This window comes from Phyllobates terribilis, unplaced genomic scaffold (genome assembly GCF_046119375.1).
Source record: "Phyllobates terribilis strain yellow unplaced genomic scaffold, ASM4611937v1 Scaffold_470__1_contigs__length_1423970, whole genome shotgun sequence".
Taxonomy (NCBI): Eukaryota; Metazoa; Chordata; class Amphibia; order Anura; family Dendrobatidae; genus Phyllobates; species Phyllobates terribilis.
The window spans coordinates 1,168,463-1,312,641 of record NW_027363230.1 but is presented as its reverse complement, the minus strand read 5'-3'; the positions used below and the strand labels follow the sequence as shown (position 1 = coordinate 1,312,641).

At 45.2% G+C, this 144,179-nt stretch overlaps 2 protein-coding genes across 2 annotated transcripts; both read right to left on the bottom strand.

Annotated features, from left to right (window-relative positions):
* Positions 1-20,149: 20,149 nt before the first annotated feature.
* Positions 20,150-46,934, bottom strand: LOC141229268 (uncharacterized). The gene is made up of 8 exons (XM_073667455.1): positions 46,868-46,934; positions 45,386-45,513; positions 30,206-30,355; positions 29,897-30,076; positions 29,690-29,813; positions 29,509-29,606; positions 29,220-29,310; positions 20,150-22,583 (listed from the first exon to the last, which is right to left on the bottom strand). The coding sequence occupies exons 3-8, from the start codon at positions 30,296-30,298 to the stop codon at positions 21,394-21,396; spliced, it is 1,776 nt and encodes a 591-aa protein (XP_073523556.1). The 5' UTR covers positions 30,299-30,355; positions 45,386-45,513; positions 46,868-46,934; the 3' UTR covers positions 20,150-21,393.
* Positions 46,935-85,881: 38,947 nt separating this feature from the next.
* On the bottom strand, positions 85,882-137,263 carry LOC141229266 (uncharacterized). Its single transcript, XM_073667452.1, has 14 exons — positions 137,199-137,263; positions 130,584-130,723; positions 130,350-130,454; positions 130,131-130,266; positions 129,962-130,059; positions 129,675-129,765; positions 124,349-125,448; positions 104,765-104,824; positions 98,158-98,307; positions 97,849-98,028; positions 97,644-97,767; positions 97,463-97,560; positions 97,174-97,264; positions 85,882-88,761 (listed from the first exon to the last, which is right to left on the bottom strand). The coding sequence occupies exons 2-14, from the start codon at positions 130,659-130,661 to the stop codon at positions 87,155-87,157; spliced, it is 3,918 nt and encodes a 1,305-aa protein (XP_073523553.1). The 5' UTR covers positions 130,662-130,723; positions 137,199-137,263; the 3' UTR covers positions 85,882-87,154.
* Positions 137,264-144,179: the final 6,916 nt, after the last annotated feature.

The window sequence follows — 144,179 nt, the reverse complement described above, 5'->3', positions numbered from 1 at the left end:
CCGGTTACTTCCTGCTTCTTATAGCTGCTGTGGGCGGACCCCTAATGCGTCTCCAGCCTATTGCTGTGAGTCCCTGGATATTTAAACCCCCTCCACCCAGTAGGAGGCGCCTGAGCAACATCTTCACTCAGTTTGTCTTTGCATTCTGTATTGCCAGGTCCTGCCCTGTTACCTCTGTCTTCTAGTCTTTTTGCCACTCTGGGGACTGTATCCCCAGACTGGTTCATGTATCTCTTGCAGTAGCAGTTCCTGTCTGAACTGTACCCTAGCCTGTCAGTCCGCCATTCTGGGGCCGTATACCCAGACTCGCTCCTGTATTTCTTGCAGTAGCTGTTCCTGTCTGAACTATACCCTAGCCTGTCAGTCCGCCATTCTGGGGGCCGTATACCCAGACTCGCTCCTGTATTTCTTGCAGTAGCAGTTCCTGTCTGAACTGTACCTTAGCCTGTTACCTGTTTTGTTTCTATGTCCGTACCCTCCCTTCCTGCATTGTCTGAACCTGCACCTAGCTGCAATTCGTTGTCTCTGTACTTCTGTTTGTGAGTTTTGTGTCCACTCGCTACTTCATTGTAAGGACCTTGTGTGTATCCTTTCTGCTTGTACTGTCAGTCCCGTTCTGCTCTATTTTGTCCACCGCGCTTGCTGTTCTGCTCTGCTCTGCATGTTCTCCACACCTGTGGTTTTGCTCCGCTCTGCTTGTTCTCCGCGCCTGTGGTTTTGCTCTGCTCTGCTTGTTCTCCGCGCTTGCGGTTTTGCTTCGCTCTGCTTGTTCTCCGCACCTGCGGTTTTGCTCTGCTCAGCTAGTCTACCGCGTCTGCGGTTTTGCTCTGCTCAGCTTGTCTACCTCATCTGCGGGTTTTGCTCTGCTCAGCCTGTCTACCACATCTGCGGGTTTTGCTCTGCTCAGCTTGTCTACCGCATCTGCGGGTTTTGCTTTGCTCAAGTTTGTCTACCGCATCTGCGGATTTTGCTTTGCTCAGCTTGTTACCGCTCCGGCGGTTCCTTTCTGCTCTGCCTTGTTCGCCGCATCTGCGGTTTAGTTCTGCTCTGCTTGCTCACCGCTTCGGCGGTTCCCCTTTGCTCTGTCTAGTCCACCGCTCCGGCGGTTCCTTTCTGCTTTGCCTGTCTACCACTAATGCGGCTTTGTTCCTGTCTCCCAGTCTGTACTGGCCTCTATCCAGTCTGCGCTCCAATCTGCTAGTGCCTCCCTGTTGGCACTCCAGCCGTGCTGGCCAGTACCCCCTCCTGCCTACATACCAGCCGTGCTTGCCAGTGCCCACCTGCCAGCATACCAGCCGTACTTGCCAATACCCACCTGCCTGTGTGCCAGCCTACCTGCCTGTTCCTGCATTCCCCGGTGTGGGTCAACAACTGTGACCGGGGTCTGACCTGGATTCGCACTTGGTCCCTCTGCTCGGTTCCTCCCTGGTTCACGGAGTCGTTAGCTGCCGTGCGACCTTGGTCGGATCGGGTAGATACTTAGTTACGCCCCTCCAGGTACTCCCCGGTTCATGGTACAGTGGAATCACTAATCACGCACACGCCAGTCTGTCCGGGCGTGTGCATAACAGTTTGCTCAGGCCATAGTTCCCGTTGAGCCCCACGGCCTTTCGCTCTCAGAGACATTTTGAATCCTTGTCTGGCGAATACGTGCATCAAGAAAAAAAAAAAAAATTTCTCTAGCTATGGCCCAGGCGATTTATGCACCAGCCCAAATGGATCTATCAGCACTCGTTCCTGCAGATCCACCACGGTACTATGGGGATCCAAAACGAAGCCGTGCATTTGTGGAGCAATGCATGCTGCATTTCAAGTTCTATGCTCACTATTTTCCTACCGATCAGGTTAAAGTGGCATTTATGATGTCCTACCTAGCGGGTGATGCCTTGAAATGGATCACCCCCCTATGGGAAGCATGGGATCCTATCGTCTTTGACCTGCAGGCCTTCCTGGTGGCCTTTCTAATGGTCTTCGATGACCCTAACCCTGAAGCCTCTGCTAAAGCTTCCCAATATCCCGGAGCAGCCCCGATGGGTAATGTGTGTAGGCAGCCTACCAGTCCTCCTGCTCGAAAAGACTGCTGCCCACCCAGAATCCACACAGGATGACTATGCTGCACAGAATACTTCTCTTCCCAACCTCAAGAGGCAGTCCAGACGTGCAAGGCGTAGAGGTAAACCGTCATGCCAGGTTCTGTCCTCCCAAAGACCTCCTGTTTCCCAGCCTGTAGAGGCAGCTTTCCGCACAGAATCCATGAAGGATGACTACGTTCGTCAGGCAAAGCAGAAGCCAGAACTCAGTCACAAAATCGGATTGCGGTCCCGCTGCGGTGGTTTGGGACCCCCTGATGGTCTTTGTCCAGCGAAGGTTGAGGAATCCCAAGACATTAGGCCTGTAGGAGAGGCTGCCCTTGGCGTTAGTGTTTCCTCTCCACAGATGACCATGACTGTCTCCGTGGCAAGTGAAGGCCTCGGATTAACCGGAAGTTTTGGGCATTGTCAGTTGAAGGACGAGCCCTACTCAAAAACAGTCAAAATATGTCTGTACAAATTAAGCTCCAGATTGGAGCATTACTCATGAAGAAGTTCACATTCCAGGTGCTGACTGGCTTACCCACAGGTCGTCCGGAGCTGAGACATCTAGTACCCGCTCGGGTCTGGAGATCCTGCATGGTGTATCCTGGGGGACTGCTAAGGTACAAGGGGTGTCCAGTCCCCATATCTTCAGGACAGTCAGCAGTTTCTTCTTCTTCTTCACCAGATCTGCTAGTCGCTGACTCGCTGTGCGCTGAAGTCTCTGAAGGAAGAGAAGCGGAGGCGATGTCCCCACACAGTCTCGACGATTGTACCAATGATCTGGCTTCAGGTACCACCCCGTCTCACAGACATGTCATCCCTGAAACCAGATTGAAGATCGTCCCAAAGCCAGGACCCTCCATCTCTAATAAATCTGGTCTCAAGTCCATAAAGGCGGTACCTACCTCCAAGTCTCTGCCGCCCTCCAACCAGGCGGAGGAACTCCAGTTGCCTCCTGAATCCTCCGGGGTGCTATTTGATAATAAATGGAGAGAGACTTTTCTGCACCCTGTACCTGGTTCCTCGCCCACTTCATCCAGTAAGCCTGGCAAAGTGAACTCTGAAACAGTGATTACCCCCGAGTCTCTGCATCCCTCCAACCAGGTGGAGGACCTCCAGTTGTGTCCTGAATTCCCCGGGGTGCTACCTGATAAACGGAGAGAGACTTCTCTACACCCGGTACCTGGTACGCCGCCCACCTCTTCCAGTAAGCTTGGCAAAGTGTACGTCATGGCGGTGGCAACCCCCGAGTCTCTGCACCCCTCCAACCAGGCGGAGGACCTCCAGTTGTCTCCTGAATCCACCAGGGTGCTTCCTGATAACAAATGGAGAGAGACTTTCCTGTGTGCTGTTCCTGGTACTTCTCCCACTTCATCTGTTACTGAGGATGGCTCGATGGGAGGAAGCATCCTGGTCACCAAGATGATGAGACCAGTTTCGTTTCCTCTAGTGGACAGAAGAAGCAATCCTCTTGAAGAGAAGGATTGGCCTCCTAATTCTCTACAGATGACACTTGCAGGCTTGAAGAAGAGGGGGCTTAAGGGGCGGGGTACTGTAACATACCTGGCGGCGTACTTGCATAGTGCACCATCTCCCACTATGCAAGATCGCAATCTTAGCCTTCAGTCCAGTTTGTAAGTCGTGCTCCTGTTCTTACTGTGTTCATGCTCTGGTCTGAGTGCTTAGGGCGGCGGCCCGGTTGCTTCCTGTTTTAGGCTTTCTCAGGTACGTTTTGGCAAACTCCAGCCTGGCTTTTTTATGTCTCGGGGTAAGAAGTGGGGTCTTCTTGGGTATCCTCCCATACAGTCCCTTTTCATTCAGACGCCGACGGATAGTACGGGTTGACACTGTTGTACCCTCGGACTGCAGGGCAGCTTGAACTTGTTTGGATGTTAGTCGAGGTTCTTTATCCACTATCCGCACAATCTTGCGTTGAAATCTCTCGTCAATTTTTCTTTTCCGTCCACATCTAGGGAGGTTAGCCACAGTGCCATGGGCTTTACACTTCTTGATGACACTGCGCACGGAAGACACAGAAACATTCAGGTCTTTGGAGATGGACTTGTAGCCTTGAGATTGCTCATGCTTCCTCACAATTTGGTTTCTCAAGTCCTCAGACAGTTCTTTGGTCTTCTTTCTTTTCTCCATGCTCAATGTGGTACACACAAGGACACAGGACAGAGGTTGAGTCAACTTAAATCCATGTTAACTGGCTGCAAGTGTGATTTAGTTATTGCCAACACCTGTTAGGTGCCACAGGTAAGTTACAGGTGCTGTTAATTACACGAATTAGAGAAGCATCACATGATTTTTCAAACAGTGCCAATACTTTTGTCCACCCCCTTTCTTAGGTTTGGTGTGGAATTATATCCAATTTGGCTTTAGGACAATTCTTTTTGTGTTTTTTTCATTGAAGACAAATTAAATGTAGATAATAATACCAAAGAATTTGTGATTGCAGTCATTTTCAGGAAGAAACTGAGTATTATCTGACAGAATTGCAGGGGTGCCAATACTTTTGGCCACAACTGTATACACACACACTGACACTATATACAGAGCTCCTGTCCATAATGTCACTGGTGATCACTGTATTACCTGTACACTATATACTATATACAGAGCTCCTATGTATAATGTCACTGGTGATCCCTGTATTACCTGTATACTGACACTATATACAGAGCTTCTGTGTATAATGTCACTGGTGATCCCTGTATTACCTGTACACTGACACTATATACAGAGCTCCTGTGTATAATGTCACTGGTGATCACTGTATTACCTGTACACTTACACTATATACAGAGCTCCTGTGTATAATGTCACTGGTGATCACTGTATTACCTCTACACTGACACTATATACAGAGCTCCTGTGTATAATGTCACTGATAATCTCTACATTATCTGTACACTGACTCTATATACAGAGCTTTTTTACATTTTCATTATCAGTCACTATCTGGTGCCATTATGTGCCATGGTCATGGCGTAGCTATATTTGTCCCTTGTATGTGGTATTATTCAGACAGTCACTATGTGGTGGTAATATGTGGTCTTCTCATGGTATGGCAGTATATATACCTTGCACTTGGTAGTATTTGATCACTATGTGGTGGTATGTGTTCTGGTCATGGTGTGGCGGTATTTCTATCTTGTATGTGGTATTATTAGTCTAGGTATAGTGGATGGTTGTCAGTCATTTGTTTTTTTCGGATATTAAGAATGGGAACATTCTTTATTTGCAATACATATTAAATACTTGGATGTTTAACCTCTCCCTGTGTTGTGACTACTACACAGCAGCAGAGATGCATGTCAGCTCAAGACACAAAAAATAAGCCGTCACAAAGCCCCAGATCCAAAAAAATGAGAACACTACAGTGCGCAGAAAATGGAGCAAAAAGTGTGATTTTTTTTTTCAAACTTGTGAATTTGTTTTCACCACTTAGATACCAGTAAAGGTATACATGTTTGGTATCTACGAACTCGTACTGACCCGAGGCATCACACTGTCACATAGGTTTTACCATATAGTGAACATGGTGACTAAAAAAAAAACAATAAACAAACGTGTTATTGCACTTTTTTTCAATTTTACTGCACTTGGAATTTTTGTTGCCATTTCCCTGTACACTATATGGTAAAATAAATGATTGCATATGAAAGTACAACTCGTCCCGCAAAAAAACACTCTTTCCTGCTGCTACAGACTTTTATATGACTACAATTTACATTCTGCTGCTTACACAAACATTTTTGCAGTTTACAAGACAATTCTTACACTTGCTTGCACCCAGGTTTCATGTGAAAGAGCGTTCTCAAAGCTGAAAATTGTAAAAAATCGTCTGAGGTCGTCGATTGGACAGGAGCTTTTAGAGTCACTCCTTCTGTTGAACATTGAGTATGACATTTCAAGGAACTTAGACTATGATGACATTATTAATAAGTATGCAATGTCATCTTCTGTTCTGAAAAAAAAACTTTTGTAATTTTGCTGCTGATTGACTGTTAGTGTGTGTTTATTTGTTGTTTTGGGCCTTTCGCTAACAATTGAATGGTATTGTATTATAGAAGAGAGGAAAACGTGCAATACAAACTTCCAAAATGCTTACAGAATTCTTTAAGTTTTTCCCAGTGGGCCAAGTTTGGTGCTGCTACAATGATGCCGGCTGCTGGGATGCTACATAGATGCAGGTTCAATTTGTGCCACTTATACTTTAAGAGAATGTACCTTGAAAGTATTTCTTGTTATTGTTCTGTTATGGCACTTTATCACACACTGGTGTGAATAAGATAACAGTGTTCCTCTTTTGCCAGGAGTGTTTCTTTAGTTTGTTATTTATTCATTATATTGGTTATTTATTGGTTTATAAAGTTGATTCATTTTGAAACAGTTTGTGGACTTATGTTATTCCTATATACTGTAACTGCATGGTGCTGGTGGGCCCCAAGATTGATTTTTTCCTGGTGGGCCCCAGGTACTCCAGTCCGGCGCTGTTTCCACACATTTCCTAAGAGAACACAATGGTGACTTAGAGAACTTTCAGTTTTGTGGCAGTGAAAGGGTAAATCGTTCAGGTGGAGGGAAGATGGCAGAGGAGCATTGCTGAACCGTGAAGCTTCGTGGACACTGAGGGTAAATCCATCGTACGGGAGGGTATAAAGAGAAGGAATGATCTGATCTTACATTACCAGACAGGTGAAGGGGCCATATTGTGATGACTGTAAGATGATTGTGTTTCTTGACTTTCTTTGTATCACATCTATTACATCTATTAATGCCGCCATTCATCCTGTGCACAGGAGCGGCTGCTCCAGAGACATTTATATCCTGCTCGGGTTTCATTCTTACCTTCGGTTCTGGGTAAGAAGTATCACTCCGAAACGCGTCACCTCCACCTTAATCCTCTCTGGATTCTTTCCTCCAATGTTCTGATGACGTCCCATCATTATTGCGACATAAGGTTATAAAATGAAGGAATAAAAGTTTTATGTTATTTGAGGTCCTGGATCGTCCTCTATGTGTGGACGGTTATCACTACTATCTACATTACTGTGCTGGAGCTAGGAGAGGAATAATGGCGCTGTGTGAGGACTTCTCTGGGCTTCTGTCCTTCATCCTGCAGTCGTCTGAATGGATCTAATGTGGACGGGAACCAGCTAAGCCGCATTCTGTCCACAGCTGTTACCTCACTGTTCACACCACACAAAGACCCCAAAAGAGTCTCCGTGCTGAAGGGGTTAATGCCCCCTGCGCCCAGTAATGGGGGTCTCCACATACCTCCACCTGCAGAGCCGCCACCACATATATGGCTGCTCTGTGCGCACAGGAGCTGTGATGAGGTCACAGGAGGGGAGGAGTCAGGGGTCACATGATCAGGGGCCTCAGTGAATGCACAGTGTGAACAGTGCGGCTCCTGTACAGTGATATCCGGAGTGAAGACTCTACATGGAGACGTCTCCGCAGTCAGTGACATTTCCGGCATTATTTGCCCCTCACTACTGGCACAATTACCCCGCGCTGCCTTTTCTACAGTTTTATGTGTGAATGTAATGTGGGATTTTCTCTGCTTGGAGACAAATAGACGACACATGAGGTGATTATCACCAGTTACCAGACGTCTACTATATGGCGGCATATGATTGTGCTATCCACTTCATACCAGGAGCTAAAAGGCCGAAATCTCGTATGTTTAACCCCTTCCATGGAGGGAGGCCTTGATAGACTATATTCAGAGTCCGGCTACGACCATGTTCACATCAGCGGATTATAAATCGCTCCAATGTTCATCTCGAATAGTTAGACAAGTGTCATGCGAGTGTGCGATGTTTTTCTCGCCTGCATCCATATACAATGCGTTACTAACATCGTCTTTTACTGACTATAATCCTCTATGTTACTTAATGCTGGTTTACAAAAAGAAGAAAACAATCTTATATACAGATATCGATAGAAAGAAGTTAGAGATATGATAGATGTCCTGCAGGTATATAATTTCACAACCCCCTATATATTATAAATTTGCGCCCTTTAGAGCCTTTCATGAGGAACTAAAGGGTGTTGAGCCTTGTTTATCCTAATAAATAATGCAAAAAAAACGACATTGGGTCCCCCTATTTTTTTGTAACCAGCAAAGGTAAAGCAGACAGCTGAGAGCTGATGTTATCAAGTTGGGAAGGTCCCTGGTTATTGGGCCCTCCCCAGCCTAAAAATACCAGCTCGTAGCCGCCCCAGAAGTGGCGCATTACATGAGATGCACCAATTATGGCTTTTTGCCTTTGCTCTTCCCAATTGCCCAGATGCATTGACAATTGGTGTAAAGTATCTTGGGGTTAATGTCAGCTGTGGTTTGTCAAAAATCACAGCTGGCATCAAACCCCGGTGATAGTAATGGAGAGGCGTCTATCAGACAAACCCATTACTGACCCAGTAATCAAAAATAAAAACACCCACGAAAAAAATGCTTAATTTGAATAAACACTCCCCGACACTTTTCCTGGTTCACAAATTTATTAACCCCCCCCCCCCCAAAAAAAAGCATGCAGGTTCAACGTAGTCCACCGAATCCGACGATGATGGGCATTCCCACCATATATGTAACACAGACCCGTCTGCACCACACCGCCAGCACAAGTCCGAAGATGCTACATAGCATAGTGCGACAATGGTGCCATCTAGATAAAATATTATCGTTTTTCTCCTGGGCACGGCAAGTAATAGATAATTTGTGGGAGAGTATGAATGTTTTTTGCCTATCCTTCACTGAAATTTGACTACCCAATTCCTTCTCCCAAACCCAGTAAAGGGTAGAGGGTCATTGCTGGTGTCCATTTGTTTTGCTTTGTGTATATACGCAAGATAGAAGTTTAGTACAAGGACCTACTTGAGCGATTATGGGTTCAAACGGAGTGAGTTCATCCTTTATACTAGTAACATGTGAGAATTTATAAATGACCTGAGCTGAAAATAAGCCAGGCAGGATAGACTCCTAATTGGAAAGGAGCCACGAAGTTCTATAAATGAAGGAAAAGAGCCTGATCCCATGAGAACGTGTCTCAATCTAACCCCATCAGATCAGTCCCAGATTAGAAATGAGCCCGTACCTGAAGCAGAGGGAAAATCTGGGTTGCCAAACAAGGGCGTTAATGGATCCAACCTACGTGGCATAGATGAAGAGATTAAGACTTGATCCCATGTTTTCAAAATGTGTTGAATGGGTATTGGTAATTGTTTAGTTTGTACATGTATTTAGTCAATCCAAGGTAGAGATGTGAGTATCCAGGGATAGAGGTCCCCTTCCAGTTTCACTCATTGCTTATGTTCCACAGACATGAACCAGTCCACTGCTCTCATAAGAATCAAAGATTGATGGTAATTTTTTTAGATCAGGAATACTAGTACCCCACTTTATTTTTGTAACATCACAATATTTTAAAACGTATTCTAGACCTCGACGTTCCCCATACTACCTAATAGCGTTGTCGAGATGGGAGAAAAAGGTCTGAGGAACGCAGACAGGAACGATCTGGAATATATAAAGAAGTTTTGGCAAAATGTCCATTTTATCACATAAATACAACCAAACCAGGACAAGGGTTTGAAGTTATAATTCATTAAATTTTGAAGAGTTTGTTCAAGGACAGTGATATAATTTAAACTATACAGATCATCCAGGTTCCCTGGAATTTGTGTACCAAGGTACTTAGGTGTGTCTTTCTGCCACTTAAAGGGAAAGTTAAAAATTAGCTGTTGTCTTATATTATTGCTTCTGATTTAGAGTAGTTGACTTTAAAATCGTTTACTTGGCCAAATTCTTTAAATTCCTTTAGTATAGAAGGAAATTAGATAATTGGGTTTGAAAATAGAGCAACAAGTCATCTGCGTATAGAGCTAGTTTATAGTGATGTGAACCTATAGTAACCCCACTAATATCTGGATTTTTTTGTAATACTACCGAGAAATGTTCCATCACCAATGTGTATAGGAGAGGTGATAAGGGACACTCTTGCTTTGTCTCATTTTTAATAGAAAATGTGTCAGATAGAAGGCCGTTTACCCTATAGCTTTAGGGTCAGTGTAGAAGGATAGAATTTTAGATAACAAGAAAGAGCCTAACCCAATTTTTCGTAAGGTGCTCTTCAAGAAAGTCCAGTGCATTGTGTTAAACACTTTTTCAGCGTCCACAGAAACAAGGCACATTGGGATCCCCTGTTTTTTTGCACGTGAAACTAACAATGTTTTATTTGTAATATCACGCACTTCTCTACCCTTAACGAAGCCAACCTGATCGTTGCTAACAATTGAGGGTAGGTAGTGGGAGAGCCATGGTGCAATTATATTAGAGAATATTTTGATGTCTACATTAATTAATGAAATTGGATGAACATTAGGGCAGGCATTTAGTTCTTTTCCAGGCTTTGATAAAACTGTTATGTGAGCCTCAAGTGATTGGGGGCAAAGGCGGAGTCTGCTAAGATATTATTGAACACTAATGGTAATAACAGAGGTGTAAACATGTTATAAAATCTATTATTGAATCCATCTGGCCCAGGGCTCTTCCTGATAGGGAATGATTTATTGGCCTCTCCTATCTGTTGTTCAGTGAAATCTTTGTCTAGTATCTCCTGCTCAGGGTTCTGTAAGGAAGGAAGGGCAGTGCCCTTAATATACTTGTCAATTTTTGTTTCAAGAAAATGTATATATTTTCCATGAATATTATGAAGTGAGCTATAACAGCAATGAAATGCGTCAGCTATATCAGTGGGGTTATGAATTTATAGCAGTGGGGCTCCTTTTGTTTTGGATACATACAGCTCTGGCAAAAATTAAGAGACCACTGCAAAATTTTCAGTTTCTCTGATTTTTCTCTTTATACAGTTAGGTCCATATATATTTGGGCAGAGACAACATTTTTCTAATTTTGGTTCTAGGAATTACCACAATGAATTTTAAACAAAACAATTCAGATGCAGTTGAAGTTCAGACTTTCAGCTTTCATTTGAGGGTATCCACATTCAAATTGGATGAAGGGTTTAGGAGTTTCAGCTCCTTAACATGTGCCACCCTGTTTTTAAAGGGACAAAAAGTAATTGGACAGATTAAATAATTGTAAATAAAATGTTCATTTCTAGTACTTGGTTGAAAACCCTTTTTGGCAATGACTGCCTAAAGTCTTGAACTCATGGACATCACCAGACGCTGTGTTTCCTCCTTTTTGATGCTCTGCCAGGCCTTCACTGAGGTGGTTTTCAGTTGCTGTTTGTTTGTGGGCCTTTCTGTCTGAAGTTTAGTCTTTAACAAGTGAAATGCATGATCAATTGGGTTGAGATCAGGTGACTGACTTGGCCATTCAAGAATATTCCACTTCTTTGCTTTAATAAACTCCTGGGTTGCTTTGGCTTTATGTTTTGGGTCATTGTCCATCTGTAGTATGAAACGACGACCAATCAGTTTGGCTGCATTTGGCTGGATCTGAGCACACAGTATGGCTCTGAATATATCAGAATTCATTCGGCTGCTTCTGTCCTGTGTCACATCATCAATAAACACTAGTGACCCAGTGCCACTGGCAGCCATGCATGCCCAAGCCATCACACTGCCTCCGCCGTGTTTTACAGATGATGTGGTATGCTTTGGATCATGAGCTGTACCATGCCTTCGCCATACTTTTCTCTTTCCATCATTCTGGTAGAGGTTGATCTTGGTTTCATCTGTCCAAAGAATGTTCTTCCAGAACTGAGCTGGCTTTCTTAGATGTTTTTTTAGCAAAGTCCAGTCTAGCCTTTTTATTCTTGATGCTTATGAGTGGCTTGCACCGTGCAGTGAACCCTCTGTATTTACTTTCATGCAGTCTTCTCTTTATGGTAGATTTGGTTATTGATACGCCTACCTCCTGGAGAGTGTTGTTCACTTGGTTGGCTGTTGTGAAGGGTTTTCTCTTCACCATGGAGATTATTCTGCGATCATCCACCACTGTTGTCTTCCGTGGGCGCCCAGGTCTTTTTGCATTGATGAGTTCACCAGTGCTTTCTTTCTTTCTCAGGATGTACCAAACTGTAGATTTTGCCACTCCTAATATTGTAGCAATTTCTCGGATGGGTTTTTTCTGTTTTTGCAGCTTAAGGATGGCTTGTTTCACCTGCATGGAGAGCTCCTTTGACCACATGTTTACTTCACAGCAAAACTTTCCAAATGCAAGCACCACACCGCAAATCAACTCCAGGCCTTTTATCTGCTTAATTGAGAATGACATAACGAAGGGATTGCCCACACCTGTCCAAGAAATAGCCTTGGAGTCAATTGTCCAATTACTTTTGGTCCCTTTAAAAACAGGGTGGCACATGTTAAGGAGCTGAAACTCCTAAACCCTTCATCCAATTTGAATGTGGATACCCTCAAATGAAAGCTGAAAGTCTGAACTTCAACTGCATCTGAATTGTTTTGTTTAAAATTCATTGTGGTAATGTCTAGAACCAAAATTAGAAAAATATTGTCTCTGTCCAAATATATATGGACCTAACTGTAGGTATATTTTTGAGTAAAATGTACATTGTTGTTTTAGTCTATAAACTACTGACAACAGGTCTCCGAAATTCAAAGCTAAAAATTTTGAATTTATTTGCAGCAAATAATAAAGTGTCAAAATACTAAAAAAAGAAACACAGTGCTTTCAGACCTCAAATTACTCATGTTTTAAATGTGAAATCAATATTTGGTGGACTAACCATGATTTTTAATCACAGCTTTCATTCCTCTTGCCATGCTTTCCACCAGTCTTTCCATGCTTTCCAATAGAAAACTGTTCAGTGGTCTCTTAATTGTTGCCTGAGCCGTATGTCCTTTGCATCCGTGGATGTAACTTCCTTGTCAATGAGAGACCACATTTATCTGTGAATTCATACGAGTACCTTCACATATGATCTTGATATTTTGTATACGTTTGATCTATTAAAGACCTTCCGTCCTTTCTTTTTTTCAATCAGATCATTTTTATTTAACAAAAGAAAAACCAACATTTTGTTTTTCTTATACAAACTTTGTGACAAAAAAAATAAAAAGAAAGAAAAACCAGTAAACAATACAAGAACCGGTTTACAATGATATAAATCCCAATATCCCTGTACAGTACAAGGTTTTGGAATAGTAATTTTACATTTGTACTGTAATGCAGCGGCTTGCTTGGCATTACTGTAATGATCCAGGATGTGTTTTGGGCTGACCATGTACCTTCCCCCTCAGGTGACTGGTCACATGACTGTGACATAGTGCAGGTCCTGTGCACACAGAATGTCTGATCACAAGAGCCTGAAAGGCAAAGGCTGGATGTTGACTGTGTAAGCATACCAGTAGCCTTGGATGGTACGAGGGCTGGAGACCCCCATCTGGGAAGCCACAAAGCCACAGTGGTGGCAGAATAAACCTGAAGCAGCTAAGAACCCGCCAAAGGTAAAAACACTGCGTTATATGGACCTTTATGTTGTTGCCTAGCTGAGGGCTGTAACTGGAGCCAAGTGGACGTGTCTGTCGCTGGAAAGGCTCCCGAATGTTATGTGTGTAATATGCCGGTGAGCCACTAAGATGGACTGTGTGATAAGCAGTTATGAAGTGCAATAAACTGCTGGAGTGTGAAAACTGAAAAATGTGGCTGGTGTGCTTTAATTGACCCGGTGCAGCGAGTATCCCCCAGTATGATGACTAGCGCTGCCTTACAGTACATAAATATCTGAATACTTCCTGGTGGCTTTTTTTCCCTATTGGGACATCAAAAGAAAAAGAATATATCTAAGAAGGGGCAATTGTGTGGGCTGAGACAATTATTATTTGCTGACACCTTAGGTATAAGGATATAAATTCCTGGTTTACTGCAGGGATATGTACAAATGGTCCAGTATAGTATTTCTGAAGCAATACCTGGGGTAATTAACCATTGCTCCAATATGTATATGGATTTCTTGAGAGTGTTCCTTTTTATATAAGCTCCACTTTCCAAGCATAGAGTGTTATTTATCCTGGATTACAGTTCTGTTATCGTTGGGGGAGAATTGTCTATCCAATGTAGTGCCAACAAGTTTCTGGCTTGGAATCATATGGAGTCTGGGTCTACGTCCTCTTCCAGGAGTCCTAGGATACAGATTTTAGGTTCCAACTGAAGTTGTATCCCAAATACAGATAGTACAAGAGCGATCGCTACGTTCCATTAGTTGCCAATATTTACACATTCCCACGACATATGCATCAAGTGGGCGTCATTTTGACCACATCTAGGACATGTGTCATCTGTTTGTATTTCAATTTTAAATAAAATACTTGGGGATCTATATACCCTATGAATGAGAAGAATTCGGGACAGTCTTTGTGACTCTGACAACGAAAGTTTCGGTGTCAAATCCAGTATTTCCCCCATTGCTCCTCAGATAAGGGACCCACATCCTCCTCCCATTCTGTCTTAACTATCAAAGGATATTTATCCAAATGTAGGGCCAGTAACTGCCTAAAAATAAGGGATATTAGACCTTTTGTATCCAACGATATAGTAATGGTATCAATTGGGTGATGTCAATCAGTAAGGCGTTTATTCTAGTTGTGAACTACAGTACAGACCAAAAGTTTGGACACACCTTCTCATTTGAAGATTTTTCTGTATTTTCATGACTATGAAAATTGTACATTCACACTGAAGGCATCAAAACTATGAATTAACACATGTGGAATTATATGCTTAACAAAAAAGTGTGAAACAACTGAAAATATGTCTTATATTCTAGGTTCTTCAAAGTAGCCACCTTTTGCTTTGATGACTGCTTTGCACACTCTTGGCATTCTCTTGATGAGCTTCAAGAGGTAGTCACCGGAAATGGTTTTCACTTCACAGGTGTGCCCTGTCAGGTTTAATAAGTGGGATTTCTTGCCTTATAAATGGGGTTGGGACCATCAGTTGTGTTGAGCAGAAGTCAGGTGGATACACAGCTGATAGTCCTACTGAATAGACTGTTAGAATTTGTATTATGGCAAGAAAAAAGCAGCTAAGTAAAGAAAAACGAGTGCCCATCAATAATTTAAGAAATGAAGGTCAGTCAGTCCGAAAAATTGGGCAAACTTTGAATGTGTCCCCAAGTGCAGTTGCAAAAACCATCAAGCGCTACAAAGAAACTGGCTCACATGAGGACCGCCCCAGGAAAGGAAGACCAAGAGTCACCTCTGCTTCTGAGGATAAGTTTATCCGAGTCACCAGCCTCAGAAATCGCAGGTTAGCAGCAGCTCAGATTAGAGACCAGGTCAATGCCACACAGAGTTCTAGCAGCAGACACATCTCTACAATAACTGTTAAGAGGAGACTTTGTGCAGCAAGCCTTCGTGGTAAAATAGCTGCTAGGAAACCACTGCTAAGGACAGGCAACAAGCAGAAGAGACTTGTTTGGGTTAAAGAACACAAGGAATGGACATTAGACCAGTGGAAATCGGTGCTTTTGTCTAATGAGTCCAAATTTGAGATCTTTGGTTCCAACCACCGTGTCTTTGTGCGACGCATAAAAGGTGAACAGATGGACTCTACATGCCTGGTTCCCACCGTGAAGCATGGAGGAGGAGGTGTGATGGTGTGGGGGTGCTTTGCTGGTGACACTGTTGGGGATTTATTCAAAATTGAAGGCATACTGAACCAGCATGGCTACCACAGCATCTTGCAGCGGCATGCTATTCCATCCGGTTTGCGTTTAGTTAGACCATCATTTAGTTTTCAACAAGACAATGACCCCAAACACACCTCCAGGCTGTGTAAGGGATATATGACCAAGAAAGAGAGCGATGGGGTGCTACGCCAGATGACCTGGCCTCCACAGTCACCAGACCTGAACCCAATCGAGATGGTTTGGGGTGAGCTGGACCGCAGAGTGAAGGCAAAAGGGCCAACAAGTGCTAAGCATCTCTGGGAACTCCTTCAAGATTGTTGGAAGACTATTTCCGGTGACTACCTCTTGAAGCTCATCAAGAGAATGCCAAGAGTGTGCAAAGCAGTCATCAAAGCAAAAGGTGGCTACTTTGAAGAACCTAGAATATAAGACATATTTTCAGTTGTTTCACACTTTTTTGTTAAGTATATAATTCCACATGTGTTAATTCATAGTTTTTATGCCTTCAGTGTGAATGTACAATTTTCATAGCCATGAAAATACAGAAAAATCTTTAAATGAGAAGGTGTGTCCAAACTTTTGGTCTGTACTGTATATGCAAGACGTATTTGTAGATATTGATAAAACACCCTATGCGGAAGGTTAAAATCTGCTTTTATTTGTTCAAACTTGAATAATCCATCCCTCAAGAGTTGTCACACCAAACATATACCCATATCCTCCCACTCAATAACATTTTTTAGTTTATGTAGCTCTGGTAAGTTATAGTTGTGCCATAAAGGAGTATAGTTTGTGTACTTTCCAATTCCCAGAATATTTTTACCCCTATCCCACGCCTTATATATTAACTTTAGTGTACAACTTTTTAAGTAATTTTCTCGAGGAGGCCCCATATCTAGTACCGAGAATGGAAGCTTCCACTTGGTTCCGTCCATAAGTAGGTGCCCTGAAATTACACAATATTTGCAAGTACCCCATCCATGAAACTACTTTAGCTCTCTTCTAGCATTAAGCAGATCGTTTATGTTGTTTCTTAAGATCAATCCGCTCAAGCAAATGGGAGACTTTAGCTGTTCTCTCCTTTTTTTTTTTTTAGCATTTATCTATGTTTTATTATTATCCCTCTGAAGACGCATGTGAGTGCTTCCCATTTAAATGGTAAGGCAGTTTCATCATGCTCATATATTTGAAGTAGTCTATAGTCTCAAGAAGGTCTGAGACACAGAGTGAGTCTTTCAGCAGATTATCATTTAGGTTCCAACATCTGAAGCCTTGGTGGAGTCAGGCATAGTCAGATTACAATATACAGGAGCATGATCTGACCATACAGCAGTTCCTACCCGAGATGTAGGTTGCCATGTAGGCAAGTGACGGCTAATTAAGAAAAGGACTATACGGCTATGCATATTGTGTAAAGGAGAATAATAGGTATAATCCTTTACGTCTGGATGTAGTATCCTCCATACATCGCCCGGTTGAGACCAAAGCACAATTAGAAAAGCTTTTGTTTGTGCTTTAGATTGATGACACCAGCCCAGGGACGCATCTAAAGAAGGATCCAAGACGAAATTAAAGTTACCTCCAATGATAATAAGGTCCTCCGCAAAATATTTTAATTTGTTTAAGTAATGACGGCATGCCTTAATTTGGTCACAATTAGGGAGATAGAAGTTTGCCAAAGTCAAAATTTTGGAGTAGATGGAGATCTTAATAAACACATACCTCCTCTCCGTGTCAGACAGTGTTTCTACAATAGTATGCAGCAATGATCTGTGGCGGCCTATACTCAGCACCATAGACTTCAAAACTGCATTTTTCTGGGACGCCAAGATGAAGAATATCTATTAGTAATCTGAGGTACAGTATATGATCGCCTCTAAAGTGTGACTCCTGAAGAAAGAGAAAATGTACGTGCTATTTATGCCTACGATAAAACACTTGAGCTCCTTTCTCTGGAACATTAAGTCCTCTGACATTTAATGAACAAGTTTTGAGTTGTGCCAAATTATATGAAAAAAGGGGGAATGGAAGAGAGAAAGGTTAAGAGAAAAGATGAAGTATAGACGGTAGATAGTAACGTCTACCTCTCAGTGTCTAAGAAGTATAGATTATGAATATATCAAAACACTAGGAAATTGCGAAACAAGCAGATCCCAATGCAAGTCCCTAACTGGGGGTTGTCTTTACAGGCGTAAGTCAAACTTTCAGTTCTAGGATTCCTATTAGGGGGAACCATGGAATATAAAGCAAGTAATGTAATACAGCCTGATATTACAGTAGTATCATGTGAACTCAACTTATATGCCGATCTAAGATCTTATATGAACTTAGACATTCTATATAGTGGAAGAGTGGCACCTAATGCTCTATTTAGATATATCTAATTATATGCTTAAAGAAATAAGTAAGCATCTGCAAACTGTCTCTCATCAGGGAAGACCAGATTCATTTCAGGAGCTCATATGATTGGCAGGTTCCTTTCCCATCTGTCTGCATCACCATCAAATTCCTGATCCATTGAACGCCTTCTGTGACGTGCTGGACCTCTCTGTGGCAATGGTGGAGCAGGTGGCCAGTCAGATATATGGAATGTCCAGGGCATCACAAATAGGTCTCATGTTGCTTGGATCTTTGAAAATATACAGCTGTAATGGGTACCCCCAGGAGTACATCAGGCCATTTTCCCAGATGGCATCAAGTAGTGGTTTCAATACCCTTCTTTTAGCAAGTGTCATTCAGGATAGATATGTGAGCAATTATATGCGTTTTCCATTGAAATCACCAGGACCCAACTCCTCTGCTTTCCTCACAATGGCCTCTTTTACATTGAAAAAATGTACAGTACAGACCAAAAGTTTGGACACACCTTCTCATTTAAAGATTTTTCTGTATTTTCATGACTATGAAAATTGTACATTCACACTGAGGGCATCAAAACTATGAATTAACACATGTGGAATTATATACTTAACAAAAAAGTGTGAAACAACTGAAAATATGTCTTATATTCTAGGTTCTTCAAAGTAGCCACCTTTTGCTTTGATGACTGCTTTGCACACTCTTGGCATTCTCTTGATGAGCTTCAAGAGGTAGTCACCGGAAATGGTCTTCCAACAATTTTGAAGGAGTTCCCAGAGATGCTTAGCACTTCTTGGCCCTTTTGCCGTCACTCTGCGGTCCAGCTCACTCCAAACCATCTCGATTGGGTTTAGGTCTGGTGACTGTGGAGGCCAGGTCATCTGGCGTAGCACCCCATCACTCTACTTCTGGGTCAAATAGCCCTTACACAGCCTGGAGGTGTGTTTGGGGTCATTGTCCTATTGAAAAATAAATGATGGTGCAACTAAACGCAAACCGGATGGAATAGCATGCCGCTGCAAGATGCTGTGGTAGCCATGCTGGTTCAGTATGCCTTCAATTTTGAATAAATCCCCAACAGTGTCACCAGCAAAGCACCCCCACACCATCACACCTCCTCCTCCATGCTTCACGGTGGGAACCAGGCATGTAGAGTCCATCCGTTCACCTTTTCTGCGTCGCACAAAGACACGGTGGTTGGAACCAAAGATCTCAAATTTGGACTCATCAGCCCAAAGCACAGATTTCCACTGGTCTAATGTCCATTCCTTGTGTTCTTTAGCCCAAACAAGTCTCTTCTGCTTGTTGCCTGTCCTTAGCAGTGGTTTCCTAGCAGCTATTTTACTATGAAGGCCTGCTGCACAAAGTCTCCTCTTAACAGTTGTTGAAGAGATGTGTCTGCTGCTAGAACTCTGTGTGGCATTGACCTGGTCTCTAATCTGAGCTGCTGTTAACCTGCGATTTCTGAGGCTGGTGACTCGGATAAACTTATCCTCAGAAGCAGAGGTGACTCTTGGTCTTCCTTTCCTGGGGCGGTCCTCATGTGAGCCAGTTTCTTTGTAGCGCTTGATGGTTTTTGCAACTGCACTTGGGGACACTTTCAAAGTTTGCCCAATTTTTCGCACTGACTGACCTTCATTTCTTAAAGTAATGATGGTCACTCGTTTTTCTTTACTTAGAATTTGTATTATGGCAAGAAAAAAGCAGCTAACAGTCTATTCAGTAGGACTATCAGCTGTGTATCCACCAGACTTCTGCACAACACAACTGATGGTCCCAACCCCATTTATAAGGCAAGAAATCCCACTTATTAAACCTGACAAGGCACACCTGTGAAGTGAAAACCATTTCCGGTGACTACCTCTTGAAGCTCATCAAGAGAATGCCAAGAGTATGCAAAGCAGTCATCAAAGCAAAAGGTGGCTACTTTGAAGAACCTAGAATATAAGACATATTTTCAGTTGTTTCACACTTTTTTGTTAAGTATATAATTCCACGTGTTAATTCATAGTTTTGATGCCTTCAGTGTGAATGTTCAATTTTCATAGTCATGAAAATACAGAAAAATCTTTAAATGAGGTGTGTCTAAACTTTTGGTCTGTACTGTATGTGACAGATAATGTCCCTTGGACGCTCGGGATCTGGGCCATGATTGTCTATTGTCCGGTGCGCCTTATAAATCTCCAGCTCCTTATCAATAAGATCACCAAGGATATTATTGAATAATTATCGCAGTGTTGGCATAATTGCTTGTTAACTGATGCTTTCAGGTATACCCCTTATCCAGATATTATGCTTTCAGGTACACCCCTTATCCAGATATTATTGCGATTTTCTTGATCATCAACCATATTAAACAGGTGGTTTATTTACTGGCTGTGAAGATCCAGTGTTAGTTTCTGAGCATTATGATGGCCTCTAACTTGGATGACATTATCCTCTAATCTTTGTACCTTGTCAGTAAGCTGTGACAGGATAGAAGTGAGGGGACGTATTTCAGTTTTGTATGTGGTCTCCAGCCTCTGAATATATTGCTCCATATCTTCTTTAGTAGGGATAGACACAATATGATATACAAATAAGTTATGTTGTTCCCCATATCAGAATAACCTGTGGCTGGGGGGTAAATGTCCCTGTGAAGCAAGCACTGCTCAGCATGGGGGCTTTGGTGAGAGTACAGGGAGATTTGTGGAGCTGTTTTCTTGTGAGGCCGACATTAAGAGAGAACTTGGTGCAGGACTTACAGGCTGGAGCAGTCTGGCACCATGAGGGTTAAGACTGCTTCTTTTTCGACACTGAGGTGAGGCAGTAATAGCTCTGAAGCAAGAAGATAAGACCTTCCATAAGAAACACTGCATACCAGACATGCTGACAGAGGTGGAGGACCTCAGATTAACCTCTGATCTCTTCTTTCTTTCCCATATCGAAAGTCATGTTTGAGGCTGTAAATTGCTTATAATTCCCTGTAGAGAGTGCTTTCAGTGTGTGCATTCTCTTGGTGCTATGTCCAGGCCATGTCCTTCCTGTTGATGTACAATACAACTGAAGGTGGCGATGATTGGGAGCAGGATTGTGTGATGTAACAACCTTGGGTGATGTAACATCCTTACGGAAACGAGACAATGGAACGGCGCCACAACAGGAAGTGCGTATGAGTGTTTTTATTTTAACAAGGCCAAACATGAGGAATGAGAAGGAGTTGTCCTAGTAGTGGACAACCCCTTTAAGAAGATACAATTTTCGGTTAAAAATGAAAAAGGCTTTTCTCCTGTGTGACTTCTCTAAAGTTTATTAAGAGTTGATTTCCGTGTAAACCATTTCCCATATTAAGAACATGAAAATGTCTTCTCGTCTGTGTGAATACTTTGGTGACTAAGAAGTGATAATTTCTTCACAAAACATTTCCCACATTCTGAACAGGAAAAAGGCTTCTCCCCTGTGTGAGTTCTTTGGTGCTTAATAAAATCTGATTTATCGTTAAAACATTTCCCACATTCTGAACAGGAAAAAGGCTTCTCCCCTGTGTGAGTTCTCTTGTGCTTAACCAAATCTGATTTCTGGATGAAACATTTCCCACATTCTGAACAGGAAAAAGGCTTCTCCCCTGTGTGAGTTCTCTGGTGATTAACCAAATCTGATTTCTGGTTAAAACATTTCCCACATTCTAAACAGCAAAAAGGCTTTTCCCCTGTGTGAGTTCTCTGGTGATTAACCAAATTTGATTTCTGGCTAAAATATTTCCCACATTCTGAACAGGAAAAAGGCTTCTCTCCTGTGTGAATTCTCTGGTGATTAATCAAAACTGATTTCTGGCTAAAACATTTCCCACATTCTGAACAGGAAAAAGGCTTCTCCCCTGTGTGATTTCTCTGGTGATTAACCAAAGTTGATTTCTGGTTAAAACATTTTCCACATTCTGTACAGGAAAAAGGCTTCTCCCCTGTGTGAGTTCTCTGATGTCTGATAAAACTTGATTTCAATGTAAAACCTTTCCCACATTCTGAGCATGAAAATGGCTTCTCCCCTGTGTGAGTTCTCTGATGTCTGATTAAAATAGATTTTTCTGTAAAACATTTACCACATTCTGAACAAGAAAATGGCTTGTCCTCTGTGTGACTTCTCTGGTGATTAACAAGATTTGATTTCTGATTAAAACATTTCCCACACTTGGAACAAGGAAATCTATTCTCTGCTGTGTGAATGCTTTGATGTTTAAGAAAAGACTTTTCGAAGGAAAAACTATTTCCATATTCTGAACATGAAAATGGCTTCTTTGCTTTAGGAGTAATTCGTTTTTTAATGCTTATTTTGTGACTTTGATTTTCCTTAGTAGTCGGTAATAAATCAGAAGACAGGACGTGTTTCAAAGGATCAGATGACAGATCTTTGCTGTGAAGGGATGATGGTATATCTGGAGTAATGGCATTCACTTCAATTGTATCTTGTGGATTCTCAAGATCATCTGATTTAAAAATTGAAGACGTCAGCTGTCCCTCTGGTCTCCTGGTACAGTCATCTGTCAAGAATAAAACCAATTATTATTTATGAATAACATATCCTTAAAATTTATATTGATGAACATTTCTACTTAAACTCTCCGTAAAAATGTACTTTATGTAAAAGTATCATTATTTACCAAGAAAACATCACAGAAAAAAATCAGCCTTACCAACACCAAATCAGATAACAAATGCACTAGCATTTTAATGTTGGTTGGGTGTACTGGGGTGTCTGTCCATGTGGGGTGCACTTACATAGTAATATATGATGTAATAGTATGGGCATCACCAATAGGCAGCTAGCCAGACACTGTGCATCACATCTACCTGTGTGACTGGCGTCCTATGCAAGCTTCATCTGTGTGCATCTTTAATACTAGGCAACCACCCCCTCCATGAATTTGTAGGTTTGTGAGTGGTCGCTCCATCAGTATTTTGCACCTGCGCTGCGCCCCCCCCTCCCTTTATCATGGGGGTCTGCGGCATCCTGCTAGTGCATTTGTTACATGATTTGGTGTTAGTAAGGCTGTATTATTTTCTGTGATTTTTTTTTTTAAGTTTGCCTTATGTTAGTCGTCATTATTCACCAAGACAATAACAGTTCACAGTCTAATAGAAAACCTCATAAGATGAACCAGTGGAGCGTGGTGTTCAACTGTTTGTTAATTCTGCCTCCCAAATATGGAATAAAAAGCCATCAAACAATGTTATGTAGGTGAAATGATGCCAATAAAAACTTCTACTCATCTCACAAAAAACAAGTCCCCACTCAGGTCCATCATCTGTCAATGGAAAAACAGAGGTTTCCACATTATTAGTGGCTCAAAGGCTCTTGAGAATCAACATGGCTTCCATAAACCAATCCAGCAATATCCGCTCTCCCAAAGTCAGATCTCCCCCTCACTTCTGAGCCTTGCAGTGCGCTCAAACCACATTTATCATCCATGAATTTGGCATTACTATAGTGAGAAGAACCCACTTAATTTACGTTGTGTGTCTCCTGGAGCACAATCTGGGCACTATGTGTTGGGTAATGAAATTATATATTTGTAATTTTCAATCTCCAACATTTCCGGAAAGTGCCTGTGGAGTCAAAATAGTCACTACTCCTATAGATTATTTCACTGAGGGTTATAATTTCCAAAATAGTGTCACTTTATGGTGATTTCTACTGCTCTGGTTTTCAGCAATTTGGTCACATTAGGGCTTGTGCAAATGGTGTGTCCCATCTCCTCTGGGATCTGCTCCTGCGACGTCGGCTTCTGTCACCTTATTCATCCTGCAGGCGGTGCTGGTGATGGAGGAGATGTCGGAACTAGAAGCTCTGGGCGGCGCAGGCTCTGTCCAGCCACTAAGATTAGAGTGCCTGGGACCAGTAGTACCATCCAGTCTGGCAGTATGGGTGTGTGCTGTCCAGCTGGAGTAATCTGCTCTCTGCTTCAGCCAATTGGAAAGCACCACACCCTATTAAAGCTGGAAGCATATTGCCGGAAGCTGCCAGATCCAGCCTTGTTCTCCTCTGGTTCAGTCCTCTGTGCTCAGCTCCCGGCTTGTGTATTTGATTCCTGTTGTGACCTCGGCCCGTTTACTGACTACTTTTGTGTGATTTTGTATTTTCTCTGCCCTCATGGTTCTAACCCGGCTATCTGACTATTCTTCTTGCCATCTCACACCACAGAACAGCAGGTAACACTGTGGCCCAAGCTTAGGGGTCTCTGTGTAAGTCCAAATCCATGTAGAGGGTTAAAGTGTGATGAGCAAGGCAAACCCTGGGATCTGGAAAATGGAGTAGATAGCGCCAAGCCTGTTCGTGGTAACCATCTTTTCAGCTGCCAAGTGACAACGAACAGAGCCCCCAATACATTGTGTCTGCAATCTATTAGCTAAGGGTCGCTCCTCCCCTTCTTAACCTGCCATGTTCCCAGACAGTAGTGTACAACCATATTTGGGGTATCGTCGGATTCAAGAGAAGTTTGAATATAATTTGTAAGGTCCATTTGTTACTATTATCCTTTGTGAAGAATTCCAAAGCTATCACCACATAAAGTGACACACGTCAGATTTGAAAAATGGGCCCTGATAGGAACACAAACTGTCTGCAGGAAGGGGTTAAATCAGAGTATTTTGGGCACCAAAACTGTGAGTATAGACAATAACACATCTACTGAAATGATCAAACTCAACATTCTCCATCAGTAAGTAGTGAGTAACTAGTGGTGAAACCTCTCTGGGGTAATTAGAGTATGGGGCTCGGTGGCTCTTGGGAATCTAAACAATCTTAAGGGACAATATTTTCTATCAGATGAGTTTGAAGAAAAAATATTAGACATTCATAGAGAACTTTTTATAATAGTGAAGAGCTGAGGTGTCTTAAATTTAGCGTAGAGATATATCATGGCACAGGTGTAATGTTTTTTTGTATGGTTTATCGCGATCCTCTTTGAAGTTAATCAGTTTTAAAAGAAATTGAAAACTCAGGATAAAGGGAAACTCTGTTGTTATTGTACAGAAATTCACACTTGGCCCTCACTGCACATTTAATCGCTTCCCGACCGACCACTGTATATAAACGTCGGCGCTGCCTGGGCTCTGTGCAGCGCCGACGTTTATAAACGGTCGGTGGTCCCGCAGCGCTCAGGACCCCCAGGGTCCTGCAGGCGCTGCGGTTCAGATGAGTAGCAGTGACGGGACATCAACGGGACCTGATTGGATCAGGTCCCAATGATGTTAAACCTTTGCTATCTTCTAGATGCCGCAATCTATAGCGATCGCGGCATTTAGAAGATAGTGAGAGGAGAGGGGGTCGCCCACTTACCTCTCCGACGGCCCCCTGATGTCTGAGAGGACCTGCCGTTGTCATTGCAGCCGTTGGTCACATGACCGCCTCCGGGTCTGCCATGTACGGTGTCCTGCTAGACTCAGCCTGCAGCTGAAGTCTAGCAGGAGACACTGACAAGTGTGATACTGTCAGCAAAGCTCTCATGCAATGCAATACATGTCTATTGCATTGCATGAGAACAGTGATTAGAAAACTAAAAATTAATGTCCCATACAGGGACTAAATAAAAATGTAACAAAAAGTCTAAAAAATGCTTTCAAACTGTTTAAAAAAATCACAAAATAAATAAAAATAAATAATAAAATATTAAACCAATAAATCCGTATATTTATGCAAAAAACTAAAAAGTACACATATTTGGTATTGCCGCGTCCGAAACAACCCAATCTATAAAACTGTCACACTAATTAACTCCTTCTGTGTACACCGTAATAAAAATAAATAAAAAACGGAGCAAAAAACTATGGTTTTTCATCATATCGCCAAACAAAAAGTGGAAAAAAAATGCAATCAAAAAGCAAAATGGAAATAAAAATGGTACCGCTGAAAACGTCATCTTGTTCTGCAAAAAAAAAGCCGCCATACAGGTCCATCAGCCAAAAAATAAAAAAGTTATAGCTCTCAGAATAAAGCGTTGCAAAAAAAATATTTTTTCTATAAAAGTTTCATTGTGTAAAAGCGCCAAAACATAAAAAAAATATACGGTAAGTGTAGTATCGCTGTAAATGTACTGACCCGAAGAATAATGCTGCCTTATCACTTTTACCACACGCAGAACGGCATAAAAAAAAACCTGAAAAAATAATTCCTGAATTGTTGGTTTTTGTTAATTTTACCTCCCAAAAAACGGAATAGAAAGCGATCAAAAAATGTCACGTACCCAAAAATGGTACCAATAAAAATGTCAACTCATCCCTCAAAAAACAAGCCATCAAATGACTCTGCCGGCCGAAATATGGAAAAATTATAGCTCTCAAAATATGGCGATGCAAAAACTAGATTTTGCAAAAAAAGCGTCTTTTAGTGTGTGACAGCTGTCAGTCATAAAAACTTGATATAAATCTGGTATCTGTAATCGCACCGAGCCGAAGAATAAAGTAATCTAATCAGTTATATCACACGAGGAACGGCGTAAAAAATAAATAAAACCAATTCTTCACCTGCTACTGATTTGTTTATTATGTCTCCCAAAGATCGCAGTAAGGCTCTGCCCACATTTATCCTGCGCTCTGCGCTGAGCACTTACACCAGAGTTTCCATGTAAATCTCTGAAATACGTGATTCAGACAGAACCCATGACGGAATATTCCCTGTAATGAGGCAGATATAGGCCACTGTGGATGCCGTCTGGCCTGTGATCCCACGGTGTCAGTTTTTTTAGGCGTGCATAAAAGTGCGGTTGGCCACAGTTTTGTGCACTTCTGAAAAAAAGGACACCGCTAAACAGAGGCCAGACGGAGTCCAGAGTAACTCTGCTGCCTCATTACAGTGAATGGATCCTGCAGGGGTTTCATCTGAATTACATCACTTGGAAATTTAGATGGAAACCCCGATGTAAGTGCTCAGCATAGAGCGCCGGATAAACAATATGTAAAATGTTCCCAATAAAAGCTTCAACTCAGTCCTCAAAAAAAGCTAGTCCCCACTCAGGTCAGTTATCTGTTAAAAATATAAGGGACTTCCAAGTTACTGGTAGCAGAAAGGCTCTGGAAAAGCGAAATGGCCCTTGCCCCCCAAAACAAATTCAGAAAATTTTGTGCTCCCAAATCCAAATGCCTATTCTACAATAATTTGTTCTCCAATTGTCAAATAATGCTCCGTCCCTCCCAGATCTCGCTGTATGGCTAAGCAGTACGATACAGCCACATATGGGGTATTGCCACTATTAGAAGAAATTGTGACACATTTCAGCACCATTTTTACTCATTGCCCTGTGTGAAAATGTAAAATCTGAGGGTAAAACATTTTTTTGTGATAAAAATATAATTTTGGTATAAATTAAAAAATTCTCACTACTTCCCTAGATGAATTCCTTGAGAGGTGTAGTTTACAAAATGAGTCACTTGTGGGGGTTTCTGCTGTTTCGGCATGTCAGCGACTCTTCAAATGTGACATGGTGTCTGCAACCTATCCCAGCCAACATAGCTCTCCTTTCTCTTCCGAACCCTGCCGTACACCAAAGCAGTGGTTTTCCCCCACATATGTGGTATCGGCGTACTCAGGAGAAATTGCACAACAAATTTCATGGTGCAATTTCTCCTATTACCTTTATGATAATGCAAAATTAAGGGATGAAAAACGTTTTTGTGGAAAAAATGTGAACATTTTATTTTTGCAGCTCAATATTATAAACTTCTGTGAAGCACCTTGGGGTTCAAGGTGCTCACCACACATCTAGATAAGTTCCCTAAGGGGTCTAGTTTCCAAAATGGTGTCACTTGTGGGGGTTTTCCACTGTTTAGGCACATCAGGAGCTCTCCAAACGTAACATGGCGTCCGCTAATTATTCAAGCAAATTTTACATTCAAAAAGTCTAATGGCGCTCCTTCCCTTCCGAACCCTGCCGTGAGTCCAAACAGTGGTTTTTCCTCACATATGGGGTATCAGCGCGCTCATGAGAAATTGCACTACAAATTGTGTAGTCCATTTTTTCCTGTTACCCTTGTGAAAATAAAAAAATTGGGTCTAAAGTAACATTTTTGTGAAAAAAAGTTAAATGTTCATTGTTTTCTTCCACATTCCAAAAATTCCCGTGAAACACCTGAAGGGTTAATAAACTTCTTGAATGTGGTTTTGAGCACCTTGAGGGGTGCAGTTTTTAGAATGGTGTCACTTTTGGGTATTTTCTGTCATATAGGCCCCTCAAAGTCACTTCAAATAAGATGTGGTCCCTAAAAAAATGTTTTTGTAAATTTTGTTGGAAAAATGAGAAATCGCTGGTCAACTTTTAACCCTTATAGCTTCTTAACAAAAAAAAATTTTGGTTCCAAAATTGTGCTGATGTAAAGTAGACATGTGGGAAATGTTATTTATTAACTATTTTGTGTGACATATCTCTCTGATTTAAGGGCATGAAAATTCAAAGTTTGAAAATTGAAAATTTTTTGCCAAATTTCCGATTTTTTCACAAATAAACGCAAGTGATAGCGAAGAAATTTTACCAATATCATGAAGTACAATATGTCACGAAAAAACAGTCTCAGAATCAGGGGAATCCGTTGAAGCGTTCCAGAATAATTACTTCATAAAGTGACAGTGGTCAGAATTGAAAAAATTGGCCTGGTCACGAAGGCAAAAACAGGCTCTGGCGCGAAATGGTTAATGTAGATCATAAAAGTAAAGTTAGAAAGACTGGACCTGGTCTTGTAAGGACCATATGAGCACATTCAGCAGCACAGAGGGGAGAGAAGGTGGATTCATCCAATAAGATATCAGGGTTCTAGGAAGCCAACAGCATCATTACCCTCCGCTTTCTCTTACAGACACAATATTTTTCTTCAAGGGATTTTGTAACTTGTCAGCACTTTCTATGTACGCTGTCATTAGGCTTTGTGGTTTACAGATCTGGGCAGGTAACGGTCAGCATCTCCTAATCCCAGGGGGTAGGTGGATCCTCCAGGTTGTAAGTTCTATGGAAAAGGGCTTTCAAGGCCCAAAATCATTTGAACAGTTTTGGGTGGAGAATGTTTTGGTCTAGTGGCAAAATGGTGATCACACGATTGTGATATAGCCGGACTACACCACTGATAAAGAAGCCACAGCCGCTGACTGAGAAGAATCTGTGACTTCTCCTTATTTAGTGGTTACTACTCACCTGGGTAGTCATATGTAGGAATCTCCTCTTTACACCGCTCATCACTCCTCACATATGCCTCTGTAGTATTAATATGGGTCAGATCTTCACCCTGAAACAAATATTATAAAAGTCACAGACAGATGAAGAAGCCACATCTATGATCAGCTCTAATCCTGCCATCTCCACCGTTCTCATTACACAAGTATAAAACATATAATACTGGTGGATAAATCACCACCGAACACAAGACCTTCACAGCCGTCTACACATCATAGGGGAGATCTCATGACTCCTTCTCTCCATCTACCTGATGAGCCTGAGGAACATTGGGATCTTCTTGTTTACAGTCCTGTGGAAGAAGAGGACGGGGACATCTGTCTGGTGTTGTCCTCTTACTGGATAGATCTGGAGGAAACACATACAGGGACTGAATTCATTCTTTACATACAGATAATTATAGGCCGTGTGTATTTAGTCCTGTCTATTACCTGGTGATGTGAGGGACTGGGGAACCTCCATCATGCCGTCTTTGTACACATCTTTGTGTCCTTCTAAATACTCCCACTCCTCCATGGAGAAATAGACAGCGACATCCTGACATCTTATAGGAACCTGACACATACAATGATACCGTCATCCCCCCGATCCTTTCATAGTGTTACTGTATAATGTCCCAGTATTCCCAGCAGTGTCACCTCTCCAGTCAGCAGCTCAATCATCTTGTAGGTGAGTTCTAGGATCTTCTGGTCATTGATGTCCTCATGTATCAAGGGGTGAGATGGAGTCCCTGTGATTGGGCTCAGGGGTCTTTCCCATCCCTCAGACACAGGGGCCTGACAGTGCACAATAGAGGTCTTCTTCATTAATATGTAATCCTGGTTATGGAGAGACACATTATTAAATCTCACTACAGACATTTCCAGAGTCCTCACCTTACCAGTTCTGGCCATCTGTTATTCCCATAGATAAGAATGATGTAATGTGACATCATCAGAATCTCTTACCTCTCCAGTAAGCCGGAAGAGGATCTCTAGGGTGAGGTGTAATATCCTCTCCGCCATCTTGTCTCTGTCCATATATATCTTTGATGGGTCCATAAGGAAAATTCTCTTAAATAGAAGATCTTCACTGAAAGGATCTGATATTTTAGGGACCTGAATGAGAAGATGATGAGCCTATGTAACATCATAAAAATCTTGTGTAATAATACAATTACTGGAGATAATAAAAGCAAACATATGAGGAGATATATTATTTTACAGTATTTAGTTTTCTTCTTTACATCTAGTAATAAAACCTATATATTTTAGGTCACAGACAACAAGCAGTTTCTTCCTTGGAGTCTGTAGCTGAACACGTTTCTCAAAGACTCATCTTCCATAAAGCTAATTATCGCCTCATTTACCGACACTGGAATCGGCATTAGCAATACTGCAGGAGATATTCATTACAATAATATAAGAAATAACTACTTCATGATGAGGACGACATATTCATCTTCTACTACGGCTCTAGAAACATATTTAGCCAGAGTGCTTCACTGACTACATCTCCGCCTGTTGTCTATATGAATGTTTCCCGTCTTCCCCGGACTGTAATTTTCTATCACGTTAGATCTCATGTCTGATTCACACACAGAAGTTTGAGGCTGACACATGGTAAGGTTTTTAATGTTATACATAGTAGGGCTATCCCAAATGGGTTCACCTTGCCATGGTGGGATAGCTTTCATGCTAGTTTTGATCAAAAACAGTGTTGCACTTTTGCTTCTAATTTATTTATTTACAGCAGGGTTTATGACCATTTTTCTTCTTATAGGTTTTTTTCTGATTAACGGCCCTAGTAAACATACATTTATGTGCTGCATGGATAATAACTAAAACCAAGCTCAAATTCTGTGTTTTTTCATGGACACCAGAGTGGCTGTGTGGGCTGCTACTATGGATGGTACGACCCTAACTATCCAACTATCATGTGGTAAAAATCTCATAGGTCCGGGATTCATTAGTATCTGCACGAAGAATGGGGCTTAGTGAGTATTTATTAAAGGGAATCCACTCCACCAACTACCCCACGGCTGATTAAAGGGAATCTGTCACCCGCTGGGACTTATCTAACCTCTAATATGGGGATACAGGTGATAGAAATGTGAATCTATACTTACCTGTATGCCTCATATTAGAGGTCTGTTTGCTGTGAAATGACTTTTTATTTAGTGAAGATTCCGATGCTTGCGGGCCGGTGGACGGGAAGAAATGCCCTGTGACGTGCAGTTACCATGTCCAGGTCCCGCGCACTTCACTTTTTACGGAAGACGCAGCTGTACTGTGTACTATCCAGTCATAGTACTGCAGGGATCTTGTGCGCAGGTGCCGATGAGTCACGGTGACTTCCCGGCGCCTGGGCACAAGATCCCTTCAGTACTATGGCTGCATAGTACACAGTACAAGTGCGTCACTACCGTAAAAAGCGCGCAGGCCGTGGGATCTGGACATGGGGACTGCACATCACAGGGCACTGTGACATGCAGAGAAGGGGGAAAATACTTTAATCAACACAGTAGGCAGGGATTTCTTCCCGTCCCCTAGCCAGCAAGCATTGGAATCTTCACTGAATAAAAAGCCATTTCACAGCAAACAGATCTCTAATATGAGGCATACAGGTATGTATAGATTCACATTTCTATCACCTGTATGTCCATATTAGAAGTCAGATAAGTCCGAGAGGGTGACAGATTCCCTTTAATCAGCCGTGGAGAAGTCATAAAACCAGATATGTATCAAGGTATTGTAAAGTGGCTAATGGTCGCATAGTCGATGGGAGGTATGTGTCACAGAGATGGCTGGTCTCTGTGATGTAACCCGGAGTGTTTCTCTAGGGCACATAAGCACTAAGAGGATCGTTTGGTGCACCTGGGAGCCGGGTTACAGGTAGCTAGGAGAGAATGGGTGGGTCCAGCTACCCACATACCTCACCTCTGGGTGTGGTTATCAGCCTATAAAATGGAGGCTGCTGTTTGGCACATGATCTGTGTGTTTGGAGGGAGAAGTTACATAGTTTATAAAGCTGAAAACAGACAAGCGTCCATCCAGTTCAGCCTATTTCTTGTGCACTGCAGCTATTCCGCAGCTTTGATCCAGGGGAAGGCAAAAAAAACCCATGCGGTATAGGTCAATTTACATCATTGAGGAAAAATTCACTTCCCGACTCCAATCTGGCAGTCAGATTAAATCCCTGGATTAATTAACTATCACTAAGCATAAAATGTAATTTTATTGTTCTCAAGAAAGGCGTCCAGGCCTCTCTTGAACTCATTACTTGAACTCAGACCTCCTGTGTATGTTTGTCTTCGGACCAAGCCAGGATACTGGACGCTACCCCAGCTTGTGTGCCACACAGGCCTGACTGAGCAGAGACCTGCTAAGGACATTTAGGCTGTGTGCCCACGATGCGTTTTTTAAGCGTTTCCGCAGCGGCAAAAACGCTGTGGAAACGCATTAAAAATGCTTGGTAGAAGGGCTGCAATGTTCCCGAATGATAATCCGCATGTGCTGTGTCCATGCTGCGGACATTTCCACTGTGGATTATCATTGCGGAAAAAAATGCAGCACTACCAATTATTTTGCGGAAGCGCTGCGTTTTCGCCGCCATAGACTTGCATTGAGCCGCTTCAAATCCGCAAATACGTAAAACTACTTGCGGAATTGAAGCGCATTTGCTGCGATTTTGGAACACAAGACCGCAGCAAATGGGAAGTGACCTCATGTGGGGGCGTTCCAGCCATCCCAGACCATCCCATAAATCCAGGAAGACGAGAATCCCATACCATTACCGTCTTCCTGGATCATGGCTGAGCATCCGGGGTGGTACAAAAGGATGGACCTGAATGTCCCGGTCATGATTAGTGTGGCAAGTGTCTGCGTGCAGGCAGACATAGGCCGATGTGACACTACTACTCCCATCGGCCTATGTCTGTCCCCCGTCCACTAGTGCCAGCAGGATCAGCTCGATGGGAGCAGTAGTTCCCATCAGCCTGATCCTGGTGTTAAAATTGCCCTAATGTGTCCTTTAAACTGCCCCCATATGTTTATATTTTGCCCCAATACCTTTTTTATTTTTTTTTATGCCCCCATATTTTTTTGATTTTACTTATTTATTTTTTTAAATTTACAGTCCCCATTTTTTTTTGTCCCTAATAAATTTTAAAAATACATTGGTGGCCAGTGGTTGCCTAAAAGAAATTTAGTTTATACATTACCTGTCCCCGCCGATCGCCACCTAAAATAAAGTAAAATATAAAAAACTACACCTATATTCACCTAGACACCTAATTCCCCGAAGCCATCGATCTCCTGTAATAAAATATAAAATAATAAACCACAACCTTATCCTTACCCCTCCGTAGTAGTCCACGAGTGTCCCACGCACGAAGATCTCCAGTTTAGAGCAGCCACATAAAATGTGACCGCTCTAAAAGAGCGCCGCCAATAAAATGAAGGAGCCATAAAGCGTCCCTGTCTTTGCATAAGCAAGTTCACCGGAGTTCAGCTAGCGCTGCTCCGGTGAGCTCCTTTACGTCCCCGCTGACCGTTAGAAATTCCCACAGTACAGCAGGGCCATAACGGAGGTCACCGGAGCTGCGCTGACTGAATGCTTCCCGGTGACCTCAGTCAGGGGCTCACGCTGCCGGAAGCGGACGTGTTCCCGGCAGTGTGAGCATACAGCAGCCATTCAGAGCTGTCACATCTCCAGATGTGACAGCTGTGCATGGGAGATCATTGCAGGAACGTGGACAGGTAATTATTTTTTTTTAGTAAATTAATAATTAAATAAAATTGTGTCGTTTATTTCAAATAAATTATTTTTTTCTGGGTGTAGTGTGTGTTTTTTCTTTCTAACACTTTGTAGGTTAGTAATGGGGGTGTCTTATAGACGCCCCTCATTACTAACCTGGGCTTCATGGCAGCTGGCGCTGACATGAACCCCACCACTATTACCCCCTGCCACCGCATCAGGGCAGCGTGTAAGAGTGAGGCTAAGTGCCAGATTTGGCCCACAAATATGATGCGCCAAATCTGGGGCGGCTGAGGGCTGATATTATAGCCTGGGAGGGGGCCTATAACCATGGCCCCTTTCTAGGGTATTAATATCAGGTCGCAGCTGTCCGCCTAGCCTTTGCTGGCTCCAATTTATAGGGGGACCCTATATTTTTTTGGGGGTCCCCCTGTAGAATGGGCAGTAAAGGCTAAGCTAACTGCTGCGGCCTGATATTAATAGCCTAGAGAGGGGCCATGATCCTTGGCTACTTCCCAGACTATAACATCAGCCCTCATCCGTCTGCTTTCCCTCTCCTGGTTATTAAAAATACGTGTGAGCCCACCCTATTTTTTTTATTTTTAAATACATTGAAATGTAAGATTATTATACAGCGTATGCGTGACCAAGCATACATTGAAATGGGTCTGTGTGTGTCTCCGGTATGTGTGGAAAAAGTCATCACCACTAATACCGGAGATTCTGATGTGTGAAAGAGCCTCAATTGGATATTGGGGGGTTGACTAGGAAATGACATCAAATTGACCCTTCTTTTTTTTCCCACTAACTTTATTTGGCTTCAAAAATGCTTCAAAAACGTTTACAAAATGCATCAAAAAACGCATCAAAAACGCACATAGAATTCGCATGCATTTTTCTGGCAAGGAGATGCAGAAATGGTCAGGAAAATTTCTGCTTCATTTCTGCATCGTGGGCGCATAGCCTTACTTTGTTTGCCTGATGTAAAAACTATTTGCTTTTCTGTTTGGCTTCTGGGTTTACGAAGCAATAAACCCACATGAACTTTTAAAGGAACATGCCTCACGTTTTCCTCCTGTCGCATCCAAGTGAGTAAAACCTCTACAATTGGTGTTAGACCTGCGGGCAGTGTTCCCAGCAAAGACGTGTGACTGCTACAGGAAAGACTGCATGTCCTGGGTGAAGCCTGTTGCAAGCCAGCAAGCATCGCCAGACAAAATGGAGGACCTGCTGAAACACCTGGTACAGTCGTAGCAACAGCAGAAGACCAACAGGCTGTTGTTACAGCAGATCCAGCAGCACCAGCAGGAACAATGGCAGCAGATGCAGCTTCTGGCAACCGCCATCCAGGGCAGGAAGAATGGCCCAACCCCAGGTCCGGCTGATGACTCCCACGTCCCGAAGGCAGTAAGATGGGCTTTGCAGAAAATGACCTCTGGGGATGACATTGAAGGTCGTTGAGAGGGAGAAACTTCTGCCAGAGCAGTGGGCAGAGGTACTGGCGCCATACTTGACGGGAGAGCCCCAGAAGGTGTACTATGATTTAGCTTTGCAGGATGCCAAAGAGTATGGCAAGCTAAAAACTGAGATTTTCTTGCACTTGGGGTTGACAATGACTATCAGGGCACAGCGGGTTCACTGCTGGGCGTATCACCGGGACAAACCACCTTGCTCCCAAATGTTTGAACTGTTGCACCTGGTCCAGAAGTGGCAAAAGCCGGAGTCCTCTACGCCTGCGCAGATGGTAGAGCGGATGATGATGGACCGGTTTGTGAACTCCCTGCCGAGGCCCATACAGACTTGGGTTTCCCAGGGTGATTCCCAGAATGCGGATGAACTGGTCAGACAGGTCGAGAGATACCAGGGAGTTGAAGATTCCTTGGGAAGGCAGCCCACTCCATACTGCGGATCCAAGGTCCCTACGGGTGACGTTGTTTGCTGGAGGTGCCGCGGCCTAGGCCATATAGCCGCCCGTTGTCCCCTGACCCCTGAGCCGATGGATTGCAGCATAGGATGCCGTTGTTCATATTATGCTTATCTGGCCTGCAGTGTAAACTGTTCACCCAACGAGGGGCCACAAGCATATCATGTGAAGGTGAACAGAAGGGAGTTAATGGCACTGCTAGATTCCGAGAGTCTGGTGACCCTTATGAGGACCACCCTTCCTCACCAAATGATCCCGGGGAAAAAAGCTGGCGTTCACTGCATTCATGGTGAGGCTAAGGACTACCCCATGGCCAGAGTGGACATTAAAACGGCCCACAGTACTGAGTCCCACAAGGTTGGCGTCGTTCAGAATTTATTGCACCCTATTATTATAGGCTGGGACTTTTGTTTGTTTTGGGATCTGTGGGGGAAGGGTTCCGGGTTTGGGGGCTCAGATAAGAAACCAGTTAACCATGATGAGGTATCACCACATCCAGAGTCTGACAGGTTTCCCTTTTGTGTCCTTGTGGAGGATAAGGAGGTAGTGCCCCCTCAGTCTGCCATTCCAGAGTTAGGAGTGACCAGCGAGAATTTGGGGTCTGCCCAGCATAGGGACCTAACTCTGAAGGAAGCCTTTAATAATGTCACTGTTATAAATTGGGTTGCAGAGGAGCCGGGGGCTGACACAAGATTTCCCCATTTTATGATGAGTGGGGAGTTGTTGTACCGGGTCAAGAAAGTGAGGGAGGAGCGTGTGGAGCAGTTAATAGTGCCGGGCCCCTTTAGACGGAAGGTGTTGGACATGGCCCATTAACATGTCTTGAGGGAAACAGCTGGGAGTGAAAAAAAACGCAGGAACGGATCGTGCAGAAGTTCTATTGTCCCGGATGTCCCCGTGAAATATTTAAGTATTGCAAGTCTTGCCCTACGTACCAGTTAACCACCCCCACCTCTTACTTTCAAAGTTCCATTGTGCCATTTGTCCATTATTGAAGTGCCGTTCGAGAGAATTGATATAGACTTGGTCGGTCCCCTGGTTGAATCTGCTCGTGGGCATCAATATATATTGGTTATCCTGGACTATGCCACACGCTATCCTAAAGAGATTTCACTGAGAAACTCCTCCGCAAAGAGTATAGCCCGCAAGTTGGTCCACGTGTTTTCCCAAACAGGCTTACCAAAGGGAGATACTCACCGATCAGGTAACTCCCTTTATGAGTAAGGTGATGAGGGAGTTATGCAAAGTCCTGCAAATCTCCCAACTGAGGATTTCAGTATACCATCCTCAGACAGATGGCCTTGTTGAAATATTTAACAAGACTCTGAAGAGTATGCTGAGGAAGGTCATAGAAAGGGATGGTAGAAACTGCGACTGTCTCCTACCGTATCTGTTGTTCTCCATCCAAGAGGTTCCACAGGCCTTACGGGGTTCTCGCCATTCGAACTCCTGCATGGCTGACATCCGCTGGATCTCCTGGATGTCGCAAAGGAAACCTGGGAAGCAGAGGTCACACCCCACAGGAGCATCTTCGAGCACATCGCTCTGATGTAGGAGATGATTGCGAAGGTGATGCCCATCGTAAAAGAACATCTCCTCCAGGCACAAGAAGTTCATGCCAGAGTCTACAACCGGTAAGCCAGAGTGAGGGAACTCAATCTGGGAGACCAGGTACTCGTGCTAATTCCTACGGTGGAAAGTAAGTTCTTGGCTAAGTGGCAAGGGCCATATGAGATGTTGGAAAAAGTGGGTGAAGTGAACTACAAGGTTCATCAACCGGGACGACGTAAGCCATACCAGATATACCACGTCAACCTCATCAAGCCGTGGCAAGACAGAGAAGCTGTGGAAGCTCCATGCTTGCTGGGCAGGCCAGAAGGTGACGTTGGAGGAGTCGCAATAGCGGAAACGCTAATGAAGTCTGAGAAACAGCAGTGTCGGGAGTTGCTGCAGAAGAACCAGGATCTGTTCTCGGAATTGCCGGGCTGCACAAGGGTCACGGAACACGAGATTCTGACGGAGCCACATGTGCGGGTGAACTTGAAGCCCTATTGGATACCTGAGGCGCAACGAGAGTTGATCTCCAAAAGAGGTGGCTCGTATGCTGAAGCTCGGTGTCATTGAAGAATCCAAGAGCGGTTGGTCGAGCCCGATCGTCTTGGTCCCAAAGCCCAATGGTGAGTGGAGATTCTGCAACGACTATCGGAAGTTGAAAGAGGGCTCCAAATTTGATGCATATCCCATGCCATGAGTCAATGAGCTGATCGAGAGGCTTGGGCCAGCAAGGTAAATAACCACCTTGGATCTGACGAAGGGATATTTGCAGATCGCCATGGCACAGGGAGCCAAAGAGAAGTCTGCGTTTTCTACGCCGGACGGATGCTTCCAGTATATTCGGATGCCGTTTGGACTGCAGGGGGCCACTGCAACCTTCCAGAGAGCCATGGATTGCATCCTTGCATCCCATAAGAAATATGCCGCAGCATACCTGGACGATATTATTATCTTTAGACCAGACTGGGAGAGTCAACTGGAAGAAGTCCAGGTTGTGTTTGATGCTCTGAGGAAGGCAGGGTTTTCAATAAACCCGAAGAAATGTGCCATGGGGAAATAAGAAACCAAGTATCTCGGATATGTAGTGGGTAGAGGTAAGATAAAACCCCAAATTACTAAAGTGGACCGCTGTAGAAAAAGCAAGTCAGAGCCTTCCTGGGAATCGTGGGATACTACAGAAAATTCATCCCAAACTTCGCCATGATGGCCGCACCCCTGACTGACCTCCTTTAAAGGGACAAAATCAGCCATGGCCAAGTAGACTGCAGAGGCGGAGACGGCCTTTCAAGAGATGAAACTGGCTCTGTGTAGGCAACCGGTCCTGGTTGCCCCGGACTTCAAGAAAGAGTTTATAGTCCAGACAGATGCCTCAGATGTCGGTTAAGGAGCAGTCCTTTCCCAGGAGATACACAGGAAGGAGCACCCTGTCCTCTACCTGAGTAGAAAGCTGTCCTCCTGCGAGAAAAATTATTCAGTCATAGAGGAGTGCTTGGCTATAAAGTGGGCAGTGCACACCTTACGGTACTATTTGTTAGGTCGAAAATTTAAATTAGTATCGAACTATGCCCCACTCAGATGGATAAGGGAAACAAAGGGAAAAATGCCCGGGTCACCCGCTGGTTTTTAGGCCTACAGGACTTCCACTTCCATGTAGAACATAGAGCAGGGAAGCTACATGGTAAAGCCGATGACCTCTCCAGAATCCCTTGTTTGGTAGTAGAAGGTCCCAAGCCCCACGGCTTAAAGCAGAGGGGGTATGTACAGTACAGACCAAAAGTTTGGACACACCTTCTCATTTAAAGATTTTTCTGTATTTTCATGACTATGAAAATAGTACATTCACACTGAAGGCATCAAAACTGTGAATTAACACATGTGAAATTATATACTTAACAAAAAAGTGTGAAACAACTGAAAATATGTCTTATATTCTAGGGTCTTCAAAGTAGCCACCTTTTGCTTTGATGACTGCTTTGCACACTCTTGGCATTCTCTTGATGAGCTTCAAGAGGTAGACACCGGAAATGGTCTTCCAACAATCTTGAAGGAGTTCCCAGAGATGCTTAGCACTTGTTGGCCCTTTTGCCTTCACTCTGCGGTCCAGCTCACCCCAAACCATCTCGATTGGGTTCAGGTCTGGTGACTGTGGAGGCCAGGTCATCTGGCGTAGCACCCCATCACTCTCCTTCTTGGTCAAATAGCCCTTACACAGCCTGGAGGTGTGTTTGGGGTCACTGTCCTGTTGAAATATAAATGATGGTCCAACTAAACGCAAACCGGATGGAATAGCATGCCGCTGCAAGATGCTGTGGTAGCCATGCTGATTCAGTATGCCTTCAATTTTGAATAAATCCCTAACATTGTCACCAGCAAAGCACCCCCACACCATCACACCTCCTTCTCCATGCTTCACGGTGGGAACCAGGCATGTAGAGTCCATCCGTTCACCTTTTCTGCATTGCACAAAGACACCGTGGTTGGAACCAAAGTTCTCAAATTTGGACTCATCAGACCAAAGCACAGATTTCCACTGGTCTAATGTCCATTCCTTGTGTTCTTTAGCCCAAACAAGTCTCTTCTGCTTGTTGCCTGTCCTTAGCAGCGGATTCCTAGCAGCTATTTTACCATGAAGGCCTGCTGCACAAAGTCTCCTCTTAACAGTTGTTGAAGAGATGTGTCTGCTGCTAGAACTCTGTGTGGCATTGACCTGGTCTCTAATCTGAGCTACTGTTAACCTGCAATTTCTGAGGCTGGTGACTCGGATAAACTTATCCTCAGAAGCAGAGGTGACTCTTGGTCTTCCTTTCCTGGGGCGGTCCTCATGTGAGCCAGTTTCTTTGTAGCGCTTGATGATTTTTGCAACTGCACTTGGGGACACATTCAAAGTTTGCCCAATTTTTCGGACTGACTAACCTTCATTTCTTAAAGTAATGATGGCCACTCGTTTTTCTTTACTTAGAATTTGTATTATGGCAAGAAAAAAGAACCTAACAGTTTATTCAGTAGGACTATCAGCTGTGTATTCACCTGACTTCTGCACAACACAACTGATGGTCCCAACCCCATTTATAAGGCAAGAAATCCCACTTATTAAACCTGACAGGGCACACCTGTGAAGTGAAAACCATTTCCGGTGACTACCTCTTGAAGCTCATCAAGAGAATGCCAAGAGTGTGCAAAGCAGTCATCAAAACAAAAGGTGGCTACTTTGAAGAACCTAGAATATAAGACATATCTTCAGTTGTTTCACACTTTTTTGTTAAGTATATAATTCCACATGTGTTAATTCATAGTTTTGATGCCCTCAGTGTGAATGTACAATTTTCAAAGTCATGAAAATACAGAAAAATCTTTAAATGAGAAGGTGTGTCCAAACTTTTGGTCTGTACTGTATGTGTGGTGGCTAATAGTCGCGTAGTCGATGGGAGTTATCACAGAGAAGGCTGGTCTCTGATGTAACCCAGAGTGTTTCTCTACGGCACGTAAGCACTAAGAGGATCGTTTGGTGCACCTGGGAGTCGGGGTACGGGTAGCTAAAAGAGAATGGGCGGGTCCAGCTACCCACATACCTCACCTCTGGGTGTGGTTAACAGCCTATAAAACAGAGGCAGTGTTTTGGCACATGGTCTGTGTGTTTGGAGGGAGAAGACCTCCTGTGTATGTTTGTCTTCAGACCAAGCCAGGACACTGGACGCTACCCCAGCTTGTGTGCCACACAGGCCTGGCTGAGCAGAGACCTGCTAAGGACATTTACTTTGTTTGCCTGAGCTATTTGCTTTTCTGTTTGGCTTCTGGGTTTATGAAGCAATAAACCCACATGAACTTTTAGGCTGAGTTCACACGATGCGATTTCATGCGTTTCCGCGGCGTTTTTGCAGTTGCGTAAATGCCGCGGAAACGCATGAAAAACGCATGGTAGAAGGGAAGCAATGTTCCCCAATTGAAATCCGCATGTGCTGTGCCCATGATGCGGATTTTTCCGCAGCGTAAACGCTGCGCTCAAAAATCCGCAGCATGTCATTTAATTTTGCGGAAACGCGTCGTTTTCGCCGCCATTGACTTGCATTAGAACGCGCCAATTCCGCAAGACTGCATCTGTACTTGCGTAATTGGTGCGTTCTAATGTGCGGATGGTACCCGGGTGTGGAGGAGAGGAGAGTCTCATCCACACCCAGGTACCATTAAAAAAGCTGTAAAAACAAGAATAAAATAAAATATATATATATACTTACCATCTGTCGGCCCGCGCTGCACTCCTGCTTGCTTCCCGGCACTTGCAGTGAGTTGTAGGACCTGCGGTGACGTCAGAGTCATGTGACGGGTCACGTGACGCTGACGTCGGCAGGTCTTTCAATTCAAAGTTGCCGGCAGCCGGGAGAACGGAGTGAGCAGGACAGCGCGGGCCATCGGAGGTAAGTATATACACTCTCTCGGGTCACACTATATAAATCCATGCTGTTTGCATGGATTTATATAGTGTGACCTAGTTGTCAAGCACTTTCCAGGTGATGCTAAAATCGCCTGGAAAGCGCTTGTCAATCTGCATGCGGAAACGCATGTGAATCTGCATGTGGATCCGCATGTATTCTGCAGGAAAAACGCATGTGTAGCACCCTGAGGACTCGGCTGCTACAGGGGTATTACACCTCAAGCCAGAGGTGTGGTATTCCACTCCCGGGTAAGGATGGAGTGTGGTACTGAGCTCAGTTAGCTGCATGCACTACATACATCCCATTTCCGGGGGACAGAACTACGGTACTCCCACCAGTATATGTGCAGGTACGACAGCGTCTGTCCCTGGCTGGAGTGGGAGGGGGGTGGAACATCCCAGTAGTGTAGGGGCAGATAGGGGGAGTAGTCTGGGTAAATGTAGGAGCTCATTGGGTGCTGGTCACCTGAGCTCACACATAGAGGGAGTATATAAGGTGGGCACCATCTTAGGACAGGGTCAGTCAGTCAGTCAGTCAGTGAGTCAGCAGTAACTCCAGGAGAGGAGAAGGAAGAGGGACCCAGAGGCGCAGGACGAGAGGGGACCCCAAGATCCCAGAATAAGGACAAAAGGGTGAAGGGTCGGCAAAAGGGTACCGGATCCCAAGCTGGCGGAGGCCAAAGCAAACCTTAGCCAGGAAACGGAGGTCGTGGGCAGGATCTGCCACGACCCTCACCAAATCCACTAGAAAGGCACACCGAGCATAGGGTCAGGGAGCCCAGAGGAGGCTTGACCACCAAGAGACCCGAGGGAGCCGGACATAGGTGGATCCCTGGTGGGAACGGCCAGAGAGAGAGAGAGAAGAAGGGAGCTCAGGACCATACTCAGGAATTGCCCGGGAGTTGACCGAGTCCCGCACCTGGTGGACGCAGCACGGCTTGGGTGGTCACTGCTGTACAGAGTGACCCGAGCAACACCAGTGAGTAAAAACCCTGAAACTGCATTTCATGCCTCTGAGTCTCCTTGCTGCACCTTCACAACCACCATCCTCCACGTCTGACCCCCTGAGGCTATACCCCTCCCGTTGGGGGTTATACTACCACAGCTGCACACACACCACCAGCCTCAGCGGACCATCCTGCAGCGGCGGCCTTTTGACCGCAAATCAACGGGTGGCGTAGTCGACACTAAGAACATCTGCAAGGACTGCCGCACACTGAGTTTGACACCCTGGGCACGGACCGGGTCACAGCCACTCGGAGACTACAACCCCCATCTGATCCGGCTCCGGGTATCCCTAACAACATGGCCCAGGGGGCGCGTCACATGCACAATCTGCATGCGTTTTTTCTGCCAGGGAGATGCAGAAATGATGCAGAAATTTTCTGCTTCATTTCTGCATCGTGTGCACATAGCCTTAAAGGAACATGCCTCATGTTTTCCTCCCGTCACACCCAAGTGAGTAAATCCCCTACAATATGTATAAAGGAAAGGGTATGGTACTCAGAGAATGTTTCAATAATCCGCCTCAACGCGTTTCCCCAATAGGTTCATCAGGAGGCTTGATACAAGGGTGATAATTCATGATGTTCAGCATAGTGTGCCTAACAGCCAGGTGTCCATGTTTAAATAGCCCAATTCATCCAAAACCCCTCCCAGACTAGGAGGCCAATTCCCATTCCTAGAGGTGAATTGTCACAGGATATACAGAATGGAGTCTTTCTACAATAATGTACTGCGCCTACGCTACTTCTCATGAGTTAGAGGTCCGATAATGTCCATCCCCTAGTGTGCATGTCGGGAAGTGACGTGCTTTACACTGAAACGTCAGATAAACTGATTGCTGCCGCGCCACTCGTACCTGTGACTGCGAATGCCCATAGTTATCATTCCACGCAGGAGCGCATCTAGGATCATTGTCCACGATTGCGCATGCCCAGATGTCTCCATTCCACGCCGGAGCGCACATGGTATTGGATTGCATTCCATCAAATGAAAAATCCTCTCTCTGAGATCATCGTCATGGGAGACTAAAAACAAGTATTGCACATCCTCCCATCATACAATAGGCATGTAGATCTACTTTATCACTACAGAAAATATGGGATGGTGGCCCACAGTATGTTCCTAAATGGTCATATTTGACCCCTATTGCATAATTAGAAATACACAAGGATCACCACACTTGTTAATTACTAAATAGTATGTGGGATATAACTGATAAATAATTCTGATAATAGAAGCTCAGATCTCTTGATAAAGTAAAACAATATGTGAACCTCATTAACAGGGAACTGAGTAGCAATGGGTAGAGTATAAAATCCAAAAATGTAATCCAGAATGGGGCTGTATTCATACAAAACAGGCATAGAAAACTTGCTTATTCAGTCCCTTAGGGGTTCGTGAATCCAGTTTGGAAATCCACTCAATTTCCTTTTTGAGGATACATCTATTGAGATCACCCCCTCTCACACTGGGTTTAACCACCTCAATGATACAAAAGGAGAGGTCTCCGGTTTCACCTCAATGTGCACTGTTCACGTGTCTCACTAATGGGGTGTCCTGACCAAGGCGTATTTCGCCCAAATGCTCCTCCACCCGCCATATAGACTCCCTCTTGGTCGTGCATACATAATCTAGGAGGCAGGTGCATGTGGCCGCAAATACAAGTCCTGAAGTTTTACAGTTGGAATAATCCCTCTGGAAAAAGGTTTCACCTGTAGAGGAACTCGAGAAAGATTTACATGGTCTCATCCAATTACATGTACAACTTTCTCCACATCTAAAGAAACCACAGATTCTTCTATCTAGCCAAGTCCCCTTGGGTGCAGGTTTTTGTAGAAACTATGCAGTAAACGGTCCCTAATTGACCAACACTTTCTGAAAGTTATTGTGGGATTAGATCCCACAGCATCCTCAGGTCCGGGTCGACCACAAGTACATCCTAGTGTTTTCTGAGGATATTAAAGATACGGTCACTCTGATTGTCACAAGTTCCTATTACTTGTGTTATCCCCATATTTTTCTTGGTGTCTTGGTTAGGTATGGAGGAGTGTCTGTCTCTCCTGTTTTTCTGCAAACAATCGCGCAGAATCCAAAATGTACTGTGGGTACCTTTTTGGTGTTGATGTTTATTGCCTGTATATTAATATCTGTGACATTAGAGCAGTTTCTTCTAAACTGTAAAAATTGGCCCTTGGATATTGCTTTTTTTTTATTTTTATTTTTAAGAAGGATGGGGTGGTGGCTATCCCACTTTAATAGTTTATTAGTGCTTGTAGGTTTATGGTAGATGAGTGTCCCTAGAGTCCCATCTCGTACTTTCTTGATTGGTACATCCAGGAAAGGCAACTGGTAATAATTAAACTCTGATATAAATCTAAGGCCCACTCTATGGATATTGAGTTCCCTGACAAATTCAAGAAATTATTCACTCGTCCCTGACCTGATGATAAAAATAGTGTCAATATATCTATACTATACCCTAATATATGGTTGCCACCATCATCCCCGAGTATTGTGGTTTCCTCCCACGAGCCTAGGAATAGGTTAGCAGACGAGGGTCACAGGAGCTCCCCAACGCAGTACCCCTGAGCTCGGGTAAGTACTTACTGTCAAAAAGAAAGAAGTTATGAGTAAGAGTGAATTTTAGAAGATCCTCCATGAAGTCATTATGTCTGCTACACTCTATTGATCTCGATTTCAAGAAATGTCTTACTCCTCTGATACCTTCCTCATGTGGTATATTACTGGACAAAGCCTCGATATCTAGTAAGGCCTGCTCCCCTACATGCCTGTATACATGCTCGAGGGTATACATGTAGGGGAGCAGGGAAAGGGAAACCAACTCCAGAGGGATTATTACAACTGTAAAACCTCAGGCGGTACTGGGGGAGCATTATACTCTGTGGGGGGGCATCATACCTCCTGCATAAGGGGCATAATGGGGGCATTACACTGTGTGGGGCATCATACATACTGCATAAGGGGCATAATGGGGGGATTACACTGTGTGGGGGCATCATACATACTGCATAAGGGGTATAATGGGGGCATTACACTGTGTGGGGCATCATACATACTGCATAAGGGGCATAATGAGGGCATTACACTGTGTGGGGGCATCATATATCCTGCATAAGGGGCATAATGGGGGCATTACACTGTGGGGGCATCATACATTCTGCATAAGGGGCATAATGGGGGCATTACACTGTGTGGGGGCATCATACATCCTGCATAAGGGGCATAATGGGGGCATTACACTGTGTGGGGGCATCATACATCCTGTATAAGGGGCATAATGGGGGCATTACATTGTGTGGGGGCATCATACATCCTGCATAAGGGGCATAATGGGGGCATTACACTGTGGGGGGCATCATACATCCTGCATAAGGGGAATAATGGGGGCATTACACTGTGTGGGGGCATCATATATCCTACATAAGGGGCATTACACTGTGTGGGGGCATCATACATTCTGCATAAGGGGCATAATGGGGGCATTACACTGTGTGGGGGCATCATATATCCTACATAAGGGGCATTACACTGTGTGGGGGCATCATACATTCTGCATAAGGGGCATAATGGGGGCATTACACTGTGTGGGGGCATCATACATCCTGCATAAGGGGCATAATGGGGGCATTACACTGTGGGGGCATCATACATCCTGCATAAGGGGCATAATGGGGGCATTACACTGTGTGGGGGCATCATACATCCTGCATAAGGGGCATAATGGGGGCATTACACTGTGGGGGCAGTAAAGGGGTCCTATACTATGAGAACAATACGTTTCCTCCCTTCCTGTCTCCATAGTTGGGTCGTATGTATCTATTACAGGAAACAGAACAAAAACCTTATGATTCTTATAAAGGGGCAACACAAGACCCCAAAAGAGTCTCCGTGCTGAAGGGGTTAATGCCCCCTGCGCCCAGTAATGGGATCTCCACATACCTCCACCTGCAGAGCCGCCACCACATATATTGCTGCTCTGTGCGCACAGGAGCTGTGATGAGGTCACAGGAGGGGAGGAGTCAGGGGTCACATGATCAGGGGCCTCAGTGGATGCAGGACTCTGCTGTGCTGGTTGTCATGGTGCTGGATGAGCTGAAGTTTATGTGTGGGGTCAGGAGGGGTTTACAGTGTGGATGTAGCAGAGCCGCGTGTGTATGAGGTGTACGGAGCAGAGCAGTGTGTGTACGAGGTGTACGGAGCAGAGCCGCGTGTGTACGAGGTGTACGGAGCAGAGCCGCGTGTGTACGAGGTGTACGGAGCAGAGCCGCGTGTGTACGAGGTGTACGGAGCAGAGCCGCGTGTGTACGAGGTGTACGGAGCGGAGCCGCGTGTGTACGAGGTGTACGGAGCGGAGCCGCGTGTGTACGAGGTGTACGGAGCAGAGCCGCGTGTGTACGAGGTGTACGGAGCAGAGCCGCGTGTGTACGAGGTGTACGGAGCAGAGCCGCGTGTGTACGAGATGTACGGAGCAGAGCCGCGTGTGTACGAGGTGTACGGAGCAGAGCCGTGTGTGTACGAGGTGTACGGAGCAGAGCAGCGTGTGTACGAGGTGTACGGAGCGGAGCCGCGTGTGTACGAGGTGTACGGAGCGGAGCCGCGTGTGTACGAGGTGTACGGAGCAGAGCCGCATGTGTACGAGGTGTACAGAGCAGAGCCGCGTGTGTACGAGGTGTACGGAGCGGAGCCGCGTGTGTACGAGGTGTACGGAGCAGAGCGGTGTGTGTACGGAGCAGAGCCGCGTGTGTACGAGGTGTATGGAGCGGAGCCGCGTGTGTACGAGGTGTACGGAGCAGAGCGGTGTGTGTACGGAGCAGAGCCGCGTGTGTACGAGGTGTACGGAGCAGAGCCGCGTGTGTACGAGGTGTACGGAGCAGAGCCGCGTGTGTACGAGGTGTACGGAGCAGAGCCGCGTGTGTACTAGGCGTACAGAGCGGAGCCAAGAGTGTACGAGGCGTACGGAGCGGATTCTCGCGTGTACGAGGCGTACGGAGCGGATTCTCGCGTGTACGAGGCGTACGGAGCGGAGCCGCGCGTGTACGAGGCGTACGGAGCGGAGCCGCGCGTGTACGAGGCGTACGCAGCGGAGCCGCGCGTGTACGAGGCGTACGGAGCGGAGCCAAGAGTGTACGAGGCGTACGGAGCGGAGCCAAGAGTGTACGAGGCGTACGGAGCGGAGCCAAGAGTGTACGAGGTGTACGGAGCGGATTCACGCGTGTACGAGGTGTACGGAGCGGATTCACGCGTGTACGAGGTGTACGGAGCGGAGCCGCGCGTGTACGAGGTGTACGGAGCGGAGCCAAGTGTGTACGAGGCTTACTTAGCAGAGACGCGTGTGTACGAGGTGTACGGAGCGGAGCCGCCTGTGTACGAGCTGTACGGAGCGGAGCCGCGTGTGTGAGAGGTGTACGGAGCGGAGCCGCGTGTGTACGAGGTGTACGGAGCGGAGCCGCGTGTGTACGAGGCGTACGGAGCGGAGAAGCGTGTGTACGAGGCGTACGGAGCGGAGCCGCGTGTGTACGAGGCGTACGGAGCGGAGCCAAGAGTGTACGAGGCGTACGGAGCGGAGCTGCGTTTTTACGAGGCGTAGGGAGCAGAGCCGCGTGTGTACGAGGCGTACGGAGCGGAGCCGTGTGTGTACGAGGCGTACGGAGCGGAGCCAAGAGTGTACGAGGCGTACGGAGCGGAGCTGCGTTTTTACGAGGCGTAGGGAGCGGAGCCGCGTGTGTACGAGGCGTACGGAGCGGAGCCGCGTGTGTACGAGGCGTACGGAGCGGAGCCGCGTGTGTACGAGGTGTACGGAGCGGAGCCGCGTGTGTACGAGGTGTACGGAGCAGAGCCGCGTGTGTACGAGGTGTACGGAGCAGAGCCGCGTGTGTACGAGGTGTACGGAGCGGAGCCGCGTGTGTACGAGGTGTACGGAGCAGAGCCGCGTGTGTACGAGGTGTACGGAGCAGAGCCGCGTGTGTACGAGGTGTACGGAGCAGAGCCGCGTGTGTACGAGGTGTACGGAGCAGAGCCGCGTGTGTACGAGATGTACGGAGCAGAGCCGCGTGTGTACGAGGTGTACGGAGCAGAGCCGCGTGTGTACGAGGTGTACGGAGCAGAGCAGCGTGTGTACGAGGTGTACGGAGCGGAGCCGCGTGTGTACGAGGTGTACGGAGCGGAGCCGCGTGTGTACGAGGTGTACGGAGCAGAGCCGCATGTGTACGAGGTGTACAGAGCAGAGCCGCGTGTGTACGAGGTGTACAGAGCAGAGCCGCGTGTGTACGAGGTGTACGGAGCGGAGCCGCGTGTGTACGAGGTGTACGGAGCAGAGCGGTGTGTGTACGGAGCAGAGCCGCGTGTGTACGAGGTGTATGGAGCGGAGCCGCGTGTGTACGAGGTGTACGGAGCAGAGCGGTGTGTGTACGGAGCAGAGCCGCGTGTGTACGAGGTGTACGGAGCAGAGCCGCGTGTGTACGAGGTGTACGGAGCAGAGCCGCGTGTGTACGAGGTGTACGGAGCAGAGCCGCGTGTGTACTAGGCGTACAGAGCGGAGCCAAGAGTGTACGAGGCGTACGGAGCGGATTCTCGCGTGTACGAGGCGTACGGAGCGGATTCTCGCATGTACGAGGCGTACGGAGCGGAGCCGCGCGTGTACGAGGCGTACGGAGCGGAGCCGCGCGTGTACGAGGCGTACGCAGCGGAGCCGCGCGTGTACGAGGCGTACGGAGCGGAGCCAAGAGTGTACGAGGCGTACGGAGCGGAGCCAAGAGTGTACGAGGCGTACGGAGCGGAGCCAAGAGTGTACGAGGTGTACGGAGCGGATTCACGCGTGTACGAGGTGTACGGAGCGGATTCACGCGTGTACGAGGTGTACGGAGCGGAGCCGCGCGTGTACGAGGTGTACGGAGCGGAGCCAAGAGTGTACGAGGCTTACTTAGCAGAGACGCGTGTGTACGAGGTGTACGGAGCGGAGCCGCCTGTGTACGAGCTGTACGGAGCGGAGCCGCGTGTGTGAGAGGTGTACGGAGCGGAACCGCGTGTGTGCGAGGTGTACGGAGCGGAGCCGCGTGTGTACGGAGCGGAGCCGCGTGTGTACGAGGCGTACGGAGCGGAGAAGCGTGTGTACGAGGCGTACGGAGCGGAGCCGCGTGTGTACGAGGCGTACGGAGCGGAGCCGCGTGTGTACGAGGCGTACGGAGCGGAGCCAAGAGTGTACGAGGCGTACGGAGCGGAGCTGCGTTTTTACGAGGCGTAGGGAGCGGAGCCGCATGTGTACGAGGCGTACGGAGCGGAGCCGCGTGTGTACGAGGCGTACGGAGCGGAGCCGCGTGTGTACGAGGCGTACGGAGCGGAGCCACGCGTGTACGAGGCGTACGGAGCGGAGCCCGAGGTGTACGGAGCTGAGCCCCATGTGTACAAGGTGTGCGTCGCCGTGCGTGTACAAGACATACATAGCAGAGCCTTGCGTGTACGAGGTGTGTATGATGTGTACGGCGCGGAGCCCTGCGTGTACGAGGTGTGCATAGCCGTTCGTGTACAAGGCGTACGTAGTAGAGCTTTACGTGTACGAGGTGTACAAAGCGGAGCCGTGTGTTGTGTTTACAAGGCATTCTTTATACTCCATTTAAAGTCTGGCAGTTGTGTCTTGTTCCAAACTATTCACACTTGGTCGCGTACCAATACCATACTACAAGGCCAGTATCTAAAACCGTGGTCGTCATATGTATCAGATATTACTGCGGTACTAATCCAGAAATTTTTAGGGAAAGTGTCAAATATTCCCTCACCTACTGTAATCACCCATCCCTTGTAGATTGTGAGCCCTCGCCGGCAGGGTTCTCTCTCCTCCTGTACCAGTCGGTGACTCATTTTTGTTCCAATTATTGTACTCGTTGTTTGCTATGTATATCCTTTTCACATGTAAAGCGCCATGGAATTAGTGGTACTATAATAATAATAATAATAATTATACTCCATTTAACCCCTTAGGGACTGAGCCACTTTGTAGGTTAGTGACCAGGCCAATTTTTTTCAATTCTGACATCTGTCACTTTATGAGGTAACTCTTGAACGCTTCAACGGATCCCCCTGATTCTGAGATTTTTTTTGTGACATATTCTACTTCATGACATTGGTAACATTTCTTTGACATGACTTGCGTTTATTTGTGGAAAAAAATTTAAATTTGGTGAAAATTTTGAAAATGTCACAATTTTCATACTTTGAACTCCTATGCCTTTAAATCAGAGAGAGATTTTACACAAAATAGTTAATAAATAACATTTCCCACATGTCTACTTTACATCAGCACAATTTCGGAACCAATTTTATTTTAATTAGGGAGCTATAAGGGTTAAAAGTTGACCATTGATTTCTCATTTTTCCAACTAAAGTTAAAAAAAACATTTTTTTAGGGACCACATCACATTTGAAGTGACTTTGAGGGGTCTATATGACAGAAAATACCCAAAAGTGAAACCATTCTAAAAACTGCACCCCTCAAGGTGCACAAAACCACATTCATGAAATTTATTAGCCCTTCAGGGGCTTCACAGGAACTAATGGAATGTGAAAGGAAAAAAATGACCATTTTACTTTTTCCCACAAAAATTTTACTTTTGTCCAAAATTTTGCATTTTCGCAAAGATAACTTGAGAAAATGGACCATACAATTTGTTGTGCAATTTCTCCTGAATACGCTGGTATCCCACATGTGGTGGAAAACTAGTGTTTGGGGCACGGCAGGGCTCGGAAGGAAAGAAACACCATTCGACTTTTGCAACACAGAATTGGTTGGAATCGGTAGCAGATGCCATGTTGCGTTTGAAGAGACCCTGATGTGCCTTAGCAGTGGAAACTCCCTTACAATTGACCCCATTTTGGAAACTAGACACCTCAAAGAATTTATCTAGATGTGTGGTGAGCACCTTGAACCCCAAGGTGCTTCACAGAAGTTTATAACGTTGAGTCGAGAAAATAAAAAAATCATATTTTTACCACAAAACTTCTGTTTTATGCCCAAATTTAGCATTTTTAGAATAGTAAAAAGAGAAAATTCACCATACCATTTGTTGTGCAATTTCTCCTGAATACACCACCCATATGTGGTGTAAAACTAGTGTTTGGGGGCAGGCAGGGCTTCGAAGGAAAGGAGCCCCATTTGAATTTTGCAATGCAAAATTGTCTGGAATCGTGAGCAGACGCCATGTCATATTTGGAGAGCCCCTTATGTGCCTAAATAGTGGAAACTCCCCATAAGTGATACCATTTTTATCCAGGGGTATAGGGAGGATTTTAAATCCACAGGTACTGCACACAATGTGATATTAGATCATCATATAGAAATATTTCAATTTTTTCACAAAAATGTTTTGTTAGCCCCAGTTTTTTCACTTTTGCAAGAGGTAACATGAAAAAAATAGACCACTTAGTTTGTTACCCATCTTTCTTCTGAGTGTGGCAATACTCCACATGTGGTCAAAACACACTGTTTGGACAAACGGCAGGGCTGCGAACGGAAGAAGCACTATTTGAATTTTAGAACACAAATTTGGCTGAAATAGAGGTTTTTACATGCAAAGACTCCACAATTGACCCCATTTTCTGAACTGCACCACCTTATGAATTCATTGGATGTAATAAGTGTTTTGAGCCCACGTTTTGTTAAAGGATTTACTTCAAAAACTGTGAAAAAAAATATATTTTTTTTTTCACAAAGTGTAATTTTTTAGGACAAATTTTCAATACATAGTAGTCAGAGGTGAGAAAGTGGACCCCAAAATTCATATTCCTCTTGTGCTCAAACGTAACCCCATTAGCATAGATTGACTGAATGATCGGACCCAAAAGGGATGGAGCACCCAGTCTTTTAAGGTCATAAATTCATATATATGGGGTACAATATCCCCAGCATCACATTTGCCAGTAAATACGACTATACTCACAGAGCATACCACAGTTATTTCATTGGTGCTGGAAAAAATTGCATTGAAATGAAAGGCAACATGTTTCAAAATGGAGTGTAACAATGTTACACGTGAGCACATTCACTGGATAAAAGAACATCCAGGGCTACTGCCACTCTCGTAACAAAAGGGACTAGTTGTACATCAATCCCTATATGAGGGACGGATGTGCCATGTGACGCTGATACACTAAGGTTAAGTGCACACGTAGCATTTTAATGCGTTTTTGCGGCGTTTTTTTAGTGCGAAAACGCATCAAAAACGCTCTGCCAGCAATTGCAATGGTAATCCTGATATGCTGTGCACATGATGCGGAAATATCCGCTCAGGATTACCATTGCGTAAAAAAACACAGCATGACCATTATGCCCGGAGTTTCCGAATCATTTCGCGCCCATTGACTTTAATTGAAACGCAGCAAATCCGCACGTATGCTATTTATACTTGCAGATTTGCTGCATTTCAATTAAAGCCAATGGGCGGAAAACGCTCCGGAAACGCGCTGCGAGTGGTACCCAGGTTGGCTGGGGAGGACTACTACTCCTCTCATCCGACCGCCGTTCACGCTCATAACAGTGTCAGCGGTGCAGCTGAGGAGAGCAGTAGTTCTCAGCCGAGCGGGGAACCACCAGCAGTTAAAAAAAAAACACTATACTCCCCTGTCCCGCGCCCCCGATGTCCTCCCAATGTCCCCCAGCGACGTTCTCCTCCCGGCGGCTGGTGGTACACTGCAGGGAGCGCGCTCGCTCCCAGTAGTGTACTGCGCTGCCAGGATCTGTGGTCTCGTGAGCGATCAGCTGATCGCTCATGTGACTTCACCGTGGGAACATTCTCTAGAATGTTCCCATGGTGGTGAGCTCACTGGGGCTGATCAGCTGATCTTCAGCTAATGAACCCCAGTGACCTCCTGCAGCAGCAATGTACACTGACAGGAGTGATTTTACACCCCTGTCAGTATACATTGCTGTCTTCTACAGCAGTGACATCAGTGATTGCTGATGTCACTGCTGTAGAAGTAAATAAACTATCGCACCCCTGGTATAGGTTGGTGCACGGGTAAGGTACCAAGCCAAATATCAATATATAACAAAGCCCGGCACTCGAAGACTCAAATATTTTTTCTTGATTTTAATGAAGTAATATAGTACAAAACACAAACGTGTCGGTCGCATATGACCTTCATCAGTGTACAGTACTCAGTTTCTTGTGGTGTTGGTGCAGTGTGTCGGCCATTGTTGCTGTGGTTTTGTGCTTGTGGGGCGGCGTGGCCTGGCGTCATGGGGACTCGGTCTTGCAGTATGGGTGCTGTGAGGCACCAGGCCGTCCGCCCTGCTGGTGCATGGTCGCTGTGGCGGTTGTTGGCACTCGGCTCCGCTCCCGTTCAGGCAGGAAATGTTAGGACCCACTACGAGGTTTGACGTGACGTGGCAGTGGGCTTCATACAGTCTGATCAGAATGTTAAACTAAGAACCTAATGTTCAGCTTTATATATTTTTGCCGAGAGGCATTAGATCAACGTACAGTTATATGAAAAAGTTTGGGCACCCCTATTAATCTTAAGCTTAATGTTTTATAAAAATTGGTGTTTTTGCAACAGCTATTTCAGTTTGATGTATGTAATAACTGTTTGACACAGTAATGTTTCTGCCTTGAAATGAGGTTTATTGTACTTACAGAAAATGTGCAATCTGCATTCAAACAAAATTTGACAGGTGCATAAGTATGGGCACCCTTATCATTTTCTTGTTTTAAATACTCCTACCTACTTTTTACTGACTTACTAAAGCAGTTTTTTTGGTTTTGTAACCTCATTGAGCTTTGAACTTCATAGCCATTTGTATGCAATCATGAGAAAAGCTACTTAAAGTGGCCACTTGCAAGTTGTTCTCCTGTTTGAATCTCCTCTGAAGAGTGGCATCATGGGCTCCTCAAAACAACTGTCAAATGATCTGAAAACAAAGATTATTCAACATAGTTGTTCAGGGGAAGGATACAAAAAGCTGTCTCAGAGATTTAACATGTCAGTTTCCACTGTGAGGAACATAGTAAGGAAATGGAAGAACACAGGGACAGTTCTTGTTAAGGCCAGAAGTGGCAGGCCAAGAAAAACATCACAAAGGCAGAGAAGAAGAATGGTGAGATCAGTCAAGGACAATCCTCACACCACCTCCAGAGAGCTGTAGCATCAACTTGCTGCAGATGGTGTCACTGTGCATCGGTCAACTATATAACGCACTTTGCACAAGGAGAAGCTGTATGGGAGAGTGATGCGAAAGAAGCCGTTTCTGCAAGCATGCCACAAACAGAGTCGGCTGAGGTATGCAAAAGCTCATTTGGAGAAGCCAATTTCTTTTTGGAAGAAGGTCCTGTGTACTGATGAAACCAAGATTGAGTTGTTTGGTCATGCAAAAAGGCGTTATGCATGGCGGCAAAATAACACAGCATTCCAAGAAAAACACTTGCTACCCACAGTAAAATTAGGTGGAGGTTCCATCATGCTTTGGGGCTGTGTGGCCAATGCCGGCACCGGGAATCTTGTTAAAGTTGAGGGACGCATGGATTCCACTCAGTATCAGCAGATTCTTGACAATAATATTCAAGAGTCAGTGACAAAGTTGAAGTTACGCAGTGGATGGATCTTTCAGCAAGACAATGATCCAAAACACCGCTCCAAATCTACTCAGGCATTCATGCAGAGGAACAATTACAATGTTCTGGAATGGCCATCCCAGTCCCCAGACCTGAATATCATTGAACATCTGTGGGATCATTTGAAGAGGGCTGTCTATGCTCGGCGACCATCAAACTTAACTAAACTGGAATTGTTTTGTAAAGAGGAATGGTCAAAAATACCTTCATCCAGGATCCAGGAAATCATTAAAAGCTACAGGAAGCGACTAGAGGCTGTTATTTTTGCAAAAGGAGGATCTACTAAATATTAATGTCACTTTTCTGGTGAGGTGCCCATACTTATGCACCTGTTAAATTTTGTTTGAATGCAGATTGCACATTTTCGGTTAGTACAATAAACCTCATTTCAAGGCAGAAACATTACTGTGTCCAACAGTTATTACATATATGAAACTGAAATAGCTGTTGCAAAAACACCAATTTTTATAAAACATTAAGCTTAAGATTAATAGGGGTGCCCAAACTTTTTCATATAACTGTATGTTTTTGGAGGTGCTGTCCATTCTCTTTTTTTTGGCTCAGTGCATGATCTGTCCTTTTTTTTCGGATGTGCACTCCTCCCATTTGGCACAGGCGATTTTAATTAGCAGGAGACTGCAAAGAGGGTCTAGCCTATTTTTGCTCTCACTTGAGAGCTTGTGGAAGGTGAGTCACAATGCTCCTTTCATGTGGTGTTGGTGCAGTGTGTCGTCCATTGTTGCTGTGGCTTTGTGCTCGTGGGGCGGCGCGGCCTGGAGTCATGGGGACTCGGTCTTGCAGTATGGGTGCTGTGAGGCACCAGGCCGCCCGCCCTGCTGGTGCATGGTCGCTGTGGCGGTGGTTGGCACACGGCTCCACTCCCGTTCAGGCAGGAAATGTTAGGACCCACTGCGCGGTTTGCCGTGACGTGGCAGTGGGCTTCATACAGTCTGATCAGAATGTTAAACTAAGAACCTCATATTCAGTTTCATATATTTTTGCCGAGAGGCATTAGATCAACGTATGTTTTTGGAGGTGCTGTCCATTCTCTTTTTTTGGCTCATTAACTTTTTCATTTTTTTTTTTTTTTTTTTTGTACTCCAATTTATTAATGGGCGATGAAGAAATAAAAAGTGAATTGAGGGAAAATGACAGAAGGTGGCAAGGGTAAAAACAAAAAAATAAATCCACTTATTCTAGGGATGTTTGATAGCGAAGGAAATATTCCCTAATGCAGAGGTCAGGCTTATCAGGACAAGTGTCACACTGGTAAATGGTTTCCCTTTTAACTCCATCTTTATAAACACACCCTGCATCTCTTTTTAAGTCGGCCTTATTTGGTTGTTGGTGGCACTTGTGAGGGAAAATGCTGACTGGGAATTATTCTGCTGGCCTCGCTAGATGTTTCTCCCCCCAGCCTCCCTTGGTCTCGAACTATCAAATGTTTTCTCACTTTTTCCTGGAACTCAAGGTAAGATCCTTGGTTCCCAGTTTTTCGGTATAGTACAAAAGAATTACAGTATATAGAGCCACTTGGACAAGGCGTACCACAAGTTTTTTTTTACCATAAGGGAGATTTGCGAACAGCCCTGTAGAGCTGCTGCATCAGGGCCACAAGGTCCACACCACCCATGAACTTATTGTAGTCCTGTATGCAGACGGGCTTCCGGATAGTATAACTTACCCCGCGTACAGAGACAGGCCTGCTTCTGTCAGCATGTATTGATAACAGCATGAGGACATCTTTTTTTAACATGAAATTTGACAAGCAGCATGTCCTCATTACAGAGTGCCTTAATTTCATTTGCCTTTAATTTTTGGGTGACAAGAGTCTTGGGCAACGCTCTTTGGTTCCGGCGTAAGGTTCCACAAGCCACTTTTTTTGGCAGACCGGCACCTGAACAGGGGTACACTTGTATAGTAGTTATCTACGTACAAGTTGTAGCCCTTATCTAAAAGGGGATGGACCAGGTCCCAGACAATTTTCCCAGCTACGTTTAGGGGGGAAGGCATTCGAGAGGAACAATCTGGGTGTCTTTTCCCTCATACACCCAGAATTTGTATGTGTAGCCATTGTCGCTTTCACACAGCTTTTATATTATCAGTCTGAATTGGGACCTTTTATTCGGCAAGTACTTCTTGAAATGCAGCCTGCCCTTGAAAAGGACCAGAGACTCGTCCATAAAGATATTTTTTTCAGGGGTATATGTCTGGGAAAATTTATTGTTAACATAATTCATCAGGGGCCTGATTTTGTAAAGTCGGTCATAGCTGGGGTCATTGGGAGGGGGGCAATTTGCGTTTTCTGCGAAATGTAGAAATCACAGAATGTTCTCAAGTCATCGCCGGGCCATTACCTCTCTGTACATATGGGTGTTGTACAGGACATCAGTTGACCAATATCATCTGATGGTGGGGTTTTTTATCAGACCCATATTGAGAAGAAGGCCAAAAATTGTTAAATTATCCGCCACATCAACAGTAGGCATGAGCGAACATTTCAATGTTTGGTTCAGAAAAGTTCCCTGAACACATTGATATTCACCGAATGTATTCACCGAATGTTTGTCGAATATTTCCGAATCCCATAGGAGTCAATGGGGGGGGACCAAAAAAATGCATATACAACACCTAGAAAAGGGACCAAAAGCTGCCAAAACACATCAAATTAGGTGTAGACACCAGGGAAGTGCCATCAATTGACCCAGAGTACAAGTACTACAATTATTATTACTGTGACAGCGACATTTATTCAGTTGCACTTTACATGTTAAAACGGGTCACCGACTGGTACAACAGGAGAGAGGACCCTGCCTGCGAGGGCGCACTGTCACGGACGTGGTTTGTGGAACCACTGTGCCACGGACCCGGAGAGCCTGGAGGGGCGTGACTAAGCGAGCGCCGGACTGTTCACTAGAGCATCTGATGGTGAGGTTAGACTTGGCTCCCGATGAACGCCAGGTGCCACTCCAAGGAAAGACCAACGGACACGCAGCAGCTGGACCCAATAGGACAGACTTGATGGTGCAGCAGGCAGAGTCTGTATCAGGGGTGCAGCAGGCAGAGTCTGTATCAGGGGTGGAGCAGGCAGAGTCTGGATCAGGAGTGCAGCAGGCAGAGTCTATATCAAGAGTGCAGCAGGCAGAGTCTGTATCAGGAGTGCAGCAGGCAGAGTCTGTATCAGGAGTGCAGCAGGCAGAGTCTGTATCAGGAGAGCAGCAAGCAGAGTCTGTATCAGGAGTGCAGCAGGCAGAGTCTGTATCAGGAGTGCAGCAGGCAGAGTCTGTATCAGGAGAGCAGCAAGCAGAGTCTGTATCAGGAGTGCAGCAGGCAGAGTCTGTATCGGGTGCAGCAGGCAGAGTCTGTATCAGGAGTGCAGCAGGCAGAGTCTGTATCAGGAGTGCAGCAGGCAGAGTCTGTATCAGGGGTGCAGCAGGCAGAGTCTGTATCAGGAGTGCAGCAGGCAGAGTCTGTATCAGGAGTGCAGCAGGCAGAGTCTGTATCAGGAGTGCAGCAAGGACTGGTACGCAACCTTACACAACTTACACTACAGAACAGGAAGGTTCCACTACAGCCAACCCAATAGATGGAGACCCAATCAGGATTCCCCACATTTAAATAAATTAGTGGCAGACGCCTGGAAAGTGGCATCAATTTCACTACTGTAGAAATAGTGTAAATAAGACCCACACCTCTTCCAGTACAGCCAACCACGGAGATGAAGACCTAACCAGGAGTGTTCGCATTGCCCTAACTAAGGGCCTAACACCACCGAAGTGGCAATAATGTCATCAGACTACAAGTAGTTTAACACAGACCCATACTTGTCCCACTACAGCCAACCCAGGAGATGCAGACTCAATCGGAAGTATTTACATCTAAAAAATAGGGTCTAAGACCAACATTTCCGTGGCCAACAGATTGGAGATGGTGGAGTTCAACCTCTTAGCTTTGTCATGTGTACAATGAAACAATCTCTTACGTGACCACAACAGCGGGATTGAGGGCTGGCTGCAGTGCTGAGAGATGGCAGAGTACGGTGAAACGGACAAACCAATAGACCGTGAGTGAGGTGCATGCGGAGATGTTACGGTGGATTGAGAAACGTGTGGTGTGCTCAGAGAAACAAACACAGCAGGCATGTCCGTTTCACTTACAGCTGACGGGCTGTTACTCAGCCTAACTGCAGCGGGTATACAGCTGGTTGTGTCGGACACAACTTGGCACGGTAACAGAGGAGGAGGAAGAAGCAGCAGAGGTGTTTGATGGTTGTTTATTGAAAATCAATTTAGAGTTTATCATGTTTGTGTACCAGTTTGAGGAGAGTAATATCTGCACCAAATGCTCAATTTCACTACAGTATAACTATAGAAATGCATGGAGATCAAAACCTCTTCCACTACAGTCAACCCAATGGATGGAGACCCATTCAGGATTCCCCACATTTCCAAAAATTAGCGGCAGATGCCAGCAAAGTGTAATCAATTTCACTACAGTAGAAACAGTGTAAATGAGACCCAGATCTCTTCCAGTACAGACAACCCAAGAGATGGAGACTTAACCAGGAGTATTCACATAGCCCTAAATGAGGGCCTAAGAAACACCACCGAAGTGGCATCAATTTCACTAGAGTATAAGTATTGCAAAGGAGGCCAAAACCAGTTCCTCTACAGCCAACCCAATAGATGGAGACCCAATCATGATTCTCCACATTTCAAAAAATTAGTGGCATACACTAGCAATGTCTAATCAATTCCACTACAGTAGAAATAGTGTAAATAAGACCCACACCTGTTCCAGTACAGCCAATCCAGGAGATGGAGACCTAACCAGGAGTATTAACATTGCCCTAAATGAGGGCCTAACACCACCGAAGTGGCATCAATTTCACTAGAGTACAAGTATTGCAAAGGAGGCCTAAACCAGTTCCACTACAGCCAACCCAATAGATGGAGACCCAATCAGGATTCCCCACATTTAAAAAAAATTGTGGCAGACGCCAGCAAAGTGTCATCAATTTCACTACTGTACAAATAGTGTAAATAAGACCCACCAGGAGTGTTCACATTGCCCTAAATGAGGGCCTAACACCACCGAAGTGGCATCAATGTCATCAGACTACATGCTGCTGGCACAGTCGCTGCAACATGTAGTTTAACATCAGACCCAAACATGTCCTACTACAGCCAACCCAATGGATGAAGACACAATCAGAATTCTACACATTTCCCAAAATTAGGGCCTAAAACCTGCAGCAGCAGCAAGAGCAGGCACAGAAGTCATATCACAGACTGCAATTTCAAGAGATCAATGCAGCACACTCAAAACAACAACATCGCCTACTCTGTACAATCTGCAATTGGGGTGCAAAAGTCCTTGGAGATCCATGACTTGTTCATCGTGATGAAAGTTAGGCGATCTACACTTTCAGGGGACAGCCGGGTGCGCTTATCCATCAAGACACTACTAGCAGCGCTAAAGACACGTTCAGAGAGAACGCTGGCTGCCAGGCATGATAAAACCTCCAAGGTGTGAGAGGCGAGCTCAGGCCATTCATCCATTTTTGAAGACCAAAATGTAAAAGGGTCCAAACCCTCCTTGATGGTATTGATATTGAACTCTAGATACTCCTGCACCATCCTCTCCAGTCGTTCACCACGTGTCAGACTTGTACTCTGTTGTGCTGGTGCACCAGCTGGTGCAAAAAAAATATGTGAAAGGATTCACAGAAATTGCTTCTTTCATTTACTCTGCTGCTGCTAATGTTTTGGCGTTGACGAACTGACGTGCTGGAGGTTGAAAGACTACAGCTGCGATGCACACTGTGTTCCTCACTGTTATCTTGGAGAAAACCTCTATTAAGGCTGCTTAAAAGCTTGTTTCGATACTACAAAATAAGCGGGTCCCTTTCCAGAGCGGGAAGCATCTGGCAACGTGGATCTAACAGAGTGGCAACCAAGTAGTCAGCATTATTTCGAATCCTAACTATACGGGGATCATGTTGCAGATAGAGCATCAAAAAGGCACTCATATGTCGGGCTCTTCCAGAAAGTCCAAAGCCAGTCTGTATTGTGGGCTGCGTAACACTGATGCTTGTTTCCTCCACCCCCTCCTGCCAACCACATTCAAACGAGAGGGGATGATTATCCTCTTCATCCTCTGACAGGTGCTCACCCATCACCTCTTCCTCCTCCATTAGTTCCTCGGCTTTTGCACCTTCACTAACAGTTTGCATGGTATCACCAAACCCCCTTGATAGCTGTAATCCACCATCACTTGGCATCCACCTGTGTGACGACAGACTGGAAATTTGAGACATTGGTATCCCTTCCGCACCCTCCTCTTCTTCTGGGGCCACCACCTCCTGCCGCAGGTTATTCAAAGTTTGCTCCAGCATGTATATGACCGGAATAGTGATGCTGATGATGGCATCGTCAGCGCTAACCAGTTTAGTAGCCATTTCAAAACCATGCAGAAGGGTGCATAGATCCTTAATCTGTTCCCACTCCGCAAACGTGATATGCCCCAAGTCCGTACTGCGTTGCTTCAAGCTATACGTCATGACATACTGCGTTAGAGCTCGTTGCTGCTGGCACAGTCGCTGGAACATGTGCAGAGTGGAATTCCACTGTGTCGGCACATCGCAGATCAACCTGTTAACTGGCACAGACAAAGACCTCTGTATCGATGCAAGTCGATGACATGAGGGGTGCGAACGGTGGAAGTGAGCACACAGTTTCTGTACTTTGTGAAGCAGCTCATCCAGGCCAGGATAGTGGCGAGAAATCGCTGTACCACCAAGTTGAGGACGTCAGCCATGCAAGGCACGTGTGCGAGCTTGCCTCGGCCTTGGGCAGCTAACAGGTTCGCACCATTATTGCACATGGCCTTCCCTGGCTCTAGGTTCAGCGGAGACAGCCATTGCTCAAACTGAGCCTGGAGAGCTGCCCACAACTCTTCACCTGTATGACTGCAATTTCCAAGGCATATTAATTTGAAGACTGCCTGATTATGGTGAGCCCTGACTGCGCATTACGGAGGTGGTGTGTATTCGCTCCGCACCCTTGAAACGCGTGTCTCGTTAAGGCAGAGGTTGAGTGCGCAGGTGGAGGCCCTAGAGGAGGTGGAGGACACAGAAGCAGCGGAGGAAGTGGGAAATACAGAGGTTTCTTCTGCAATCCTTGAGGATTCCAAGATTTGTGGAGCAGACCCTTCCCCGCCTGCCCCCACAGCCACCAAAGTCACCCAGTGCCCAGTCAGCGAGATGTAACGCCCTTGGCTATGCTTACTCGTCCAGGTGTCTGTGGTGAAATGCACCCTGGCACACGTAGATTTAGACAAGGAACGGGTGATGTTGTCTGTGACATGCTGGTGTAGCGCAGGCACAGCTTTCTTAGAGAAGTAATGGAGACTGGGCAACTGGTACTTGGGGACTGCGACGGCCAATAGTTTTCGGAAACCGTCTGTATCTACCAGACGGAGAGGCAGCATTTCTGTGGCCAACAGATTAGAGATGGTGGAGTTCAACCTCTTAGCTTTGTCATGAGTAGGATGAAACAATCTTTTACGTGACCACAACTGCGGGACTGAGGGCTGGATAAGGTGCTGAGAGAGGGTGGAGTATGGTGAACCGGAAAAATTGGTGGAGCGTGAGTGAGATGCAGATGTTACGGTGGATTGAGAAACATGCAGTGTGCTCGGTGAAACAAACACAGCAGGCGTGTCAGCTTCCGTTACAGCTGACAAGCTGTCACTCAGCCTGACTGGAGCGGGTAAAGAACCGGAGTTTCTGCGATGGGAGATCTGCGTGACAGTACTTGGCACAGTAACAGAGGGAGGAGGAAGAAGCAGTGGATGTGTTTGATGGGGCAGCTGATGGTTGTTGAGGTGCGCTATTCCGCATTTCAGCGCAGTAAGATTCCCAGCGTAAAGAATGTTGTTTGAGCATGTGAACGTTCATGCATGTAATAGTCAAATTATTGCAGTTTTTCCCTCTACTGGGTTTTTTATCGCAATGTTTGCAGATAACGTGAGTTGGCTCATCCTTTGCAGTGACAAAAAAGGCCCATGCAAGGCAACCCTTGCTGCCCCTGCGAGCTGCAGACCGTGACCGCTGCTGGCCAAAGCCACAGTTGTGGCTGAGGATGCAGTGCTCCTCGTGCTTGCATCACTCCATGTCTGCGCCGTAGGGTGAAATGTAACCTCCTCGTCTTCCTCCTCCACCTCTTCTGATGAGCGACTCTGGGTTCACACCAAGTAGGATCTTCAACCTCGTCATCATCCAATGTGTTATCCCATTCCTCGCCCTCAGAGTGACCCCTCTCCTCTTGCTGCCCTGACAGCACAGTACAGTCCGCATGAGATTCAGGTATCGGAGTCCCATCGGGATCAACTCCCTCCCCTGTGGTTAACGTCTGGTGACTAGGTTCAGGAACCTGCTCGGACCCTACTTCTTCCTGCCCCGAATCGAAGCTAAAAAAAGTTTGGGCATCGGTGCAGATGCTTTCCTCCCCTTGACTCTGTGACTGTTTGGAGTACACTCCTGATTCCCATGGTGTAGAATGGGTGAATAGTTCTACAGACTCGCCCATCTGTGGTTCGCTACAGTAAGTTGGTCAGTTGTGACACGGGGGGGAAGCATGGGTAATTGGGGTCCCACCTCTGTGGACTGTAGTGCGTGTGATGTTGAGATGGAGGAAGAACAGGAGAGGGCACTGGAAGCAGAGCTTGCCATCCACTGGAGCACCTGATCTTTCTGGGCCTTATCAACAAGGCGTATCACTGTGCAGCTGCCAATGAAAGGGAGTGCAGTAGGCAGTCCACTAACAGTTGTCAGTTGTCTTTGGATAGGACCTGTTTGTGTTGGTTCACTAGTGCTTTCACTAACATTACCACGTACCCCACGTACACCTTGAACACCAAGCCTATTCCCCCTTCTACCACGCCCTTTCTTTTTCCCACTCATGTTGGTCAGATACAGTAGTAGGAGTATGTTTTTTTTCCTGTGCAATAGCTCAGCACACACCTAAATTTCAGCGACACTAAATGACAAGGTAAGATATGGCCTGCCATATAATATTACTAACAGACAAAATAAATTTGTTAGTGTGCATGAGGCTGATAAAACCTACGAGATAGTCCCCAAACAATTTCAAACTGAGATGTCCCCTACTGTATTACTTTAGGAACAGAAGATTTTTTTTTTAATGTGGATGAGGCCAGTATGACATAGAATATATGCTGCAAAATATTTCAAACTCAGATCTAGCCAGCTGCATCACCTTACTCAGAGCAAAAAAATATTTTTGGGTTACGCTGCATAAGCTCTGCGTCCAGCTGACTTTGACCCCCACTGACGTAGTAGCTGGCTTATAGCACTGTATGACTTTAGGCACAGGAAAAATATTTTTGGGTTACTCTGCATAAGCTCTGCGTCCAGCTTACTTTGACCGCCACTGACATAGTAGCTGGCTTATAGCACTGTATGACTTATGTCACAGGAAAAAATATTTTTTGGACTGAGCCAGGTAAGAGAGTTTTTTTTTTTTTTTTTACTGTGAAACCAGGACAAGTTCAATGCCACTAAAATAGGATCTGCCTTTTAGCAGACTGGATCAACTTTGCCACAGTAAAAAAGCTTTGGTGGACTCTGCCTGCCAACCAAAAATATATATAGGTTTGACTGTGCGTACAACCTGAATTTGACCACCACTGACATAGTAGCTGGCTTATAGCATGGTATGACTTTTGGCACAGGAAAAAAAAAATTTTTGGACTGGGCGTAGCAAGAGGAAATTTATTTTTTTTTACTCTGAAACTACCTGAAGTTCAACTCCACTAAAATAGTATCTGACACTAAAAAAAACTTTAGTGCACACAGCTTTCAATATCACAATAGCAACAGAAAAAAAATATATATTTTGTGCTCTGCAATAAGAAGCTCTGCAGACTGTGCAGAGCACAATTTCAACCCCACTAAATGAAAAGGTGCACTGCGCTTGCTTGATCACATTAGCAAGAGCAAAAAAAGATTCAAGGTATACTGCGACATGGAGCTCTATACCAGCGGTGCACAGCACTATTGTATGGCATGGGCCCTCTGTTTCTGTCAGAATCTCAGTACTTGCACAAGAACACCAAAAATGCGCTGCACCAGCGGTTGCAGAGGTACACAGGCCAGGAATTATCTGCACTATCTGACTACCACACAAGCGCCCATCTATCTAGCTAATATCTCTCATTACACAGGAGAACACTGAGCTGCGTCTGCCTCCAGCAGTGACATGGATATAATGGCGCTGAGGGAACATGGCCGCTTTTTATATTGAGAGGACATGTGATTTCTGCAGCCAATTGCAGAAGCCCTTATGTCTGGACAGTGTAGATGGTTCCTGCGCTATGATTGGCTGTCCGCGCTTTCCTCAGTTAAAGTTACCGCCTACAGTGCGCCGCTGATCTGACCTGTTCTAAGCTCTCCACAGCCCCCACACTCACCTGGCACATATCACCGCCCATCATACACTTGCACTATGCTAGCAAAACTGTTCAAAACACCGTAGTTGCCCTGTATTCGCGGTCTCGTGCAAATTCTTCGAACTTTTCAGATTTTAAGAAAAGTGATCACGAATCCGAATGTGCCATATTCGTGCCGAATTTGAAACTTTTGAACATTCGGCGAACAAATTCGCTCAACAATAGTGACGACCACAGTTTTAGGCTGTGGCCTTTTAGTATAGTATTGTTCAGTGACCAAGTGTGAATAAGTTCAACAACACACAGCTGGCTGACTTTAAATCGAGTATATTTGGTATGCTCCACAAAATGTCTGTATTATTATGGCAGTAATATGGGATCAGGTGTGATGATGGAAAATTGTCTCTGCTTTACAATACAGCAATGTGAATAAAATAAAAAAAAATGCCTGTATTCTGCTAACAAGTATATGGCGCAGCAAAATGGTGTACTGTATTGCTTTTTAAGCTACTAATCAGGATTAAGATAAAAAAATAGCCCTGGCCTCTGATATCTGGGGCCATGTCTACAGATATCTGTAACAGGAGCAGACAGAACGTGAGATGGACCCTATTGTGCTGCATACAGTGTCCAGGGTCCACAAACCCTGCCTGCCTAATTCCTGCTATCACGACTGAATATATGCAGCTGGATTAGTCCTCAGAAGGACTGTTAGTTCAGATGGATATCTATCTTGGTGTGGAATACCTATACCTAACTATTACACTGCCAATTCTGTCCTTCACACAGCAGCACCTCTCCCTACTCTGTCTGTTTCCGGGTTAGACTCTGATGAGCATAGGGGCACCAGGTCTTATATATACCCGATGACGATATGCGGCCAGCCAATCACTCTAATGCCACAACCAAGATGGCTATGGCATTACAGTGAGTGGCAGACAATCCCTGCATGTTCATTGGCTCTCTTAAGAGCACCAAACATGCAGGGCGGGGACCCGAGCTCCCGCCCAAGCATCCCAGAAATACTCGCCAAGCATGTCGAGCAGTGAAACCCTCAGGCGAGTGCCACATCCACATCCCCGTTCCTTAAAGTCACCCTTTCCCATATTGAATGCTTTATGAAAAAAAAAATCCCTGGCTTTATTTTTCACAAGTACCCTCACAGATGTGTTATGTATAAATTCCCTGTATGTAGTAATGTGTGGGTAATTTTTTTTAGCTTTATTAGACACGGCAACAGCAGACTCAGGAAAATTACTGGTAAATAGTTTAGTTTGCGTATCTCAGCAGGCTTTGCGCCAGTCGCACAACTGCTAGATAAATATACGCTATTTCAGCAATAGGCCAGGAATATTATTTAGCTGAAAAAATTGTTTAGTACATGCTGGTACTGAGGAATATTATTTTGCTCTATAAAAGAGCTGTTTTGTATATTATGGTACTGGATATGAAACCCGGCCTCTCTCCCTACTCCCATAATCTGTTGCTACATTATACACAACCTACAAAAAGAGTGGAGTGACAGAGCCCAAAAAAAGAGTCAGGTCAACATCATAATGATTCCAGATTAAAAAAACGGTTTTATTGTGTATTGAAGATATAAAAAGGAGGTCCCGTGGACACTCCTAAATAGATCACAACCAATAAAATAGTAGGTCATAGGTGAAAACTACACAAAGGACAGAGATACAACCATGTGAGTCCACAAATATGGGTACATGAAAAGAAGTGACAATATTATCAATCCAAGTATCAATAAATCCAGTCACCAATTAATTGGACAATGTAACTTACAAGCACAGTATACAATCATGCATATGTGTTGTCTTGGTATCATAACAGTAAAGGTGCCCATAAGACATGTGTAACCATCTATGATGTCCAGAAATATAATGACATTGCCTGGGAAGAGAAATTGACACTTACATAAAGATGAGTCATAACATACCCATAGTGCGGTATGGACCGGTGTCTCGCTGGGGCCCCGACGCGCGTTTCGCGTGAGGCTCTTCGGGGGGCGTTGTGCACAACGTTGTGCCAGGATAATACATATGCATGATTGTATACGGTGCTTGTAAGTTACGTTAAACAACCAAAATATCCAGATCAATATATACTAAACGTCTAGACAAAGAAGAGATACCAGCTGCATATAAAAGGTAGGTGGTGACAGATATAAGGTAATTAATTTATCTACCCATACCTTATCCAAAACTCAACTAACACTCTTAGGGCCCCGTCACACTTAGCGACGCTGCAACGATCCTGACAACGATACGACCTGTCAGGGATCGTTGCTGCGTCGCTATTTGGTCGCTGGTGAGATGTCAAACAGGCAGGCTCACCAACGATCAGGGGAGCAGCGACATTGTGGAAAGAATCTTTCCACGATGTCCTGCTCCTGGTTACCAGCCTGCTGCTGAAGCAGGAGCAGGCTGGTAACCATGATAAACATCGGGTTACTAGGGGCACACGCGCACCTAGTAACCCGTTGTTTATCATGGTTACCACTCTGCTACAGTGAGCGGGAGGTTACCGCTCACTGTAGCAGGCTCGTAACCATGATAAACAACGGGTTACTAGGTGCACGTGTGCCCCTAGTAATCCGATGTTTATCATGGTTACCAGCCTGATCGCTGCTCCCGGTGGTCACACACAGCGATGTGTGCTGACCAGCGGGAGGGCAACGACCAAAAAATGGTCCAGGACACTTTGCAGCGATCAGCGACCTACGAGCAGGGGCCTGATCGTTGCAAAGTGTCACACATAGCGACATCGCTGGTGAGGTCGCTGTTGCGTCACCAAAACCGTGACACAGCAGCGATCTCGCTATGTGAGACGGGGGCTTTAGAGAAGGGCCCTACCTATTCTCCCGTTCATCACCTAGACCCGTTCACGACACTGAAAGATACACATCTATTTGTAAGGAAACTCATTTACAAAAAATTACATTACAAAACAGCGTTACATGAACTATTTCCTACCAGAGAAGAAAGGGAAGCATTGGAAACCCTGGAATCTCTGGAGGCAGAAAGTAATTCAGAGATTAGTGACTTTCCCCGTAATCTATGTAACAAATCAAAGAAATTTTCAGCCCTCAGCCTATGTCAAAAAGGGGACAAAAACTGAACTTGGAAATTATAGGCCAGTAAGCTTAACCTCTACTGTGGGTAAAATCTTGGAGGGTTTCCTAAGAGATGCTATACTAGAGTATCTGAAGAAGAAGAACCTCATGACCCAATATCAACATGGGTTTACGAGGGACCGTTCCTGTCAGACTAATCTGATCAGCTTTTATGAAGAGGTAAGTTCCGGACTGGACCCAGGAAATGCAGTGGATGTTGTGTATATGGACTTTTCAAAAGCTTTTGATACGGTTCCACACAAAAGGTTGATACATAAAATGAGAACAATGGGGATAGGGGAAAATATAAGTAAGTGGTTTAAGAACTGGCTCAGTGATAGGAAACAAAGGTTGGTTATTAATGGAAAACACTCAGACTGGGTCTCAGTTAACAGTGGGGTACCACAGGGGTCAGTATTGGGCCCACTTCTTTTTAACATATTTATTAATGACCTTGTAGGGGGCATACAGAGTAGTATTTCAATATTTGCAGATGACACTAAACTCTGCAGGGTAATCAATACAGAGGAGGACAATTTTATATTACAGGAGGATCTATGTAAACTAGAAGCTCAGGCTCATAAATGGCAAATGAACTTTAATGGGGATAAATATAAGGTAATGCACTTGGGCAGAGGAAATTAAAATGTATAATTATATGCTTAATTGTAAATCACTGGGTAAAACTGTCACTGAAAAAGACCTGGGTGTATTGGTGGACGACAAGCTCACGTTTAGTGGCCAGTGTCAGGCAACTGCTGCAAAGGCAAATAAAATAATGGGATACATTAAAAGAGGCATAGATGCTCATGAGGAGAACATAATTTTACCTCTATACAAGTCAAGAGTGCGACCACACTTAGAATACTGTGTACAGTTCTGGTCTCCGGTGTATAAGAAAGACATAGCTGAACTAGAGAGGGTGCAGAGAAGAGCGACCAAGGTTATTAGAGGACTGGGGGGTCTGCAATACCAAGACAGGTTATTACACTTGGGGTTATTTACTTTGGAAAAACGAAGGCTTAGGGGTGATCTTATTACTATGTACAAGTATATGAGGGGACAGTACAAAGACCTTTCTACTGATCTTTTTACTCTGAGGCCAGAGACGGGGACAAGGGGGCATCGTCTACGTCTGGAGGAAAGAAGGTTTAATCATAATCACAGACGGGGATTCTTTACTGTAAGAGCAGTGAGACTATGGAGCTCTCTGCTGCATGATGTTGTAATGAGTGATTCACTACTAAAATTTAAGAAGCGCCTGGATGCCTTTCTTGATAAGTATAATATTATAGGTTATATACACTAGATTCCTTGATAGGACGTTGATCCAGGGAACTAGTCTGATTGTCGTATGGAGTCGGGAAGGAATTTTTTTCCCCAATGTGGAGCTTAGTGTTTGCCACATGGGTTTTTTTTTGCCTTCCTCTGGATCAACATATTAGGCTATGGGTTGAACAATATGGACTTCCTTCAACCTTAAAAACGATGTTACTATGTTGATATCCTTCACATTTATCCCTAAGCAGCCTGTTCAGGCATTGTGCTGCTGTCAGAGCACTTTGCATCTCACACACTTGCTGTGCTAATTCTTGCATTTTTTGCAACAGCTGAATACGCTCTTCATGCTGTTTCCTATAAGCATGGAACAAGATCCAACCTCTTCTGCTCACTGCAATCAGCTTCTTGTTCCTTTCAACTCTCATCCTTTGCAAACATGTCACCACATCCGCTGGTTCAGCATCTTTCCTACACTTATCCTATGATTCACTTAATCCAACACATTGCGACCACTCATTGGCCAAAACACAGTAGGGAGCCTGCTCCCAGCCTGGAACATCAACAGATATATTTACAACCTCTTTTTTCTTTAATAGAGACATGTTTTACGCAATTTCACACACTTTTCAGGACTATCGGAATTTGGTCTCAAAATTCCGGATTATCGGAATTTAGCTAAAATTAAAATTTTAAGCCTTCTGCGCATCCCACTTCTGACACCAAATGTTTTGCCAAGTATTTAAAGGGCTCGGATACGGCTTTAAAGAAGGCGATTAATTGTTATTATAATTAAATGATTACAGAAAATAGGAAATAATCTGATATTGCGGACACTTTTACATAATATAAATCACAAAGGTAAAGTAGTTACAGCGCACACGGTACAGGAAAAACTTCACCAGGAGCAACATACATCATCTGTCCGGGAAACATCATCTGTGAGAAGCAAAACAGCGAAGACAGAGAAAAGTCCTGGGATGAGTCCACACTGCGACGTCAGGGCGTCCCCTTTCAGTCCACAGGTCAACAGGCTTCTGTCTTAGCTGAAAACTTCAATAGCTTATATAATGTTTGAAAACAAATGCCAGCCTAACCAAATGTTACACAAATCCTGACAGGTTCTATTTGTTCAGTATAGTATCTTTCTTCAGAGTGGCCGGATCTTCAGGCGTCAATTCACACCGAACAAATATATCAAATATATCACCGGAGATGAAACATGTCAAATGCTCCTGGTACCTGATGTCTTACCATTCTATAAGCACAGCATATTCTCACCAAATATCGCTAACTAATATAAACATCATTCTCACTAAACACTGATAACAGAGCTATGCGGTCCAGGTGTTGGGAAAATTACAGCAAGTACAAGGAAACATAAACTGGGGGCACAGGTGACATTACTAATATATGGGGCACACAGGTGACATTACTAATATATGGGGGCACACAAGTGACATTACTAATATATGGGGGCACACAGGGGACATTACTAATATATGGGGGCACAGGAGACATTACTGATATATGGGGCACACAGGTGACATTACTAATATATGGGGGGCACACAAGTGACATTATTATATGGGAGCACACAGGTGACATTACTAATATATGGGGGCACACAAGTGACATTACTAATATATGGGGCACACAGGTGACATTACTAATATATGGGGGCACACAAGTGACATTACTAATATATGGGGGCACACAAGTGACATTACTAATATATGGGGGCACACAGGGGACATTACTAATATATGGGGGCACACAGGAGACATTACTGATATATGGGGCACACAGGTGACATTACTAATATATGGGGGGCACACAAGTGACATTACTAATATATGGGGCACACAGGTGACATTACTAATATATGGGGGCACACAAGTGACATTACTAATATATGGGGGCACACAAGTGACATTACTAATATATGGGGGCACACAGGGGACATTACTAATATATGGGGGCACACAGGAGACATTACTGATATATGGGGCACACAGGTGACATTACTAATATATGGGGGGCACACAAGTGACATTATTATATGGGGCCACACAGGTGACATTACTAATATATGGAGGCACACAAGTGACATTACTAATATATGGGGGCACACAAGTGACATTACTAATATATGGGGGCACAGGTGACATTACTGATATATGGGGGCACACAGGGGACATTACTAATATTGGGGCACACAGGAGACATTACTGATATATGGGGCACACAGGTGACATTACTAATATATGGGGGCACACAGGTGACATTACTAATATATGGAGCACACAGGTGACATTACTAATATATAGGGGCACAGGTGACATTACTAATATATAGGGGGCACAGAGGTGTCATTACTAATATATAGGGGCACAGGTGACATTACTAATATATGGGAGCACACAGGTGACATTACTATTATATGGGGGCACACAGGAGACATTACTAATATATGGGGGCACACAGGTGACATTACTAATATATGGGGCACACAGGTGACATTACTAATATATGGGGGCACACAAGTGACATTACTGATATATGGGGGCACACAGGTGACATTACTGATATATGGGGGCACACAGGGGACATTACTAATATATGGGGGCACACAAGTGACATTACTGATATATGGGGGCACACAGGTGACATTACTGATATATGGGGGCACACAGGGGACATTACTAATATATGGGGGCACAGGTGACATTACTGATATATGGGGGCACACAGGGGACATTACTAATATATGGGGGCACACAGGAGACATTACTGATATATGGGGGCACACAGGTAACATTACTAATATATGGGGGCACAGGTGACATTACTGATATATGGGGGCACACAGGGGACATTACTAAAATATGGGGGCACACAGGGGACATTACTAATATATGGGGGCACACAGGAGACATTACTGATATATGGGGCACACAGGTGACATTACTAATATATGGGGGCACGCAGGAGACATTACTGATATATGGGGGCACACAGGGGACATTACTAAAATATGGGGGCACACAGGGGACATTACTAATATATGGGGGCACACAGGAGACATTACTGATATATGGGGCACACAGGTGACATTACTAATATATGGGGGCACGCAGGAGACATTACTGATATATGGGGGCACACAGGTAACGTTACTAATATATGGGGACACACAGGTGACATTACTGATATATGGGGGCACAGGTGACATTACGACTATATGGGGGGACACAGGTGACGTTACTAATATATGGGGGCACAGGTGACATTACTAATATATGGGGGCACAGGTGACATTAGTAATATATGGGGGCACACAGGTGACATTACTAATATATGGGGGGACACAGGTGACGTTACTAATATATGGGGGCACAGGTGACGTTACTAATATATGGGGGACATAGGTGACGTTACTAATATATGGGGGCACACAGGTGACATTACTAATATATGGGGGCACACAGGGGACATTACTAATATATGGGGGGACCAGGCGACATTAGTAATATATGGGGCACACAGGGGACATTACTAATATATGGGGGCACACAGGGGACAGTACTAATATATGGGGGCACACAGGGGACATTACTAATATATGGGGACACACAGGTGACATTACTAATATATGGGGGGCACACAGGCGACATTACTAATATATGGGGGCACACAGGGGGCAGTAATACTATTTCGGGCACATAGAAGGAGTTCTGGCCGCTGCAGGTGAATAGGGGAATATTATCATGTGGGGTCACAGGGGGAGAAGGGAGAATTATTACAGTGGCCGGTACAGAGGGGAGGACATTACTGTCTGGAGGCAAAGAGGAAACCGCAATCACTGCACACACAGATAGGAATCGCAGGTGTGAATAAGGACTATAGTGCGTGTGCTAATAATGTGTACAGCGCTGTGGAGTGTGACGGCGATATAGAAGGAAGAAATAATCCGCATAGAGAATAACGCGGAGTCTGCACAGACCTCCAGCTGTAGAGCCGCACCCCGGAAAAGGAGGAGCCACCTGGGGAAGGGCAGCGTGTAGATTGGAGGCGGCTGTGTGAGGTGACGTCACCGGACGGGGCGGGGCCTTCTCCATTCCACTGCGGTAGAGACTAAAGCCAAGTGTGCTACAGGACCTTTGCTGACATCAGACCAATGTCGCCATGTGAGGCTGTGTCACCATAAAAGGGCGGAGCCTAGTCAGTGCAAACATGATACCAGAGTTGTGTGGAGCTCGGAGCTGCTCTTTCCTCACTGTCTCCTCCGCTGTAGCCGCTCAGTGCTGAGGGGAGGAGATTGGAGCTGCTGGAACGCGGGCCTCCGCTGTAGACAGTTCCGCACTGCCACCACTAGATGTGGGGTGAGCACCTTGAACCCCCAGGTGCTTCACAGAAGTTTATAACGTAGAGCCGTGAAATTAAGAAATCTAATTTTTTTCCACAAAAATGTAATTTAGCCCCAATTTTTTTTATTTTCACAAGGGTAACAGGAGAAAATGGACCCCAAAATTTGTTGTGTAATTGCTCTTGAGTACGGACATATCCTATACGTAGGGGAAAACTATTGATTGGACGGACGGCAAGGATGGAAACTACACCTCTCAAGGATTTTATCCAGGGGTATAGTGAGCATTTTGAACCCACAGGTACTACACAGAATTTGATAACATTAGGTCGTCATACTGAAAATGGACCCCATAATTTGTTATGCTATGTCTCCCGAACGCGACAATGCCCCATATGTCATCAGAAATTACAGTTAGACCACACGTCAGGGCTGAGAAGGAAGGAGCGCTATTTGGCTTTTGGAGCACAGATTTTGGTAGAATAGTTTGTGGACAACATTTGCGGAGCCCCAAAGGTGCCAGAACAGCAGAAAAACCACAAAAGTGGCCCCACTGTCGAAATTGCACATCTCAATGAATTCATCTACTGCTGCAGTGACTATTATGTAACATCCACGCCAGGCTTTATTCTGGAGAATTCCAAATATACCAGTTTAGTGCCCATACATAGCGCCCCCATACATTTCTCACACACCTCGTAAATTAAGTACTCTCCTCGCTACAATAATGCCAAACATGTGGCCACTTAATGCAGTTTAGGCACAGTGAGACATTTGGATTTGGGAGATCAGAATTCATTGGATTTTATTTGAGGGGGCGGGAGCTGTCGCTTTTCCACTTTTCCAGAGACTTTGTTCTACCAGTAACGTGGGACCCCCTATAGTCCTCGTGACAGTTGACGGACCTGAGAGGCAGCTGGTTTTGTGTGGGATAAATTAGGGGTTTTATTGGTAACATTTTGGGGTACATAATTATTGATTGCTTCCAGAATAAGACTGGATCGCCAGTCTACGCTGAGCACTTACGACACGGTTTCCATGTAAATCCCAAAAAAATGCGATTCAGATGAAACCCCCAGTGGAACCACCTACCACAAAGAGGCAGATGGAGACACTTTGAAGCCTGTTTGACGTCTGCTCCAGAGGTCTCCATATTTTTAGGCGCACACAGATCTGTGGTTGTCCACACTTGTGCACTAAAAAAAAGCCTAAAATGTTGGTACACCACTGGAACAGAAACCAGTCCAAATGGACTCCATCAGCCTCATAAATGAGTGGCTCCATCTGGGTTTTTTGTCTGAATTGCAGTTTTGGTGAATTTACATGGAAACCCCAACGTAGGCGCTCAGTGGAGAGCGCAGGATAAACGTGAGCTGAGAGTTATTCCGATTTTTTTGGAGGCAGAATGAAGAAATAGACAGCTGTACCAGAATAGTTCTTATTTTTGTTTTTGCGCTGTTCACCATGTGGTATAAATGATAAGGCGGATTTATTATTCGGGTCGGTGCGATTACAATGATACCAGATTTATATGGGTTTTTTTTTAGGTTTTGTTGCTATTACACAGTAAAAATGCTTTTTTTTATGAAAAGTAGTTATTTTTGTTGCCATATACTGAGAGCTGTATGAAAGCTTATTTTTTTGTGGGACGAGTTGCAGATTTTTTGGTACCATTTTGGGGCACATAGTAATTTTTTATCGCTTTTTATTCAGATTTTTCAGACACAGAATGAACATAAACCAGCAATTCAGTTATTGTTTTTATTTTTTGCACTATTCGCCGTGTGGTAAAAGTGATGAGACTGATTTGTCCGCTGGGTCGGTGCAATTATAGCGATACCAGATTTACATTTTTTTTTATGCTATGCAATTTTTACAGACTAAAAACAGTATTTTACAAAAAAGAAAATTGATTTTGCATCGTCGCATTCTGAGAGCTGTAACTTTTTTATTTTTTTGCCGAATGAGCCATATTATGGCTTTTTTGCGGGACGATTTGGCATTTTTATTTGTATAATTTTTTTTACATTCAACTTTTTGATCGCTTTTTATTCACTTTTTTGGGAGTCAGTATAATGAAAAAGCATCATTTTTGGAGTGTTTTTTTTTGCCAAACGGACTAAATAACGCAAGTTTTATAGAGCAGGTCGTTCCGGATGCGGTGATACCAATTATGTGTATGTTTCCTTTATTTTTGAGCGGCAAAACGGATTTTAGTGATGTGTGCACTTTGTGTTTTTTTTTTTACTTTCTTACCAAGTCCCACTGTGGAACATGTGTGATTGTCACTTTGATAGCTGGTCTCATACTCTGTAGTAACTCTGTACTGCAGTGTATGAGACCTATCAGTGAGTCATGTCTGATTCACTGACTGTGCCTATGAGAGCCAGCTTGTTGCTGGATCTCACAGGCCACCGTACCCTGGGATCATCACATGATCTCAGGGTACCATGGTAACCATCGGGACCTGCGATTCTCATCGCGGGGGTCCGATGGTTTTTAAGGGGGGTATTTCTTGTCATAAAGGGCCCTCAAAGTCACTTCAAATGTTATGTGGTCATTAAAAAAATGGTTTTCTAAATCTTGTTGGAAAAATGGGAAATCGCTGGTCAACTTTTAACCCTTATAGCTCCCTAACAAAAAAAATTTGGGTTCCAAAATTGTGCTGATGTAAAGTAGACATGTGGGAAATGTTATTTATTAACTATTTTGTGTGACATATCACTCTGATTTAAGGGCATGAAAATTCAAAATTTTGAAAATTGCTAAATTTTCAACATTTTTGCCAAATTTCCATTTTTTTTCACAAATATACGCAAGTCATATCGAAGAAATGTTATCACTATCATGAAAAACAATATGTCATTAAAAAGCAATCTCAGATTCAGTGGGATCGTTGAAGCGTTCCAGAGTAATTACCTCATAAAGTGACAGTGGTCAGAATTGTAAAAATTGGCCCGGTCATTAACGTGCAAACCACCTTCGGGGGTAAAGGGGTTAAGGGAAAGTTGAGTACAAAGAAAGATTGTGGTAGGAAAAGGTGCACAAGCAACCGTGATAACCGCAGCCTTGAAAGGATTGTTAAAAAAGGCCATTCAAAAATTTGGGGGAGATTCACAAGGAGTGGACTGCTGCTGGAGTAATTGCTTTAAGAGCCACCACACACAGACGTATCCAGGACATGGGCTACAAGTGTCGCATTGCTTGTGTCAAGCCCCTCATGACCAATAGACAACGCCAGAAGCGTCTTACCTGGGCCAAGTAGAAAAAGACCCAGACTGTTACTCAGTGGTTCAAGGTGTTGTTTTCAGATGAAAGTAAATTTTGCATTTCATTTGGGAATCAAGGTCCCAGAGTCTGGAGGAAGAGTGGAGAGGTCACAATCCAAGCTGCTTGAGGTCTAGTGTGAAATTTCCACAATCAGTGATGGTTTGAGGAGCCATGTCATCTGCTGGTGTAGGTCCACTGCGTTTTATCAAGACTAGTGATGAGCGAGTATGTTCTGTTAATCATTTCGCCGAGCATGCTCAGGCAAACACCGAGTATCTTTAATAAATGTAAGGAATGTATGTTTCTTAGGCATTCCTCACATGTATTAAAGCTGTCAAACAGTTGCAAATCAGGCACACGAGAGTGATTCAAACATAACACAGAGCACTCTGAAGATACTGTGTGCTCGCTCATCAATAATCAAGACCAAAGTCAGCACAGCCGTCTACCAGGACATTTTACAGCACTTCATGATTCCCTCTGCCGACAAGCATTTTGGAGATAGAAATTTCATTCTCCAGCAGGACTTGGCACCTGTCCACCCTGCCTAAAGTACCAATACCTGGTTTACACACAACAGTATCACTGTGCTTGATTGGCCAGCAAACTCACCTGACCTTAACCCCATAGAAAATCAATGGGGTATTGTCAAGAGGAAGATGAGAGACACCAGACCCAACAATGCAGACGAGCGGAAGGCTGTTATCAAAGCAACTTGGGCTTCCATAACACCTCAGCAGTGCCACAGGCTGATCACCTCCATGCCACGCCGCATTGATGCAGTAATTGATGTAAAAGGAGCCCCGACCAAGTATTGAGGGCATTTACTGAACATACATTTCAGTATGCCAACATTTCGGATTTTAAAATCATTTTTCAAGCTGGTGTTATAAAGTATTTTAATTTAATGAGATAATGACTTTTGTGTTTTCATTGGCTGTAAGCCATAATCATCAACATTAACAGAAATAAACACTTGAAATAGATCACTGTTTGTGATGACTCTATATAATATATAAGTTTCACTTTTTGTATTGAAGAACTGTAATAAATTAACTTTTAGATGATATTCTAATTTTGTGAGAAGCACCTGTATATATACAGGAAAGTCCAGGGTCACTGGAGGACACTTCTGCTGTAATTTACACCACTTTTGTGTTGTCAATGCTGAGGATTTTGTTTTCTGTCATGACTCTCCCTGCAAATTGATACCCAAACTCTTAGTTTGGAGTTGATTTTTGAGGACCTCACTCTAGCAACTCCATTTTAGTCTCCTCACTAGTGAGTCGTCTACAGTGGAGACTAAAATTATAAAAAGTCCTCTCGTATCTGAAGCTGAACCCATGCAAGTTAACCGCCTATTAAAACGTGAAAGTGCTGAGAGAAAAGAACAGAGACTTCGGGAAAATCTGTGCTTTTATTGTGGCAACACTGACCACTTTCTCGTCAATTGTCCTTCTCGACTACATAAAACAGTGGCAGTGGATCCCAACTTTTCCGAAGAAGAATCAGTCTTGTCTGAACCAGCGCCTCCAGTGAATGTGGTCATCCATTCAATTTCTTCTATTGCACCCAACAGTAAAAAACAAAAACAAGGACTCTCATTGCTTTATTTTTATCAAGTTTCAAGTTGATTCTCAATTGATTTCCACATCTGCCATGGATGATTCAGGAGCAAACGGCAATTTTATGGACATCTCTTTCGCAAAGGAACATGGGGTAAAAATTCAAAACAGACTTTCATCTATTATCATGGAAACTGTTGGCAGATCTCCACAAAATTCGGAACCAGTGAATCAAGAGACTGAACCCTTAGAGATGTTATGGAACCTAATCACCATGAGGTTTTATCCTTCCTACTAATCTCATCTCCACATTTTCCAATAATCCTGGGGTTTCCATGGCTACAGACTCAAAATCCCACTATCAATTTGGAAACCAAAGAAATGTCTTTTCCATCTACTGTACCCTTCCCACAGGCTTCACCAAATGAAGAGTTTGTAGAGGATTCTTGTGACGATACAGTGTAATACTTTAATTAGCCAGATGATTAGATGTGGTAATGCAAAAGAAATACATTATTGGGTTTTATTAGAGATTGCTGGCTGTGTTTTATTAATGTTCTGCTTGCTCTTCATTTTATGTACACTAATTTAACTTGTAAAGTGTTCAGCATTCCACTAATTTCATTACTATCTAAGCAGCCTCTAACCATTTTTCAAAAGTCGTCTAGGCCTATTGTGTAAGTGTTGAAAGAAGATCCGGCAGAGCCTTCACCACAGGGAATCTCACATGTAGACCCAGGTGATGCGGTCGACCTGAGAAAGATACCTCCACTAATGCACACTTAGCTTTGGAGGGGGTGGGTGAAAGCAGTTCTGCCCATTCAAGAGACTTGAGCCCAGAGAAGCAGAAGGGGGCATGTGTTTCTGTAGCTGTGGGACTTGGGACAGAGAATCAAGGAACATCAGAAAGATGAAAGAAGAATGAGAGACATCCTTCAGGACAGCAGATGGATTGCATGGCATCCAAAGAGACACCGATTTGTATTTCACATGATTCTAGTCTAAGGGTATCCTCCATGACTGGAAAGATATGAATTTTCTCCATTTAACCATCAGAAATACCATGGATACTTTTGGAGAGACCAGGAGAGGACAAAGAAGTCACCTGGTCCCATGGATATGTTGTTTGGGGGTTGCTAGGGTGAACCCACCAGTCGCCTAGAACCCATGGAGACATTTAGAGTTGCCAGGAGGGACCCACCGGTCGCCTGGCCCCATGGAAACTCTCAGAGAGGCCAGATTGGGACCCTCAGGTCTCCTGGCCTTGTACCTTGATGGACTGCTAGCTTCCTAAGCTTGCTGCTACCTCCTCTCTGTGGGAGCACACCAGAAGCGGGGGGGCCACTGGTTGAGGTAGTCGGCCCTGGAAGTCTCCAAAGGCGCAGTTGTTCTATCCCAGGCAGTTGAAGAAGGAAGGGTGAGACTGTGTAATGTTCCATCTTGGGCATATGATGGGATTGTTCTGTGTGTTTATTGTCAGTTTGTGGGTCAAAGTATTGCCACGCTGTTTTACCCTCACCCTGTGCTGTCTGAGTAGCGTTACGCCGACGGAAGACCCCGGGTCTTCACAATCCTGAATAATCTTCTAAACTACCATCTGTGTATAAAGAATTTGATGATGTATGTGACAAGAAAAACTCTGACAAACTCCCTTCTCATCGCCCATATGATTGTCCAATTGAACTATTGCCTGGAGCAGCAATTACCTTCGGAAGCGTTTACACACTGGCAGAGCAAGAATTAAAAACACTCAAGGGTATAAATCGATGAAAATTTAGCTAAAGGGTTTATTCGTCCATCTTCATCAACAGCAGGTGCGCCTATATTTTTTGTCAAAAAGATAGTTCCTTAAGACCCAGCGTTGATTACAAAGAATTGAATAAAATTACTGTAAAGAATAGTTACCCTCTGCCTTTGATCCCTGAGTTGCTGGACAGAGTTTGTCATGCAAAATTGTTCACAAAACTAGATCTTCGAGGGGCATATAACTTGGTTCGTGTTAGACCAGGTCATGAATAGAAAACAGCATTCAGATCACGTTATGGACACTATGAGTACTTAGTCATGTCATTTGGACTTTGCAATGCTCAGGTATAATTACATCAATCAGCAAATGAACAAAGAAAGGCATATCGTTTGTTTGGTCTCCTCAAGCACAAGATGCTTTTCTTGCCTGAAGACGAAGTTCACCACAGCTTCTATACTAATTCATCCCAATCCTGAAAATGCCTTTATTGTAGAAGTGGATGCGTTAGACGGTGCAGTGGAGGCCATTCTATCACAAAGAACAGGAACAAAAGATCTGCTACATACTTGTGCTCATTTCTCCCGTTGTTTGTGTCAGAGAAGAATTATGATTTGGAGAACAAAGAGCTCTTAGCTATCATTGCTGCTTTAACGGAATATAGACATCATCTAGAAGGAGCAGCTCAACAAATTGTTGTTCTAACTGACCACCGTAACCTTGAAATGATCAGGTCTGCTAAATGTTTGTCGATGGGAGTCTCTTTCATAATAGATTTTGTTATCTCTTACAGACCTGGCTCCCATAACAGTAAGGCTTATGCTTTATCTAGGATCTTCTCCAAAGATCCTTCTACAGCAGAACCCCCCCCCCAACTATTCTGCCTAAGTCCCACTTCCTGGGGGTGATCCATAACAAAGACTTGCTGGAAGATATACGAGAAGCATACGAGACAGACCCAATTCTTCTGCATCCACCAGATGATATATCTCTTACATTTCAAAATAAAGTATCATTGCATCTATGTTCCAGAATCTGTGAGATTTAAAGTATTAAAACTAATCCATAACTCCAAGTTAGCAGGACACAAAGGAATTAAAAAAACACAAGAATTTCTCTCTCATTTCTTTTGGTGGCCCAATTGCCAAAAAGATGTTAAACAATATGTATCTTCCTATAGCACCTGTGCCATGTATAATACTCCCGCACATCACCAATGGGATTATTCCAGCCTCTGTAAAAATCCATCTCATCCTTAGGGCTCTACATCTATGGACTTTATTGTTGAACTACCAGTTTAAAAAAAGGGAAAGCGTTCAATCCTAGTAGTGGTGGACCAACTCACCAAAGCAGCACATTTTGTCTCCTGCACTGGTTTACTATCTTCTAAAGAGTCTGCTGATCTTGTAATTCAAAATGTGTTTCGTCTTCATGGGGTTCCAGATGAAGTCGTCTGATCGTGGAACACAATTTACATCAAGCTTCTAGAAGAATTTTTATGCAGCAATGGACATTGATGTCAGTATATCTTCTGCATTCCATCCCCAATCTAATGGGCAAACTGAACGCACAAACCAAACCTTAGAGCAATATCTCAGATGCTACATTTGTCATCTCCAGGATGACTGGGTTCATTTGCTTCCTATGGCAGAATTTTCAAAACTGGGTCAAAAATGTATTGATCCTTTTAAAATAATTGGACAAGTTAGCTCAGTAGCTTTTCGCCTTCAACTGACCACAACAATGAAGATACATCCAGTGTTCCATGTCTCTTTACTAAAGCCATTTGATCCAAATCATTTTCCAGGTTGTTGTCTACCCCCTCCTGATCCAATTAAAGTGGATGAGCAAGAACATTACACAGTTGAAAAGGTTCTGGATTCCAGAATATTCAGAAACAAGTTGCAGTAATTAATAAAGTGGCAAGGGTACGCGCCTGAAGCTAACTCCTGGGAACCTGTCAATGATCTTCGACTGCTTAAAGTTTCCCCAAAAATACCCACATAAACCAAGCCAAGCATCATCCAGAGGCCGCTGTTGAAAGGGGGAAGAAATGTTAGAATTCCAGTTGTCCTTCTACAGTTTGACCACTAGTGGCTGCTATTGTTCACCTTAATAATTGTGCTGCTATTCCGCTCCTTACCACTGGAGGCTGTTGCTGTGTTCTGCAATTGCCCTTTACTATGGCAGATTCTGATCCTGTGGGATCAATCTTGTTTCCTGTTTAGCCGCATGGACTCACTCATTGCTTGAGTATTGTGTCTAGGTGTTAGCCTAGTTTCCAGTCTCCAAGCTCCTGAACATTCTTTCCTAGATTGTTCACACCTATCTACGGATTGTTTCCTACAACTCCTTTTGCCAACTACAAGAACTTCTGCTTCTGCTCATGCTCCTTTGGCCACTGGTTTCCAGCAGTACTGTGCCTGTATCGTAACACGCCGTCCAATCAACCTTACTGCATTTGGTGGTATCTGAGCAGAAAATATCGGCCATTGGAAACCAAGCATGCCTGAAACTTCACACAGCCTCCACCATGTGTTACAGAAGATGTGCTGTGTTTGGATCATGAGCCGTTTCAAGCCTTCTCCAAACTTTATTCTTCCCATCTTTCTTATACAGGTTGATATTAGTTTCATCTGTCCAAAGAATGCTTTGCACCTTGTGGTGAACCCTCTGTATTTGCTTATTTGCTCTTATGAAGTCTGCTCTTTTATGGTGGACCTAAACACTGAAACACCTTTTTCCTGGAAAGTTTTCTTCACGTAGGTTCATATTGTGAAGGGGCTTTTCTTCACCATAGAAAGGATTCTGCAATCATCCACCACGGTTTCCTTCAGTGGGCGTGCACACCTTTTTGAGTCCCCAAGCTCAGAAATGAACTTTCTTTTTTTTGCAAAATATACCATGCTGTTAATTTAGCAACTCCTAATATTTCTGATCATTGGTAGATTTGATCTTTTCTCTTCCATTGAGAGCTCTTTTCTGTGTTATGGGGTCACAGTAACAGCTTCCAAATACAGAAGCCACACCTGGAATCAGCACAAGACCTATTACCTTCTTAATTGATGATGGATTAATGGGGGAAGAGCCCATACAGCCAGTGAAAGAGCTTTTGAAATAATTGTCCAATTACCTTTGGTCCCTTGAAAAAGATGCAGCCCCATATTAAAGAGCTGTAATTCCTAAACCCTACATCCAATTATGATGTGTGTCAGGAAAATATTAATGTCAGGGACATAACAGAATATTAGCCCCTTCTCCCATGCCCTCTCCTGTAGTGTTTGTTCAGAGATGACAATTATCCAGTGTCTTCCTGCAAATTATCACCCACAGCCAAAAGGCTTTAAACAAACATGCCTACCATGAAGTGTTACAAGCTAAAATGCAAATGTATCTCCTCTTAACACAGACCTGAGATAGATTGACACCTTCTCCCAGGCCAGAGTTTGGAGGAAAGAGGAAATGGTTCGTTACGTTCAAAGGCCCTCACAAACAATTCCCGAGCCTCAAAGGAAAATTTGTAGATGCACTGACTCCGATATGAAATATGAAATCTTGTGAGTTCCATAGGTCCGACAGTAACGGGACCCATCTGTGTAGTGACCAAATCAGCCCAGGAATGTATAGGTAGTTTTCCAGGGCTGTAACCAAAATCAGGGAGCGGAAGAACAAAAACACCAGAATAGCAGACTGCAGCTATGTGATGTGTGATATCTAAATAAAGCTAAAATCATAAGGGAAAAAATGGCGTAGTTTGCAAGCTTCTGCGATCAACGAGCGATGAGTTATTGCAGAAGTTAGCGTTTTTAATAAAAATGTTCAGGCTGGAGACCGGTCCACATGATGTCACCACAAGGGGCGTGTGGCCAGATCTCCCCTTAGGTATAAAAGAACTCATGGACAGTACAGAAGCACTCATTGCCAGGGGGGAATAAGAATTATAAGCAACGGGTCCTGTTCAATAACATTATAATCCATCTGGGGAGCCCCTCTTCCACCTATATTGAATCATCTCCGTGATCGTATAGAGTAAGTTGTCTTCTTTTTACCCTGTTTATTTTATGTAACTGCGTATGTATTTTCATGTCTCCCTTGTAACATCCTTGAATATATTTTTCCTAAACACGGCCTCCCTTTTGGATTAAATATAAAATTTAATAGTCCTGTTTCTTTTGTTCTGTAATCGTTCCCTTCCCCGAAGCCATATGCTACCAAAACGCAGGCATCCGGCCAGGCCTGTATTATATTTCAAACTCGGCCGGTGGTGGCAGAGACTATTAATAATTGGGCTATCGTGAAGCTGACAGTGACCGTACGGAGGGCGTTAAACACGGATTCCAGGCTGTGGAACCCAGGGTGTTGCGCCATACGCTCACTGGTCGCTTACCCATACTTACATAGAGCGTAGTCTGGATCGCGTGCTCGCGTGTGTCACTGTCCAAATATTTTCTGGACCTAACTATTTAAAGATATCAAACCAAAGATGGCCAAAAATTAAGTTATTTGTAATAAAGAGAAATGACACAGGGAATAAGTATTTAACTCACTTACTTAAGTTTATTTAATACTTCACACAAAAGCCTTTGCTGGCGATGACAGCTTCAAGATACCTCCTGTATGGAGAAACTAGTCACATGCATTGCCCAGGTGTGATTTTGGCCCATTATTCCACACTAACACTCTTAAAATCCTGTGGGTCCCGTGGGGAATCTTCATCATCCTGGTAGTTGGCAGCAGATTGGCCCTAAATGCCCCAAAGTCGCTGAGGTTCTAATCCCCAGTGAGCCAATGGGATTGTAGTATATGCTGTTAACTGTTGTTGATCCAATAAAGTCTTATCTGAGTGTGGTCCCCTACCCTGCATGGTCTGAGAATTGTTATACCAACGGGAAAGGAGTACAGCAATCAATAGGATGAACCCTGGCTCATGTGGTCTTTCTAACACTGCTGCATGGACAGTGCATGCACACAGCTCTGCTACATACGCACATTTACATACACACAGCTCTGCTACATATGCATATTTATATACACAGAGCTCTGATTCACATTTACATACACACAATACGTACGTACAATATGTTAATAACATATATAGTTTCTACCTGTCTGAGTTATTTTTGATGGTCAACAAAATACGATTTTCCAGAAATTCATTTCTCACACTCTAGGTATGATAATGTCTTCTCTCTGTGTGGGATTTTTGATCTTTAAATGGGGCTGTCCACTACTTAGACAACCCCTTCTCATTTCTCATGTTTGGTCCTGTTAAAATAAAAACAATTATACAAACTTCCCATGCCTGTGCCGTTCTAGTGGTGTCAGCACTTGCATTTCCAGGGATTATATGACGTTGTTACGTCATGTAAGCCCTGTGCCCAATCAGCCCTGGCATGACTGTCTCCACCTTTGGACACATCGAACAATAAGAGAAAGTCAGAAAGCAGCTGTAGCCCTGGCTTCCTGTTGTTGTTCAATCTGTCTGAAGTCGGGGACAGTGAAGCTGGCGCTGACTGGGCGCAGCGCTCGTGTGATGTAACAACCTCACAATAGCCCGGGTACACAAGTGCAGACATGGCTGGAACAGCGACGACACAGAGGGTGAGTATGAGTGTTTTTATTTTAATGAGGCCAAACATGAGGAATGACAAGTGGTTGCCCTAGTATTGGACAACCCCATTAGGAAGATACAATTTTCAGTTAAAACTTGTCAAACATTCTGAACATGAAAACCGCTTATCCCCTGTATGAATTCTCTGGGGCTTAATCAAATCTGATTTCTGGTTAAAACATTTCCCACATTCTCAACAGGAAAAAGGCCTCACTTCTGTGTGGGTTCTCTGGTGGTTATCAAGATTCTGTTTCCGGTTAAAACATTTCCCACATTCTGAACATGAAAAAGGCTTCTCCCCTGTGTGGGTTCTCTGGTGGTTATCAAGATTCTGTTTCCGGATAAAACATTTCCCACATTCTGAACATGAAAAAGGCTTCTCCCCTGTGTGGGTTCTCTGGTGGTTATCAAGATTCTGTTTCCGGATAAAACATTTCCCACATTCTGAACATGAAAAAGGCTTCTCCCCTATGTGGGTTCTCTGGTGGCTATGAAGATGTGATTTCCAGCTAAAACATTTCCCACATTCTGAGCATGAAAAAGGCTTCTCTCCTGTGTGGGTTCTTTGGTGTATAGAAACATCTGATTTCCATTTAAAACATTTCCCACATTCTGAACATGAAAAAGGCTTCTCCCCTGTGTGAGTTCTCTGGTGGTTATCAAGATTCTGTTTCCGGTTAAAACATTTCCCACATTCTGAACAAGAAAAAGGCTTCTCCCCTGTGTGGGTTCTCTGGTGGCTACGAAGATGTGATTTCCAGCTAAAACATTTCCCACATTCAGAGCATGAAAAAGGCTTCTCCCCTGTGTGGGTTCTTTGGTGTATAACAACATCTGTTTTCCATTTAAAACATTTCCCACATTCTGAACATGAAAAAGGCTTCTCCCCTGTGTGAGTTCTCTGGTGGTTATCAAGATTCTGTTTCCGGTTAAAACATTTCCCACATTCTGAACATGAAAAAGGCTTCTCCCCTGTGTGAGTTCTCTGGTGGTTATCAAGATCCTGTTTCCATTTAAAACATTTCCCACATTCTGAACATGAAAAAGGCTTCTCCCCTGTGTGAGTTCTCTGGTGGTTATCAAGATTGTGTTTCCGGTTAAAACATTTCCCACATTCTGAACATGAAAAAGGCTTCTCCCCTGTGTGGGTCCTCTGGTGGTTATCAAGATTCTGTTTCCGGTTAAAACATTTCCCACATTCTGAACATGAAAAAGACTTCTTCCCTGTGTGCGCTATTTGGTGCAAAACAAGACTACATTTATGTCTAAAATATTTCCCACATTCTGAACAGGAAAAAGGCTTCTCCCCTGTGTGTGTTCTCTGGTGACTAAGAAGAGATGATTTCTTCATAAAACATTTCCCACATTCTGAACATGAAAATGGCTTCTCCCCTGTGTGAGTTCTCTGGTGACGAACAAGCTTCGATTTCAGGTTAAAACATTTCCCACACTTGGAACAATAAAATATATTCTCTGCTGTGTGAATGTCTTGATTCTTAATAATAAACTTTTGGAGAGGAAATCTATTTCCATAATCTGAACGTGAAAATGGATTATTTGCTTTAGGAGCAGTTTGATTTTTAATGCTTATTTTGTGACTTTGATTTTCCTTAGTAGTCGGTAACAAATCAGAAGACAGGATCTGTTTCAATGGATCAGATGACAGATCTTTGCTGTGAAGGGATGATGATATATATGGAGTAATGGCATTCACTTTAATTGCATCTTGTGGGATCTCAAGATCATCGGATTTAAAAATTGAAGATGTCGGCTGTCCCTCTGATCTCCTGGTACAGTCATCTGCCAAGAATAAAAACAATTATAATTTTTTAATAAAATATCCTTGAATGTAATATTTTTGAACATTTCTACTTATTGTTAACTGTTAGTAACAATGGCAGTTACGTAGAAAAATGTTATTATTCACCAAGACAATGACAGTTCACAGTCTAATAGAAAACCTCATAGCATGAACCAGTAGAGTGTGGTGTTCAATTGTTTGTTCATTCTGCCTCCAAAATATGGAATAAAAAGCCACTAAACAATGTTATGTAGGCGAAAATAATACCAATAAAAACTTCTACTCATCCTGCAAAAAAACAAGTCCCCACTCAGGTCCATTATCTGTCAGTGGAAAAACAGGTTTCCACATTATTAGTGGCTCAAAGGCTCTTAAAAAGAAGCATGGCTTCCATAAACCAATCCAGCAATATCCGCTCTCCCCAAAAAAAAATGCCCCCCTTGCTTCTGACCCTTGCAGTGTGCCAAACCACATTTAGCATCCATGAATTTGGCATTACTATAGTGAGAAGAACCAAGTCAATTTACGGTGTGTGTCTCCTGGAGCACAATCTGGGCACTATGTGTTGGGTAATAAAATGGTTAATGTGCAATTTTCACTTTCCAAAATCCAGTGCGTGCTAATTTCCGGAAAGTGCCTGTGGAGTCAAAATAGTTACTAGTCCTATAGATTAATTCATTGAGGGTTATAATTTCCAAAATGGAGTCACTTTATGGGGATTTCTAATGTTCTGGTTTTCTGCCATTTTGTCATATTAGGGCTCTTAATCCTGCTAATTTTTGTGTTCGCTTCAAGCAGGAGGAGATCACACTTAGCGATACCCAAATATTTGTAAGTCAGGAGGAAGACAAGGGTGTGGACGGGGAAGACGAGATAGTGGAAAATGAAGTTACTGACCCAATCTGGGAAGGTGACAAGCAGAGCAAAGACAGCAGCGCAGAGAAGGTGGGATCCATAGCACCACAACAGGCAGGAAGAGGTAGTGACGTGACCACAGAGACAAGGCGGGCAACTGTTCTCCAGAATACCAGCACGTGGGAAGTTGCCAGTCCAAGGGTTAGGTCTTCCTGAGTCTGGCGCTTTTTTAAAAACTGTCCAGTTAACCCAAAAAAGGCCATTTGCAACATCTACTGTGCCAGCATCAGCAGGGGCAGCACAGCTACCAGCCTGACCACCACCAGCATGCCCAGGCACACGATAGCAAAGCACTCGACTAATTGGGCCGAACGCCAGGACCAGAAATAGTGTCGGTGGGTGACACCACTGCCTCTTCACCTGTTGTATGTGCATGCCAATCCCGTGTCCATGATGCTGGTGAAGATGCCTCCTGCTCTCCACCTGTCGTAGAAACCGCATTCATGTCCTTGTCCAAGAGCAGCATTCAGTTGTCCCTTGAAACACAAGCGGAAATACGCAGCCACCCGCACACCCACAGGCCACAATACTAAACGGCCACATTTCGAGACTGCTTGCACTGGAAATGTTGCATTTTAGGCTTGTGGAGACAGAAGCTAGGTACTCAGTCCCCAGCAGCCACTATTTCTCCCGATGTACCATCCCTGCCTTACACAAGCACGTGTCCCTTAACATTACCCGTGCCCTCACAACACAGTTACTATGAAGGTCCACCTAACCAAAGACATGTGAACAAGTGCTTGTGGCCAGGGATGTTACATTTCCCTGACGGCACACTGGGTGAATATTGTGGAAGCCGGGACCCAGTCGGATCTTGGGGCGGAACGTGCTACCGATGCCGAGGATTGCGGGCCCTGGTTCAATCAGGGTTGCCCCCACCTTGTACAGCAGTTCCTGCACCTCTTTCGCCTCCTCATCCTCCATATCTCTGAAACGTCAAAAACATCAAGCTGGAAACTTTCAGCACTGCCTTGGTCAAGCAGCAACAGGCTCTGCTGAAGCTAATCTGCTTAGGTGACAAACTGCACACCCCTGCAGAGTTGTTGAAAGCTGTAACAGAGCAGGCAGATCTGTGGCTCTCACCACTGAACCTACAACCAGGCATGGTCGTGTGTAATAATGGCCGCAACCTGCTAGTGGCTCTGAAGCTTGGCAACCTAGCACATGTACCATGCCTGACCCACGTGCTCATCTTAGTGGTTCAGCGGTTTCTCAAAACCTACCATGATCTGCCTGAGCTGCTTGTGAAAGTACACTGTGGGTGCCCATTTCCGCAAGTCAGCTACAGCTTCCATCGCCCTGGCTGTGCTTCAGCAGCGTTTGCAACTTCCAGCTCACCGATTGTTGTACGATGTCACCATGTGTTGGAACTCAACGTTGCATATGTTAACAAGGCTTTGTGAGCAGCAGAGGGCAGTTGTTGAGTACCAACTCCAACACGCCCGTCAACATTCTGATCAGTGTCCGCACATAAGAGCTGATGAGTGGGCATGGATGTCTGACATCTGCGCGGTTTTCCAAAACTTTGAGGACTCCACCAAGATAGTGAGCGGTGGTGATGCCATAATCAGCGTCACCATCCCGCTTCTCTGCCTACTGAAACACTCGCTGCTCACAATTAAAGACGAGGCTTTGCAGGCGCAGCAAGTTGAGATGGGGCAAGAAACTATACAGGGTGATACTACACAGCCCAGACTCGTATCATCTTTTCAACGTGGATTGGGTGATAATGAGGAACACAGGCAGGTTTCCTGCGCTACAGACGGTACAACCCACACCACCATCATCCCATCTGTTCAGCGTGGCTGAAGAGGAGGAGGATAAAGAGGAGTATGAGGAGGAGATGATGGACAATCATCCATCTTGGTGGAGACAGGGAAGTCTTGGCTCTCTGCAGTCTGTTACATATGGCTATGTTTATGTTCCGCTGCCTTTCCCGTGACCCTCACGTTGTACACATTTTGGGCAACAGTAATTACCGGTTGATCACCCTTCTAGACCCATGCTACAAGGAGAACTTTCTATCTCTCCTTCAAGTGGCAGAGAAGTCTAATAAAATGTTGCAGTACCAGAAGGCCTTAGTTGAAGAATATAAAAAATTCCCACCTGACAAAGTAGGCGATAGAGGTCAAAGTTCATTGGACAACCAATGAGTACAGGGAGACAGACATACAAAGCCATATGCAGTAGTAGCAGGGGAACACTCTCAAAGGTCTGGGACAGTTTTCTCAGACCCTCCCAGTGCCCAGGCCCTGATGTACAGGGTAGTCTGACAAGGAGGGAAAAGTTTTGGAAGATGTTGAAGGAGTACCTTGCTGACTGTACCACGGTCCTTCATGATTCCTCTGTGCCTTACAACTATTAGGTATCCAAGTTAGACACGAGCATGAACTGTCTTCACTACGCCTTGAAGGTCCTGGTCCGCCCCTAACGTTTTGTCAGAGCGGGTTTTTAGTGCGCCGGGGGTATTATAACTGATAGGTGTGTCCACCTGTCAACTAACAATGCTGACAGGCTGACTCATATCAAAATAAACAAGGCCTGGATTGGCCCAGACTTCTCAACACCACCAGATGACAGCAACAGAACATAAATTCAAATCCATTTTTTTTTCTGGTCTATTCCCATGCAAATCTTCACACCCAGATAGGGGTATATGCTTCAGGATTTCTTCTTTTTTATGTTGTCCTATTCCTTCTTCTCATCCTCCACCACCATAACAGGGTGATCATCATGCAACACCCCCATTAATTATTTTAAAGGTATTTAGGATGCCCGCATGAATAAGTTTTAGAGACCTACTTCTAACATTCTTTACAATATACATGTATACCCCTGCTGGAAATGAGTGTTCATTGTCTTGCATACACTGTCTATAACTTGATTGTATTCTTCAAAAAACTCATTGACAGATGTGTTTTTTAATGTAATCTGCACTCAGAAATTCATCAAAGCAGGCAGGGTTGCTTGCATTCCTTCACAGTTTGGTGCTGCCATGTCCCAAAAATATACTCTTCGGGGACGGGTTAAAATCTATTTTATATTCTGCAATATTACCTCTCATCTGCAATTTGTGTACGGGTGAGCTATAGCACTAGGGATAGCGTATTACAGGTATCTAGTCAGGGATTATAGCCTTATACTCAGTGCTGCTGCAAGCAAAAAAGAAAAAAAAATCTATGCTATTCCTTATTAATACCTCTGTTAGCTACATTTAGTATAGGGATAGGTGCTAGGTGGTAGCATCTGCTGGAAATGAGTGTTCATTCTGGTCACATACATCTTTTCCACAGTTCATAACTTAATTGATTTCTTCCATTCACTCATTGACCAATTCAAAATTTTTACGGTGATCTGTACTCAGAAATTCATCAAAGTTTACAGAAATTTATCATAGTTGACAGAAATTCATAAATTTAACAAAATGTACTGATTTAATGTGTCAGTTTCTCTTCAGCTTCTGTATGTAAGAGGGAGTGGTGAGATACTTGACGCTACAGGACCTGGAATTACCACTTCAGAACTCTCCAGTGCTTTGTTTCCTTTCATTTATGGCTGCTTATTGAATTATGCTTGGGGTCATTGTCCTGCTGAAAGACCCATGACGCCAATCCAGCTTTCTGACACTGGGCACTACATTGCTACCCAAAATCTTTTGGGAATATTGAGATTTCATGATGCCTTACACACAGTCAAGGCATTCAGTGCCAGAGGAAGCAAAACAACCACTAAATATCTTTTAGGCTATGTGCCCAAGATGCAGAAATGCTCCGGATTTTTCCTGACCGTTTTTGCATATCCCTGGCAGAAAAAAACGCATGCGGATTGTACATGCGTTTTTCCTGCCAGGGACATGCGGATGTGAAGCTTTCTTCACATGCATTTCCGCATGCGGGTTGACAAGCGCTTTCCAAGCAACTTTAGCATCACTTGGAAAGTGATTGTCAACTTGGTCACACTATATAAATCCATGCAAACGGCATGGATTTATATGGTGTGACCGTAAAAGAATGGTTAAAAATAAAAAATAAATCTATACTTACCTTCTGATGGCCCCCGCAGTCTTGCTTCGCTCCGTCCTGGCTGCCGGCAGATCGCGGTACACAGCACTGAAGGACCTGCCGTCACATGACTATAACGTCAGCGCAGGTCCTTCAGTCCATCGCGATCTGCCGGCAAGGGAGGACAAGCGCAGCGGGGGCCATCAGAAGGTAAATATAACATTTATTTTTTATTCTTTTTTTCACAGGTTCTATGGTACCCGGATCCGGAGGAGAGTCTCCTGTCCTCCACACCCGGGTACCATCCGCACATTGAAACGCGTGGAACGAACATCTACATATGCAGTGATGCGTAATCCATGCGTTTCAATGCAAGTCAAAGGCGGCAAAAATGCAGCACTTCCGCAAAATAATTGGTAGTGCTGCATTTTTTTCCGCAATGATAATCCGCAGCGAAAATTTCTGCAGAATGTGCGCAGCACATGCGGATTATCATTGGGGACCATGGCAGGCTTTCTACCATGCATTTTTTAAGCGTTTTTGCCGCTGGGGAAACTCTTAAAAAACGCATCACAGCCTTAACCTCCACTATATTTGACAGTAAGTTCTGTGTGCTTTTATTTTTAGGCCTCATTCCATTTACAGTAAACAGTTGAATGATGTGTTTTACCAAAAAGCTCTATCTTGGTCTCATCTGTCCACAAGATGCCTACTGGCCCTCTAAAAATAGTGGAGGCCACTTGCTGGCACCCTATAAATTATGATGGCCGCCTGCTGGACCTCCGAGTTTCAAACTTTACATAATGTATACGAAAAAGAAAATTTGACCACCTCAGATGGATACGTTATATTGCAGTAGCAATATATGGCCATGCAAATTTCAAACTTTACAGTATTAAAGAAGTTGTCCACTAATTTTACATTTATACCCCATCCGTAGGATAGGGAATCAATGTCTAATTGGCCTGGGTCCCGCACCAGGCACCCCCGCAAATCAGCTGCTATCTGTGCCAGTGGCTTCCGTCGGCTGGAAGTGCTTACTTGCGGAACTTGGCCGTCCAGCTTTAGTGGCCGCCGCAGGGTACTCTAACAATAGTAAGGGCCGCCTGATGGCGCTTTATTAATAGTGAGGCCTGAAAAAAAAATGGGACTTTCAGAGTCTCTCTTTCATAAATGAAACAGATGTATCTGATCATGTCCAACACACCACATGGCCAGATAAGGTAGTAAAATGTTAAAATTACATTTACCGGTCAATGTATTTTTCACCGTTGAAAGCAATGTGAACGTGCAAAAACACTCAGTGTGAACATAGCCCAAGGTGTGGAGGAGTATTTTTTCTGTTATTTATTTTGCATTATATAGAAGTCATTATCCTGGAAAAAATGTTTCTTAAAATTTTTTTCCAGGAAAATCCATTTTATCTTCGTTTTTGTATTTTTTATTGTCAGCCCGTAAAAGTACTACTCTGGTAACATTGTTCACAGCAGCAACCTGGAAGTCAGAGATGATTCCAGGGGGTCTTCCCCATGCTGTTCCCATGCCATTTCAGCACTGTTTCCATAGATTTGAAAAAATGTTAGACTCTCTCCAGCCCTACGGAGGATATGGAGGGGTTGTAGAGGGAACCGCTGGAAAATTGCTCGAGTAAATAGTACCCAAGCACCACTACTGACTACTCTTTTACCTTCTGATTTTGTATTTTCTCTGCCCTCCGGGTTCTGACCTGGCTAAATGACTATTTTTCATATCTGACTCTACAGAACAACAGGTCACACCAAGGCCCAAGCCTAGGTGTCTCTGTGTAAGTCCAGATTCATGTAGATGGGTTAAAGAAGTTAAAGGTTGATGGGGAAAACTGTGACTATAGACAATAACACATCATATTTTCTACTGAAAAGATTAGGCTGAACAGTCTTCATCAGTAAAAAAAATGAGAAGAATAACTAGTGGGGAAACTTCTCTGGAGTAAATAGATTACCAACAGCCACAAACTCTAAATTATCGTAAAATCCAATATTTTCTGTCAGATGAGTTTCAAGAAGAAATATTAGACATTTAAAGAGAACTTTTTATAATACTGCAGAGCTGAGGTGTCTTAAATTTGAATATCTGGCATTTGGAAGAGGCAATGGAAAGCTTTTTTTAAAGAGACCAGGGAGTTACTGAGTAACATAAGTGAGGCAGGCCGATCCCACCACAATCATACAAAATGAAAATCTGTAAACCAATAGACTTAGAATAAAAAAAATGTTACACCCCCAACAACAATATATGTATGAGGGGGGAGCTCCAACACTAAACTGGACTTGCACTCATTTATTGTGGACCATTGGAGCTACTAGGAGTCCTGACCAGAAGAGTGGAGAAAGTATTCGTGCTCCCCATTTCAGGAGAGATTGTGCAGTAATCTGAATTCCTTAGGATTGAAAACATAATGGAATTTATGATGTGGAGTGAATCCATGAAACCAGGGCTGGAGCCATGCCACCACATCTCCTGCAGGCGTGAATAAATGTATATTACAGCCATCAGCCACGCACAGCTTAGAGATATATCATGGCACAGGTGTAATGTTTTTTATGCATTTTATTGCGATCCTGTTTGAAGTTAGTCGGTTTTAAAAGAAATTGAAAAGTCAGGATAAAGGGAAATTCTGTTGTTATTGTACAGAAATTCACACTTGTCCTCACTGCACATTTAATGTTGTCGATCATAAAAGTGAAGTTTCTCCAGAAAGACTGGACCTGGTCTTGTAGGGACCATATGAGCACATTCAGCGGCACAGAAGGGAGAGAAGGTAGATTCATCCAACAAGATATCAGGGATCTAGGAAGCCAACAGCATCATTACCCTCCGCTTTCTTTTACAGGCCCATCATAATATTTTTCTTCAAGTGATTTTCTAACTTCTCAGCACATTCTACATAATGTGACAAAGTCACTGGTAAAGTACTGGAGGAGAGATGTGTAGCACTGAGATTGTTAGCTCCAGTAATTAAACATAGGAAAAAGGTTCCAGCAAACGAGGGGGTTAATCAGACATCTTTAGTTCTAGAATGATTGAACACCGGTAGAGAGGGAGTAGGTCATAGGATAAAATTCACAGGCTTTAGAGTATTTGTGGGGTGGGCCTGGAGGTAACAGCCACACTTTAAATAGAAACTGTTCCTGTGTCTGCCTCTTTAAGAAGCTGAGTGAGTCGATCACAATACGCTGACATTTGGCTTTGTAGTTTACAGATCTGGGCAAGTAAGGGTCAACGTCTCCTAATCACAGTGGGTAGGTGGATCCTCCAGGCTGTAAGTTCTATAGAAAAGGGCTTTTAACGCCCAAAGTCATTTGGACAGTTTGGGGTGTTAAAATATGTTGTGGTCTAGAGGGAAATGGTGATCACACGATTGTGATACGGCCGATCTACATCACCGATAAAGTAGCCAAAGCCGGTGACTGAGAAGAATCTGTGACTTCTCAGCATTTAGTGGTCACTACTCACCTGGGTAGTCATATGTAGGAATCTCCTCTTTACACCGCTCATCACCCATCACATATGTCTCTGTAGTATTAATATGGGTCAGATCTTCACCCTGAAACAAATATTGTAAAAGTCACAGATAGATGGAGAAGTCACCTCTATGATCAGCTCTAATCCTGCCATCTCCACCGTTCTCATTACACAAGTATAAAACATATAATACTGGTGGATAAAACAAGACAGAACACAAGACCTTCACAGCCGTCTACATATCATAGGGGAGATCTCATGACTCCTTCTCTCCATCTACCTGATGATCCTGAGGAACATTGGGATCTTCTTGTTTAGAGTCCAGTGGAAGAAGAGGACGGGGACATCTCTCTGGTGTTGTCCTCTTACTGGATAAATCTGGAGGAAACACATACAGGGACTGAATTCATTCTTTACATACAGATAATTATAGGCCGTGTGTATTTAGTCCGGTCTATTACCTGGTGATGTGAGGGGCTGAGGAACCTCCATCATGACGTCCTTGTACAAATCTTTGTGTCCTTCTAAATACTCCAACTCCTCCATAGAGAAATAGACGGCGACATCCTGACACCTTATAGGAACCTGACACATACAATGATACCGTCATCCCCGATCCCTTCATAGCGTTACTGTATAATGTCCCAGCATTCCCAGCAGTGTCACCTCTCCAGTCAGCAGCTCAATCATCTTGTAGGTGAGTTCTAGGATCTTCTGGTCGTTGATGTCCTCATGTATCAGGGGGTGAGGTGGAGGTCCTGTGATTGGGCTCAGGGGTCTTCCCCATCCCTCAGACACAGGGTCCTGACAGCGCTCACTAGAGGTCTTCTTCACTACTGTGTAATCCTGGTTATGGAGAGACACATTAATAAATCTCACTACAGACATTTCCAGAGTCCTCACCTCTCCAGTTCTGTCCATCTGTTATTCCCATAGATAAGAATGATGTAATGGGACGTCATCAGAATCTCTCACCTCTCCAGTAAGCCGGAAGAGGATCTCTAGGGTGAGGTGTAATATCCTCTCCGCCATCTTGTCGCTGTCCGTATCCATCTTTGATGGGTAATTCTGAAAAATTGTATTATATAGGAGATCTTCACTGAGAGGATCCGATAATGTAGAGACCTGAATGAGAAGAAGATGAGCCGACGTAACATCATAAAAATCCTGTGTAATAATACAATTACTGGAGACAATAAGGGAAATATATCAGGAGATAGAATGTGTAGATGTTGTATTCTCTAGTCTTATATGGACATCTCCTCTATGCTCCCAATCACTGGCTGTGTTACTCACTGCGTCAGCAGCTGATTGGCTGTATGAATCACAAGTTCGTTGGGGCTGACCAGAAAATACAGAGATTGGCGGGGACCCTAACAGCAATGATATTTTTATTATTTTACAACATTCAGTTATTTTCATTGACTTCTACTAATAAAACCTATATATTTTAGGCCACATACAACAAGCAGTTTCTTCCTCGGAGTCTGCAGCTGAACACGTTTCTCATAGACTCATCTTCCTTATTGCTAATTCTCGTCTCATTTACTGACACTGGAATTATATTATGCTGTGTGTGGGGGGGATGGCGGTACTGTGGGAACATTACACTATGTGGGGGCATCATATATACTGCATAAGGGCAAACAAAAAACCGAAGAAAGATGATCTAGAGGCCGTATTGTAAAACTACAATAATCTTTATTAGTATCAATAATCAATCACAGGGCATGGAAGTGGACAGGGCACAGTGCAATGGCTATGCACAAAGACGCGCAGCAGGGAAGATACATAGTAAGAGCAATAAGTTAAAGCGTATAATTTATATATATGTGTACACCCCCTACATATCCAGGAATCAATACATATAAGAATGAACAAGTATAAATCTGTCTTAGTATGATATGTCACTCTTAAGGGTAGTGTGGAACCACTTCAGTATGTGCAAGGCTATATGTACCCACATACTGGCCAATCATTATAGGGTAAATTGATTGTAAGGCAAATTGATACCGCAATTTACCCTATAATGATTGGCCAGTATGTAGGTAGATAAAGCCTTGCACATACTGAAGTGGTTCCACACTACCCTTAAGAGTGACATATCATACTAAGACAGATTTATACTTGTTCTTTCTTATATGTATTGATTCCTGGATATGTAGGGGGTGTACACATATATATAAATTATACACTTTAACTTATTGCTCTTACCATGTATCTTCCCTGCTGCGTGTCTTTGTGCATAGCCATGCACTGTGCTCTGTTCACTTCCATGCCCTGTGATTGATTATTGATACTGTGAGGACCTGGCCACTTACTAAATACTTTTCCAGCACTGAGCACCAATTTTCGTCAATCTTATTTCTGTGCTTTGTTAGAAATTCGCTTGCTGTGTTTTGTTTTGTGATTTGTTTGCTCATCAGTTCAACCTCAGGTATCTATTCCATTCACTGACCATATCTCCGAGACCTTGGGCCATTGTTCTCAGTCACCACAGGTAGTCTCACATGCAAACCCAGGGGATGGGTTCCACCTGAGAAAATATCTCCACTAAGGCACAATTAGCTGGGGGAGGGAGGGGTGAGCTCTTCTGCCGATTCAGGGGGCTGAACGCTGTGCAGGAGAAAGAGAAGATTCATTGCTAGTCGGACTGAGAGCTGGGTGGTATCACGGGCTGCGGTCGTGATATTCATCATCCGAAGGAGGATATGCTGTGACTGCCAATATACCAGCGGGAGATACAAAAAGCTGTGGGCCAACCAAAAGTTGGGGGACAGTGGGTATCACCTGGTACGGGGCAGTGGAACTACTGATCCCAGGTTGGAAACTCGAGGACTAAGAGAATTGCCTGTTGGACATTTACCTGGAATTGCTGTTCACCGTGGTCAGAACGAATAAAACTAAATTCTTCATCTCTCCCTCCATTCTCCCCACCCATCTCACCTTCTCCTCAGAGCTATTCCTCAATATACAATCCTTTGTCTCCAAACACAGACAGCCACCTCATGCCCTCTCTTGCTCCCACCTACTAACGCTTTCTCTGCTCCTCCTTACTGCCGGCGACATCTCTCCAAATCCTGGCCCTCCTCACCACATCCCTACAATCACTTCCGCCTCCTACCCACGATCTATCCCAAACTCTCGTAACCCTTCTAACCTTAGACCTATACGCCCAGCCCCCGCTTCCCCAGTTCCACTAACAGGAGCTCTATGGAACGCTCGTTCGGTCTGCAATAAACTTTCCTACATTCACGATCTCTTCATCACTAACAAGCTTTCCTTCCTCGGCATCACTGAAACCTGGCTCACCCCCTCCGACACAGCCTCTCCTGCTGCACTTGCGTATGGCGGATTCCACCTCTCCCATACCCCCCGCCCCACCGGCAAGCACGGTGGAGGAATAGGTTTCCTCCTCTCAGAAAAGTGCTCCTTCACCCATATCCCACTGCCGCCCGCAATTACTCTCCCCTCTTTTGAAGTGCACTGCGTACGCATCTACTCCCCATCCAACCTCCAACTGGCTGTCATGTACCGCCCCCCAGGATCAACCACCACTTTCTTTGACCACTTCACCACCTGGCTACTTAATTTCCTCTCCGTTGACATCCCCACTATCCTCATGGGCGACTTTAACATCCCCATTGACACTTCCCTCTCAGCTGCCTCTAAGCTTCTATCCCTCACTTCCTCCTTTGGTCTTACTCAATGGTCTACCACACCCACCCACAAAGATGGCCAAACACTGGTCCTCATCTTCACCCGCCTCTGATCCCTATCTAACCTCTCTAACTCACCTCTCCCTCTCTCTGACCACAACCTACTCACATTCTCTTCTCTCTCCTCCCCGGGGCAACAATCCCCACTCCACAAACTTGCATACCCTCGTAGAAATCTCAAACACCTTGACCTACACTCTCTCTCTGAATCCCTCCTCCCTCTTACAGACATTAGTTCCTTACATGATGCAGATGCTGCTGCCACTTTATACAACACCACAACAGCTGCAGCTCTCGATTCGGTCGCCCCCCTCACACATACCAAGGCTCGCACAATCAACAGACAACCCTGGCACACCAGCCTAACTAAAGAACTGCGACGGGCCTCCAGGGTTGCTGAACGTAGATGGAAAAGGTCCCACTGCCATGAGCACTTCATCGCATTCAAACAGTCCCTCACTACCTTCAAGTCCACACTCACAGCAGCAAAACAAACATACTTTGCATCTCTCATATCCTCCCTGTCTCACAACCCTAAGCAACTATTCAACACCTTCAATTCTCTCCTCCGTCCCTCAGTACCTCCTCCCTCTCCTCTTATTTCAGCCGAAGACTTTGCCTCATTCTTCAAGCAGAAGATTGACACCATCAGACAAAGTTTTTGCCTAAAGCCCCCACAGCCCCCCCCCCCACACACCTACTCAACCCTCCTCCTCCAAAACCACATTCTCCACCATTTCTGAAGATCAACTTTCCTCCTTACTCTCCAAATCACATCTCACCACCTGTAAACTTGGCCCAATCCAGTCCCACCTCATCTCAAACCTTACCACTATCTTCATCCCAGCCCTAGCCCACCTCTTCAACCTGTCACCAACAACTGGTGTCTTCCCCTCATGCTTCAAACATGCCTCAATCACACCCATCCTCAAAAAGCCATCCCTTGACCCATCCTCCGTGTCTAGCTATCGCCCCATATCACTTCTCCCCTATGCCTCAAAACTACTGGAACAACACGTCCATTCTGAACTGTCCTCCCACCTCTCCTCCTGCTCCCTCTTTGACCGCCTACAATCTGGTTTCCGACCGCACCATTCTACTGAAACTGCACTGACTAAAGTCACAAACGACCTACTAACCGCCAAATCTAAGCGATACTACTCTGTCCTCCTCCTCCTAGACCTGTCATCTGCCTTTGACACAGTGGACCATTCCCTCTTACTCCAGACTCTCTCATCTCTCGGCATCACAGACTTGGCCCTATCCTGGATCTCCTCATACCTAACAGACCGGACATTCAGTGTCTCCCACTCACACACCACCTCCTCATCTCGCCCCCTATCTGTCGGTGTCCCCCAAGGTTCAGTTCTAGGACCCCTGCTCTTCTCCATCTACACCTTAGGCCTGGGACAGCTCATAGAGTCTCATGGCTTTCATTATCACCTCTATGCTGATGACACACAGATCTACCTCTCTGGACCCGATATCACCTCCTTACTAACCAAAATCCCACAATGTCTGTCCGCTATTTCATCCTTCTTCTCTGCCAGATTTCTAAAACTTAACATGGACAAAACAGAATTCATCATCTTTCCACCATCTCATTCAACCCTCCCAACTGACCTATCTATCAACGTCATTGGCTGCCCACTCTCCCCAGACCCTCAAGCTCGCTGCCTTGGGGTAACCCTGGACTCGGAACTCTCCTTCAAACCACATATCCAAGCCCTTTCCGCTTCCTGCCGACTCCAACTCAAAAATATCTCCCGGATCCGCACATTCCTAAACCATGAATCTGCAAAAACACTAGTGCACGCCCTCATCATCTCCCGCCTTGACTACTGCAACCTCCTGCTCTGTGGCCTCCCCTCTAACACTCTCGCACCCCTCCAATCTATCCTAAACTCTGCTGCTCGACTAATCAACCTGTCCCCTCGCTATTCCCCGGCCTCTCCTCTCTGTCAATCTCTTCACTGGCTCCCCATTGCTCAGAGACTCCAGTTCAAAACCCTAACCATGACATACAAAGCCATTCACAACCTGTCTCCTCCATATATCTCCGACCTAGTCTCCCGTTACATACCTGCACGCAACCTCCAATCCTCACAAGATCTCCTGCTCTACTCCCCTCTTATCTCCTCCTCCCACAACCGTATACAAGATTTCTCCCGTGCTTCCTCCCTACTCTGGAACTCTCTACCCCAACGTATCAGACTCTCGCCTACCGTGGAAACCTTCAAAAGGAACCTGAAGACCCACCTCTTCAGACAAGCCTACAACTTGCAGTAACCACCGCTCCACCATACCGCTGCACGACCAGCTCTACCCTCACCTACTGTATCCTCACCCATCCCTCGTAGATTGTGAGCCCTCGCGGGCAGGGTCCTCGCTCCTCCTGTACCAGTCGCTGTCACATTGTGTTCAAGATTATTGTTATTGTAATTGTTCTTGTATTATACCCCTTTTTCACATGTAAAGCGCCATGGAATAAATGGCGCTATAATAATAAATAATAATTGCATCGATAACCTGTCTAGGTGATTATTAAAATCCACAACCGCACATCTTTACAGATACTAATAAAGAATATTGTAGTTTTACAATACGGCCTCTAGATCGTCTTTCTTCAGTTTTTTGTTTGTTATGTTTATAGCGATTGGCCATGATATTTAGTCCTAATATATGGTAGGAGTCTATTATTATATTATTGTGATTGATATATGATAAATATTGCTCTCCCTGCTATTGTTCCTATGAATTTCATCTACTATAATGCATAAGGGGCATAATGGGGGCATTACACTGTGTGGGGGCATCATACATACTGCATAAGGGGCATAATGGGGGCATTACACTGTGTGGGGGCATCATACATACTAAAAAAGGGGCATAATGGGGGAATTACACATCCTGCATAAGGGGTATAATGCGGGCATTACACTGTGGGGGCATCATACATACTGCATAATGGGGGCATTACACTGCGTGGGGGCATCATACATCCTGCATAAGGGGCATAATGGGGGCATTACACTGTGTGGGGGCATCATACATCCTGCATAAGGGGCATAATGGGGGCATTACAGTGTGTGGGGGCATCATACATACTGTATAGGGGCATAATGGGGGCATCATACATACCGTATAGGGGCATAATGGGGGCATCATACATACAGCATAAGGGGCATAATGGGGGCATTACACTGTGTGGAATCATACATCCTGCATAAGAGGCATAATGGGGGCATTACACTGCGTGGGGGCATCATACATCCTGCATAAGGGGTATAATGGGGGCATTACACTGAGTGGGGGCATCATACATACTGCATAAGAGGCATAATGGGGACATTACACTGTGTGGGGGCATCATACATACTGCATAAGGGGCATAATGGGGGCATTATACTGTGTGGGGGCATCATACATACTGTATAAGGAGCATAATGGGGGCATTAGACTGTGTGGGGGCATCATACATACTGTATAAGGAGCATAATGGGGGCATTACACTGTGTGGGGGCATCATACATCCTGCATAGGGGGCATAATGGGGGCATTACACTGTGTGGGGGCATCATACATCCTGCATAAGGGGTATAATGGGGGCATTACACTGTGGGGGGGCATCAGACATCCTGCATAAGGGGCATTACACTATGGGGGTCAGTAAAGGGGTCCTGTACTATGAGAACAATACGTTTCCTCCCTTCCTGTCTCCATAGTTGGGTCGTATGTATCTATTACAGGAAACAGAACAAAAACCTTATGATTCTTATAAAGGGGCAACACAAGACCCCAAAAGAGTCACGGTGCTGAGGGGGTTAATGCCCCCTGCGCCCAGTAATGGGGTCTCCACATACCTCCACCTGCAGAGCCGCCACCACATATATGGCTGCTCTGTGCGCACAGGAGCTGTGATGAGGTCACAGGAGGGGAGGAGTCAGGGGTCACATGATCAGGGGCCTCAGTGGATGCAGGACTCTGCTGTGCTGGTTGTCATGGTGCTGGATGAGCTGAAGTTTATGTGTGGGGTCAGGAGGGGTTTACAGTGTGGATGTAGCAGAGCCGCGTGTGTACGAGGTGTACGGAGCAGAGCCGCGTGTGTACAAGGTGTACGGAGCAGAGCCGTGTGTACGAGGTGTACGGAGCGGAGCCGCGTGTACGAGGTGTACGGAGCAGAGCCGCGTGTGTACGAGGTGTACGGAGCGGAGCCGCGCGTGTACGAGGTGTACGGAGCGGAGCCGTGTGTACGAGGTGTACGGAGCAGAGCCGCGTGTGTACGAGGTGTACGGAGCAGAGCCGCATGTGTACGAGGTGTACGGAGCAGAGCCGCGCGTGTACTAAGCCGTTTTTGGTTGAGGTTGATGCTTCCTCTGTGGGGGTTGGCGCAGTATTGTCTCAGGATAACGGGGATGGATTACATCCCTATGCCTTTTTTTCAAAAAAATTTTCGGACACTGAACTGAATTACGATATTGGTAATCGGGAATTATTGGCTATTAAACTCGCATTTGAACACTGGCGCCACTTCTTGGAAGGTGCGGAATTTCCCGTTCAGGTTCTTACGGATCATAAAAATCTGATATATCTTGATGCTGCCAAGCGCCTGAATGCCCGTCAGGCTAGGTGGGCACTGTTTTTCTCGCGGTTTAATTTCTCCGTTACTTACATCCCTGGTACTAAGAATGTTAAGGCGGATGCCTTGTCTCGCAGTTTTTCTCCCATAGTCGGTGCTGAGAAAGAGGAGAACATTTTACAAGAAGGTGTTGTGATAGCTGCTTTAGACTCCGTTTTGGAAGATGAGATTCTTAAAGCACAGGAGAATGCCCCATCTAACACTCCTCATGGGAGGTTGTTTGTGCCTGGGACCTTTAGGAGAGATTTGTTTGTTGAGTGTCACGAATCTCGGTTGGCAGGTCATCCCGGAATCTCTGAGACCAAGAGACTGGTGGGTCGCAGTTTTTGGTGGCCTGGATGGCAGAAGGAAGTCATTAAGTGGGTGCGCCAATGTACTATATGTGCTAGATCTAAGTCCTCACATACTCCTGCTGCGGGGTTGCTTTGTCCTTTGGAGGTTCCCAGTGCTCCTTGGACACATTTGGCTATGGACTTTATAACTGACCTTCCCCCCTCTGAGGGTTTTACTGTCATCTGGGTGGTCATGGACCGTTTTAGCAAGATGTGTCACTTGGTTCCCTTCGTCAAACTGCCCTGCGCTAAAACTCTCGCTAAGGCCTTTGTCAAGGAAATTGTCAGACTTCATGGCGTTCCTACTGACATTGTTTCTGATAGAGGTCCTCAGTTCGTGGCTCGTTTTTGGCGTGCCTTTTGTGACAGGTTGGGAGTTCATTTGTCGTTCTCGTCAGGATATCATCCTGAATCTAATGGCCAGACAGAAAGGAAAAACCAGGATGTTGAGCAGTTCTTGCGTTGTTTTGTGGCAGACAATCAAGAGGGGTGGTCTGAGTTTCTGCCACTTGCTGAATTTGCTCTGAACAATCATACATCTTCTTCTGCTGGTTGTTCGCCTTTTTTTTGTTGTTCTGGGAGACATCCGTCGTTTTGGGTAGTTCTCCAAGTTGGGATCTGCCGTGCCTGAGGAGGAGAATTTTTCCGGTGATTTGGAGAGAGTTTGGACGGATGTGCGTGGTAATCTTCAGGAGGCCAACAGAAAATCTAAAGACTACTTTGATAGGAAACGACAGGTGGTTATGTTCGCTGTTGGTGACATGGTTTGGTTGTCCTCTAGGAATCTGCGGTTGAGGATTCCTTCTAAGAAATTGGGTCCCAAGTTTGTAGGGCCCTTTAAGGTGCTTCAGGTTGTCAACCAATCTGCTGTTAGGTTGGAGGTTCCTACCTCCTGGAGAACTAATCCGGTATTTCATGTCTCTCTGTTGAAAAAAGCTGTTGTATCGGATTGTGACGCCTCTGCCTCTGTTCCCCCGGTGGTGGAGGACGGGGAATATGACATTTCTCGCATCCTTAACTCTAGACGGTATAGAGGTAGTTTGCAGTATCTTGTGGCCTGGAAAGGTTTCGGACCCGAGGATAACTCTTGGGTGAGGTCGGATGATGTTTCCGCGTCCAGACTTATCAGAGCGTTTCACAGGAGATTTCCTGATAAGCCTGGTCCTAGGGGATCCGGAGGATCCTCTTAGAAGGGGGGGTACTGTTAGAACCTTGCTCTTAGGTTTTTTCCTTTGCTGGTCACATGACCTTGTTGGCCTATTTAATCCTGCTCCGCCCTTCTGGCTTTGCTGGACTTCATTGTTTAACTACTTTCTAGCTAGCCTGTGCTCTGTATCTAACTCTGTTAGTTTGCTTGGTCTACGGACCTCTATGTTCTATATATTTTGTTTGTTCGTCTGTCTGCTACTATTTCTGTTAGGAGGTGTCCCATTTTCCTCCCAGTCCTTAGTACTTGTAGGGATTCCTTCCCCACATCTATAGGTCTCCGTACAGACTAGCTTAGGACTTTAGCAGGTCTGATCGCAGGATCAGGTCCCCTGTTACATCGTAGGGATTAAGCTGAGTTCTATCGTAGGGACAGATCTCCTCTCTTTCCTTAGCTCTGGTAGCAGAACATAACAATCATGGTCAAGTCTAAAGAAATTAGCCAAGATACCAGAAAGAGAATTGTGGACTTGCACTTGTCTGGCTCATCCTTGGGTACAATTTCAAGATACCTGAAGGTGCCTCGTTCATCTGTACAAACAATTATGTAACGGGTCTGGGAGGCGGAACCTCTGAGCTACTATACAAGGGGTCGGCCCTTGTAAGGAAGCGGGTGGCGCCCAGGGAAGACGGGCAGGTAGTCACAGACAGGGACAGTCTCTGGGTAAACGGGCAGGTGGTCACGGCAAGTGACCGGGACAGTCTCTGGGTAAACGGGCAGGTGGTCACGGCAAGTGACCGGGACAGTCTGTGGGTAAACGGGCAGGTGGTCACGGCAAGTGACCGGGACAGTCTCTGGGTAAACGGGCAGGGGATCACAGCAAGTGACCGGGACAGTCTCTTGACAGGCGGGTGGTCACGGCAAATGACGGCAGAGCCTCCAGGTAGGCTAGCAGGCTGGTAGCAGGTGGACGCTCCCAGGTGAGCGAGCAAGAGTCTCTGGACAGGCAGGTGGTCATAGCACGTTACGGCAGAGCCTCCAGGTAGGCTAACAGGCAGGTAGCAGATGAGCGCTCCCAGGTGAGCGGGCAAGAGTCTCTGGACAGGCAGGTGGTCACAGCACGTGACGGCGGAGCCTCCAGGTAGGCTAGCAGACAGGTAACAGATGAGCGCTCCCAGGTGAGCGGGCAAGAGTCTCTGGACAGGCAGGTGGTCACAGCACGTGACAGCGGAGCCTCCAGGTAGGCTAGCAGGCAGGTAGCAGATGTGCGCTCCCAGGTGAGCGGGCAGACGGATCCATAGACAGACTGGCAGGGCTGGTAGGCAGACTCTCGGACCGCAGGAATAGTAGCAGGTAGACACGAGACAGGCAGGTATCAGACAGGAAACTGGCAGGAAACTGGAAACGGGACCTGAGGGCTGAAGCAGAGTGATGAACTGTGCTACAACATTGCTCGGGCACCTCCATTTTGGAGGAGGTGCCTTATATATGGTGAAGTCCTCCGGCCATTGGCCGGGGACTCCTTAGGACGACGCGCACGGCCCCTTTAAGAGAGGGGGAGCGCGCGCCCTAAGCACTGTGGCCGGGAAGGAGCGCGCGCTGCCAGCAGAGCGGGAGGAAGACGCCGGGCAGGGACGCCGACGCTACAGTACCCCCCCTTTAGGCCCCCCTTTTTTAGGCCAGACAGAAATTTAGCAAGGATGAGAGGGGCATGGATGTTCTCCCGAGGCTCCCACGTTCTCTCCTCAGGACCAAACCCCTTCCAATCTACTAGAAAAAAGGTCTTTCCTCTTACCCTTTTGGTGGCCAGAATGTTCTCTACCTCAAACTCGTTTTCAGCGGAAACCGGAGCAGGAGGCGTACCTGTAGACTTGGAAAAAGAGTTAAATACCACGGGTTTGAGGAGAGATACATGGAAGGAGTTAGGGATCCGCAAGTTGGCCGGGAGTTTCAATTTATAGGCCACCGGGTTGATCTGATTGATAACCTCCAGTGGGCCGATGAACCGAGGCCCTAACTTGTAGGAAGGAACCTTGAGCCGGACATACTTGGACGAGAGCCAGACTTTATCTCCAGGACGGAATTGTGGAGGATCCAGGTGTTTTTTGTCGGCGTGTTTTTTCATCCGCTCGGACGACTGAAGGAGTGCGGATCGGGTACTCTCCCAAATGGAGGAAAATTCGCTAACGAGAGATTCCGCAGCCGGATTATCCACCGAGGTGGAGACGGGAAATGGGATCCGAGGATGCTGACCGAAGACTACAAAAAACGGGGATTTGGAGGAAGATTCGCTCTCGTGATTGTTGTAAGAGAATTCGGCCCATGGCAGGAGATCCACCCAGTCTGAATGGTGGGCATTAACGAAGTGCCGGAGGTAACTGGTCAGGATCTGATTGATCCGCTCCACTTGACCATTGGACTGTGGATGGTAAGCGGAGGAGAAGTCCAGGGTGACGTCTAGCAGTTTACATGTGGCTCTCCAGAAGTGTGAGGTGAACTCAACCCCACGATCCGACACGATGTGGAGGGGCAGGCCATGAAGACGAAAGATGTGGCGGATAAAGTCTTTAGCCAGCTCGGGTGCAGATGGGAGGCCTGGCAGGGGAATGAAATGAGCCATTTTGGAAAAGCGGTCAGCGACCACCCAAATGACTGTACAACCGGCAGAGACAGGGAGATCTGTTATGAAGTCCATAGCAATATGCTGCCACGGGGCAGCAGGTACAGGAAGCGGAAGGAGGCGACCGGCTGGCAGGTGTCTCGGAACCTTGTTGCGGACGCAGGACACACAGGCAGAAACAAAGTCTATTACGTCCTTGTGCAGGGTAGGCCACCAGTAGTGCGGGTAATAAGCTGGAGGGTCTTTTTGTGACCGGCGTGGCCAGCTAGTTTAGACGAGTGACCCCAGTGTAGGATCTTCTCCCGATCAGGTACCGTTACGAACGTCTTACCGGGAGGGAGACGATTTAAACTCACGGGAGCCACCTGCATTACTCTGGCGGGATCGATGATGTGTTTAGGTTCCTCCTCGAGATCAGACACCAGAAAGGATCGGGACAAGGCGTCCACTTTGATGTTTTTGTCAGCCGGACGAAAATGAAGAACAAAATCAAAGCGAGCAAAAAACAAGGACCACCGGGCTTGGCGCGGGTTAAGTCTCTGGGCACTCTGGAGGTAAGCCAAGTTCTTGTGGTCAGTGTAAATTATTACCGGGTGAAGAGCCCCCTCGAGCAGGTAACGCCACTCCTCCAATGCCAGCTTAATGGCCAATAACTCTCGGTCTCCTATAGAATAGTTGCGCTCAGAAGAGGAGAAGAGTTTGGAGAAGAAGCCGCAAGTTACCATTCTCCCGGAAGACGATTTTTGGGTAAGTACCGCTCCGGCTCCAGAGGAGGAGGCGTCAACTTCCAGGAAGAACTGCTTGTTGCCGTCCGGGCGATGCAGCACCGGGGCGGAAGAGAAAGCCTGTTTTAAGGAAAGAAAGGCTTCCTCTGCTTCGGGCGGCCATTCTCTGGGATTAGTGCCCTTACGGGTGAGCGCGGAAATTGGGGCAGTCCGGGAAGAGAAGTGCGGTATGAAGAGGCGGTAGTAGTTGGTGAAGCCCAGGAACCGCAGAATAGCCTTCAACCCCTCTGGTCGAGGCCACTTCTCGATGGCAGATAGTTTCTCGGGATCCATTCGTAGGCCGGTCTGAGAAATTATGTAGCCCAAAAACGGAAGCGAGGTCTGCTCAAAGAGGCACTTCTCATATTTAGCGTAGAGGTGGTTCTGCCTGAGCCTGAGCAGGACCTGACGAACATCCCTCCGGTGAGTCTGGAGATCCGGAGAGAAGACCAAGATGTCGTCCAGGTACACCACTACGCAGGAGTAGAGAAGGTCCCGGAAGATGTCATTGACCAACTCTTGAAAGACGGCGGGAGCGTTACAGAGACCAAAGGGCATTACCAGATATTCATAGTGGCCGTCCCGGGTGTTGAATGCCGTCTTCCATTCATCCCCCTGACGGATACAGACCAGGTTATACGCCCCACGGAGGTCCAGTTTGGTGAAGATTCTAGCCCCCCTCAGACGGTCAAATAATTCCGGAATGAGCGGAAGGGGGTATTTATTCTTCACCGTGATCTGGTTAAGGCCTCTATAGTCTATACAGGGACGGAGAGAGCCGTCCTTCTTTTTAACGAAGAAGAAGCCTGCTCCTGCCGGGGAGGTAGATTTCCGGATAAATCCCCGGGCCAGATTCTCCTCAATATATACAGACATAGACCGGGTCTCAGCAGCGGACAAAGAGTAAATATGCCCACGGGGAGGAGTAGTACCGGGTAACAGGTCGATTGGGCAGTCGTATGGTCTATGAGGGGGTAATGTCTCTGCCTCTTTTTTATTAAAGACATCAGCATATGACCAATAAGGAATCGGAAGTCCAGGTAGATTAGCTGGGGTAGGAGAAGGACGGACGGGATGGACGGGAACCAAACAAGTCTTATGGCAGTCCTGTCCCCAGCGAAGGACTTCTCCGGTCTGCCAATCAAGCACGGGTGCATGTTTCTGGAGCCAAGGTAGGCCTAGCAAGAGGGCGTGAGAGAGTCCAGGCAGAACATGAAAGAAGATGCTCTCAGAGTGCAGCATTCCCACCTGCAGAGTAATGGATTCGGTGATGAGTTGGATGGGACGTGGTAAGAGGCCCCCATCCACGGCAGCGACAGATAAGGGTACAGCCAGAGGTTTGGTGGGAATGCGGTATTTTTCTACCAGGGACTGAGAAATGAGATTCCCGGCAGCTCCAGAGTCAAGTTGGGCTAGTTCAAAATAACGGTTCTCCCCGCAGATGATAGAGACCGACAGCAGCAGAGATGGAGAGGGTTTACTCTTGTCTAGGACGACCTCTCTGAGCGATCCTAGACACAGGCGTTTCCCGACCTCTCCGGGCAGGTACGGATCCGGTGCTCCTTACTGCCACAGTAGAAGCAGCTCCCCTCGGCACGGCGTAAGTCTTGACAGGTTTTGACCATCTTGGTCTGGTCGACCTGCATAGGCTCAGGTGAGTGTGCCTGGGGAGAAACGGAGGGAGTGACGGGTTTCTGGAAGGTGGGGGCTAGGCGTGGAAACCTCCTCTCACGGGTGACCTCTTTGGCGCGCTCCTGGAACCGGATGTCAATCCGGGTGGCAAGTGTTATTAAGTCGTCGAGAGTGGTAGGAATGTCCCGACCGGCGAGTTCATCTTTAATACGGCCGGACAGACCCTCCCAGAAGACAGACACCGGGGCGTCGTTATCCCAGGCCAGCTCCGAAGCAAGGGTACGGAACCGTATGGCATATTGGCCCACGGTGAGATTTCCTTGACGGAGGCGTAGCAGAGACGATGCGGATGAGGTCTTCCGTCCTGGTTCGTCGAAGACTTTCCGGAAAGCCGTGAGAAAGGCTGGCAAGTCGGACACCAGGGGGTCTCCTCTCTCCCATAGAGGATTTAGCCAAGCCAGAGCCTCCCCCGTGAGGTGGGACATGATAAAGGCCACTTTGGACCGGTCGGAGATAAACTGGTGGGACAAGAGTTCAAAGTGCAGGGTGCACTGGTTTATGAAGCCCCGAGTTTGAGCGGAGTCTCCTCCGATGCGAGGAGGTGCAGAAAGCCGGGGTCCAGGACTGGATACCATGGTATTGGTGGGCAGCGGCGCTGCCGGATTGCGAGTCATGACACTAGCGGTGGTTGCTGGTGGAGCAGTCAGAGTGTCCAGGCGAGAGTTGACATTCCGCAGGTGACCCAGGATGGACTCCTGTTGGGACCTCTGACGGGACAGTTCATGACATAGGTCCGAGAGCGAGGGAGCTTGGGTGCCACCGGGTTCCATGGCCCGAGCAAACTGTAACGGGTCTGGGACGCGGAACCTCTGAGCTACTATACAAGGGGGTGGCCCTTGTAAGGAAGCGGGTGGCGCCCAGGGAAGACGGGCAGGTAGTCACGGCAAGTGACCGGGACAGTCTCTGGGTAAACGGGCAGGTGGTCACGGCAAGTGACCGGGACAGTCTCTGGGTAAACGGGCAGGTGGTCACGGCAAGTGACCGGGACAGTCTCTGGGTAAACGGGCAGGTGGTCACGGCAAGTGACCGGGACAGTCTCTGGGTAAACGGGCAGGGGATCACAGCAAGTGACCGGGACAGTCTCTTGACAGGTGGGTGGTCACGGCAAATGACGGCAGAGCCTCGAGGTAGGCTAGCAGGCTGGTAGCAGGTGGACGCTCCCAGGTGAGCGAGCAAGAGTCTCTGGACAGGCAGGTGGTCACAGCACGTGACGGCAGAGCCTCCAGGTAGGCTAACAGGCAGGTAGCAGATGAGCGCTCCCAGGTGAGCGGGCAAGAGTCTCTGGACAGGCAGGTGGTCACAGCACGTGACGGCGGAGCCTCCAGGTAGGCTAGCAGACAGGTAACAGATGAGCGCTCCCAGGTGAGCGGGCAAGAGTCTCTGGACAGGCAGGTGGTCACAGCACGTGACGGCGGAGCCTCCAGGTAGGCTAGCAGACAGGTAGCAGGTGAGCGCTCCCAGGTGAGCGGGCAAGAGTCTCTGGACAGGCAGGTGGTCACAGCACGTGACGGCGGAGCCTCCAGGTAGGCTAGCAGGCAGGTAGCAGATGTGCGCTCCCACGTGAGCGGGCAGACGGATCCATAGACAGACTGGCAGGGCTGGTAGGCAGACTGTCGGACCGCAGGAATAGTAGCAGGTAGCCACGAGACAGGCAGGTATCAGACAGGAAACTGGCAGGAAACTGGAAACGGGACCTGAGGGCTGAAGCAGAGTGATGAACTGTGCTACAACATTGCTCGGGCACCTCCATTTTGGAGGAGGTGCCTTATATATGGTGAAGTCCTCCGGCCATTGGCCGGGGACTCCTTAGGACGACGCGCACGGCCCCTTTAAGAGAGGGGGAGCGCGCCCGCGCCCTAAGCACCGTGGCCGGGAAGGAGCGCGCGCTGCCAGCAGAGTGGGAGGAAGATGCCGGGCACGGAGCGGAGAGGTGAGGGGAACAGCGTCCCTGCCTAGCAGGAGGCAGGGACGCCGACGCTACAAATTATACACAAGAACAAACAAGATGGGAATGTCCAGCCATCATACCGCTCAGAAAGGAGACGGGTTCTGTGTCCCAGAGATGAACGTGCTTTGGTCCGACATGTACATATCAACCCAAGGACCAAAGCAAAAGACCTTGTGAAGATGATGGCGGATGCTGGTAAGATTTTGTCAATATCCACAGTGAAACGAGTACTATATCAACATGGGCTGAAAGGCCACTCTGTCAGGAAGAGGCCATTACTCCAAAAGAGACATAAAAAAGCCAGATTAATGTTTGCAAATGCACACAGGAAAAAGGACCTTAATTTTTGGAGACGTCCTGTGGTCTGATGAAACTAAAATTCAACTTTTTGGGCATAATGACTATTGTTACATTGGGAGGAAAAAGGGAGAAGCTTGGAAGCCTAAGAACACTATCCCAACTGTGAAACATAGGGGGGCAGCATCATGTTGTGGGGTTTTGCTGAAGGAGGGACTGGTGCACTTCATAAAATAGATGGCATCATTAGCAAAGAAGATTATGTGGAAATACTGAAGCTACATCTCAAGACATAAGTCAGGAAGTTAAAGCTTGGGCGGAAATGGGTCTTCCAAATGGACAATAACCCGAAGCATACTGCCAAAATGGTAACAAAGTGTCTTAAGGATAACAAAGTCAATGTTTTGGAGTGGTCATCACAAAGCTCTGATCTCAATCCTATTGAAAATTTATGGGCAAAGCTGAAAAGGCAGGTGGCATCAAGGTGACCTACAAACCTGGATCAGTTACACCAGTTTTGTTAGGAGGAATGGGCCCAAATTCCGACCAACTATTGTGAGAAGCTTCTGGAAGGATATACCAAACGTTTGACCCATGTCATTCAGTTTAAGGTCTATGGTACCAAATACTAATGAAATGTATGTAAACTTTTGACTTTGCAATAAGTAATAAAAATGCCTTAAAAACATTCTCTCTCATTATTCTGGCATTTGGCAAATATAAAAAATGATGGTAATTCTAATTGACCTAAAACGGGAAAGATTTATTATGATTTCATGTCAGATATTGAGAATAACATGCATATGTGTCTTTTTATATAGTGCATGTAAACTTCTGATTTCAACTGTATATATTGTATCATGTGCTCCCAAAAATCTGCACTTTATTCCTCATTGGTTTTGAGTTAGTTACTCAAATCTATACCCCTGATGTCAATACAATGAATTTTTTTATTCTAAGGCCCCAGTCCCACTATCAGTATTCGGTCAGTATTTTTTCTCAGGAATGGGGGATAAATGCAGAATTGGTGACTTGTTTCTATTATACCTTTTCTCTGATTGTTCACCTGGTTTTGGCTCCCACTCCTGAGAAAAAATACTGACCGAATACTGACCAAATACTGATAGTAGGACCGTGGCCTAAGATCGCTAGTGTTTCTAGTTAGGTAAAGATGAGGTTGCTTTATTATTTAACTTTTGTTGCAGGGGACATTGGCTTCAGCTGGAATGGACATTATGGTAAGTAGGGTTTAATAAAGAACAATAAAAGGTCTCTGTGTTTATTTCAAATAAAATATTTTATTCATGGTGTTGTAGTTATTTCACATATCACTTTCACCACGGTGTTAGTAATGGGGGCGTCTTATAGACGCCTCTCCATTACTAACCGGGCTTGATGTCAGCTGGCCTTATAAGCTGACATCAACCCCAACCCTATAACCCCACTGCCACCACTACAGGGCAGTGGGCAGAGCCAGCCAGAATTGGTGCATCCTATGGATGCGCCACTTCTGGGGCGGCTGAGGGCTGCTGTTTCGAGCCTCGGAGGGGGCCAATATTCATGGCCCCTTCCTAGGCTAATATAGTCCCCAACTGTCTGCATAGCCTTTGCTAGCTGTTAAATAGGGGGACCCAACGTCAATTTTTTTGGGGGTCCCCCATTTTAATAGCCTGTAAAGGCTAAGTATTCAGCTGGGGGGCTGATATTAGTAGCCTGGGAAGCTCCGTGGGTATTACACTTTTCCCTGGCTTCAAAAATCTGCCCAAGCTGTCTGCTTAACCTCTGCTAGACTATAAAATTACGGGGGATCCCACACCAATTTTTTTTTAATAAATCCTTTAATTTAACAATAAATGACAAGTACAGTAACCAACACAGTCACTGTACTAATTATATACATGACTGACACCTTTCTATCTATTCTATGTGTATAGCTATTCTTTCCATTCTAAATTGTTGGGCACCGATGTATTGTAACTGTATGCGGCTGATTAATTGCCAGCTTTTAAAGAGACGGGTGCATGAAAATTGGATGCCACTCACATGGTCCGAGTGCTGTGCGTGCGTTTTTTTTCACGCACCCATTGACTTGCATTGGCGAGTCTCGTCTGAGATACGTGGCAAATCGTAGCATGCTGTGAATCAGCCTGATTTCAGCTCAGAAAAAAAATTGCAGATGAGATGTCATTCATTCATTAACATTGGTCCGAGTGCAATTCAATTTTTTATTGCTCTTTCCCAACTAAAGCAGAGAGGGAAAGCGCACGGTGGATCTGGGCTGTGATGTGCGGTGAAACCCCGACCACAGCCCATCACTCAAGGGGGAGTGCGTCACTTGCTCACGCCTGACTGCAGCCGGAACTTGACGTGACATCAGCGGATGTCGGAGTCGGCTGCAGCCGGGGTCACGTGATGGCTGGTGAGCGGCCAGCAATAGCGCCGCTCACAGGCAATAAAGAACAAGCAAGGTATTTACAAAAAAACTTGGCACAATTTAAATCCATGGGGGCATTGTTAATAGTAGTGGACAACCTCTTTAAGGATTGGAGGGAGGTCGAAATGTATCTTTTGGTAGATAGTGATTGGGCCAAAAGAGTTGCTAACCGCAGATCTAGGAAGGCTCCTGTCTTTAGGGTGGGGGATTTTGTGTGGTTGTTCTCAAAAAATCTGCGCTTAAAGATCACATCTAGAAAGTTTGCACCTAAAATTGTAGGTCCTTATAAAATTATTAAAATTTAAAATTCTGTGACAGTTAAGTTGCAACTTCCTATTGCCTGGAAAATCAATAATTCTTTCCATTCTTCTCTTTTAAAAAAATTTGAGGGGACCTCAAGACATAATTGAGGCGGATTTGGAAGTGTATTGGGAGTATGAAGTAAGGCGAATTCTTGGTTCCAGGTGGGTCAGGTCTGCATTATCTCGTCAAGTGGAAAGATTATGGTCCTTAAGATTATTCCTAAGTTAATTTGGGGTGTTATAGATAAATATATGTATTATTATGGAAGTTATATGAAAATGGAACTCCATACTTTTATGTATTAACACCTTTACCCCCCCCGAAGGTGGTTTGCACGTTAATGACCAGGCCAATTTTTACAATTCTGACCACTGTCACTTTATGAGGTAATTACTCTGAAACGCTTCAATGGATCCCGCTGATTCTGAGACTGTTTTTTTGTGACATATTGTACTTCATGATAGTGGTAAAATTTCTTCAATATCACCTGCGTTTATTTGTGAAAAAATTGGAAATTTGGAGAAAATTTCACAATTTTCAAAATTTGAATTTTTATTCCAATAAATCAAAGAGATAGGTCACACAAAATAGTTAATAAATAACATTTCCCACATGTCTACTTTACATTAGCACAATTTTGGAACTAAAAATGTTTTTTGTTAGTGTGCTATAAGGGTTAAAAGTTGATCAGCGATTTCTCATTTTTCCAACAAAATTTACAAAACCATATTTTTTAGGGACCACATCACATTTGAAGTGACTTTAAGGGGCCTTTATGACAGAAAATACCCAAAAGTGACACCATTCTAAAAACTGCACCCCTCAAGGTGCTCAAAACCACATTCAAGAAGTTTATTAACCCTTCAGGTGCTTCTCAGGAATTTTTGGAATGGGGAAGAAAAAAATGAACATTTAACTTTTTTCACAAAAATGTTACTTTAGACCCCAATTTTTTTATTTTTGCAGGGGTAACAGGAAAAAATGGACCCCAAAATTTGTTGTGCAATTTCTCCCGAGTACGCAGATACCCCATATGTGGGGGAAAACCTCTGTTTGGGTGCACGGCAGGGTTCGGAAGGAAAGGAGCGCCATTTGACTTTTTGAATGTAAAATTTGCTTGAATAATTAGCGGACGCCATGTTGCGTTTGGAGAGCCCCTGATGTGCCTAAACAGTGGAAACCACCAACAAGTGACACCATTTTGGAAACTAGACCCCTCAGGGAACTTATCTAGATGTGTGGTGAGCATCTTGAACCCCTGAGGTGCTTCACAGAAGTTTATAACATGGAGCCGTGAAAATAAAATTTTCACATTTTTCCCACAAAAATGTTTTTCAGTCCCCAGTATTGCATTTTCATAAGGGTAACAGGAGAAATTGCACCATGCAACTTGTTGTGCAATCTCTCCTGAGTAAGCCGATACCCCATATGTGGGGGAAAACCACTGTTTGGGCGCACGGCAGGGTTCGGAAGGGAAGGAGCGCCATTTGACTTTTTGAATGTAAAATTTGCTTGAATAATTAGTGGATGTGTCCATGATGTGCCTAAACAGTTGAAAACTCCCACAAGTGACACCATTTTGGAAACTAGACCCCTGAGGGAACTTATCTAGATGTGTGGTGAGCACCCTTATCCCCCAGGTGCTTCACAGAAGTTTAGAACATGAAGCCGTGAAAATAAAACTTTTTCCACAAAAATTATCTTTTTGCCCCAATTTTTTTAGTTTCAAAGGGGTAAGAGGAGAAAATGGAACCTAAAAACTGTTGTGCAATTTCTCCTGAGTATGCCAATACCCCATATGTGGGGAAAATACACTGTTTGGGCGCACATTGGGGTTCAGAAGGGAAGGAGCACTGTGTGACTTTTTGAACGCAAAATTGCCTGGAATCAAGGGCGGACGCCATGTTGCATTTCGGGAGCCCCTGATGTGCCAAAATAGTGGAAACCCCCCACAAGTGACTCCATTTTGGAAACTAGGCCTCTCAAGAATTTTATCAAGGGGTATAGTGTACATTTTGAACCCAAAGGTACGACAGAATTTGATAACATTAGGTCATCATATTGAATAAGTTGTCATTAGTTTTGAGCGCAAGTGCTCGCTACTTGAGTTTGCATCGGGTACTCGGGTATGCACCATGTATCGCGGGTGCTCGAATGACATGCTCGAGTCGCCGCCCCACGTTTCACGGATGTTAGACACCCAAAAAATAACATGCGGGGATCGCTCGTGCATGGCAGGCGATCCCAGCAACGTTTTTTTGGGCCGCGAAGCATATGGGGTGGAGACTCGTGTATGTCATTCGAACACCCGCGAGCACTTGCGCTCAACACTGGTCGCCATATTGTCATCATTTTTTTTTTCTTTACTTTTGAAAAAACCCCAACCCTAGCCCCAACCCTAACCCTAGCCCATCCTAACCCTAGCACAACCGTAACCCTAGAGTTTATTTTTTTACACCATTCCTCGTGCGGTATAAGTGATTAGACGACTTTATTCTTCGGGTCGGTGCGATTACAGCAATATCAGATTCATAGCGGGTTTTTATGACTGACAGCTGTCACACACTAAAATACGCTTTTTTGCAAAGACTAGTGTTGGCATCACCATATTTTGAGAGCTATAATTTTTCCATATTTTGGCCGACAGTCATGTGATGGCTTTTTTTTTGCGGGACTAGTTGACGTTTTTATTGGTACCATTTTCGGGCATATGACATTTTTTGATCGCTTTCTATTCTGATTTTTGGGAAGCAGAATAAACAAAAACCAACAATTCAGGAATTGGTTTTTTTGCTTTTTTTTATGCCGTTCTGCATGTGGTAAAATTGATAATGCAGCGTTATTCTTCGGGTCAGTGCATTTACAGCGGTATCGCATTTATATAGTTTTTTTTGTGTTTTGGCGCTTTTACACAATAAAAACGATTTTATAGAAAAAATTATTTTTTTGCATCGCTTTATTCTGAGAGCTATAACTTTTTATTTTCCGGCTGATGGAGCTGTATTGCGGCTTGTTTTTTGCGGGACAAGATGCCGTTTTTAACGGTACCATTTTTATTTACATTCGTCTTTTTGATCGCGTGTCATTCCATTTTTTGTTTGGCGGTATGATGATAAAGCATTGTTTTTTTGCTTCGTTTTTTTTTTTTTTACCGTGTTCACTAAAGGGGTTAACTAGTGGGACAGTTTTATAGGTCAGGTCGTTCCGGACGCGGCGATACCAAATATGTGTACTTTTATTGGTTTATTTTTTTTTTCATAATAAATAAATATTATGGGTTCAATATATTTTTTGGGGATTATTTTTTTTATTTTTTTTTTATATTTTTACAATTTTTTTTATTTTTTACTTTTCTACATTTTTTTTTACTTTTACACATTGTCCCACTATGGGACTTTCACTTTTTGCAGCCTCATCGGCTGCATGGCATAGAGAGCAGCAGCTCCCTTTGTCATGCAGCCTGTCAGCGCTGCACACAGGGGAGACATTACTTTGGTCGCGCACTGCGCATGACCAAAGTAACGTCCTGCCTCCTGGTGACCCAGATGTTGTCATGACGACATCGGGTTGTCATGGCAACATCCGGAAGTCGCCACAGACATTGCTGGACGCCGGCAGGAGAAGTGAGTGTAACGATCACCTCCCCCCTTGCCACCAGCATTGCGGGGGTTAATGTGCCGGGAGCAGTGCAGGACCACTCCCAGCACCGGGAGTCAGCTGTGACAATCAGCTGACACCCGGCGGCGAATGCCCCGCACCGCTTGTGTGCGGGCGCGATCGCAGATCGAGTGATAATACGTAGCTGGCCCAATAGGCCCAGGGCACAGCTACGTACTATTACTGACATGGTCGGAAAGGGGTTAAGAATTGCAGACAATCCAAAATGCCCTCCTCCTGTTCGTACCACATTGTACCAATAACCTCATAATGATCAAACATCCACATACTATGTGGAACATGGAATTATTGAAAATCCCTAATGATTATTGACTAACATATTAATCTGATAAATTGAGCTTGCTAATGATCTTTATTTCTTTTAGGGAAATTACAGAATAACAAAAGATAAGTGACTATTCTGATTGACCTTTGAACCTTAAGTGCAAGACGGACTTAATTGATTTAATTGAGAGTCAGCTTGACTTAATTGTTTACATATTAAAATAATGACTCATTAGCGACAGATGTCAGCCATAATTATGAGATAAGGCAATGAGGTAATGTGTGGAAAGGTTCCTGATTTTTCCTATAAAAAGCCTATTTGAGACACTACTCAGTGTTCATTTGTGATTTCTCCGACCGTATAGATCCTATATACAATTTGGCGGCAGACAACTAAGACGAGAACACACACATTTTGTGTGCCCCTAACGGGGATTTTCATGATATCAGATAGACAGATTATTGGGTGGGGCTGGGGAAAACCCAGCAGTCATGGTACACATTGGTACCAATGACAAAGTTAGAGGGAGGTGAAAGGTCTTTAAAAATGATTACAGGGAATTAGGAGAGAAGCTGAAGTACAGGTGGTGTTTTCAGAAATACTGCTGATTCCACTACGTCACTAGAAAGTCAGCAGGAACTTAAGAAGATAACTGTCAGGAAGAAAGGGTTTAGGTTCATGGAGAACTGCGCTGACTTCTCTGTCGGCTACAGGCTCTACAATAGGGACAGGCTGCACCTCAATGGGGAGAATGCAGATGTGCTGGGGGAAAAAATGGTCAGATGGATGGAGGAGCTTTCAACCTAGGATCTGGGGGGAGCGAGGGTAGCTGTGCAAATAAGGGGGTAGATTAGACAGAGAGTGAGACATTCAAGGAAAGTAAGTAGGCGAGTAGCAGTAGTAAATGTGTTAATAGTATTAAATGTCTGCAAGCAAATGCAAGAAGTCTTGAAAACAAAATGAATGAATCAGAGACTCTTAGGTCAGCCTCAGATTACGATGTGGTGGGCATTACAGAAACCTGGCTGGATGAAAGCCATGACTGGGTGACAAACATAGAGGATTACACTACATTCAAATGGATAGGAAAGAAAAATAAGTAGAGGGGTGTGTATTTTCGTTAAAATCAACTTAAGACCTCAAGCTCAATGACGACATGGGGGGCAGCTTCGACAATGTAAAGCACATATGCCCAACTCTTGGTGATTATATTTGACCCACAACACCAGAACCACCACACCCATGTGAGGCCATTATTCTGCATGGAGGACTTTGTGGGGTCCATTATACTGTATGGAAAGCTATGTGGGGCCCATTACACTGTATGGAAAGTTATGTGGGGTCAATCATACTGTATGGAGGACTATGTGGGGCCCATTATTCTGTATGGAGGACTATATGGGGCCCATTATACTGTATACTGGTTGGTCCACGACTTTGTCCAAGTTTTTCATTTTGGCCCTCTGCATGTTTTGAGCTTTACATCCCGGATGTAAAATCAGTATGGGTAATGTACATGGAAGTGGCAATAATGGAAAGCTGCTAACTGGACTTTGCTACAAGCCTCCTAATATAGCTGAACATGAAGAGGATGATATGCTGCAACAAATTAAAAAGGCAACAAAAACAAGTCATGGTCATAGTGTTGGCTCCCTTGAAATTGTTCTAGAAAAGTAATTCTCCCAGAAAATTATTGCAATTACATGTTTTGTTATACACGTTTATTTCCTTTGTGTGTATTGGAACAACACAAGAAAACACAGAAAAAATAGGCAAATTGAACATAATTTCAAACAAAACCACATAAAATAGGTCGGACAAAATTATTGACACCTTGCCAAAATTGTGGCTAAACAACTTTGTTTCAACCATGTGAAGCTTGTTCAAACGCAATTGTAGCAAGTAACAGGTGTGGGCAATATGAAAATCACAGCTAAAGCCAGATAAAAAAGGGAGAAATTGATTCAATCTTTGCATTGTGTGCATATGTGTGGCACACTAAGCATGGAGAAAACAGAAAAAGGAGAAGAGAACTGTCTGAGGACTTGAGAACCAAAATTGTTGAAAAATATCAATAATTTCAAGGTTATAAGTCCATCTTTAGAGATCCGGATGTTCCTCTGTCCAAGGAGCGCAACATAATCAATAAATTTACAACACATACAGTCAAATATGGTGGCGCTTCAAAGATGTTTTTGGGTTGTTTTGCTGCCTTTGGTCAGGTACCTTGATCATGTGCAAGGCATCATGAAAGATTAGCAAAGGATTTTGGGGCACAATGTAGTGCCTAGTGTCAGAAAGCTGGGTTTGCGTCCTAGGTCATGGGTCTTCCAGCATGACAATGACCCCAAACATACTTCAAGAAGCACCCAGAAAATGGATGGAAACAAAGTGCTGGACAGTTCTGACTAGCAATGAATCCAGACCTAAATCCCATTGAACACCTGTGGAGAGATCTTAAAATTGCTGTTTGGAGAAAAACATTAAAGTTTGAAAGTCCTCAGTGGTTGATACCATCTTTTCAGTTAGCCATTAGTCAGTAAGCTTTCGAGACTACTCAGATCTCTTCGGTAGACATAGTATAATACAAAATCTGAAGAGTCACATATTTATACACAACAGGGCACAGGAATAATGCAAAAGATAAGACAAGTGAAGTGAAGCAGAACTATCAGTATGGGAGAGGGAGAAGCAGCTGTGGCCGTAAAAATGTTTGGCCACAAGTAGATCTATTCTTTTTTTTCCTTTTATTGTATGGCGATGAGAATTCATCCTTGTTTTAAGTTTTTGCCCTGTCTCCCCTACATACAGACTCCCAGTTGGACAGTTGGACATTTGGAACATATAATTAAGTTCATTGTGATGCAGCTGAAAGTATCTGGGATCTTGTGGTCCTGATGTGAGTTGGGAATCTTTATCTTGTCCGTGGTCATTATAAACGGACAGGTTTACATTTCCAGTTGGTGAGGATGAATTTTATAAGTTTCACCACAAAGGTGAAACTATCCTCCCGGTCACTTTGCTTTCCCTCCGAGTACCTTTTTATTCTAACAATGTTAGGTTTCGGGGAGATTATACTTGTTCCTTTTATTTTTGGTTCTCCTTAGCTTACCTTCTTTGCCCTATATGAATGTGTTTTTGTTTCTCATTCAGGGTTTTCGTATTTTACTTCATACTTTCCTTTCCCCTGGTTGACAGTGTGTTGCAGCCTCCCCTCTGGTTCCTCTGGGGGTATGAGAAACTCCTCAATGGCTTATTAGTTAGGTGTGTGGTGGTGTTTTTAGTTGTGCAGCTAGGGCCTTTCTAGTCTCTACAGAGACTAGTTGGGTGTAGTTGCGACATTCTCCCCTGTGTGGGTTCTCTGGTGCTTATCAAGATCCGATTTCTGGTTAAAACATTTCCCACATTCTGAACATGAAAAAGGCTTCTCCCCTGTGTGAGTTCTGTGGTGAATAATAAGATTCCATTTATTTTTAAAATATTTCCCACGTTCTGAACAGGAAAAAGGCTTCTTCCCTATGTGAGTTTTGTGATGTTTGGTAAGAGTTGATTTCTCTGTAAAACATTTCCCACATTCTGAACAGTAAAATGGCTTTTCTCCTGTGTGAGTTCTCTGATGGTTGATAAGAGTTGATTTCTCTGTAAAATATTTTCCACATTCTGAACATGAAAAAAGATTCTCCCCTGTGTGAGTTCTCTGATGTTTATTAAGATATGATTTGTGTCCAAAACATTTTCCACAATCTGAACATGAAAAAGGCTTCTCCCCTGTGTGAGTTCTCTGATGTTTGATAAGATTTGATTTCGTTGCAAAAGATTTCCCACATTCTGAACAGGAAAATGGCTTCTCTCCCGTGTGAGTTCTCTGATGTACGATAAGATTTGATTTCTCTGTAAAACATTTCCCACATTCTGAACATGAAAAAGGCTTCTCTCCTGTGTGAGTTCGCTGATGTGTGATAAGAGTTGATTTCTCTGTAAAACGTTTCCCACATTCTGAACAGGAAAATGGCTTCTCTCCTGTGTGAGTTCTCTGGTGCCTAACAAGATCTGATTTCTGATTAAAACATCTCCCACACTTTGAACAAGAAAATCTATTCTCTGCTGTGTGAATTTTTTGATGTTTAAGAAAAGACTTTTTGAGAGGAAAACTATTTCTATATTCTGAACGTGAAAATGTCTTCTTTGCTTTAGGAGCAGTTCGTTTTTTAATGCTTATTTTGTGACTATGATTTTCCTTAGTAGTCGGTAATAAATCAGAAGACAGGACGTGTTTCAAAGGATCAGATGACAGATCTTTGCTGTGAAGGGATGATGGTATATCTGGAGAAATGGCATTCACTTCAATTGTATCCTGTGAGATCTCAAAATTATCTGATTTGAAAATTGAAGATGTCAGCTGTCCCTCTGATCTCCTGGTACAGTCATCTGCCAAGAATAAAACCAATTATTATTTTTAATAAAAAATCCTTGAATTTTATATTTTTTAACATTTCTACTTAATTTGTCCGTAAAAAGGCAAGTTATATAAAAAAAAATCACTTATTCACCAGAACAATGACTGTCTAATAGAAAACCTCATAGGATGGATCAGTAGAGCGTGGTGTTCAACTGTTTTTTCATTCTGCCTCCCAAATATGGAATAAAAAGCCACCAAATGATGTTATGTAGGCGAAAATAATACCAATAAAAACTTCTACTTATTTGACAAAAAACAAGTCCCCACTCAGGTCCATCATCTGTCAATGGAAAAACAGAGGTTTCCACATTATTAGTGGCTCAAAGGCTTTTGAAAAGTAACATGGCTTCCATAAACCAATCCAGCAATATCCGCTCTTCCAAAGTCAGATCTCACCCTCGCTTATGAGCTTTGCAGTAGTTTATGTGCCTAAACCTCATTTAGCCTCCATGTATTTGGCATTACTATAATGAGAAGAACCCACTTTATTTATGTTGTGTGTCTCCTGGAGCACAATCTAGGCACTATGGTTTGGGTAATAAAATGACATATTTGTAATTTTCACGCTCCAACATCCACTGCGTGCTAATTTCCAGAAAAACACTGTGGAGTCAAAATAGTCACTTCTCCTATAGATTAATTCACTGAGGGTTATAATTTCCAAAATGGAGTCACTTTATGGGGATTTCTACTGCTCTGGTTTTCTGCCATTTTGTTATATTAGGGCTTCTGTAAATGGTGTGTCCCATCTCCTCTGGGATCTGCTCCTGCGACATCTGCTTTTGTCACCAGGCACCGTCTTATTCATTCTGCAGGCGGCGCTGGTGATGGAGGAGACGTCAGAACCAGAAGCTCTGGGCGGCGAAGGCTCTGTCCAGCCACTAAGATTAGGGTGCCTGGGACCTGTAGTACCATCCAGTCTGGCAGTATGGGTGTATGTGCTGTCCAGCTGGAGTAATCTGCTCCCTGCTTCAGCCATTTGGAGAGCACCACACCCTACTAAAGCTGGAAGCATATTGCCGGAAACTTCCAGATACAGCCTTGTTCTCCTCTGGTTCAGTCCTCTGAGCTCAGCTCCCGGCTTGTGAATTTGTTTCCTGTTGTGACCCCGGCACATTTACTGACTACTCTTGTGTCTTCTGAGTTTGTATTTTCTCTATCCTTTTGGTTCTGACCCGGCTACCTGACTATTCTTCTTCCCATCTCACTCCACAGAACAGCAAGTAACACCGTGGCCCAAGCCTAGGGGTCTCTGTGTTAGTCCAGATCCATGTAGAGGGGTTAAAGGATGATGAGCAAAGTAATTTGTGTTTATGACGTAAATTTATGAAGTAATTTATGCCCTCCCTCTGTCTAAAACTGAATCTGTCAAAAACTGAACTACTCGCATTTCCTCCCTCCACTAACCTACCTGTGCCCAATATTGCCATTTCCGTTTGTGGCTCAACCATTACTCCCCAGCAACAAGCCCGCTGTCTTGGGGTCATTTTTGACTCAGATCTTTCCTTCACTCCTCACATCAAATCACTCGCTCGATCATATCATCTACACCTCAAAAACATCTCAAGAATCAGGACTTTTCTCACCTTTGCCTCGGCAAAAACTCTTACTGTAGCTCTTATTCATTCTAGTCTGGACTACTGCAATTCTCTACTTATTGGGCTCCCTCTTACTAAACTCTCCCCTCTCCAATCCGTCCTTAACGCAGCAGCCAGGATCATATTCCTCGCCAACCGCTACACCGATACCTCTTCCCTGTGCCAGTCATTGCATTGGTTACCCATCCAATATAGAGTTCAATTTAAACTTACCACGCTTACCCACAAAGCGCTCCATGCTTCAGTACCCCCCTACATCTCCTCCCTTGTCTCAGTCTACCACCCTACACGTGGCCTCCGTTCTGCCAGTGACTTAAAACTAAAATCCTCCGTAATCCGAACTTCCCACTCCCGTCTCCAAGATTTCTCGCGTGCTGCGCCAATTCTTTGGAATGCACTACCCAGGACAGTTCAATTAATTCCCAATAGCCACAGTTTCAAGCGGACCCTAAAAACCTATTTCTTTAGACTGGAATAACGCCTCCACACACTATCTGTCCATCCCAGTTGTCCATCCCAGTTTTCCCCCATATTAAAATCTTCTTCAAGTTCAGGTTCATACCAACCATGCACATAATAGCCTCGGTCAGGACTGCACATATACTGGCAGGCGACCAGTCTATGTATTATTATTTATCAAATTTAGTATATTAAGGCAGTATTATACAATATATGTACATTCTACCTTTTGTGTCTCCCCAATTTCCTCATAGACTGTAAGCTTGCGAGCAGGGCCCTCACTCCTTTCAATATGAGATATGCTTATTCTGTATTGTCTGTATAAGTCCCCCCAAAAATTTGTAAAGTGCTGCGGAATATGTTGGCGCTATAAAAATAAAAAAAATTATTATTATTATTATTAATTTGTGAAATCTGTAAACGGGTTACATAAGGCAAGCCTGTTCGTGGTGGCCATCTTTTGAGCTTCCAGGTGACCATGAACAGTGCCCCCAATACATTGTGTCTGCACACTATCCCAGCAAGATCTGCATTAGAATAGCTAAATGGCGCTCCTTCCCTTCTTAACCTGCCATGTGCCCAGATAATAGTGTACAGCCGTATATAGGGGATTGTCAGATTCAAGAGAAGTTGGAAAATAATTTGTAAGGTCCATTTATTTTCTATTATCCTTTGTGAAGAATTCCAAAGTTATCACCACATAAAGTGATTTGAAAAATGGGGCCTGTTTAGAAACACAAAACTGGCTGCAGGAAGAGGTTAAATCAGAGGATTACAAAGTCAAAAACTGTGATTATACACAATAAAACATCTACTGAAATGATCAAACTCAACAGTCTTCATCAGAGTAAAATGAGTAACTAGTGGTGAAACCTCTCTGGGGTAATTAGAGTATGGGGCTCGGTGGCTCTTAGCAATCTAAACTATCGTAAGGGACAATAGTTTCTGTCAGATGAGAAGAAATATTAGACATTTAAAGTGAAATTTTTTATAATAGTGCAGAGCTGAGGTGTCTTAAATTTAGATCTCGGGCATTTGGAAAAGGCAATGGAGATCTTTTTTAAAGACTACCAGGGAGTTACAGAGTCACATAAGTGAGGAAGGCCGATCCCACCACAATGAAACTATCATACAGAATGAACTTGTAAAAAAAAGAAAGAATATAAAAACATGTAACATCCCCAACAACAACGTATGTATGAGGGGAGAAATCCAACACTAAACCGGAGTCACACTCATTTATGGTGGACCATTGGAGCTACTATGAGTTCTGACCAGGAGAGTAGAGAAAGTATTAGCGCCCCCATTTCAGGAGAGATTGTGCAGTAATCTGAATTTATTAGGATTGAAAACATAATGGAATTTATGACGTGGAGTGAATCCATGAAACCAGGGCTGGAGCCATGCCAACACATCTCCTGCAGGCGTGAATAAATGTATATTACAGCCATCAACCACGCACAGCTTAGAGATATATCATGGCACAGGTGTAATGTTTTCTGTATAGTTTATCAGAATCCTGTTTGAAGTTAGTTGGTTTTAAAAGAAATTGAACAGTCAGAATAAAGGGAAACTCTGTTGTTATTGTACAGAAATTCACACTTGGCCTTCACTGGACATTTAATGTTGTTGATCAAAAAAGTGAAGTTTGCCCAGAAAGACTGGACCTGGTCTTGTAGGAACCATATGAGCACATTCAGCAGCACAGAAGGGAGAGAAGGTAGATTCATCCAATAAGATATCAGGGTTCTAGGAAGCCAACAGCATCATTACCCTCCACTTTCTCTAAGAGGCCCATCATAATATTTTTCTTCAAGTGATTTTCTAATTTGTCAGCACATTCTACATACGCTGTCATTTAGCTTCGTAGTTTACAGACCTGGGCAGGTAACGGTCAGCATAATCTAATCCCAGGGGGTAGGTGGATCTTCCAGGTTGTAAGTGCTATAGAAAAGGACTTTCACAATTTTCGCAAGTAATTTGAACATTTTCAGATGGAGGAGAATGTTGTGGTCTAGCGGCAAAATGGTGATCACACGATTATAATACGGCCGGACTACACCACCGATAAAGCAGCCACAGACAGGGACTGAGAAGAATTTGTGACGACTTCTCTGTATTTAGTGGTTACTACTCACCTGGGTAGTCATATGTAGGAATCTCCTCTTTACACTGCTCATCACCCCTCACATATATCTCTGTAATATTAATACCGGTCAGATCTTCACACTGAAACAAATATTGTAAAAGTCACAAACAGACAGAGAAGTCACATCTATGATCAGCTCTAATCCTGCCATCTCCACCGTTCTCATTACACAAATATAAAACATAATAATGGTGGATAAAACAAGACTGAACACAAGACCTTCACAGCCGTCTACACATCATAGGGGAAATCTCATGTCACCTTCTCTTCATCTACCTGATGATCCTGAGGAACATTGGGATCTTCTTGTTTACAGTCATGTGGAAGAAAAGGACGGAGACATATCTCTGGTGTTGTCCTCTTACTGGATAGATCTGGAGGAAACACATACAAGGACTGAATTCATTCTTTACATACAGATAATTATAGGCCGTGTGTATTTAGCCCTGTTTATTAACTGGTGATGTGAGGGGCTGGGGAACCTCCATCATGACGTCCTTGTACAGATCTTTGCGCCCTTCTAAATATTCCCACTCCTCCATGGAAAAATAGACAGCGACATCCTGACACCTTATAGGAACCTGACACATACAATGATACCGTCATCTCCCCGATCTCTTCATAGTGTTACTGTATAATGTCCCAGCATTCCCAGCAGTGTCACCTCTCCAGTCAGCAGCTCAATCATCTTGTAGGTGAGTTCTACGATCTTCTGGTCATTGATGTCCTCATGTATCAGGGGGTGAGGTGGAGGCCCCGTGATTAATCTCTGGTTATGGAGAGACACATTAATAAAACTCACTCTAGACATTTCCAGAGTCCTCACCTCTCCAGTTCTGTCCATCTGTTATTCCCATAGATAAGAATGATGTAATGTGACGTCATCAGAATCTCTCACCTCTCCAGTAAGCCGAAAGAGGATCTCTAGGGTGAGGTGTAATAACCTCTCTGCCATCTTGTCTCTGCCCATATCCATCTGTGATAGGTAAATCAGGAAAATTCTCTTATATAGAATATCTCCACTGAGAGGATCCGAAACTGTAGAGAGAAGAGGATGAGCAGATGTAACATCATAAAAATCCTGTGTAATAATACAACTATTGGAGATAATGAGGGGAAACATATAAGGAGATTTATTATTTTACAGAATTTCATTTTTTTTCCTTTACATCTAGTAATAAAACCTTTATATTTTAGGCCACAGACAACAAGCAGTTTCTTCCTCGGAGTCAGCAGCTGAATACGTTTCTCATAGACTCATCTTCCATAACGCTAATTCTCGTCTAATTTTCTGACACTGGAATTGACATTGAGAATAACCTCGGCACTCAATGGTTCTTATAGAAAACATTTTTTTTAATGCAGTCCAAAAACAAAAGTAAACGTTTCGGTTGACCTGAGGACATTGCTGCATTGACGACAATGGAGACATGGGAATGTGCCCATTTTGGGATTCTGCAAGAACCGTTGTTTAGGACCTTGGTGCGCTGTGCCCAAATCGGCACATACCAGAGAGTCTCTAATATTGGTTGCTCTCTTAAAACACGGTAGGAAGGGTTGTTGGAACGCAGGGATCGTGGGATAGCCAGTTTGTAAGATGTTCCTGTGTTTCCTAATGGTTTTATGTAAGATGTAGGTAACGTGTAACGAAGGGGATTCTGTCCTTAGTGTTTGGACGATCAGTTCTGGAATACAACGCCTGGGGATGCAAGAAGCTAGGTGGATAGCCTCGTTCAGTGAATTTGGTTATCATTTCTTGTAACCTCTGATTGCGGATAGTTTCACTGGACACTATCTGTTTGACCCTCTGAAATTGTGATGTAGGTATAGATTTCTTCATCGACCTTGGATGATTGCTAGAAAAGTGTAATAGGCCATAGCAATCGGTGGGCTTGGAATAGAGGTCAGTTGTTAGGTGGCCCTGTGTATCCTTGATCCTTGGAAACTAACACTGCTTGAATGATATGTCATGGTGAAGCTCAAATCTGGCCATGCGGAGTTCAGTGTGGAGAAAAACCTCTAAAGATTCTAAGGGACCCCCCCATATGCAAAAGATGTCGTCTATGAAACGTTTCCAGAGAATGGAATGTTCTTGAAAAAGTGGATTAGAGTAGACCACCTGACTCTCGAAAGCTGACAAGAAGCAATTTGCATATGGGGGGGCCACATTGGTGCCCATCACGGTGCCCTTCACCGAAAAGCCTTAATAGGGAGTATGACCTACTGGCCTTTATATAAGGTTTTTTTATGTTTGGAGTTTGGTTCTCATTGAACAATTGGTATAAATAAACTTGTCACCCAGGGATCTTACGTGACCCTATGTTAAAATGAATTTTACATTTGGAAATGTGGTCTTCAATTTGAATAGGTCAATAATATACATGTTTTGATCTCCATATCCTACTCATATATTGTCTCCTTTATTGCAGATTATTCCTCTCTGACACATTCTTGTCCACTCTCCTGGATCCTTCTCCACTCCATCAAAGGCTCTGGCTCATGCCCATGGGGTCTTATGCTCTATACTGGTGGAACGCACGTTCTCTCTCCCTGGCACTCAAACTTCCGGCTCACTGAAACGCATTTACACCGGCTTGTGGAATGCACAGCTTCCTGGGAGCAGCGCGTCACTTCCGGTGACATCACACGTGCACTTCCGGAGTTCACACTACACAGCCCTGTAGGATTGGCAGCTATGGGTCAGGCGCCCTCACTAATCCCGCCCCCCGCCTTTAGATATCATCCTGCCCCTAACAACGCACACAGCGCCAGGAACTAGTGGTGGACACCGCATTCCTCTAAACCACTACGTGCAGCACCGCTTTACAGTGGGTACGGAAAGTATTCAGACCCCTTTAAATTGTTCACTCTTTGTTTCATTGCAGCCATTTGGTAAATTCTAAAAAGTTCATTTTTTTTCTCATTAATGTACACTTTGCACCCCTTCTTGACTGAAAAAAAACAAATGTAGATTTTTTTTGAAATTTATTAAAAAAGAAAAACTGAAATATCACAAGGTCATAAGTATTCAGACCCTTTGCTCAGACACTCATATTTAAATCACATGCTGTCCATTTCCTTGTGATCCTTCTTGAGATGGTTCTACTCCTTCATAGGAGTCCAACTGTGTTTAATTAACCTGATAGGACTTCATTTGGAAAGGCACACACCTGTCTATATAAGACCTCACAGATCACATCAGACCAAATGAGAATCATGAGCTCAAAGGAACTGCCCAAGGAGCTCAGAGACAGAATTGTGGCAAGGCACAGATCTAGCCAAGGTTACAAAAGAATTTCTGCATTACTCAAGGTTCACAGTGGCCTCCATAATCCTTAAATGGAAGAGGTTTGGGACCATCAGAAGCCTTCCTAGACCTGGCCGTTCAGCCAAACTGACCAAATGTGGGAGAAGAGCCTCGGTGAGAGAGGTAAAGAATAACCCCAAAATCACTGTGACTGAGCTCCAGAAATGCAGTAGGGAGATGGGAGAAATTTCCACAAAGTCTGGGGTGCAGAGTGTACTTTAATGAGAAACAAAATGAACTGTTTAGAATTTACCAAATGGCTGCAATGAAACAAAGAGTGAGAAAAATTTAAAGGGGTCTGAATACTTTCCGTACCCACTGTATATAGAATGGAGCCGGTCTACAATAATGTACTGCGTCTGCGCTACTTCTCATGAGCTAGAAGTCCGATAATGTCCATCCCCTAGTGTGCATGTGTTTACACTGAAACGCCAGATAAACTGATTCCCACCGTGCCAGTAGTACCCGGAACTGCGTATGCCCGTAGTTGTGTTACACGCTGAAGCACATCTAGGATCATTCTGAGACTGCGCATGTCCATAAGCATGAGTTCCACGCTGAAGCGCATAATGGATTTGGATTGCATTTCACCAATATAGAAAAGTCCAGTCTCTGAGGTCAGCGTCATGGGAGACTAAAAACAAGTACTGCACATCCTCCCATCATGCAATAGACATGTAGATCTACTTTGTCACTACAAAAAATATGGGATGATGGCCAAAGTATATTCCTAAATGGTCAAATTTGACCCCTATTACACAATTAGAAATACACAAGGAACCCACACTTGTTAGTTACTTAATAGTATAAGTGGGATATAACTGATAAGAAATAATTCTGATATAGAAACTCAGATATCTCGATGAAGTACAACAATATGTGAACCTCATTCACAGAGAACTGAGTAGCAATGGGTAGAGTATAAAATCCAAAAATGTAATCCAGAATGGGGCTGTATTCACACAAAACAGGCACAGGAAATTTGCTCATTGAGTCCCTTAGGGTCTAGTGAATCCAATCTGGAAATCCACTCACTTTCCTTTTTGAGGATACATCTATTGAGATCACCTCCTCTCACATTGGGTTTAACCACCTCAATGATACAAAAGGAGATGTCTCCGGTTTCAACTCGATGTACACTGTTCATGTGTCTCGCTAATGGGGTGTCCCGACCATGGCATATATCGCCCAGATGCTACCCCACCTTACTCCTAGATTCCCTCTTGACCTTGCCTACATAATCTAGGGGCAGGTGCATGTGGCCATATATACAAGTCCCGAGGTTTTACAGTTGGAATAATCCTTCTGAACAATGGTTTTACCAGTAGAGGAACAAGATTTACATGTCTCATCCAATTACACGTACAATATTCTCCACATCTAAAGAAACCACAGATTCTTCTATCTAGCCAAGTCCCCTTGGTTTTTTATAGACACTATGCACTAAATGGTCCCTAACTGACTGACCAATTCTGAAAGTTATTGTGGGAGTAGATCACACAGCACCCTCAGGTCCGCGTCGGCCACAAGTACATCCTAGTGTTTTCTGAGGATATTAAAGATACCGTTACTCAGTTCCTATTACTCGTGTTGTCCCATCTTTTTCTTGCTCTCTTGGTTAGGTATGGAGGATTGTCTGTCTCTCCTGTTTTTCTGCAAACAATCGTGCGGAATCTAAACTGTACTGTGGGTACCTTTTTCCATGAATCTGGTGTTAATGTCTATTGTCTGTATATTAAAATCTGTGACATTAGAACAGTTCCTTCTCAACTGTAAAAACTGGCCCTTGGGTATTCTCTTTTTCAGTGGTGGCTATCCCATTTCAATAGTTTATTAGTGCTTGTAGGTTTATGGTAGATGAGTGTCCCTAGGGTCCCATCTCGTTATTTCTAGATTAGTACATCCAAGAAAGGCAACTGGTAATAATTAAACTCAGATGTAAATCTAAGGCCATCGCTATTGATATTGAGTTCCCTGACAAATGCAAGAAACTGTTCACTCGTCCTTGACCAGATGATAAAAATGTGGTCAATATATCTATACTGTACCCCAATATATGGATGCCATCACTTATGATCATCCCTGAATATTGTGAATTCCTCCCACAAGTCTAGGGATAAGTTAGCATATGAGGGGGCACAGAGGCTCCCCATCGCAGTACCCCTGAGCTGGTGGAAGTACTTCCTGTCAAAAAGAAAGAAGTTATGAGTAATAGCGAATTTTAGAAGATCCTCCATGAAGTCATTATGTCTGCTACACTCTATCGATCTCGATTTCAAGAAATGTCTTACTCCTCTGATACCATCATCATGCAGTAGATTACTGTACAAAGCCTCGATATCTAGTAAGGCCTGCTCCCCTACATGCCTGTATACATGCTCGAGGGTCTACATGTAGGGGAGCAGGCAGAAGGAAACCCATTTTCCAGAAGAATCATTCCAAGTGCAGGACCTCAGGCGACACTGGGGGAACATTATACTGTGTGGGGGCATCATACATACTGCATAAGGGGCATAATGGGGGCATTACACTGTGTGGGGGCATCATACATATTGCATAAGGGGCATAATGGGGGCATTACACTGTGTGGGGGCATCATACATCCTGTATAAGGGGCATAATGGGGGCATTACACTGTGTGGGGGAATCATACATACTGCATAAGGGGCATAATGGGGGCATCATACATACTGCATAAGGGGCATAATGGGGGCATTACACTGTGTGGGGGCATCATACATCCTGCATAAGGGGTATAATGGGGGCATTATACTGAGGGGGCATCATACATACTGCATAAGGGGCATAATGTGGGCATTACATTGTGGGGGCATCATACATACTGCAAAAGGGGCATAATGGGGGCATTACACTGTGGGGGCATCATACATACTGCATAAGGGGTATAATAGGGGCATTACACTGTGTGGAGGCATCATACATACTACATAAGGGGCATAATTGGGGCATTACACTTTGTGGAGGCATCATACATACTGCATAAGGGGCATAATGGGGGCATTATACTGTGTGGGGGCATCATACATCCTGCATAAGGGGCATAATGGGGGCATTACACTGTGGGGGGCATCATACATCCTGCTTAAGGGGCATAATGGGGGCATTACACTGTGTGGGGGCATCATACATACAGCATAAGGGGCATAATGGGGGCATTACACTGTGTGGGGGCATCATACATCCTGCATAAGGGGCATAATGGGGGCATTACACTGTGTGGGGGCATCATACATCCTGCATAAGGGGTATAATGGGGGCATTATACTGAGGGGGCATCATACATACTGCATAAGGGGCATAATGTGGGCATTACATTGTGGGGGCATCATACATACTGCAAAAGGGGCATAATGGGGGCATTACACTGTGGGGGCATCATACATACTGCATAAGGGGTATAATAGGGGCATTACACTGTGTGGAGGCATCATACATACTACATAAGGGGCATAATTGGGGCATTACACTTTGTGGAGGCATCATACATACTGCATAAGGGGCATAATGGGGGCATTATACTGTGTGGGGGCATCATACATCCTGCATAAGGGGCATAATGGGGGCATTACACTGTGGGGGGCATCATACATCCTGCTTAAGGGGCATAATGGGGGCATTACACTGTGTGGGGGCATCATACATACAGCATAAGGGGCATAATGGGGGCATTACACTGTGTGGGGGCATCATACATCCTGCATAAGGGGCATAATGGGGGCATTACACTGTGTGGGGGCATCATACATACTACATAAGGGGCATAATGGGGGCATTACACTGTGGGGCATCATACATCCTGCATAAGGGGCATAATAGGGGCATTACACTGTGTGAGGGCATCATACATACTGTATAAGGGGCATAATGGGGGCATTACACTGTGTGGGGGCATCATACATCCTGCATAAGGGGCATAATGGGGGCATTGCACTGTGTGGGGGGCATCATACATCCTGCATAAGGGGCATAATGGGGGCATTACACTGTGGGGCAGTAAAGGGGTCCTGTACTATGAGAACAATACGTTTCCTCCCTTCCTGTCTCCATAGTTGGGTCGTATGTATCTATTACAGGAAACAGAACAAAAACCTTATGATTCTTATAAAGGGGCAACACAAGACCCCAAAAGTCTCCGTGCTGAAGGGGTTAATGCCCCCTGCGCCCAGTAATGGGGTCTCCACATACCTCCACCTGCAGAGCCGCCACCACATATATTGCTGCTCTGTGCGCACAGGAGCTGTGATGAGGTCACAGGAGGGGAGGAGTCAGGGGTCACATGATCAGGGGCCTCAGTGGATGCAGGACTCTGCTGTGCTGGTTGTCATGGTGCTGGATGAGCTGAAGTTTATGTGTGGGGTCAGGAGGGGTTTACAGTGTGGATGTAGCAGAGCCGCGTGTGTACGAGGTGTACGGAGCAGAGCCGCGTGTGTACGAGGTGTACGGAGCAGAGCCACGCGTGTGTACGAGGTGTACGGAGCGGAGCCGTGTGTGTACGAGGTGTACGGAGCAGAGCCGCGAGTGTACGAGGTGTACGGAGCAGAGCCACGCGTGTGTACGAGGTGTACGGAGCGGAGCCGCGTGTGTACGAGGTGTACGGAGCAGAGCCGCGTGTGTACGAGGTGTACGGAGCAGAGCCACGCGTGTGTACGAGGTGTACGGAGCAGAGCCGTGTGTGTACAAGGTGTACGGAGCGGAGCCGCGTGTGAACGAGGTGTACGGAGCAGAGCCGCGTGTGTACGAGGTGTACGGAGCGGAGCCGCGTGTGTACGAGGTGTACGGAGCGGAGCCGCGTGTGTACGAGGTGTACGGAGCGGAGCCGTGTGTATGGAGTCGCACGTGTACGAGGCGTACGGAGCGGAGCCGCACGTGTACGAGGCGTACGGAGCGGAGCCCCGCGTTTACGAGGCGTACGGAGCGGAGCCGCGCGTGTACGAGGCGTACGGAGCGGAGCCGCGCGTGTACGAGGCGTACGGAGCGGAGCCGCGCGTGTTTGAGGCGTACGGGGCAGAGCCGCGCGTGTACAAGGTGTACGGAGCAGAGCCGCATGTGTACGAGGTGTACGGAGCAGAGCCGCATGTGTACGAGGTGTACGGAGCGGAGCCGCATGTGTACGAGGTGTACGGAGCGGAGCCGCGTGTGTACGAGGTGTACGGAGCGGAGCCGTGTGTATGGAGTCGCATGTGTACGAGGCGTATGGAGCGGAACACCGCGTTTACGAGGCGTACGGAGCGGAGCCGCGCGTGTTTGAGGCGTACGGGGCAGAGCCGCGCGTGTACGAGGTGTACGGAGCAGAGCCGCATGTGTACGAGGTGTACGGAGCAGAGCCGCATGTGTGCGAGGTGTACGGAGCGGAGCCGCATGTGTACGAGGTGTACGGCGCGGAGCCGCGTGTGTACGAGGTGTATGGAGCGGAGCCGTGTGTATGGAGTCGCATGTGTACGAGGCGTATGGAGCGGAACACCGCGTTTACGAGGCGTACGGAGCGGAGCCGCGCGTGTTCGAGGCGTACGGGGCAGAGCCGCGCGTGTTCGAGGCGTACGGGGCAGAGCCGCGCGTGTTCGAGGCGTACGGGGCAGAGCCGCGCGTGTACGAGGTGCACGGAGCAGAGCCGCGCGTGTACGAGGCGTACGGAGCAGAGCCGCGCGTGTACGAGGCGTACGGAGCAGAGCCGTGCGTGTACGAGGCGTACGGAGCAGAGCCGCGCGTGTACGAGGCGTACGGAGCAGAGCCGCGTGTGTACGAAGCGTACGGAGTGGAGCCGTGTGTATGGAGTCGCGTGTGTACGAGGCGTACGGAGCGGAGCCGCACGTGTACGAGGCGTACGGAGCGGAGCCGCGCGTGTTCGAGGCGTACGGGGCAGAGCCGCGCGTGTACGAGGCGTACGGAGCAGAGCCGCGCGTGTACGAGGCGTACGGAGCAGAGCCGCGCGTGTACGAGGCGTACGGAGCAGAGCCGCGTGTGTACGAGGCGTACGGAGCAGAGCCGTGTGTATGGAGTCGCGTGTGTACGAGGCGTACGGAGCGGAGCCGCACGTGTACGAGGCGTACGGAGCGGAGCCGCGCGTGTATGAGGCGTACGGGGCGGAGCCGCACGTGTACGAGGCGTACGGGGCGGAGCCGCGCGTGTACGAGGCGTACGGGGCGGAGCCGCGCGTGTACGAGGCGTACGGGGCGGAGCCGCGCGTGTACGAGGCGTACGGGGCGGAGCCTCGCGTGTACGGGGCGGAGCCTCGCGTGTATGGGGCGGAGCCTCGCGTGTACGGGGCGTATGGGGCGGAGCCTCGCGTGTACGGGGCGTACGGGGCAGAGCCGTGCGTGTACGGAGCGGAGCCGCGCGTGTACGGGGCAGAGCCGCGCGTGTTCGAGGCGTACGGGGCGGAGCCGCGCGTGTATGGGGCGGAGCCGCGCTTGTACGAGGCGTACGGGCGGAGCCGCGCGTGTACGAGGCGTAGGGGGTGGAGCCGCGCGTGTACGAGGCGTACGGAGCGGAGCCGCGCGTGTACGAGGTGTGCGGAACCATGTGTTTGAGGTATATGGAGCGGAGCCGTGTGTATAAGGTGTACGAGGTGTGTGGAGCCATGTGTTTGAAGTGTATGGAGCGGAGCCGTGTGTACGGAGCGGAGCCGCGTGTGTATGAGGTGTACGGATCGGAGCCATGTGTGTACGAGGTGTACGGAGCGGAGCCGCGTGTTTACGAGGTGTACAGAGCGGAGCCGCGTGTGTACGAGGTGTACGGAGCGGAGCCGCGTGTGTACGAGGTGTACGGAGCGGAGCCGCGTGTGTACGAGGTGTACGGAGCGGAGCCGCGTGTGTACGAGGTGTACGGAGCGGAGCCGCGTGTGTACGAGGTGTACGGAGCGGAGCCGCGTGTGTACGAGGTGTACGGAGCGGAGCCGCGTGTGTACGAGGTGTACGGAGCGGAGCTGCGTGTGTACGAGGTGTACGGAGCAGAGCCGTGTGTATAAGGTGTACGAGGTGTGTGGAGCCATGTGTTTGAAGTGTATGGAGCGGAGCCGTGTGTACGGAGCGGAGCGGAGCCATGTGTGTATGAGGTGTACGGAGCGGAGGCGCGCATGTACGAGGTGTGCGGAGCCATGTGTTTGAGGTGTATGGAGCAGAGCCTTGTGTACTGAGCGGAGCCGTGTGTACGAGGTGTGAGGAGCCATGTGTTTGAGGTGTACGAAGCGGAGCCGTGTGTGTACAAGGTGTACGGAGCAGAGCCGTGTGTGTACGAGGCGTACGGAGCGGAGCCGCGCGTGTACGAGGTGTGCGGAACCATGTGTTTGAGGTATATGGAGCGGAGCCGTGTGTATAAGGTGTACGAGGTGTGTGGAGCCATGTGTTTGAAGTGTATGGAGCGGAGCCGTGTGTACAGAGCGGAGCCGCGTGTGTATGAGGTGTACGGAGCGGAGCCATGTGTGTACGAGGTGTACGGAGCGGAGCCGCGTGTTTTCGAGGTGTACAGCGCGGAGCCACGTGTGTACGAGGTGTACGGAGCAGAGCCGCGTGTGTACGAGGTGTACGGAGCGGAGCCGCGTGTGTACGAGGTGTATGGAGCGGAGCCGCGTGTGTACGAGGTGTACGGAGCGGAGCCGCGTGTGTACGAGGTGTACGGAGCGGAGCCGCGTGTGTACGAGGTGTACGGAGCGGAGCCGCATGTGTACGAGGTGTACGGAGCGGAGCTGCGTGTGTACGAGGTGTACGGAGCAGAGCCGTGTGTACGAGGTGTATGGAGCGGAGCCGTGTGTATAAGGTGTACGAGGTGTGTGGAGCCATGTGTTTGAAGTGTATGGAGCGGAGCCGTGTGTACGGAGCGGAGCGGATCCATGTGTGTATGAGGTGTACGGAGCGGAGGCGCGCATGTACGAGGTGTGCGGAGCCATGTGTTTGAGGTGTATGGAGCAGAGCCTTGTGTACTGAGCGGAGCCGTGTGTACGAGGTGTGAGGAGCCATGTGTTTGAGGTGTACGAAGCGGAGCCGTGTGTGTACAAGGTGTACGGAGCAGAGCCGTGTGTGTACGAGGTGTACGGAGCGGAGGCACGCATGTACGAGGTGTGCGGAGCCATGTGTTTGAGGTTTATTGAGCAGAGCCTTGTGTACGGAGCGGTGCCGCGTGTGTACGAGGTGTACGGAGCGGAGGCGTATGTGTATGAGGTGTGCGGAGCCATGTGTTTGAGGTGTATGGAGCGGAGCTGCGTGTGTCCGAGGTGTCCGGAGCGGAGCTGCGTGTGTACAAGGTGTATGGAGCGGAGCCGCGTGTGTACGAGGTGTGAGGAGCGGTGGCACGCATGTACGAGGTGTGCGGAGCCATGTGTTTGAGGTGTATTGAGCACAGCCATGTGTACGGAGCGGAGCCGCGTGTGTACGAGGTGTACGGAGCGGAGGCGTATGTGTATGAGGTGTGCGGAGCCATGTGTTTGAGGTGTATGGAGCGGAGCTCCGTGTGTGCGAGGTGTCCGGAGCGGAGCTGCGTGTGTACAAGGTGTATGGAGCGGATCCGCGTGTGTACGAGGTGTGAGGAGCGGAGGCACGCATGTACGAGGTGTGCGGAGCCATGTGTTTGAGGTGTATGGAGCAGAGCCGTGTGTACGGAGCGGAGCCGCGTGTGTACGAGGTGTGAGGAGCTGCCCACTTACTAAAGACTATGATACTTTTCCATCACTGTTACAAATATAACACTTACATTGGAGTAAGAGTACAGTGAGGATAGGAAGGAAAGCAATATTGAATTGTGTGGATAAAACAAAATCTTGTTTAAAGTTCATTCAAAAGTGGTTACAAAAATACGGAAAAAATAGTTCATAGCACAGAAAGAAGTATTAGGTTATAAGAGAGAAAGCAACATTCATAAGTTCTTAAGTATACAGCATGAGATGGTCCGTGGTGGAGATTCTCAAGGTATGAGACGTCTGCCCATTCATGTCTGCCTCTGCTTATATACCATCTCGCCTCATAGACATACATTGGAGATTATTTTTACAGTTTCATAACTCAATATCGCGACTTTCTGGTATATTAGTAACTTCTACCATGTTAGAACAAAACTAGTAACTCATGGAATATGCCTTTTGACTACGTGCACATTTACCTTGTGTTGGTATATTTTAAACATATGGCTAGTGACCTTTAAAGGATCATTAGTTATCTCCAAATAACCCATATAGACCAGAGTCCTATAGGTTTGACGTACAGAACAGGTGTCTCTGCCAAGGTTCCCAGAATAACTGCAATCTTTCTCTAGAATATTTGAAACTAAGCAAGGCTCGAACCAGAACTTTAAAGCTTATGTATATACTTTTATCATTAGAGATTAATATTTTACAGTCCCCCCCTGATTATGATTTAAGAAATATCATAATCAATCCTAAACTCAGACTGTGGGGACCCCCAACCAAACCCAGACGCTCAGCCCCCCTACCGCCACCCCTTCCTTAACACTACAATAATGTAACTCTTACAACTGGATGGGTGAGGATCAGTCACAGCTTTATTAACACTTTAACTCATTCCATTAGAAAGGCATTTTATTTCCAAAAATAATTCCGCTTGTTGCAGCATGCCCTGTGTCTCCACACCGGCAAGTTGACCAACAAGAATAACTTTCCAACATGTCCTTTCTATTTCAGGCCACGGAGGATCCTGCATACTCGTAGGCAGGACTCCGACCCCCACCCATCATCATCATTAACGCTTGTTCCACTCCGTCCTGGAGTCCTGACAGGAATACAGTCATGGCCAAAAGTATTGAGAATGAGACAAATAGTAATTTTTCCAAAGTTTACTGCTTCATTTTTTGTAATGGCAATTTGCATATACTCCTGAATGTCAAAGAGTGATCAGCTTAGCAGCAATTACTGTACTTGCAAAGTCAATATTTGCCCAGAAAATGAACTTTAACCCCCAAAACACATTTCAACATCATTGCAGTCCTGCCTTAAAAGGAGCAGCTAACATCGTTTTAGTGATTGATCCATTAACACAGGTGTGGGTGTTGATGAGGACAGGGCTGGCGATCAATCAGTCATGATTAAGTAAGAATGACATCACTGGACACTTTAAAAGGAGGCTGGTTCTTGGTATCATTGTTTCTCTTCAGTTAACCATGGTTATCTCTAAAGAAACACGTGCAGCCATCATTGCACTGCACAAAAATGGCCTAACAGGGAAGAGTATCGCAGCTACAAAGATTGCACCTCAGTCAACAATCTATCGCATCATCAAGAACTTCAAGGAGAGAGCCTCCATTGTTGTCAAAAAGGCTCCAGGGCGCCCAAGAAAGACCAGCAATCGCCAGGACCTTATCTTAAAACTGTTTCAGCTGCGGGATTGGACTACCAGCAGTGCCGAGCTTGCTCAGGAATGGCAGCAGGCTGGTGTGAGTGCTTCTGCACGCACTGTGAGGCGGAGACTCTTTGAGCAAGGGCTGGTTTCAAGGAGGGCAGCAAAGAAGCCACTTCTCTCCAGAAAAAACATCAGGGACCGACTGATATTCTGCAAAAGGTACAGGGAGTGGACTGCTGAGGACTGGGGCAAAGTCATTTTCTCTCATGAATCCCCTTTTACATTGTTTGGGACATCTGGAAAACAGCTGATTCGGAGAAGAAGAGGTGAGCGCTACCACCAGTCTTGTCTCATGCCAACTGTAAAGCATCCTGAAACCATTCATGTGTGGGGTTGCTTCTCAGCCAAGGGAATTGGCTCACTCACAGTCTTGCCTAAAAACACAGCCATGAATAAAGAATGGTACCAGAATGTCCTCCAAGAGCAACTTCTCCCAACCGTCCAAGAGCAGTTTGGCGCCCAACAATGCCTTTTCCAGCATGATGGGGCACCTTGCCATAAAGCAAAGGTGATAACTAAATGGCTCATGGAACAAAACATACATTTTGGGTCCATGGCCTGGAAACTCTCCAGATCTTAATCCCATTGAGAACTTGTGGTCAATCATCAAGAGACGGGTGGACAAACAAAAACCAACAAATTCTGGCAAAATGCAAGCATTGATTATGCAAGAATGGACTGCTATCAGTCAGGATTTGGTCCAAAAGTTGATTGAGAGCATGCCAGGGAGAATTACAGAGGTCTTGAAGAAGAAGGGGCAACACTGCAAATATTGACTTGCTGCATTAACTCATTCTAACTGTCAATATAACCTATTGGTACTCAT

What these genes read in the sequence shown, in the direction of transcription:
- LOC141229266 (XM_073667452.1), bottom strand. Translation starts at nt 130,661, where the DNA reads ATGGATATGGGCAGAGACAAGATGGCAGAGAGGTTATTACACCTCACC. An exon ending in TTGAGCTGCTGACTGGAGAG is followed by an intron (nt 130,267 to 130,349) that starts GTGACACTGCTG and finishes TGTATGTGTCAG; the next exon opens with GTTCCTATAAGGTGTCAGGA. An exon ending in TCCTACATATGACTACCCAG is followed by an intron (nt 88,762 to 97,173) that starts GTGAGTAGTGAC and finishes TATTCTTGGCAG; the next exon opens with ATGACTGTACCAGGAGATCA.
- LOC141229268 (XM_073667455.1), bottom strand. Translation starts at nt 30,298, where the DNA reads ATGGACCCATCAAAGATATATATGGACAGAGACAAGATGGCGGAGAGG. An exon ending in TTGAGCTGCTGACTGGAGAG is followed by an intron (nt 29,814 to 29,896) that starts GTGACACTGCTG and finishes TGTATGTGTCAG; the next exon opens with GTTCCTATAAGATGTCAGGA. An exon ending in TCCTACATATGACTACCCAG is followed by an intron (nt 22,584 to 29,219) that starts GTGAGTAGTAAC and finishes TATTCTTGACAG; the next exon opens with ATGACTGTACCAGGAGACCA.